We start from the raw sequence: 119273 nt of genomic DNA, 5'->3' as shown, positions 1-119273 counted from the left end.
GACCATCTGCTTCTCCACCTATCCCCTATCACTTCTTTCTCTCTCTCTATCTCTCCCTCTCTCTCCCCCTCACAAAGCGATGGCACGATGGGTTCCAGTGAGTTGGCCCGCCACACTGAGGATGGCTCCATGGCCTCTGCCTTAGGCGCTAAAAATAGCTCAGTTTCTAAGCAACAGAGCAACTCCCCAGATGGGCAGAGCATTACTCCATAGGGAGCTTGCCAGGTGGATTCCAGTAGGGATGCATGTGAGAGTCTGTCTCTCTGCTTCCCCTCCTCTCGTTTAATCAAAAATAAAAAAGAAAATAAAAACACAATGACCAAAAAATATATGGATATATGGGACACAGTCAAAACAGTTCTGAGAAGAAAATTCATAGCAACACAGGCCTCAAAAAACAAGAAATATCTCAAGTAAATTATCTAACCTTACATCTAAAGGAACTAAAAAAGAATAACAAACAAAGCCGTGAGTAGAAGAAAGGAAATAATAAAGATCAGAGTAAAAATAAATGAAGTAGAGTCAATAGCAAAGATTTATAAAACCAAGAGCTGGTTCTTTGGAAAGATAAAAATGATAAACCTTTAGCCAGATTCATCAAGAAAAAAAAGAGAAGGCCCAAATAAATAAAATCAGACATGTAGGAAAATGACAACCCACACCACAGAAATACAAAAGATATTAAGTAAATATAATGAACAATTATATGCCAACAAATTGGACAGCCTAGAAGAAATGGATAAATTCCTAGAAACATACAATCTTCAAAAGCTGAGTCAACAAAGAGAAAATCTAAACAGAATGATTACTACTACTAGGGAAATCAAATCAGTAATCAAGAACTCCCAACATAAGAAATCCTGGCCCAAATGGCTTCACAGGTGAATTTTACCAAAAATTTAAATTGACATCTAATCTTTTCAAACTATTCCAAAAAACTGAAGTAAGGAAGGCTCCCAAATTTATTTTACAATGTTAGCCTTACCATGATACCAAAATCAAAGACACCACACATACACACACAAAAAAATTAATAGGCCATTATTCCGGCTGAACATAAGTGCAAAAGTCCTCAACAAAATATTATCAAACCAAATTCAACATCAAACCTACAAGATCATACAGCATGATCAAGTAGGATTTATTTCTGGGATGCAAAACTGGTTCAATGTCCACAAATTAATTAAGGTGATATATCACATAACAAAATGAATGGTAAAAATCATATGATGATACTGATAGATGTAGAAAAATCATTTGACAACATCTAACATCAATTTATGATAAAAACTCTCAGCAAAGTGGGGATAGAGGGAACATACCTCAACATAATAGAGGCCATATATAACAGACTCACAGCTAACATATTCAATGGTGAAAACCTGAAAGCTTTTTCTTTAAGATCAGTATCACAACTTTGATTCAACATAGTATTGGATGTCCTAGCCTCAGCAATCTGATATCTTCAGAACATTTTACCTCAAAGCAGCAGAATATACATTCTTTTCAAGTGCTCATAATACATTCTCTAAAATATACCACATATTAAGACACAAAACAAGTCTCAATAAATTTAAGAAGACTTAAATCATATCAAGCATCTTCTCTGATCACAATGGCCTGAAACTAGAAATCAACTACAATAGAAAAATATTCAAACACTAGGAGGCTAAATAGCATGTTATTAAATAACAAATGAGACCAAGGGAAATAAAAAATTTCCTTGAAACAAATGAAAATGAACATACAACTAAAAATTTATGGGACGCAGCAAAATTAGTTCTGAGAGGGAAATTCATAGCATTACAGGCATACCATAAGAAGCAAAAAAAGTTCAAATAAACAACCTAACCCTACACCTAAAAGAACTAGAAAAGAACAATAAATAAAGCCAAGAGGAAATGGAAGGAAGGAAATAATAAAGATCAAAGAAGAAATAAATGACATAGAGGCTAAAAAGTAATGCAAAAAATCAACAAAATCAAGATTTGGTTCTTTAAAAAGGTAAATAAGATTGACAACCCTTTAACCAGACCCATCAAGAAAAAAAAGAGAGGACCCAAATAAATAAAATTAGAAATGAAAGTGGAGAAGTAACAACTGACACCACAGAAATACAAAGGATTATAAGAAAATACTATGAAGATCTATATGCCAAAAAAACTGACGACCTAGGAGAAATGGATAAATGCCTAGAAATATACAATCTTCCAAAACTCAATCTGGAAGAATCAGAAAATCTAAGTAGAGCAATTACAACAAATGAAATTAACAACTTATCAAAAACTCCCAGCAAAAAAAGTCCTGGACTGGCGAATTTTACCAAACATTCAAAGAACTAACAGAGGGGTCCCCAAACTACGGCCTGCAGGCCGCATGCGGCCCTCTAAGGCCATTTATCTGGCCCCCACTACACTTTCGGAAGGGGCACCTCTTTCATTTGTGGTCAGTGAGAGGAGCACGCTGACCATCTCATTAGCCAAAAGCAGGCCCATAGTTCCCATCGAAATACTGGTCAGTTTGTTGATTTAAATTTACTTGTTCTTTTTTTTAAGTATTTGTTCCCGTTTTGTTTTTTTTTACTTTAAAATAAGATATGTGCAGTGTGCATAGGGATTTGTTCATAGTTTTATTTTTATAGTCTGGTCCTCCAATGGTCTGAGGGACAGTGAACTGGCCCCCTGTGTAAAAAGTTTGGGGACACCTGAAATAACACCTATTCTTCTCAAGCTATTCCAAAAAATTCAAGAAGAGAGAAAACTTCTAAACTAATTTTATGAGGCATGCATTATCCTCATTCCAAAACCAGGTAAAGACACTACAAGAAAAAAAACAACTATAGGCCAATATTCCTGATGAACAAAGATGCTAAAATTCTCAACAAAATATTAGCAAACTAGACCTAGCAATACATTAAAAAGATCATACATCATGGTAAAGTGGGATTTATTCCAGGGAGGCAAGGCTGGTATAATATTTGCAAATCAATAAATATTATTCATCACATAAACAAAAGGAAGGAAAAAAGCACATGATCATATCAATAGATGCAGAAAAAGCATTTGATAAAATGCAGCACCCATTTATGATCAAAACTCTGAGCAAAGTGGGAATATAGGGAACATACCTCAGTATAATAAAGCCATCTATGACAAACCAACAGCCAACGACATAGTCAATGGGCAAAAATGAAAAGTAATCCGCCTAAGATCAGGAACAAGACAGGGATGTCACCTTTTACAACATAGTCTAGCCACAGCAATAATCTAAATTGGAAAAGAAGTAAAACTATCATTATTTGCTGATGACATGACACTGTACATAGAAAACTCTAAAGTCTCAGTCAAAAAACTACTTGACCTGATAAATGAATTTGGCAAGGTGACAGGATGTAAAATTAATATTCAGAAATCAGCTGTTTTTACATACCAACGTTAAACTGTCAGAAAGGGAAATTAAGAAAACAATCCCCTTCATTATTGCAACAACAACAAAAGAACCTAGGAGTAAATATAACCAAGAAAGTAAAAGATTTGTACTTGGAAAATAATAAGATATTGAAATAAGAAATCAAGAAAGATACAAAGAAGTGGAAGCATATACTGTGTTCATGGATAGGAAGAATAAACATCATTAAAATAAATATTCTACCCAAAGTAATTGATAGATTCAATGCAATTCCTATTAAAATATCAATGGCATACTTCAAAGATCTAGAACAAATATTCCAAAAATTTATATGTAACCAAAAAAAGAACCGAATAGCTTCAACAATCATGAAAATGAAGAACAACGTAGGAGGTATTACACTTCCTAATATCAAGTTATACTACAAGGCCATTATAATCAAAACAGCTTGGTACTGGCATAAGAACAGGCATATAGATCAATGGAACAGAACAGAGAACCCAGAAATAAACCCACACCTTTATGGTCAACTGATATTTGACAAAGAAGGCAAGAGTATACAGTGGACTAAAGACAGTCTCTTTAATACATGGTGTTGGGAAAATTAGACAAGTGCATGCCAAAAAATGAAACTAGACCACCAACTTACACCATTCACAAAAATAAACTCAAAATAGATAAAAGACTTAAATGTAAGTCATGAAACCATAGAAATCTTGGAAGAAAACATAGGCAGTAAACTTGCTGATATCTCTGTCAGCAATATTTTTGCCAATATATCTCCAAGTGCAAGTGAAATAAAAGACAAAATAAAGAAATGGGATTATATCAAACTAAAAATCTTTTGCACAGCAAAAGACACCATTAACAAAATAAAAAGACAACCTACACAATGGGAGAACATATTTGCCAATATGTCTGTTAAAGGGTTAATAATCAAAATTTATAGTGAACTTCTAAAACTCAACACCCAGAAGATAAATAATCCAATAATAAATGGGCAAAGGGCCTGAATAGACACTTCTCCAAAGAGGACATACAGATGGCCAATAGGCATATGAAATAATGTTCAATGTCACAAATCATTAGAGAAAGGCCAATTAAAACCACAATGAGATATCACCTCACACCTGTCAGAATGGCGCTCATTAACAAATCAACACACAAGTGCTGGTGAGGGTGTGGAGATAAGGGAACCCTCCTGCATTGTTGTTGGGAATGCAGAATTGTGCAGTCACTGTGGAAAACAGTATGGCATGTCCTCAAAAAGTTAAAAATGGAACTGCCTTTTGACCCAGCTATCCCACTTTTGGGAATATATCCTAAGAATCTCAAAACACTGATTCAAAAGAAGATACACACCCATGTGTTTATTGCAGCATTGTTTACAATAGCCAAGATATTGGAACAGCCAAAATGTCCATCAGTGGACAAGTGGATTAAAAAGCTGTGGTACATATACACAATGGTATACTATGTGGCTGTGAATAAAAAGGAAATCTTACCTTGTGGGATGGCATGGAAGAACCTGGAGATTATTATGCTAAGTGAAATAAACCAGGCAGAGAAAAACAGATATCATATTATCTCACTTATATGTGGAATTTAATGAACACGATAAACTTAGGAATGGAATAAAGGCAGAGGCAGGGACACACAGAGCAGAGGGACAGCTGTCATAAGGAAGGGGGATGAGGGAACGGGATCAGAGAAGGTGTAGGGATTACTGAAATTATATATACATAACACATAGATACAGGTAACAGGCAGCAAATCCCAGAGGGAAGGGGTGGCAGGAACTCAGTGGAAGGGAACACAGGGGTTGTAATGGAGGGCACGTTGTTGGTAGGGTGAAGGTATTATATCAAATGGGACACTTGAATCCATGTTTACATAACAAATTAAAATTTTAATAAAAATAATTATAGAAAGAAAGAAAATGAATCACTATTTTACATATACAAGAATAAACTGCCTGACCTGTGGTGGTACAATAGATAGAACACTGACCTGGAGCATTGAGCTTGCCAGTACGAAACCCGGGTTTGTGCGCTTGCCCAGACAAGGTGCATATGAAAAGTAACAGAGTTGCTGCTTCCCACTCCTCCCTCCCTCTTCTCTCTCTCTTTCTTCTCTCTAACATGAATAAATAAAATCTTAAAAATATAAAATCAGCCTGACCTGTGGTGGCTCAGTGGATAAAGCGTCAACCTGGAAACACTGAGGTTGCCGGTTCAAATCCCTGGCTTGCCTGGTCAAGGCACATATGGGAGTTGATGCTTCCTGCTCCTCCCCTTCTCTCTCTCTCTCTCTCTCTATCTCTATCTCTATCTCTATCTCCCCCCCTCCTCTCTAAAATGAATTAAAAAAAATTTTAAAAAATATTTAAAAAAAAAATGGATCAAAGAGTTACAGGTAAAACCCAGAGCCATAAAACTCAGAAAACAATAGATAGTAAACTATTGTTGTGTTGACATTGTTCTTAGTAATATATTTTTGGCTATATCTCCTTAGGCAAGGGAAACAAAAGAAAAATAAACAAATGAGACAAATTAAACTAAAGATGTTTTGCATAGCTAAGAGTGCCACCAACAAAACAAAAAGACAACTACTGAAAGGGAGAAGATATTCATGCCAATGATACATTCAATATGGGGTTAATATCCCAAAATATATAAGAAATAGGAACAGAATACCAAAAAATAAAAAAAAACAATAAAAACCAATTCCATTTAAAAATGGGCAGAGAACCTGAATAGACATTTTTCCAAAGAAGACATAAAGATGGCCAACTGACATCTGGAAAGGTGTTCAATATCACTAAGTATAAATATCAGGAAAACACAATTTAAAATGACAATGAGATATCACAGCACACCTGTCAGAATGACTATTTTCAAATAATTGACAAACAGCAGTGTTGGCCAGGATATGGAGAAAGTGAGCCCCTGGTGCACTATTTACAGGACTGTAAATTGGTGCAGTCACTGTGGAAAACAGTATGAGGGGTCCTGAAAAATTCAAGAGCAGAACTGCCATATGACCTAGCAATTTATCTGAAGAAATCCAAAGCACTAATTTTAAAAGACATATGCATCCCTACGTTCATTGCATTGTGATTTATACATAGCCAAGTTGCAGAAGCAGTCAAAGTGGCCATCAATAGGAGAATGGATGAAGAAGTTGCATAACAGAATATTACTTGGACATAAAAAAAAAGAATAAAATCTTGCCATTCATGACAATATTGATGTACATAGAGAATATTATACTTAGTGAAATAAGTCAGACCGAGAAAGACAAAGACCGTATTTCACACACACATATATATAAAATCTAAAAAACAGAATAAATAAGACAGAAATAAACTTAGTTACAAAGAACGAATTGGTGGTTGCCTGATGGGGGGGGGTCATCAGTTAGAAAGGGGAAAGGATTAAGGTAGTTATAAAAACAGACATGGGAATATAAAGTATGGCATGAGGAATATAGTCAATGATACTGTAATAATGATGTATGGTGTTAGGTGGGTACTGGTCTTATTGGGATGATCACTTCATCTAATCACTATGCTATACACCTAATAAAATATTGTATGTTAACTGATATTGAAAGAAAAGAAAAAGAATGGGGTTTGTTTGTTTTGTTTTGTTTTTGTATTTTTCCGAAGCTGGAAATGGGGAGGCAGGCAGACAGACTCCCACATGTGCCCACCAGGGGGCAATGCTCTGCCCATCTTGGGGCATCGCTCTGCCGCAATCAGAGCCATTCTAGCGCCTGAGGCAGAGGCCACAGAGCCATCATCAGCGCCTGGGCAAACTTTGCTCCAGTGGAGCCTTGGCTGCAGGAGGGGAAGAGAGAGACAGAGAGGAAGGAGAGGGGGTGTGGTGGAGAAGCAGATGGGTGCTTCTCCTGTGTGCCCTGGCCAGGAATTGAACCCAGGACTCCTGCACGCCAGGCCAATGCTCTACCACTGAACCAACCGGCCAGGGCCAAGAAAAAGAATGTTATAGATGAGATGGTATTACAGGGAAACGAGATTTAAATAGCTAAGGTAGAAAGTGAAGGGGTTCAGAATACGCCACCCAAAAGTATGCCATTTTGGCATATTGACTATTTTGAGCTGACAGCACAGAGAAATAGCAGATACAGGAAGGGCTCTCTGACCTCCCTTTTCTACCTAAAATCAGGTCATAATATATCCCATGAGAAAGGTTCCTTCCTCCTACTAGAAGAGAACATTCCTATCACCACATACTGGCAACTGATGCTGAAAGAGACCTGTAAAAACAAACCTACTAAAATAACCCTTATCTCCTATTATTTCCCCCCATATATCTAATAGTCACCATCGCACAGTTATTGCCCCTAGCCTAGGACTCTTTATCTTATCACAGCCTCACAAATTGTCATTCTTTGTGTAAAAAGGTATATAAGCTTTTGGGTCACATGGCTTCTTTGGATCTTAATTGTCCTTCTGAAGACTCCCATGTACACATAAAAATGTTTGTATGATTTTGCTCCTGTTATCTCTGTCAGATTGATTATTAGGCCAAGCCACAAAACCCAAGTGGGCAGAAGGAGTTTTTCTCCTCATATAAGAGAAGTAATAATTCCAGAGAAAAGGAATTTCCAGAACCACTGAGAGAAAAATTAAAGTTATGTTTATGGAAGAGTGAGGTAATCAATTAGGCTAGAGTATAAGATTCACATTAGAATGAGTTTGGAAGTAAAGCAAAATATGTTAGTGCCAGATTAAAGATTGTCAACTTTGCCATTGTCTGCAAAGGTACTTCATTAAAAAATTTTTGAGCAGCAGTAACATGTATTGTTTTGGGAAGGGTTATCTGGTCCTTATTATGTGGCTATTGATACAGTCTTGCTGAACAGAATAATGGCTTGAATTACAAGTTGAAAAAAATATAGATTCAAATGACATTGTTGGGGAAGAAAAGAGGACACAACAAGAAAACAGTACAGACATGATACCTGACTGGTAGAATCACAAACCAATACAGACATAGAAAAGGAGAAACACATTTATTGGAAATCTTTTAAAACTTTTTTTTTTATATACAGTGAGAGGAAGAGAGGCAGAGACAGACTCCCACATGTGCCCCTACTGGGATCTACATGGCAAGCCCACTAGGGGGCGATGCTCTGCCCATTTAGGGCATTGCTCCATTGCTCAGCAACCGAGCTCTTTTTAGTGCCTGAGTCAGAGGCCATGGAACCAGCACCAGGGCCACCTTGCTCCAATTGAGCCATGGCTGTAGGAGGGGGAGAGAGAGAAAGAGGAAGAGCAAAGAGAGAGGTGGGGGGTGGCTGTGGAGAAGCAGATAGGCGCTTCTCTTGTGTTCCCTGACCAAGAATCAACCCAGGACATCCACACACTGGGCAAAGCTCTACCACTGGGCAAAGCTCTACCACTGAGCCAGCGCTAAAACTTTTGATTTAGAGGTGACAGTAGACATGAATGGAGAAATATCTATTCAGCATCCAATAAAGAGCAGAAAATATGAACCTAAAACTCAGACAAAAGATACAGATTTAGGACTCACACTTTCAGGACACTGTGAAAAGAGAAAAATATAACAGAGAAATCAAAGAGAAGCTTAAATGCCATCATTTAACAGTTGGGAGACTTAAGTAGGTAAGGACCTAAAATAAATGGGGTCGTGTCCCAGATACTTAGAAACCAAAAGGGTTTAAATAAGGAAAAGGAAGTGATTTTCAGTGGTGTCAGTTGCTATGAAACTGTTAAATTCACTTGTAATAATTGCGTCACTTGTAACATTTGGGAGCTTTGTAGTTTACCATTTCTTCTTCTCAGGAATAAATAGGAAATAAGTATTTAATTCTTTTCACCACGTCTTGGGCTAGAGTTCTTTTTGTACTATTGATAGGGACAGGAGTTGATCAGTGTAAACCAGTTTTCGTAGATCTCATTTTACTGCTATCTACTGTAAGTTTTTGTTAAATGTGCAAACAAGCAAGGTACCAATCAAAAAAGTTATATGAGTATTCCTTACAGGTATAGCCTTCTAATTCAAAAGCCCATGAAAGGTTGTCCAGTGTCAAGTAAGCGTTAAGATGCACACATACTGTCAGAACTCTAGAAAGACCAGGGCTCCTCAATTCTGTGCAGACAAGACCTTGAGTACAGAGCAGTGGGTAGCAAGCAAGGGAAAGTCAAAGTAGACTAGCAAATTAGGGGCTGATTTGGGGACTTCCGATAACGGGCAATTTGGTGCTTGCAGTTCCGCTTGTAACACTATCCTTTCAAATTTTTTCAACTAGAAGTTTTTAAAATACCAGACTTTTAAAACTAATGAGTATCATACACGCTCTCCGCACAACAATCTCTTACGGCATGCTTTGCTCAGGGTGGGGTTATACGTTGCAACTTGTTCCCAATCTCGTCTACTACTGCGAGTGTCTCACTGGCCCTGAGTCCCGGCGTCTGCGCAGGCGCAGGAGCAGGGAAGGGTAGGGCGGGGCGCGGCCGGGCGCGACGCAGGGCCTTGCGCTCCCAGCTTCCGCCGCGCCTCTCCGGAAATCCTGTGTCAAGGGCCGCCAGAGGCGGAGGGTGTGCTTCCGGGAGCACAGAGTAGGTCACAAGTCATGTGACCACGACTTTGCGAGCAGGATTTCTTTGGAGCTGTCTCTGAAGAGGCAGCAGACGATCACAAACCCTGCTCCGCGGAGAACCAGGTAACCCAGAAAGCCGGGTATCTGAAGTCACTGTGTCAGGTGTTCAGGCCTGGGCCCGTGGGTGGCGCAGGCGTTGAGCTGGAAGAGGAGCAGACGCCCCTTCCCGGTTCCTTGGGCTCAGCTCCTGCGGGCTGCGGAGGTGGAGTGAGCTATGGCAACCTGCTGCCCTAATCGGTGTGTGGGAACTGCGACTCCGCTAGGTGATCGCGAGTCCTGGAGGCCGGATCCTTGCCGACCCCGATGAGGGGTGACCCGTTTATCGGGGGGGGGGGGTGGGAGCGAGGAAGCCTTGACGGGAGAGTCACCAGGAGTTTCTTTTACAGGAGTAGATATTGAATCTGCGGGACGAAAGGGTTCGCCATGGCGGATGTGAGTAAACACGGGAGGAAGGAGAGGGTGGGGAGTTTGCAGTAGACTGCTGGGCGGGGCGAGGTGGCGCTTCCCGAGTAGAAATTTGTTTCGTTTTGCCACTACCTCCATAATTATTTTCTTTAGGCTCTGGAGTAAGAGACTAAGAGGAATGGATTGGCTGAAGGCCTGGGTGGGGCCTGGCATGGCGGTGGAGGACTCCAGGGCCCCTGTTCCCACTCTCCAAAGCCTGCAGGTTTAAGAGAGACTCTGAACACGTACCGTTTCGGTTTTTTAAGTCGTTATTTGCTGCCCGGAATCCTTTTTCTCAGCAGGTGTTCATGGTCTCTATCTAGATTCATTGTACCGATTTTAGTTGACTTATAATTGGTATCTTCTTAGCACAGTAATAAAAGTCAAATTCTAAATTTAGGTAACTTAATTGTGCTAGTTACCAGAAACAGCAGGAAATTAATATTCATACTAATGTTTATATTTTGCATTCTTTTACGTTGCTTACATACATGCTGGTTTTTCTAAGCATTGAATGTATATTCATTTATTACAACTTTTATGAGGTGGACACTATCAATACCTGTGTTATAGATGAGGATGATAAGGCACAGAAAAATCTATTAACTTGCCTCAGTTTACACAGCTAATACTTGTGGAGTCAAGATACCAACCCAGCCAGTTTGGCTCCAGAGTCCATGCTCTTACCCACTACACTATGTAGTTATTCAGCGTTAATATGAATATCATTTCTTTTTAGGGGGCAAGATTATGTGTTTCAACATTTAACAGCACCTTTATCAACCCATTTTTTGGGTGTCTTCCATTATATTTTTTAGGTCATATTAGGCATAGTCAAATAGCTAAAAACAGTATCTGTTGAACCTCTGTCTCTGTAATAAGGGCTGTGGGAGAAATGATGATTAAGGTATAATTCTCCAGGGTTTTACAGTTTATTTTAAAAATCATAGATATGCGTACATTATTGTGTGTAAACTCAAAAGAGAAGGAATACCTTCAGTTTGTCTCTCAGGAAAAACTGATTAGAGTATTTGGTGGTTTGATATTAGCTCTAAATGTTGCAATATTTTAAAAAATAAGAGGCTAGTAGAATGAAGAGCCCAAGCAGAGAAAGAGCTAGGAAATGGAGAAGTATGTATGGAAGAGCTGTAAACAGTCCTGTTTAGCTGGGGATAAGGATATGTATGAGGGATTGGTAGGAAACGGCTGTAAACTTAGTTAATAGGCAATATTGTATAGTCTCAAATGTCTGAAGAATTTGTACATAATTCAGTAAACAGTTGAGAGCCATTTAAACATTAGTTCTCAACCTTGGCTACACAGGGAGGAGCACCTCCAACCCAAGCGCAGTGTGTGTGTGCATGCGTGCGTGCATGTGTGTGTTTTGTTAACGCTCCTCACATGTTACTCATAGTCAATGTTGAGAATCACTGCAATTATAGCTTTAGAGAAGGAGAAAATAGGACTCTTGGAATTGCATGAGATAGAAACATGAGACTAGCATACCAATTGGGAGGTTAATGAAAGTCATAAGTAGTAGAATGAAAATAAACCATAATGTCAGTTGAAAAGGAAAAGAGATCAGTTTAAAAACATTTGACTTCAGATAGATAATGATAGAGGGATAATATAGATGATATAGTGTAGAATTGTGCAACTGAAATCTTTACAATTTTATTAACCAATGCCTCCTCAATAAATTCAATAAAAAATTAAAAAACATTTGATTTCACAAGTTATTTAAAAGTGACAAATATGAGGTTAGGGTTCACTATTACTATTACATTCATACCTGAATAACGGGTATTCAGATAAAATAACAAAATAATTGAGGTAATTTTAATTTTAGATGAACCATGATAAATTGAGGTGTATGTTTAAAATGAGAGCAAAGGTAAATTGGTGATAACATGAAATAAAATGAACATTAGGCTTGGAAAATTGTAGGATTCAGAAGTTCGAAACAACATATGATTTATCTATGCAGAGCTCATAATTGATACCTGATTGTCAATGAAATACCCCAGCTGAGAGAGTGTAATGAGATTTTGACCTAGTTATGTTCTGTGCTAATCACTTGATATACATCAACATGTATTTAGTCATGATAAACATTTGACATACATTATTGTATATATATTTAGTCATGTGAGGAAATTGAATTTCAGAGAAGCAAATCAACTTACCCAGGATTGTTAAAGTGATGTAATGAAACCTATAGATATGAAAATATATTCTTAATATGTTCTCAAGTGAACACAGCAGTTGCAACAGAATGTGAAATAATACATAAAATATGATCTGATTTTACAGCTAATATATATTGGTGTTTTCTAATTCCAGTTTTGCTAATTGCTTTACATGCATACATCTTGATAAACTTTAAAAACAGTCTTATGATGTAGGTTCTGCTCTTGTCCCTACTCAACAAATAATGAAACTAAGGCTTAAAAAGTAAAGGGTTAACTTGTTTCAAGTAACACAAAATCAGAAAGAGAAAACAGAAGCAAGAAAAGTTATGAATGAAGACTTAAGGTCCCTGAAATGTGAATGGGGCAGGATCTAGAGACTTAGTATAAGGCATGTTATTATATGATGTTTTACTGTTCTCTTTCAGGACCTCAAGAGATTCCTATATAAAAAGTTACCAAGGTAAAACAGTTACTAATTTGTCATTAAATAACTTCTGCATAACATGCTAATTTTATGTAGTATTCTGTTTCTTACTGTTTTAGACTAATATTGTATGTATATTACACTATTGTTTAGCACTTAAAATAACTAACATAGCTGTAGGTAGCATAAATGATGTCTTTTGAATTTGTAGATAATTAACACAGGGCCTTAAAGAGGTTACAAGACTTAGTAAGGTTAAACAACTAGTGGGTACTTTCAAATATACATCAGCGGTTTACTGGATTATACTTTGATGTAGTTAATTTTAAGGGGAAAAAAACTAAGAGCTTGTCTTTAATTTTGCTTTTAAGACCTAATTGTCAAGTCTACACATAACCCAAAATGATAGACGTAGGCAGCACTTCATTCTTGGAACACTCATAAGGTTTTCTTTTGCCTGCACGCAGTCCATTTTCTATACCATTTTATAAGTTAGGCCCTGTGTTAAGTACAACAAAGTTCATATTAGAAATTTTACTGATTGGAATGACTTTGCCACATTAATTGAATTAAAGTTCACATTTAGTTTAATATAAAATACCTAAGAGTTAAGAGAAGAATATAACTTGAGACATCAGTTACCATATTCCAGAATATCTGAATAACCTTTGAGATAATATAGCAGTATATGCTGTTTTTAAATTTTTTTTTTTTTAATTTTAGAGAGAGAGAGAGAGAGACAGATGGACAGACAGACAGCCAGGAAGGGAGAAAGATAAGAAGTGTCAACTCTTAGTTGCGGCACCTTAGTTGTTCATTGATTGCTGTCTCATATGTACCTTGACTTGGGGCATCCAGCTGAGCCAGTGACCCCTTGCTCAAGCCAGTGACCATGGGGTCACGTCTGTGATCCCACGCTCAAACTGGTGACCCTGTGCTCAAGCCGGATGAGCCCACTGTCAAGCCGGGGACCTCAGGGATAGGACCTGGGTCCTTCATGTCCCAGGCCAGTGCTCAATCCGCCGTGCCACTGCCTGGTTGGTTTAATATTTTTATTTCTTATCCAAATCTGTTTGAAGTTAAAAAGGTTTTAGATGTCATTTTATTTCTGTAGGCGGAGTGAGGGGACCCCCTCTTGGTTAGATTTTTTCTTGAATTGCTTGGTGTGACTTGCCTATTTAGTGGTACCTTGACTCTGATTACAGACTACTAGAAATTAATGATGTTCTGGTTTTGATTTATCTATATTTTTCTTTACACATTTAGGAGGAAAACACTACTGAGGTGATAAACAATTGTTATCATTGATTTTATATTAGTGGAATATTTAAAATATATTTTTCCTCTTTTCCTCCCAGAACTGGCAAACTAAACACAAGCTGCCGATTCTGTTCTCAACCTAGTGATTAGACAGTCCTAGCCCCCACATTACGACAGTGTCATAAAAGTGACCCCACACGCTGACTGTCCAAAGCAATTTCAGTAACCAGTGAGAAAAATTACAGTTGTTTTGTGACCTTTAAAAGTTTTTATCAAAACATTGAAACCTCTCTTATTGTTGGTTATATTTAGGGTAACGAAAACAAATACTAAAACTATTATTTGCTTGTACACTATAATTTGAAATAATAGAAACTTTGAGAATTAGAGTATATTTCTTTGTAAAAACTTATCAAGAGTAGTTTGAACAGTGTTTGACTACTTCTTTTCATCTACCTTAAGATACATGAAAGCTATATCCTTAAGAGAAGAAGCAGGCAGCGTTTCTGTGCCATGGCAAACTGCATCCTGATAGTCTGGATCAGCTTTCAGCATTTTGTCCTTGGTGCTTTCAGTGTTGTGTAATACCTCAGAGAGTTCTCATATGTGAGGTTTCTTGCCAGTGTCATTTCCTCTGGGACGTCTTTATCCTTTTCATCACAACCACTTTTCTCCTTTATGTCCCTTTGTCCACCTTCACCAAGTTCCTCTGGCTGCGCTTTCATGCAGAACAATGATAAATAATGTCAACATTCTTTCAGCCAGGTATTTCTTTTTTAACTCCATTCGCTTTTCAGACTTCACTTCCAGTGTCATCACTTTTCATTTCTTTGCTATATTTCATCTTTATGGACGATGAGATAAAACTACATGCTTTGCTTTTTCTGTATAAACTGAACAACATGCTCAGTGACCAATCACCAACACACTTTGGAAAAAGTGATGTGACTGGTTATTCAGCTCACTGTCTTGTCTGTTATTTAGTTATTTACGTAGTGATTTGTGAACTAAAGAGTTGGCGGAGTTTGTACTTTATGCAGTTACTCAGTTAATTTATCATACTGAAATTTGACCCATGCTTTTAGAGGGAATGGTGTTCCTTACCTAAACAGTTGGTGATGGTGTATGGGAGGGGGGGGCGGATATCACACTGATAACAGTACAGAAACAGAAGTATAGTTGTGTTTGTAAAAAAGATATTTGGGCCCTGGCCGGTTGGCTCAGTGGTAGAGCGTCAGGCCTGGCGTGCGGAAGTCCCGGGTTTGATTCCCAGCCAGGGAACACAGGAGAGGCGCCCATCTGCTTCTCCACCCCACCCCCCCTCCTTCCTCTCTGTCTCTCTCTTCCCCTCCCACAGCCGAGGCTCCATTGGAGCAAAAGTTGGCCCGGGTGCTGGGGATGGCTCCTTGGCCTCTGCCCCAGGCGCTAGACTGGCTCTGGTCTCGACAGAGCGATGCCCCAGATGGGCAGAGCACCGCCCCCTGGTGGGCGTGCCGGGTGGATCCCGGTCGGCGCATGCGGGAGTCTGTCTGACTGCCTCCCCGTTTCCAGCTTCAGAAAAACACACACACACAAAAAAAAAAGGTATTTGTAAAAACATAATGAAAATCTTTTCATAATGGAAGGAAATGATTAGTACCATGTAGTGTTTTTTTCCCCGTGATGACTGAGGCCAGTTTGAGTCATATTTGTGACCATGTCTTCTTGTAATTAGGTATATTGCATTCCAAGAGCCAAAAGAATGAAGATATAATAATATTGAACACTTATAAAGAAAATGTTAGAATGCACACTTTGATTTGTTGCTATAGATACTGAGAAAACTTAAGGGATTGGGCACAGGCAGCCTAGCTTCAGAGCTGTGGGTCCATCAGCTACACATACTAATGGAATGTGGTTTTGTCCTTTTTTTTCTATTAAATACAGTTTTTGGATTTGTGTTTTAAGATCTAGTTGTAACCCAAGCAATCTCAGGCTTACGTAGTCACAACTTGGTGTTTTATAATAACCAAATGTTTCATCATTTTATAAATAAAACTAAGTATGATGTCTTTGATTACTAATGTAACATTTGCTTTTTTTGGATAAAAATATTTTAGTAAGCATAAGCTTTAGTTTTCTGCAGAATATTTCATAAAATTTAATTTATTCTAAAAGTATAGTGTACCTATTGATACATCATAAGTTATTTTCAATAATTGGTAAAAATCTATTCATGTTCTTCGTTGACTATGTAGAATTGGAAACACCTTTTATATTTGTGACCGTATTTTCTTAGGTGCTTACTTTAAGTATGTATATAATTTTTCTACTTTGTTGAACAATTATCTCTGTGAATTTGAAATCCATTAAAAAAGGTGTTTTTATTTCCACCTTCTTTTTTGGTGCATTAGTTGGCAATTAAGGTAATTGTTATGAAAAGAAAAAAGCTACCTATGGTGACAGATGTCTTAAAAATATTTTTGTAGTACTCTACCTGTTTTTTAATTTGCTTATTTTGGGAGTAAGTACTACATTCATAAAGTTCAGTATTCAAAAATTAATTGAAGGACACAGTGAGAAGTGTCCCATCACTGTCCTTCAGTCACGTAGTTCACCTCTCATAGCACCCATTGTTACTTACAGGCGAACATGTGTATAAATAAATATTTACATGTACAGATACTCAGACATCTGATTTTGGACTGTTCTAACAAAGTATCATAGATTGGATATTTCTTGTAAGTGACAGAAGTTCTGGAGCCTGGAAGTCTGAGATCCGGGTACCAGCATGGTTGGGTTCTGGTGAAGGCACTCTTCTGGGTTGCAGATGCATACTTCTCATATTCTCACACAAGGAAGGAGGGCTAGCTAGCTTTCTAGCATCTTCTAATGACACAAGGTGCATTCATGAGGGCTCCACCCTCGTGGCCTAATTACCTCCCAAAGGCCCTGCCTCCAGATATATACTATCACATTGGGACTAAGTTTTCAATATATGAATTTTGGGGGTGACACAAACATTTAGTCTGTTGCAACATGCATTCATGTATGCCTGCATGAGTTATTATATAAGTTGCTTCTTATACATACTATTCAAAACCATGTGTTTTGCGTCTATAATTTTGAGATCAGTCCTTCCCAGTACCTAAAGAGTAGCTGCCTTTTTTTATGTCTGCAGAGTATTCCATTGCATATGTGTGTCATAACGTATTTAACTGTTCTTGATGGATAAGTAGGTTTCCAATCTTTTTGTATTTCCAGAGATTGTGCTGTTGGTAACTGCACCAAGTGATGTGTGGTTGTCCAAGTATATGTAGTATATATTTTTATATGACCCAGTTTTTAACTTAGAAGAATATATTTTTTATACAATAATTGTATAGGGTATGTTTTAATCCATAGATAATTTTAGGATTGAATGATAATAGAAAATAATATTAGTAAATATATACACTTTTTTCATCGTTATTTTTAGTGTGAGTCAGATAAATGACTTTGTAACATTTTCTCAAATTGTAATAACACTTCTCTGACTTAAATATTTTGACAGTGGGATTTTTAAAAATATAATTTAAGTGTAAGTTAATACGAATATTCTTCATTCCTAATTTAAAATATTAAAGTTAATACAACACGGAATGGATAGTTCTGGATTATATAATAGGAATATTGAGCGTATTTCTGAGTTGCAATCTACATGTGTTACAAGATGGTTACAAGGCTCTTAAGGTTTTGCATAAATATTGAAAGTTTGAGAATGTTTTCTCATTATGATCTTTAACACTGTACTTTTCTGCTATAGGAATTCTCACTAAGAATACTTAACCTACAGTGATAAGTTGTCATTGTCAGGGTACACATGATACCCTGATACTATTAACAACTAATATTTTTAATGTAAACTATGTACTGACCTCTACATGTATTATTTTATTAAATGCCACAATAGCCCAGTAGTATACTTACATCATTTCCAGATTGTTAATTGAGGTTTTATAACTGGCCCCTCAGTAGCATAAATACTAAGCAGGAGAGCCCAGATGGAACCCAGGTCTTTTTAACTCTGGAGGTCTAGTCTTGACCATTTTGCTTACTGTTCCTTATATAGACATGGCTGAAAGGATGACCTTCATTCTGCCCGTCCAGTTCCTTCAGCTTAAAATGAGATTTTTGCCTTTCTCTTAATCAGTGCTGTAGCATCTGAGCTGAGCTGTCACTTTCTCAGGGAAGTCTTCCCTGACCCACATATCTAAGTTGACCCTCCTCTCTTTTATAGGCTCTCCTCTCCCCAGATTACAGATCATGTAATGGCACAGGTATAGTTTTATATTTGTTAGTGTGAGATTATTTAATTGAATAGCCGCTCTCTTTTTAGATTATTAATTTTGTGAAGTGATTGTTTATTTTTACTTAGCATGGTATTAGAAATACTCATTGCACCCTGGCCGGTTTGCTCAGTGGTAGAGCATCGGCCTGGTGTGCAGGAGTCCCGGGTTCGATTCCCGGCCAGGGCACACAGGAGAAGCGCCCATCTGCTTCTCCACCCCTCCCCCTCTCCTTCCTCTCTGTCTCTCTCTTCCCCTCCCGCAGCCGAGGCTCCATTGGAGCAAAGTTGGCCTGGGCACTGAGGATGGCTCTGTGGCCTCTGCCTCAGGCGCTGGAATGGCTCTGATTGCAACAGAGTGATGCCCCAGGTGGGCAGAGCATCACCCCCTGGCGGGCGTGCCGGGTGGATCCCAGTTGGATGCATGCGGGAGTCTATCTGACTGCCTCCCCGTTTCCAACTTCAGGAGAAAAAAAAAAAAAAAAAGAAAGAAATACTCATTGCCACAAATAGTGGGCACTTGTTATTAGAATGATTGAAAGAAAAAGTCTGTCACTGTAACCACTGCTGATAATGTGTCATACTTTTGTAAATCAAAGTAATTAGCAATTTTAATGGAGAATCCACTGTGTTTTAGATCTTCATCAATAAAATTGTAAATATAAATATCATCGAGTACATATTCACTCTATTTCTGAAAGAGTTTTGGCAAACATAGGAACTTATGCTGTCAATAATTGAGTTTCCACAGGTTTTCAGAAATATGCATAAAAATTACCATTATGACTTTGAGATACATATAAGGTCTACTGGAAAGTTCTGTCCGTTTTTGAAATAAAACAAAATACAAATTTTTCTTACCGTCAATAAACTTTATTAAATAATATAATTGCCATTATTATTAATGATTTCTTGCCAGCGTGAGGGCAATTTGTATATCCCATTTTTGAAAAATGTTTTATCTTTTGATGCGAAAAATTGAACCAGTGCTTGTTTGATATCTTTTTCATTTTTGAATTTTTTGCCCTTCAAAAAATTTTGTAAGGACAAAAACAAGTGATAGTTGGAGGGTGCTAAGTCTGGGGAATATGGTGGATGCGACAGACATGCTTCTGTAGCATTTCTTTCCTGTTGAAATTCGTAAAAATTACAGTGGCGTAAATGAACTTTATCAGTAGCCATGGGTACACTATTGCTTCACACATAAGACTAATGTGAATCAACTTTGTTTTAGTTAATTTGCTACATCAGTATGTATACATTAAGTGATAAAATAGAGAGGCACACATGCGCCAAATAAACGTGCTTACGTGTTGAAACTTGTGATAGAAATGGACAGAACTTTCCGATAGACCTTATATTTTCAGAAAGTGAAATGTTTTCTAATATTTTAACTTTTTTTCCCTTTCTAGTGTTGAAGGGCTCCATGCTATTGTTGTGTCAGACAGAGATGGAGTCCCTGTTATTAAAGGTAAAACTGAGCACTTAACATGCCAATATCATGTTTGCTTTAGAATAAAAATGTAATAATATCTGACTAGAGCAGAAGCAGACAAGCGTGTGATCTCTGTTTCTTTCTTTCTCTTTTAAGTGAGAGAGACAGGGACACAGAGAGAGAGAGACAGACAGACAGGGAGAGAGATAAGAAGCATCAACTCATAGTTGCAGCACCTTAGTTCATTGATTGCTTTCCCGTATATGCTTTGACTAGGGGGCTCTAGCTGAACCAGTGACACCTGCTTAAGTCAGCGACCCTGTGCTTAAGCCAGTGAGCTCATATTCAAGCTAGATGAACCCCATGCTCAAGCTGGGGACATCAAGGTTTCGAACCTGGGTCCTCAGTGTCCCAGGCCGACACTCTATCCCCTGTTCCACCGCCTGGTCAGGCTGAACTCTCTTTCGATAAATTCAGGAGATGGTCTGTGTGAAACTTGAAACTTAGTACATTTTCAGTGTATCATGTTACCATTCAGAGCTTAAGCATGGATTTGTCACATGCCCCATTTCCTATTAAAGACATTTTATGGTATAAACCATTAGTAAATAAATCTAAGTGATGAGGCTGAGCATATATGCAGCTAGATATAGACAAAGACACCTCCCCAAAACATTTTTTTTCATTAGTTTTAAGATAAGCATTCATACATTTGAATCAACATATTGGTTGTTTTTGTTTCATCTTCTTTATTTTCTACTTCCTTACGGAATTAAGATTTTTAAAAACTTTTCATTTCACTAGTAACTTTAGTTAACCAGAATCTGATAAGAATTTTTCACCTAAAGAAGAGCTTGCTAACCTAAAAAAATGTCACATTTAGTATATATGAAGACCATTTTTATTACTTCGGTCTGGTATCATCAGAATGGATGTATATAGTTACACTGGGACATCGTAATAGCTTTACCAAAGAAAGATTAAATAATGTTCTATACATTTTTTGCCAGTTTATTTTCCACTTGGGGTTATATATGTCAAGTTATTTTTAACTTTAGAGATGAAGGTAGTTTAGTAATCAGTTAATTTAGTTCTTTTGTTTTTGAGTGAATGAAGATGGTCAAGTGCAAGCACAGTACATTGTCACTCTGAAGTTGCAGTATGAGTCAGTTACAGAATAATTTTAGAACCCTTCACCTCCTGATACGTGATCCAGTGTGCTTCCTAACCCACCATGAAATATAGGTGGCTACGAGCAAGTCACTTGCCTTTTCTTAGTTCTGTAATGAAGGCCTTAAACAAAAGGAGACTTTCCAGCTCTTATGTTCTTTCTAAGGATCTCTGTGTTAAAAAGCCTTAAGCTTGCACAGCTAACTCCATGACTTTAAAGAGTGAAGGACAATAGACGGCCAGCTGAAGAATTACGAATACCTGTAGTGATACTGTTGTGGGTTTTATGAAAACAGTTTTCCGAAGTTTATTTTATTGTAGCTTGGCTGTCAGTTAACCAGAATATTTAGTTTATTAAATGCACTGATTAATGTGTTTCAAGGTAGGTAGATATTAAGGAAACAAACATTTAGTATTATTTTAAAAATAAACTATTGTGAGAACCATCGTTCTTCTCTTAGTTATGATAACTCAACTCTTCTGAGCAATTTTTCACACCTAAATTGATGAGACCCAGTTAGTGATATGTTTTTAAACGTTAGAAGCAGAACCCTTGTGCTGTGCTTGATATTTTTAAAGATAGATGTTTTTAAAAAGGTACTGCAAGTCTTTGAATCATTTCCACTACATAATTTTTACTTAGCTCATTTGTATTTGCAGTGGCCAATGATAATGCTCCAGAGCATGCTTTGAGACCTGGTTTCTTATCTACCTTTGCCCTTGCAACAGACCAAGGGAGTAAACTTGGACTTTCAAAAAATAAAAGTATCATCTGTTACTATAATACTTACCAGGTAAGTTCATAGCTATTGAATAGTTTCCTGATTTCAACTATTACTGTTTTCTATATAAAATAACTTGTGTTATTATTCTAAATTTGAGTTTTGAAGGGGATGGAATTTTAAAACCTTAGTCTTCAAACTGATTATGTTAAGCTATAGTGATATTCTTCACGTTTTATACCAGGAATTAATTACTATAGAAAAAGTAGTTGAAGGATTTAATAACAAAGTATATGTTATCCTGAAAGGGGGAAGTCAGGTCACTGTTACTTCCAGTAGATGGTGCCCTTAGCTTAACAGCTGTGATTTCTCAAATGACACTTTTATTGTGACAGATAAAAATATCTCTTGAAAGACAAATGATGTTATTTATTTAAATTTGTTATTTTAGCTAATTCTTTCATTTGGTTTGGAATATATGTATTTGGAATATATAAATAGATGTTATTTATATTTTATTTTCTATTTATATAAAACAAGTGGGGTTATTAATTGTGGGAAGGAGTTAGTTGCTACATACTTCTTGATCTCCAGCTGTATTTTCTTTAGAATAAATTAATAGCCTGTTTTTTAGAGCAGTGCTTATTATCAAAATGACTCATGTACTACTGATGATACACAAGTAACATCTTTTTATTTTAAAAGTTGTGTGTTTTAATGTATGCTAGACAAAAGATAAACCATCTGACCTTTAACTTTACAGATAAGGATTAGATTGAGGCTAAGTTAAAGATGGTTGATTTAAAGTTAATTTAAATTGGTTTAAATTATAGTGGTACATAGGAGGCAGAAAAATCATGAGTGACTGAGAAATACTTCTTTTAGCCATTCAACAATGAAATTTTTATTGAGCTCTTACTGTGTAAAGGCTCTGCTGGTCTTTAGAGATAAGAAGATGAAGACACAATCCCACCTTAAAAACTTTTCAGGCTAAATGGTATCTCTAAGAGGTAAATAGTAGCTCTGTTTTATGGAAATACTTATTTTCAGCTCTTTCATATTTCATAATAGTGGGCTGGTATCTTACACATTGGCCATTTAAAAGGTTTTTGAAAAATTAAGATAATTCATTGAATTATACTGACTTTTCATAATGAAACATATTATTTAAATCTTACTTTCTTTTTAGGTGGTTCAATTTAATCGTTTACCTTTGGTGGTGAGTTTCATAGCCAGCAGCAATGCTAATACAGGTGTGTTTTGATTACCTTAAATGCAGCTTTTAATCTTTTATAATACCATATCTGAACAGTCTAATGTGATAAGAGGAGTAGATTTAGGATAAAAACAAAAAAATACCCTGACTTTGTGGGCCATGCATCCACAATACTGTCCTTGCGCTCTAGAAAAGTAACTTCTCTGTTTTCAATGTCTGTATAATGGAGCTAATGTCTGCTTTCTCCCCCTTAGCGAGTTATTTTATAGTTCAAGTGAGGCAGAATGTGTGATAGGTTTTCCTTTAGATAGAAAAGAAAATATAAATGTTAAGTTTAATTCTTGAATGCTACACCTTGTTCACATTAAAACAGCTTAAGAAAGCAAAAGAGAGCAGAGAACCAAAGAAAGCACATGAAATGGTCAAGGACGAGTTCAATATTATATAGACCAATCTAAAAGAATTTTTTAAATCTTGAGCAATGGTGAGCAAGATGAATGTGAAGATTGTGGATAGGATGAATGTAGTCACATTTTCCTTGAGAGTAGAAGAGTTGAGAACACTAGAAAGCTGTAGTCTCCGTAGAGGATAGTAAGATCCCGTTACACCCAGTTGCCTTTGCTGCATATTTGTGTGTTAAGTAATAGTATTCAGTTGAATTGTATTTTTTTACTCCCTTTGGATAAAGTGGGATATTTAAAGTCTTTCTCCTTCAGGTTTGATCACTTTGTAGAACTGTTTCAGATTCTCTTTTCTGTTTTTTCCTTTCCAAGCTGTTTCAGCAAGTTCTGTTTCCATCTGTGGCACTGAGCCAGTCCTTAGTGTCCTGATCTTTAAAATGAGGAGTTTAGATTTGATGATCTCTTAGGTATTTTCCATTTCTAAATGTTCTGAAGCTGTTAAATATATATGTGGAAACACTTTGTAAATTACACAGGGATGGGCCAAAGTATGTTTACAGTTATAATATAAATAAATAATACAATAAATAATAAATAATACAAAAATAAACTGTTTTGTGTACTCACAACTGTAAACCTACATTGACCCATCCCTGTATATAATAGTAGTATCAATATTTTAAGTATATTAAAACCTCAGCTGTGATAAATCACCATTGCATACTAAAATCATTGGTTATAATTATGATAATTTACAGAATTTTATTTTAGTACTTCGAACATTTCATTGAGAATCCCAGATGCTTTTAATCCTCTGAAACAGAGGAACATTCTTATTTATTTGAACATACTGTGTCTAAAATATATAGCCTTTCAGTCTGGTAAACTAAAGAAAAGCTAATATACAATAGTAATTTCTAGGCTAAGTTGTCTTCCAGATTCATCATTGAACTTCCTTTTAAACATAGAAGTATATGTAAACTTCATAATGAATGAGTTTTTGGTTACTTAGAATTAGAGTATTTTGTAGTTGTGCAGAATAAACTCTGTCTCGGTTACTTTTTAGTAACTAAATTCAACGAAAGGGAATTTAAGTCAGACTTTTTTCAGAAACATTTTTCTAATGTTCTAATTTTCTTATCTCTTTGTTTTAGGACTAATTGTCAGCCTAGAAAAGGAACTGGCTCCATTATTTGAAGAACTGAGACAAGTTGTAGAAGTTTCTTAATCTGACAGTGTTTTTGATGTCAACCTTATCTTCATTGTAACAGACACAATATTGGTCTAGCAATCTTTATACCACACCAATACTTGTATCCATGTACTCAAGAAAGGGCCCCTATTCTACCTTACACTAAAGAAAGCATCTGTAGATGCAGTTTATGGACAGATTGAATGTTATCTTTTCTAGTATGGGTCTTATTTACTGAGATCTGGGGATACCACAGAAATGGTTCAGTCTATTACAGCTCCCATGGAGTTAGCCCAGTCACCAAATCTGCATGAGATTCTCTTCAGTGGGTCAGAATCAAAATGGTACTCTGATCCACTTGGGCCGTGAGGTGTTCCCTCTTGTACATTCTGCCAGGCATGCAGAATCAAGCAGATCCTTTTGTGAATAATGAGGACATATTTTTTTCATATTGTTTTATTTCTTTGCATTGAGTGTGGGGAAGATAAAATGGCCTAGTAAAAGTAATAATATCAGTACAATCGCTAACTTTCCTGTCTATATATTATTTTGCAGTATAGATGAATATTACTAATTGATTTGATTGTTCTCAGAGGGTGCTGCTGTTTAATGAAAAGGATAGCTAATGATTCTTCCCCCACTCTGCTTTCTATAACCAACCGTAGTGTACTGTTGTGTGTTCTTTATAAAATTTAGATGTGTTTTCAATATTTGTATGTAAACATGATACACAGCCATTTTTTTCAATATGTGAGTATAAATAAAATAGTATTTTTAAAAGTTTAGTTTGAGCACTACATAGTTTTTTTTCTCCCCCAGTTTAAAACTAGCCTGACCAGGCGGTGGTGCAGTGGATAGAGTGTTGGACTGAGATGCAGAGGACCCAGGTTTGAAACCCTGAGGTCGCCGGCTTGAGCCCAAGGTCACTGGCTTGAGCAAGGGGTCACTCGAGTCTGCTGTAGCCCCCCAGTCAAGGCACATATGAGAAAGCAATCAATGAACAACTAAGGTGCTGCAACGAAGAATTGATGCTTCTCATCTCTCTCCCTTCCTTTCTGTCCCTCTCTGTCTCACTCGCCAAAAAAAACACACACACACAAAAAAACTAGTAGAGCTAGCCTTTTTTTTTTTTTTTTTTTTTTCCTGAAGTTGGAAACGGGAAGGCAGTCAGACTCCCACATGCGCCTGACTGGGATCCACCTGGCATGCCCACGAGGGGGTGATGCTCAACCCATCTGGGGCGTCGCTTTGTCGTGACCAGAGTCATTCTAGCGCCTGAGGCAGAGGCCACGGAACCATCCTCAGTGCCCAGGCAAACTTTGCTCCAATGGAGCCTTGGCTGCGGGAGGGGAAGAGAGAGACAGAGAGGAAGGAGAGGGCGAGGGCTGGAGAAGCAGATGGGCACCTCTCCTGTGTGCCCTAGCCGGGAATTGAACCCGGGACTCCTGCAACGCCAGGCCGACGCTCTACCATTGAGCCAACCAGCTAGGGCCACTAGCCTTTTTAATACCTCTGCTGATGAAAGTGAAAATTGTTATGCCCCCTTATGAGGAACAATTGTGCAATCTATCAAACTTTAAAATACTGGGATTCTCCAGAGAACCCACAGATAAAATACTTAATTTGGGTACCCCAGGGGCAGTCAAGTTGACAAAATTATCCATTACACTCATTTAGCAATTCTACTTTTAGGTTTATCCTACTGCTGCATATGGACACCTGCAAGATTATATACATAGCAGTCTATGTGTTACAACTTGGTTAATACCAAAAGATTGGAAACAATCTAGATAATTTATCATAGATAGGGTGACCATATATTCTGACTTTTTTTTACAGTACCAGTTTATGTACGCTTTTCATGGTATAATTATTCTCAGAGCTTTCAACTCTTAAGTGTCCCAGATAAGAAATGACATGGTCACACTAATCATAGAAGATTGGTTAAATAAATTACGTTTGCCCAATGGAAAAAAGAATGACTATAGCAGTGTTAGGCAATCTTTTGAGCTTGGTGTGTCAAAATTTGCCAAAAAACCGAGCATAATCAGGTAGTGTGTCACTGAGAAAAACCCCATTATTTTCTGATACTATAGTTTAAATAAACATGTATAATTATATAACTATTTAATAAACCAAAGACTAATTATTTAACTTACCTGCTTAGTGACTTCTTTGTTCATCTGTCAGTCGGTTTCTTTTGTTGGTTTTGATATTATTTAACTTTCTGTGTGGGGTGCTGTGAACTAAAATAAGTGAGAGGGAGGGGGAATTCTTTAACCTGCCTATTAGTGACTTTCTTGTTGCTGAATTTTCTTGGCTAGATCTTCAGTTGAAGGTTGGTATTTTGTACACTTCAAGCCCAAGCAAGTGCTACTAACTTCATCTGTCAATCTGTTTCTTTTGTTGGTTTTGATATTTAACATTGAGAATAAGGTCTCACAAAAGTACAGAGGGAAAAATTGTGAGTAAAGCCATGCTGTATTTTTCAGGGTGCTAAGTGTCTGGTAATCGGTTCCAGGCACTCCAAATTTCCTGTTCGTAGTGGCACTCCTCTTGATTCTCCAAACATCACCTTTCCAGATTCTCAAGCTTTGACCTTAAGTCGACAAACACCTGCACCCAGATGCTGTCTTGAAATTCTGCAAGTTGCATCTTATATAAATTAAGATGGCTGCCGCTATTTCTAATGGTGGGAAATGGCACCCATAGCACAGGCCCTGGCCTCTCCCAGCCTCCCCTTCACTTATCTCAGTAATGATGGTCAATTAGAAATCCACGACACCTCAGAACAGTAGGTTGGATGATGGTTTCTGTGGTTATGTGGTTGCTGGTAATGGCGATCACAGGGCCCCAGAGATGCGTCCCCCGCGGCATTCCACTGCTCCCTGCTCCACGGCAGGAAGTTAGGTTAAAGATCCCCTAACGGCCTAACCGGAAGGCCCAGAACTAGATGCTCTGTGCCGGAGTTCTGTTGTGTTGGCCTACAGACCTCCAGCACAGAGAATCTACACTACAGCAAATGTTTTATCCTTGGCTACTGCACCTGGCCGTGCAGAAGCTGAGGATGAAATGTCCTTCTAAGGCATGCGGCCATGTGTCATCAAAAATGGCTACATGTATCAGTGCTGACATGCGTGTCATAGGTTCGCCATCATGGGACTATAGATACTAAAATGGAATGTTCTCTAAGATATAACATTGGAAAAAGCATGGCGTGAAACGGGTATGCTACAATTATGTATAAGAAGATAAAATATATGTGTGTGTTTATATTTGTATATACTAGAGTATCTCTGTAGATACACTACCTGGTCATATTGGCAACCCCCAAGGAGTGGACTAGGCACCTGGGGCACAGGGGTCCCAGAAATGAGCCTTTCACCATTAACTTGAACTTTCTGAATTTTTAACTATTCAAAAATAATATTTTAGTAAACAACAAACTTTATAATAAAATGATGATGAGGTATTTGGGGCAGAGTTTGTACCAGCCAGGGTTTGTCAAGGAAACTAGCATATAAATGCATCAAGTTTATTTTAAGGAACTGGTTTACTTGACCGTGGGAACTGACAAGTCCAAAGCACTAGGGCAGGCTAGAGCCTGGGACATGTCGGGAAGGGGCTGAGCCTGCGGTCTTGTCAGAATCTCGCCCCTTGGGAAGCCCCAGTTTTGCTCTTAAGGCCTTTCAACTGATTGGATGAGGGACATCCAAGGTATAGAGGATTATCTCTTTTATTTAAAGTCAATGAACTGTAGATGTTAAGCACATCTACAAAATACCTTCATAGCAACATCTAGCTAGACTCATGTTCTATTGAGTAACTGGGTAGCCTAGCCAAAATGACATGTAACCTTCACTGTTTATCCTTGCCAGCTTGGCAGCTGTACACATCTTAAACCTTACTTAATTCCAAATAATTACAATAACCATGTCATACATCTGTCTAACATGATACAACTATCCAACATAGAACTGAGAACGTTATCCGTTTCCCAGAAGAGGATGTAAAGTCCTTGGATAATATAATTTAGTTTAAATACTGTGGTATAAGGTTACCCATTTTTTCTATATCCTACGTTAAAGGATAAGAGAAGCAAGAAAAAATAATTGTTTAATATTTATGTGTGTGTTTATAATATATATGTGTATATATATATTTGATGTATGTATACACAAACATAAAATAAGGAAGAACTAATGACCACAGTCCTTTCTCCCACTGGGTATGTGGTTGTTGCTGGTATTTATAACCACCTTTCGTTACTCCTCCCATTGTCCCTCTGCTCTCAGCAGGCACCTCACTGGTCTTGGCTCTCTGCCTGGTAGGGTAACACAAACCTTCATTCCTGAAGATTTTGAGCCATTAGTTGTCTTGCCTGAATTGAATTGTGCAGCTTTCTGTTGACTTTACAGGGCTTAGTGGTACTAAGATCCCCTAGAAGATCTGTATTTTAGACATACTCCTCCTTACCACCCCCTCCCCCCCCCATTTCCCCCTACTAATCAAGATCAATCACTCCAGCCACTAGAGTCATTTTTCTTTTTTTGCCTGTTGATTCAGAGGCTTGAGGAGCCCAAAGTAACTAAGTAGCAGTCTTAATGTCCAGATTAATGGAATTGTTGTGTCCCCCGATGGAGGCATTCCTTCCTCTGTAACAAAACCTCAAGACCAGCACAGCCTAAGAAGGTGGGGACAGCCCAGATCAGTAGGATTAATAGTGGGTGGTGCCATGTACATTTCTACACCTTAATTCTTGGACCTATGGGGAAATAGCACCATATATTGAATACTGATTTAGAGTGTGTATAACTCCCTGGAGAATGCTGCCCAGCCCTGCACAGTACCACCTGCCACCAGATAGGGCAATGACGAGCCTTCAAAAAGCCACTCCACCATTCTATCAGGCCAGCTGCTTCAAAATGGTGGGAAACATGGTAAGACCAATGAATTCCATGAGAAATATATTGTCTCTAAAATCTAAAGAGGCTCATTAGGTATATTAGGTTTTATGCCTTTTTCTTGGTTGTGGGAAAAGCACAAGTTAACCTTTACCTTACAAAAGATACCTTAACTTGTTCTGCATCCCTGGACCCCTAGAATTTTAGCAAGGTAGAAGGTCCTTAATTTTTTTCCGGATTTATTTCCCACCCTTAGGTACACAGATGTCCAATAAACAAGTCTAGCATAGTTGACACTTCTTGCTATGTCCAATCAGTATAATGTTATTGATGCAGTGGGGCAGTTGGCAGTGTCTTGTAGAAGGGAAAAGTGGTCAAGATCTGTTTGGACTAAATTACAGCATAAGGCTGGAGAACTAATTCAGCTGAGGTAGGACAGTGAAAGGTATATTGGTGGCCTTGTCAGATAAACTGCTTCTGGTGTTCTCTACTGCCCCGAATCAGTGCTGCTAGTAATTCTAGGTCCTGAGGGAGAACAATACAGAATAAAGAAAATAGGCTTAAAGAGAAATAGGATGGGATCAGGAGGCCTCTGCAAGCTGATGGCAAGACAGAGCGCAATAGCCCCGGTTTGCTTTATTATATAGCCATATGCAAATAAGGATGTCTTCAATACAAAGTCACACATCTGAGGCAAAAATAGGAATTCTCTTAAAGCATAAACAGTAATCCTCCCCCCCCATGCATAAGTGAAATCAACCAACAACTGAACAAAGGGTGAGAGGAAGGGCATATAAATTGCTTCTAGCAACTTAAGCAAACAAGTGAAGGGGGGGGAGGGATATGGGATGAGTGCAAATACTCAGCTTCATAGCCAATATGGAGGAGAGGGGAGAACTTAGCCTTTTGCTAAGCCTATAACTTACAAAGGCTTTTTGCCACTTGCAGTCTCCCACACTCTACTAATAGGAATCAAGAACAAAACAAAACAAAAGAACATTTTTCAAATCAATAGTTGTGTATCAGGTATCGGGGTGTGCTAATTTGTTCAAGCAACAAAATCACATCTGGAATAGTAGCTGCAATTGGAGCTGTTAAATTTGTGATAACCCCCTGTCATTCTCCAGGTGTCATCTATTTTCTGCTCAGGCTAAATAGATGGGTTGAATGAAGATGCCATAGGCATCACCACCTTTGATCACCCATCTTTGATGGTGGCAGTAATCTCTGAAATCTCTCCATTGCTCTTGGTTTACTACCTTCCTAGTACAATAGAAGCAATTGGTTTATATTTGTCCTTTCTTACCATAATAGCCCCACGCCATAGGTCAGAAAACCAATGTGAGTATTTTGCTGATTGCTGTGTATGTCTACCAATGTAGCTTTCTGGAACTAGGGTAATGACCGCAGGTTCTGGAGCCCATTGAACCAATTCTCTGTTCCCTCCTTGCTGCTTCTATGAAAAATCCAGTCCCTCTCAAATACCTTCCAGGCATTTATGGAAGTCCCCACAGAGCCCTTTACATGTACTCCTGAAACCAGCCTTTGCAGAGCCACATGGCACCTGCCAGTTTCATTCTTCGGGATGGCTTTGTTCTCAAACTCTGGCCGCTGCTGCTGCAGCTGACAGAAAACAGGGGTGCCTAGAGACTGTTGAAGGCTAACAGTGCCATCCTCACAGTTGTAAGTGTGACATAATATCAGTGTCTGTACCTTGATACTCCAGTGAAAAAAACTTCAGGTTTGGTGGAGGGTCTGAGTAATAGACAAGAATGTGCTAAGAACCACCCTATTTTGGCCCTGGCCGGTTGGCTCAGCAGTAGAGCAACGACCCAGCATGTGGAAGTCCTGGGTTTGATTCTCGGTCAGGGCATAAAGAAGAAGTGACCATCCACTCCCCTCCCCCCCCCACCGCCTCCACCTATCTCTTCTCCCACAGCTATGGCTCGATCAATTAGAGCACTGAATGCTGAGGATGGCTCTGTTGAGCCTTTGCCTCAGGCGCTAGCTCTGTTGTGAGTGGCCCCAGATGGGCCGAGCATCACCACAAGACAGGGGTTGCCAGGTGGATCCCAGTGGGGGCTCATGCAGGAGTCTGTCTCTGTATCTCTTCTACTCTCATTTAAAAGCAAAACAAACAAACAAAAAAAGAATCACTCTTACAAATGTCCATAATCCATCAATAAAACATGCATCTCAACCCTCTCTACCTTCAGGTGAAGTCTTTCTCAAGGAGGCTCTGGGTTCCTATTACCTGCCAGTCCATTAGACTAGAGCTCCTTAAAATGCGCTCTGACACAGGGCTGTTCTGTCCGGGAGCAGCATGTGACAAGCTGCGTACAGAAATTGAGAGCTGCAAAATAGTATAGCAATTTGACATATGACTTTATATGTGTGAAATCTGATAAAAAAAATAGAATTGTAACATTTTTATTTTTGCTTAATTTTTCTAATAATTTATTTGTATTGGATTTTATAACATTCCATTCTGAAATGGAAGGAAAGAAAAAGGGAGGGAGAGAGGGAGAGAGGGAGGGAGGGAGGGAGGGAGGGAAAGAAAAGAATCTGATTCTTCATCACAGATGACTTAAGCTATGACAGCCTGAATCCATAGTGAGCAGCCTGGAAGCCTGCTATGTACTGTACTTGCCCATGATGAGGACTGAGGAGCCCGTGCTCTCACATGCTGCATGGGTGGGAAGAGAAGGGCTCTGTCCTACTCAGTGTCCTGATGTCCAGTGTCCCTGGAATAGGGGGAGTGTTCCCTCAGAGGCTGACACAGCCACCCCCCACAGGTGACTCTCCTGACCCAGAGGGAACAGTGCTTTTGAGGGAGAGTGCTGAGAATACAATAGTCTCCCCTTATTTCCAGCCTCACTTTCAGTGATTTCAGTTACCTATAGCCAATGAGGGTCTGAAAGTATTAAATGGAAAATTCCAGATATTTTGACAGAGAGAGAATATATTCACATGACTTTTGTTATAGTATATTATGATAATTGTTTTATTTTATTATTAGTTATTGTTGTTAATGTTACTGTGCCTAATTAATAAATTAAACTTTATCATAGGTATGTAGGTTTAGGCAAAAACCATAGTATTTATAGAGTTTGGTCCTGTCTGCCATTACCGGCATCCACGGGGTTTAGGGTCATATTTCCTGCTGGTGAAGGGGAATGACTGTAGCAGCTCATGTGTTGGCTATGGCTTAAGAAGTACTACCTTTATGATAAGCACACACCCATTAGTAGACATGGCCTGACACAGACACACCACTGGCTATTCTCTAAAACAACCCCACTCAGATCTGCTGTTGGCACAAAACATTCTCCCTCAGTTTGGACTTGTAGAAATAGCTGAGGGTCTCCTTTCCAGAGGTGAAACCATGACCACTTTCCAAAGGGCTGCTGACAGAAGGGAAAACATCTAGTGTAGTACTGATGACATGGTAGGTATGTGTTAGCTTGCCTTTTTCATGTTGAACCCTCAAAACATGGCTTTCTCTCCACTACAGCCCACTCTCCATTATACAGCTTTGTGTGCTCACCTGCAGTATCTACCTTGTTCTATACATTATCATGTTTTTTATTATCTTTCCCATATTTAACTAACAAATCCTTGAGGACCCAGACTATTTCTTCAACTCTGAATCCTTCATAGCCCATAGTCTAACCAATATGGATTCTTCATTTCTATTTATGATATTAATCAGTTGAATTTCTTTTAAAGTACCGATATTAAATATATATTTTAATAGCAAAATATTACAAGCACAGAAAATCATGCACTTTTTAATAAACATAACCAAAGAATATAAATAAATGACATATTTTACAAAAGGTAAAAACAGTAATGCCTACACAAAGAAACATCACTGATTTTAAGAAAACAAAACATAAAACAGTACATTTCAGTAAGGATTCATTTGTAACTCCTTACTTTGCAAATTTAATACATTGTAACTTGACATTTACTTTATCTCATGATACAAACATAACAAAATACATTAAACATTTTTTGAAATATACAAAAATTTAATGTAATTTCTGACATTTAGATGTTTAGGTTAACAGAAAAACATATTTAACAAGATCATTCCTTTGGACTGCAAGAGAATTGTTATATCATAACTTTGCACCATAATCTTTGTATTTTGAATTTCCTCCTCCACCTTTTCTCTCTTCAAGCTTCTATATATATAAAAAAAAGATTACAGAGATAATAAAATCTATTTATGAACTCTGGATGACAGTATCTCTTTCCCCCATTTCAATTCCATATTCTAGTTTGAAAGTGCTGTGTAGCAAACACCTATTATACACTGCATGTGGATTCAGTATTGCTCCCTCAACCGATAACAGGAGTTGCTCTTGAATAAGGTGCATAGTATACTCAGCCGTCTCTGTACCAAATAACTCTTCCTTCTTTGGGGCCAACACCTACAGTTCACTCTGGGAAAAGAATGATTGTAACACACTCTTCTTGAGAAGGCTCTTTCAATCTGTTTGGAGAAATGCTGAATGAAGATAACTTAGTGCTTACATGTGCTCTATTATTGTTAGAATAATAATTTTAATAATATTATTAAACTATGTCATCTACTACTTTGTTATCTTTCCTTAATTTCTCTTTTCTCATTTTATAAAACACTTTATCCAAAATAATTTAAAGAGATTTTTTTTTAAGGTTATACCTTCCTTTATCACCCTACCTCATAATCCAGAAGACATTTAGCTCTCACAGGTGTATCATTAGCAGGGAGGGAAGAACGCACCAGATTCATGAGTCTTTTACAAAGAGAAAATAAATCCTGCAAACACTTCCACACAGTTTTGGAAATTGTCTTGTTTTTTTTTTTTTTTTTGAGTAAAGGGGGGGAAAAAAACAATAACCCGGTTCCCTTCCCAACCCAATCTTTGATGTTTTCTATCTCAACATACTTTCTAAAAGTCAGCCTATGTCTCAAACTAACTAGACGGCTGTTTCCTTCTTGGTTAATAGCACAACCCGGATGTCAGATGAGCTGACCATGACATGGAATGGGACTCTGGGAAAATACTGTCCACAAGGCTGGGGACCACGATGAGGGAGAACACACCCCTTCTATCTTCTATTTGTGTTCTAAGAGTGAGCACACTGGGTACAGCCGTTGCCTTGGTTTCCATCAGGAAGATGACGACTCAATATTCTGAAGGAGATGACATCTTGAAGGGCAGCAGTTTCCCGTGCATCAAGAAATATGGTGTGTTCAGAAAGATCCAAAGCAGCATCTGCTTTTGATTTGTTTTTAAAGAAGAATCTGTAGTCAGCTTTCAGCTGAAGCCTGATACGGCTCACAACATCAGAGAACATGCCACCTGCTCTTGGCCAGGGTACCCCTCGTCAGGAAAGGTCTATTTAAAGATGAATGACCGAGATAGGATTGTGCCTTCCCTTTGGTGGAGCTGTTTTCTTATTTGAGACTGTAATAAAATGCACATACACATCTATGTATTATTAAGCAATTTTCAGATAACAAACTCTGTCTTTAACAAATACTAAATAAGACGTGCTTATTAGTAAGGCATGCAAGTATAAATTATCATGTGCCCCCCTCCCTAAGTTTTAATTTTTTTTTTCAGGAGAAATATAGTAAATTGGTTGCTAAAAGTTGTGCAAATTAAGAATTGGCCTAAAACGTATAGTAAGTAATCCATAAAATACAATACAATTAAATGAATCAGAGGAAGACATAGATCTAAGTTTATTGATATGGAAAAACTTTCATAATGTATTATTAAGTTGGAATGAGCAGGTAAAGAACATTTAAGAATGATTAGATTTTGTTTTAAAATATGATATTTGTTGGCACAGAAAGCAGTCTGAAAGTATGTGTATCTGATGTATTTTAACCTTTTTCTAGAATTATTATAAGTTGATTGAATAATTACAAAATGGGAAGAATAAAAAAATGATTCATATCTCAGGAAAGGTTTCATAAGGTAAATTTCCCACTGAATATCAAATATATTGGAACCATCTCAAAATGAGTGGTATTTGGATTTCAAACTGAAAAGATAACCAAAGCAAAAGTCCAGGTATCTAGAAAAAAAGATTCAACAAGATTTTATTACCAGGTAATTTTATTAAAAATTAATTAGAAAAATTATGGGTTTTTTTGGTTTATGTTTAAAAACATCAAGGGTTTCAAGTTAATAGGACTATAGGAAAGTTTAGAAAGCTTTCAGGACAAGTTCTGGGCTAACAGTTTACTAGTTTATACATACGAAAAATATATGAGACTGACACATTCTAATAAGCACTCTGTATTTCCTCTGAGAGGTATATAGGAAGCACATAAAATAAATTACCTTCTGTCCTTGTACAAAGTAATGCTTATGCTGGAAATTAAGCTAAGTTCCTGTGGCAAGCTTTCTTCTCTGCCAATTTAAAAGGATTTTCTACTATAGACCTATGTCAGCTTTCCTCTGTCTGACCTTCTGGTCCCACTCGTCCTCCTCCAGGCAGAATTGACAAGCTTGCACACTTAAAGGAAGACTGATAGATGCTCAGGTGCAAGGCGAAGGCCCTGGGGCTGAGACCCCAGTACAGGTCCCTCCTTTCTCTTTTTCCTCCTTTCTCTTTTTCCTCCTTTCTGCAGCCCTTCCATGTCCCGGAAGGATGAACAGACTTTCCTCATGCCCGCAAGTAGACATCCCAGTGGTTCTCGGGATAGTCTGACTCTTTCAACAGAAATATGTCTCAAATGTTATTTTTGCGTGCCAGGCATGGATCCAGAAAACTTGTATAACTCACCATTTTCCAGCGTAATATCTTGATCCATTCATCAGCTTCTACTCCCGTCTTTGCACAGAGATAAAATGTCCTAAATGGAAATACCAAGCTGATAAGACAAAAGAAAGATGGTGAGCTGACTATATATTAGTTGAACACTAATTAGTAGTAATTAGAGCAGGGGTCTCAAACTCTCGGCCCGCGGGCCGCATGCGGCCCGCCGAACAATTTTGTGCAGCCCACAGACTAATCCACGAAGTTCAAAATATTTTGGATAAAATTAAGTAAGCCTAGGGGCCTACTTGTATTTTTCATTTCTCTAGCATCCTAGCTAGATATTAGCTTAGTTAACAGCAGTTGTGATGCGAACTACAGTTTCTGGTCGTTTTGTGACACTGAGTAAACTGCATGTACGATTGTGCTTGTTGTACTGATTTTTTTTTGTTTTCAACTGCAGTGAGAAAAGTGTTGCGTAACATTTGCCTTTTGTAGACCTAGTGCGGCCCGCCGAAAGGCTGTGATCTTGCTCTGCGGCCCACATGCTGAGTTGAGTTTGAGACCCCTGAATTAGAGTATTCCAAGAAAACAAGAATTGACAAAGGGCCTGGGGAAGCAATCTGAAGACCTGGTGTATCTGGAACTATTCCTGCCAGCAGTCTGCAGAAATGTCCAGGAAGCTGTAGATTCAGGTTATCATTATGAGTCAAAATTTTTTTTCTTTTTGAAAGAGAGAGAGAGGGAGGAGAGGTGAGAAGTATCAACTCATAGTGGCTGCACTTTAGTTGTTCATTAATGCTTCTCATATGTGCCTTGATGGTGGGAGGGGGTGTTGCTCAAGGTAAGCCAGTGACACTTTGCTTAAGGCAGTGACCTGGGCTCAAGCCAGCGACCTTGGACTTAAGCCAGCGACCATGGGTTCATGTCTATGGTCCCACGCTCAAGCCAGTGACACCACACTTAAACTGGTGTGCCTGCACTCAAGCTGTTGAACCTGTGCTCAAGCTGGATGAACCCGGTTCAAACTGGCAACCTTGGGATTTTAAACCTGGAACCTCAATGTCCCAAGTCGATGCTTTATCCACTGTGCAACCACCGGTCAGGCAGATTTATATTTTCTAATGAGAATTCAAAGAAGAGAAAAACATATTCTTTTGTCTTAGGTTTAACACAACACTTATGTTTATTCAGCTGATCTGTAAAATGACTCAGAACCTTTGCTATGACTCAAAGAATAAACAAGACAAGAAAGAGTTTGATGAAGATACTCATTTAGGTTAGCTTGCTTCAATGAGAATAATAGGCAGTTTGCTATTTGAGGACAGGAAAAAGAGACAATGAAACTCCTTAGCTAGTCATTCTGCCCACTACTGGCCATGAATTAGTCTCTGCTGGAAGAAAGATGAACTTTTTTAGTAGCACAAAAGACTTGTTCCCTATAGGAATATAGTAGCTCTTCATTTGATTGTCTCTTTGGCTATAGAGTCAAAATCATTTGACTAGTAAGGTCAGCTGTAGCTTACATCTTGCCCATACTTCCTGTTCTTACAATTGAAATGCAAAATACCAAAACATTTTTCTCTTTCACACACACACACAAAGACCAGAACTGAAATTCAGAAGAGCTTCTGTACCCTAAAGCTAAAGCCTAAACAGCATATTTTGTCTCCACCAGAAACTGATGATGTGCAGTCCACTCAAGGGCTGAGTGGACAATGAGGGGAGTGAGGGAGTGATATTGTGCACACACTGTACAAAACTGGTTTCTGGAATTGTCAGTTTAGTGCTTCCTGTGGTAGACATTAATAATTGGCTATCAGTACAGATAATATTTTCCTTTTTTCTTACTAATAGAAGAAAGAAGTGATAAATTATAATAGTTGAAGCCAATTATAATTATGCTATTACTCATTTCTAGTTTCTTTCTAATGCTGGTGATGGTCATGGAACCCAGTTCTAGGCTAATGAGATATGAGGGGAAAGTTGATAGGAGACTTTCTGGGAAAAGGTCTGCTCTCCTGAAAAACATTAACAAACACAGCTGAGGTCATCCCTACATCTTTCGTCACCACTTGCGTGAACTCTGGAATAGCAAGCATGAGGAAAAGGCCAGCAAAATTGTAGAGACACAGGACCTGCCTTTGTCAAGACAGCTGCCTGCCTCCCAATACTTTGTTATATGAGGAATATAAACCTCTGCTGGCTCATTTTAAAAAATAACACCCACTCTTGATTGATACTGTAGTATTAATGTTAATTTTCCTAGGTGTAGTAATAGTATTATAGTTCTATAACTGGTATTTTTTTCTAAGGAAATGCGTATCGAAGTATTTAGGAGTAAAATATCATGATGCCTGCAACTTACTTTCAGTTGGTTCAGGTGACAAAAAGTGAATAGAGATAGAGCGAATATAGCAAAATATTAACCATTGATGCAGCTAGGTCAGGGAAATGTGGATATATAAGTCTTTCAACTTTTGTATGTTCGAAAACTTTAAAATAGAAGTTGGTGGCAAATAAGACATCTCATTCTCAAGATAGACTATTTCTCCCAGTTAAGAAGTTGTCATGTTATACTACTGTGCTAGAACAAAACACTTTTGTGCCATCTCCCAGAAATTCATAACAGTTCATATCATCCTTCATTGGAGTCAACAGAGTTATATGTAATTGGGGGGAAACTCCAAAAGCATCAAGCTGTTTAAGAGGTGAATAGCATCCTCTGAGGTGTATCATACTTGGGCAGTTTACAACTTAATCAATGGTACCCAGCAGGTGTGCACTCCTAACATAAATGCCTGGTGTTTTTTTTTGTTTTGTTTTGTTTTTTTGGTTTTTTGGGGGGGGAATTTTTTTTATTTTATTTTTTTATTTTTTAAGATTTTATTTATTCATTATAGAGAGGAGAGAGAGAGAGAGAGAGAGAGAAGGGGGAGGAGCAGGAAGCATCAACTCCCATATGTGCCTTGACCAGGCAAGCCCAGGGTTTTGAACCAGCAACCTCAGCATTTCCAGGTTGATGCTTTATCCACTGCGCCACCACAGGTCAGGCGCCTGGTGTTTATGATGGCTAAATCCATGTTAGTTGGATCAAAATGTTTGTACACATTAAGACATAGCTTTTTACTCCCCAGCTAAACTTAGTGGCATAAGACTTTAAAAAACACTTCCTTCATAAAATGACTTACCAAAAACAGTTTACCCTTTCCTGTGAGTAATCAAATTGTACAGCTGAACATTCTGTTAAGTCTAGGATCCGTATTGGTTCTGGTGACTTAAAAAAAAAAAAAAAAAAAGCAAGCTATGTCATCATAAAAAGCATACAAATCTGTTCATCACTTCTCCCCTAATAAATCTTCTACCATGTGCAACTGTCAATTTTCCTTTCATCAAAGGGGATGGATAATAAGGGAAGCAACACATCCCTGATTTGGAAGTTGATCTTTCATGAAACTGGGCTCTAAGAGGACATTGATTTATCAATTTTAATTTGATTGAGGTGGATTTTAACACAAGGAAGGGAGCCATTTTCCTCATTTTGTTTTAAACTTCTCCTTTCTCAGAAGTTTTGTACAGGGAAAGTGAGAAGAAACAAAACAAATTTAAATTGGTTTAACAAAATGGACATGGAGAAATGGACCTACTTTTAATTGAGGAGAAATCACTACAAAAAACAGTTCATGCATTGTAGCAAGAGAATGATTCCATTGACCAACTTTAACTGGTCCCAGAAAATGGTTTTTGGACTACACATCCCATCTCTGCAAAAGAATATGGCTCATATTAGGAATCAAGAACTCATATCTCCACTCATTTATTAGATGTTCCAGGTGCTCATAAGGAAAATTTTAGGGTTTTAAAAGGCAGGTGTTTCCTTTCATCTGCAGAGCTGATTTTTAAAGGGAAAATGTATTATCATGTTTCTCACCATCTGGTCTTTGAAGTATTTCAGCTCATTTCTGTGCAAAGTGAACCATCTTGTTTTCCAGGTCTGAGAAAATAATAATCAAAACATGTGGGTTTTAAATACAGAAATGCAACATTTGAATGAGAAAATTTATTTTTGTTTTTTAAAATATTAAATATTAGAAAGTTTATGTGATATATATATATATATATATATATATATATTTTTTTTTTTTTTTTTTAAGTGAGAAGAGGGAAGATAGACTCCTGCCTATACCCCAACCAGGATCCACCCAGCAACCCCATCTGGGGCCGATGCTCAAGTACTGAGCTATTTTTTTAGCACCCAAGAGAAGGGGGAGAGGAATGGGGGGAGAAGCATACAGTCGCTTCTCTTGTATACCCGGACCGGGAATCAATCCCAGGATGTCAATATGCCAGGCTGACACTCTATCCATTGAACCACCAACCAGGGCCAATAAAATATTTTTATGGTGTTATTTCTGAAAAAAGTTTTAAAATATATACAAAAATTAAAATGATTTTGTTTTTAAAAATGTTTTATTTATTGATTGATTTTAGAGAGAGATGAAGGGAGGGAGGCAGGGAGGAAGAGAAAGAGAGGGAAACATCACTTTATTGTTCTACTTATTTATGCATTCATTGGCTGATTCTTGTATGTTCCCTGATCAGAGATCAAATCTACAACCTTGGCATATTGGGATGATGGTCCAACCAACTGAGATACCTGACCTGGGTTTAAAATGTTTTTGTGCATTAAGCTTAAAATAAAAGCAAGGATATCATTAGAATATTTGAACACATAAGAAAAAAATAACCTTTCATAACTATTCAATGTATTTTATAACAAACACTATAGTTTCCATTTTATCAACTCTATAATAAGAACAGATATCATTTTTTGGAGCATCTGCTGCAGGCTACGCACTATTTTTGGAAGTTTATATATATTATAGCCAATCATCATATAATTCAAATACTATTATTCTTGTTCTACAAATATGCACATTGAGGTTTAGGAACCTCAAATCACTTGATATTCTATACCTTGCCTAAGAATTCCACGGCATTGATGACAAACACTATTGTTCCCCACATCTCTTTATTTATTACCCAAACCTTAATCTGATCCTGAGTGTCAGTGTACCTGGTAAAAAGAAGTAACAATGCATTTAAAAATAACTTTACTATGAATATGAATATTTCTTGTCCTTAGGAAGCATCTAGTCTAGTAAGGACACAAGTGATTAAATATCTAGGATCCACTTAAGCAGGGAAGTACGCTTAAGAGATATTAAGTGCCTTGATCCTTAAAATAGAAAGGGTAGAGATCTTTCATGAAGGTCTTCCTGGCACAGTGCAATGAAACAAGAGTAACTTTAAAAATATGATCACATAAATGGAGGAACCACCCGAACTAGTAAAGTTCTAATGTGTTTTCTTTGGGATTTTTAACAGTTCCGTTAATGCCAATGATTTTTTTTTTTGCCTACTTTTAGGTAACATTTTATACAATTTTAACTTTTTGTTAAAAACAAATTTTTAAAGAAATATACTAGAGGTAACATGCTACTTTCATCCTTGATCATTCCACTAAAAATGATTGCATTGTATTTTTGAGTATTAACTGTAGGCTACTCTGATACATTTCACTTTGCCAGAGTATTCAAGTAACTTTCCAGAATTTAACTAATATTAGCTATTAAGATGAAGTCTTGAAACAGGTAAATATTACTATTGGGTATAAATGAGCAGGTACTCCTCCTTTCCTCCCTCCTTTCTCTCTCTTCCCCTACTGCAGCCAGAGGCTCAATTAGTTCAAGTATTATTCTGGACACCGAGGATAGCTTGGTTGTTACAAGCATCTGCTCCAGATGGGCGTGACTAGGTGGTTCCAGGTCAGGGCATATATGGGAGTCTGTCTCACTATCTCCCCTCCTCTCACTTAAAAAAATGAGCAGGCAATTATTCCTTAAAAAGGTGTCAAAGTGAGAATTGAGTCTACATGACATGTTTCCTTTCTTGTGGCTGGCAGTAGCAAACACATGCCCCTTACCTTGACCAGGCCACCCTGTTTGGTGAGGTAACCTTCTTTGGTGCCTAGCTGAAAAAGAAAGAAGAACTATCACAACATGATATTTGTCTTTCTGTTTCCATCCTGTTTTTAAATAAAACACAAGTTTGCCTTGACTATTAAATAATTGCCTTCCATTCTTCACCTAGGCAGTTGAAAACCTTTCTTGTGTTATAGAGACTGTCAGACTGGATCGACTTGCATAATTCTGTAGCAACAAGCAATAATGTAAATACTCTCTCCTAACTGGAGTTAGCTATTTGCAAACAATCAGCTACATCATACCATTTATAAAAATTAGTGTTGGACCTGAATGGTAGTGGCACAGTGGGTAAAATGTCAACCTGGAATGCTAGGATCCCAGGTTCAAAACCCCGAGGTCACAAGTTTGAGTGAGGGTTCACCTGGCTTGAATGCAGGCTCACCAGCTTGTGTGTGGAATCATGTCAGTGGTCACTGGCTTGAGCCCAAAGGTTGCTGGCTTGAAGCCCAAGATCACTGGCTTGAGCCCAAGGTTTCTAGCTTGAGCAAGAGGTCACTGGCTCAGCCAGTCAAGGCATGTACGAGAAGCAATCAATAAACAACTAAAATGATGCAACTAAAGTTGATGTTTCTCATTTCTTGACCTTCTTTTCTCTCTCTCTCTTATTAAAAAAAAAAGTTATTGTTGAGCAAAGTGTGTCATGTGACATCCAGTTGCTTGGATTGTTGCAGAGGGATTAGGCATATAAATATACGCACACACACCTTGACACTGGGTCAACACATTTATGAAACTCTGGATTGGGCAAAGTAAAGGGATTTCTTTACTTCCATGCTTCCCAGAGTCTGCCCGTATTATGCTAATGTGTTTTGTAAATTTTTAAAAGAGAACATTAGAAATATTAATATTATTCCAATATTTATTTGATTGCATAATCCTCCACATAAACCATCTTTTGAGACTTCTAGTACATGGAACAGACTTTCAAGAATGCAAATTTATTTATACTTGATTCATCTAAAAGGAACTGGAAGTAAGAATGAGTCATTTCTTTTAACATATATATAATTAATTCAAAGGTAACAGCATCACACATTTCCCTAACAACTACAAAATATAAAAAATGGCAGGGGACTGCGTTAATAAAAATTTGAATAAAATAAGGACCCTAGGATAAAGAAATTTATAATTTTATAGAATTTTGTAGAAATTGAACTCCTAATAGGATATTTTGTTCTAATATGGTGTTATAATTTATATTAATAAGACAAAAAATGAGAGAAAATTGGGAAATAACTTAGTAGACATCAAGGTTCTTTTCATAGGAGTTTCCAGGTATTTTTCCATGAGGTGAATTCTCGCTACCAAATAAAAAGAGAACAAACATCACCAGAGTAAAAAAATTTAAGCAAGAATTAATATATGACTACTTCTTTTAAAATTATTATGGTATCAAAGTAAGAATGAACTTCCCAAGTGTTCACTTAAATTATATTAAACAATACTTGTGAATATGATTTAGCATAATCAGTTCAATTTATTTTGGCATTAAAAGAAATTGAAGTGACTGAACTTAGTTTGGTTTTATTGTATTATGGAAATGGAAAAAATTAAGATTTTGGGTTGTTTTAAAGTTTGCTGAGACAAGATAATTAAGGATAAATTGTTATATAAAAAAACCCTGATAGAATTGTTAATTGAAATCAAGCTAAGGAATTATACTACTTCCTTCATCTTATCTCTATCCAAGCAATATACTATAAGTCAAGATTTTTTCTAAGGTTTTAGTAGATAAGTGGAAGACTGTAGAATAAAAAGCTGAGAATATTAATTTTATTCATGGTCTCAGGATGTGATAAAGGAAATAATTATATAGAAAATTTATATTTTTTTAAAAAAAATAATGATTAGTAAGAGGAAAGATATTTATAAGAGTCCCAAACTGTAAACCATCTAAATGTTTTAAAATAAAAGATTTGCCTTCCCACCATCCTTTTGATCTGCTTGTGTGCCTACTGCCTTAAATTTAGTTAAATGTCACTGGATAGGCATCAATGGAGAGTGTGTAGGGTTTTCCACCTTAGTAAAAAGGACCCATGCAGCGTACAAGGAGCATCTGTGTGAACAACAGTGGGCTGCAGTAGCTCGGACTGAGATGTTGAAGCCTAACAGGTGAGGTGGACTTTCTGCCTAAAGGGATGGTGATAGTGGTGGACAAGACATAGTTTATGAGCATCTGTGGTGAAGGTAAGAGTGACAATAGCCAGACAATTATTCCTGAATAATAAGAGTTGGCTTACACTTGATTGTTCACAAATAAGTGTATTGAAGATAATAGAATTCATATTCTTCACTGTGGGAAAAAAGAGTTATAAATATAAAAGTGAAAAAATGAGAATGAACCTTGTGGTGTTGAATTAGGATTGGAAGTATTGGCATGAATACATGGATAGATGACAGATAGAAAGGCATAGATATATAGATATAGATAGATAAATAGGTAGAGATAGAAGTAGAAATAAATATAGGTATATATATATACACATACACACACAGTGTGTCCATAAAGTCATGGTGCACTTTTGACTAGTCACAGGAAAACAACAAAAGATGACAGAAATGTGAAATCTGCACCAAATAAAAGGAAAACACTCCCAGTTTCATACCTATTCAGTGCAGTTCAACGTGGGCTCACACACAGATTTTTTAGGGCTCCTTAGGTAGCTATCCCGTATAGCCTGTACAGACTCATCACTGACTGAAGGCCTACCAGAACGGGGTTTCTCCACCAAACTGCCAGTTTCCTTCAACTGCTTATCCCACTGAGTAATGTTATCCCTATGTGGTGGCGCTTCATTATAAATTCACCGATATTCATGTTGCACTTTGGTCATGGATTGAATTTAGTGAGCCACAGAACACACTGAACTTTCCTCTGTACTGTCCACATCTCAACTGGCATGGCCGTGGGCTGCTCTGCTGTATACATGGTGTTACGTCATTATCTGCACATGCTGCCACATCATCCTACAGAAACTGGGAGGGTTTTCCTTTTATTTGGTGCAGATTTCACATTTCTATCACCTTTTGTTGCTTTCCTATGACTGGTCAAAAGTGCACCATGATTTTACAAACACACTGTATATATACACTTACATACATACATACTTTTGGTAGCTCTGTTCTCAGAGTGGGCTTGGAGAGTGAGATCTTAGTAACAATAAGCATGTAGCATGTAGATCTTAGTTTTTAATGTATCACTTTCTAGGAGAAAAAATTTTTTTTGAGACATAGCTGATCCTAAGGATGAATGCAAAGCCTGAAATATTTTGCTATATCAGAAAGTAAAAACATTCTGAATTGTGAGAATATAATGACATAGAAGTAATCTTGAATAGGCTTTTATTGGTCAACCTGAGAAAATTTAAAGGATCGAAATAAATAGTGAGATGTCAGAGTAATGGTGATGTGAGAGATATACTCCTGATCTCTCTCTTTGAAATTTCAACAAATTGAACAACTATAATGCAGTGAAGGAAACCCAGCTAATCTTGCAGGTTGGCCTGAAAGATCCACACACCAAATGGACTAAATTTTGTTTTGTTTCTTTGTTAGGGTTCCTAACAATACCACTCTCGAATGCTATCAAGCAAAAAGAAAACAAATACAATGGCTACACAAGACAGAAATGTATCTCTGAAAGGAAATTAAAAATCTCCAGAAAAAAAAAATCTCAATTACATGGAAGCCTTGGAGTTAAATAATGGAGAATTCAAAATTGAAGTTCTGAAAATACTCATAGAGATGCAAGAAGACAACAATAGGCAACTTAATGAGCTCAGAAAACAAATTAATAAATAAAATGAATACCTCACCAGGAGATTGAAACTTTAAAAACAGAGATGAACTCAATACATGAATTGAAGACTGAGGTAACAAGTTTAGCTAACAGAACAAACTAGACAGAGGAAATAATCAGTGACATCAAAGATAGGCAACTAGAGATGTTACAGAGGAGAGAATCACAAATTAAAAAAAAAAACCGAGAGAGCTCTACAAAAATTGTCTGAATTCATTAGAAAGAGCAATATAAGAATAGTGGGCATATGAAAAGAAGAAGAGAGGGAGAAGGGAATGGAGAGCCTATTTGAACAAATATTTGATGAAAATTTCCCAAGCCGATGGAAAGAGTTAGAGCCTTGAAGCCAAGAAGCAAACAGAACACCGACTTACATCAACTCAAACAGACCTACTCCAAAGCACATCATAATAAAATTGTCAAAAATTAATGACAAAGAAAGAATCCTCAAGGCAATTACGTAAAAGAAGAACATAACATATAAAGGAAAACTCATTAGTTTCTCATCAAACTTCTCAGCAGAAACTCTACAAGCAAGAAGAGAGTGAGCCGTGAGCCCAAACATTCGAAGTATTGAAAGAGAGGGCTTACCAGCCAAGAATACTATATTCATCAGTTATCCTTCAACTATGAAGAGAAATAAAAAGCTTTTAAAGACATACAGAAGCTGAGGGAATTTATCACCAGAAAACTTTCACTGCAGGAAATACTCAAGGGGGTTATTCAACCAGATACAAAGAACAAAACAAATCAAAACAGTAAGTAAAAGCTTCAACAATGTCACAATAAAAACAAGGATATTTTTTGACAACAATAACATAAAAAGATAAAGATTTGCAGTAGCAAAAAAAGATGGAGTGCAGAAGCACTCAAAAGACAAAGGACTCTTGTACATATGACAATTATTCTCACAAAAACCTAATAACAACAAAAGAACCACTACTGAAATACACAGCCTAAGAAAAAAAGAAACAGGGCAAAGAAGTATGAAATACTACCAAACGAAAACAATAGACAGAAACAAAAAAGAGAAGAACCAGACAAGACACAGAGCTACCAGAAAACAAAACATAAAATGGCTATAGGAAATCCTCAAATGTCAGTTACCCTAAATGTAAATGGACTGAACTCACTAATAAAGAGGCACAAAGTAGCAGATTGGATCAAAAAGCAAAACCCAATCATATGATGCCTTCAAGAGACACTTCTAAGCTGCAAGGACAAAAGTAGATTCAAAGTGAAAGGTTGGAAAACAATTCTCCAAGCAAATAATATTCAAAGAAAAGCCATACTCACATCTGACATTGCTGACTTCAAGACAACAAAGGTAACCAGTGACAAAGATGGAGATTTTATAATGATAAAGGGGACATTGTGCCAAGAAAACATAACACACACACACACACACACACATATATATATGTGTGCATATTTTGGTGCATATATATATGCACCAAACTAGGGAGCACCAAAATATATAAGAAATCTACTAACTGATCTAAAAACAGATGCAGACAAAAACACAATCATACTTGGAGATTTCAACACATGATTGATGGCTTTAAATAGATAATCAAAACAGAAAATCAATAAAGAAATATCAGTCTAAGAATACATTATTCCAAATGGACATATAGACATTTATAGGACATTTCATTTCAAAATGTCAAAGTATACATTCTTTTCCAGTGTGCATGAAATATTTTCAAGGACAGATTATATGTTGGGCCACAAAACTAACATCAACAAATTCAGGAAGAGTGAAATTATACCAAGCATATTTTCTGATCATAAGTCTTTGAAATTAGAATTCAACTAAAAAACAGAAGAAACCCACAAAAATGTGGAAATTAAACAACATACTTCTAGAAAATGACTGGGTCATATAGAGATAAAAGAAGAGATCAAAAGCTATCTACAGACAAATGAAAATGACAACATAAAATATCAAAATTTCTGGGTTGCAGTTAAAGCAGTAATAAGTGGGAAGTTTATATCATTACAGGCTTATATCAGGAAACAAGAAAGATCCCAAGTCTAACTTAACATCACATTTTAAGAAACTAGAAAAAGAAGAACACTGGTAACCAAAAGTCAGCAGAAGAAAAGAAATATTAAAAATTAGAGCAGAGCTAAATGAAATAGAGAACAAAAAGACTATAGAAAACATTAATACAACAAAGAGCTGGTTCTTTGAAAAGATTGATAAGATAGACAAACCACTGGCTAGACTCACAAAGAAAAAAAGAAGAATGACTCATAAAATCCAAAATGAAAGAGGAGAAATTACCACAGACATCACAGTAGATCATCACAAAAGATCATAGTAGAATATTATGAAAGATTATATGCCACCATATTCAATAACCTAGCGGAAATGGATAAATTTCTAGAACTATATAATCTTCCTAGACTGAGTCACAAAGAAGTGGAAAACCTAAATAGACCTATAAGCAGGGATGAAATAGAAACAACTATAAAAAATATTCCCCCAAATAATAGTCCAGGACCAGGTGGCTACACTGGTGAATTCTACCAAACATTCAAAGAAGATTTGGTACCTATCCTTCTCAAAGTCTTCTAAAAAATAGAAGAAGAGGAATACTCCCAACACATTTTATGAGGCCAACATAACTGTCATACCAAAACCTGGAAGGACAATACACACACACACACACAAAAACTATAGATTGATATTGCTAATGAATTCAGATGCAAAAATCCTAAACAAAACACTAGCAAATCAAATACAACAACACATTAAAAAAATAATACATCATGATCAAGTGGGATTCATTTCAGGAGCAACAAGGATGGTTCAACATACTTAAATTAATTAACGTTACACACCACATCAACCAAACAAAGAATAAAAATTATATGATCCTATCAAAAGACACAGAGAAGGCATTCGGTAAGATATAACATTCCTTTATGTTTGAAACACTCAATAAATTGGGTATAGAAGGAAAGTACTTCAACATAATAAAGGCCATATATGACAAACCATCAGCTAATATCATACAAATGCTGAAAAACTGAAAACTTTTTCTCTAAAATCAGGAACAAGAAAAGGCTACTTACTCTTTCCATCCCTATTCAACATAGTGATGGAATTTTTAGCCAGAGCTATCAGACAAGGAAAAGAAATAAAAGGCATTCAGATTGGAAAACAAGAACTAAAGGTATCACTTTTTACAGATAACATGATCTTGTATATACAATAGAAAGCCCCAAAGACTCCATAGAAAGACTAATAGAAACAATTAACCAATACAGTAAGGTTACAGGATAGAAAATCAATATATAGAAGTCTATTGCTTTCATATATGCAAACAATGAAACTTTGGAAAATAAACTAAAAAAAATCCCTTTTACAGTTGCAAAAAAATATATATTGGGGGATAAACTTAACAAAGAATGTAAAGTATCTATATACTGAAAACTACAAAACATCATTGAAGGAAATAGCAAAAGACATAATGAAATGGAAAAATATGCCATGTTCATGGATTGGAAGAATCAACATAATTAAAATGGCCATATTACCCAAAACAATATACAAATTTAATGCAATTCCCATTAAAATTTCAATAGCATTTTTTAAAGAAATGGAAATCACCAGGTTTATATGGAACCATAAAAAAAACCTCAAATAGTCATAGCACTCTTAAGGAAAAGGCACAAAGTTGGAGGTATTACAATAGTTGACTCCAAATTATTCTACAGAGCCATGATAATCAAAACAACATGGTATTGGCAGAAAAATAGACAAATGGACCAATGGAACAGAATTGAGAGCCCAGAAATAAAACCACATATATGTGGTCAAATCATCTTCAACAGAGGAGCCAAAAACACACATTGGAGAAAAGAAAGCCTCTTCAATAAATGGTGCTGGAAAAATTAGGAAGCCACATGCAAAAGAATGAAATTTGACTACAGTTTTTCCCCTGCATAAAAATTAATTCAAAGTGAATCAAAGACCTAAACATAAGATCTGAAACAATAAATTACATAGAAGAAAATATAGGCACTAAACTCATGGATCTTGGCCATAGAGAACAATTATGCGAGGGCAGCAGCTTTCAAGATCTGCTCGGGGATGCTCTGACAGGGCCCCCGGGAGCCCCTAGGCAAAGCAGCTGGTTCACAGAAGGGGCCCTGGAGTCCCCACTACCTAGCTCCCCAGCCCCTGTGGATGACCTGTGCTCCGATCTAGAGGAGGCCCCCGAGGTTGAACTGAGTTGTGTACCTGCTGAGGGGCCAGAGTTGGTACCCGCCACCCTGGACAGCCTGACCACTGCCCGCATAGCCCAGAGCATCTGGAGGCCTTGGTGACTAATGCCTGCCCAGGGCCTGCGGGGGTGGGCCCAGCCTTCCCACCTGTAGTCCCTTCTCCTTGGAGTCTAGATGTGGTGGGACAGGAAAAAAAAAAAATTGACCCTTAAGGTAAGGGAAGTAAAGGCAAAAATAAATGAATGGGACTACATCAAACTAAAAAGCTTCTGTACAGCAAAATAAACTTACATTAAAACAAATAGCCAACAAAACGGGAGATGATATTTGCAAACAACAGCTCTGATAAAGGGTTAACATCCAAAATATTTAAAGAACTCACAAAGCTCAGCAACAAACAAGCAAATGATCCAATTAAAAAATGGTGTGAGGACCTGAAGAGACACTTCTCTTAAAAAGACATACAAACAGCCAATAGATATATGAAAAAATGCTCATATTCACTAGCTATTCAAGAAATGCATATCAAAAGTACAATGAGATACCACTTCACACCTGTTAAATTGGTTATTATCAACAAGACAGGTAATAACAAGTATTGGAGAGGCTGTGGAGAAAAAGGAACCCTCATACACTGTTGATGGGAATACAAATTAGTACAACTATTTTGGAAGAAAGTATGGTGGTTTCTTAAAAAATTAAGAACAGAATTACTATATGACCCAGTAATCCCCCTACTGGGTATCTACCTCCCAAACTTGAAAACATTTGTATGTAAAGATACATGCACCCCCATATTCATCGCAGCATTATTCACAGTGGCCAACACATGGAAACAACCAAAGTGCCCCTCAATAGAGGATATGATAAAGAAGATATGGTATATCTATACCATGAAATACTACTCAGCCATAAGAAATGACGACATAGAGTCATTTACAACAACATGGATGGACCTTGATAACATTCTACTGAATGAAGTAAGTTAATCAGAAAAAGCTAAAAACTGTATGATCTTACACATAGGTGAGATACAAAGCTGAGACTCATGGACATAGATAAGAGTGCAGTGGTTATCAGGGGGATGGAGATTTAGAGGTGAGGGAAAGGGGTTAGGGAAAGGGTGTAAAGAAGGATAAATATAAGGTGACAGAAAATTATTTGACTTTGGGTGATGGGCATACAACATAATCAGCAGTTCAAATGCTATAGAAATGTTTACCTGAAAGCTATGCACTCTAATTGATCAATGTCACCCTGTTAAAGTTAATTTTCTAAATAAAATTTAAAAATTAAAAAAATAATAAATAGTCATAGTCATGATGATACCCTATTGATATTAAAATAAATGACTGAAGAAATTCAGAAAATAAAAAGTTTTTTCTTATAGTACAATGACAACAATAAATATAAAAGGAAAAAGAACCATAGAATGGCCATTTCACAACAATACAGTAATTATTAAATAGCCAAGAAATATCAATGGATGCTAAAACTGGTGGATAAGAGTATAATGAAGAACAGGATATTTACTTAGTCTCAACCTCCCTCAAAATGTTTATCAATAAAAAAGGGATGAAAGTGATTTTAGAGTAAAGAAACCTGGCTAATTAAGCAATCAAACAAAATGTAATGAGACAGACTGAAATTATGTCACACCAGGGAGGATGCACTGAGAAGAGCAAATATCAGCTTTGTGGTATTTCTACCAACAATGCAAAACCTGAATCTAATGTTTGGCCACATAGGACAAATCAAAGTTGAAGAACAGTTCTCAAAATAACTGGCCTTTTATTTTCAGAAGTGTCACAGTCACGAAATCAAGAAAAAACTGAGGAAGTGTTCCAGAGTAAAGAATATTCAAGAGGTGAGACAAATAAATGCTACTTGTGAATGTGGACTGAACCCTTTTGTGCTATAGGACTATATTGGGAAACCTAGCAAAATCTGAATTAGATCTGTGGATGGGATGGTGGCACTGTCTCAATCCTAATGTTCTAATCTGAATGGCTCTACTTGGTGATGTAGGCAATGTGTGTAGGAAATACACACTGAAATACTGCAGTGATGAGGAGGCATCATGTAGGTTATTAAGTCTCAAATGGCTCAGGAACAAACACATTTTTTTTACACTATTATCTTTTTAAAATTTTTATTGAATTTATTGGGGTGACATTGATTAATAAAATTATCTAGGTTTCAGGTGTATAATTCTATAATACATCATTTGTATACTGTATTGTGTGTACACCACCCCAAGACAAGCTTTGTTCCATCACCATTTATCCCCTGCTCTACCCTTTTCTTGCCTCCCCTTGCCCTCCTTTCCCTCTGGTAATCACCATGCTGTTGTTTGTACCTATGAGTTTTTTTTTCTTTGCTTAATCTCCTCACCTTTTTCACCTAGCCTCCCAACTCCCCTCCCCTCTGACAGACATCAATCTACTCTCTGTATCTATGAATCTGTTTCTATTTTGCTTGTTAGTTAACTTTGTTCATTGTATTTCATATGTAGATGAAACATATGGTACTTGTCTTTCTCTGATTGGCTTATTTCACTTAACATAATATTCTCCAGGTCCATCCATGTTGTTGCAAAAAAAAAAAAAAAAAAAAAAAAGAGATTTCCTTTTTTATTATAACCAAGTAGTATTCCATCATGTAAATGAACCACTGCTTTTTTATCCACTCATCTACTGATGGACACTTGGGTTGTTTCCAAATCTTGGCTATTGTAAATAATGCTAAAATAAACATAAGGGGGCATAGATTCTTTCAAATTAACATTTAGAGCTTTTTCAACTGTATTTCCAGAAGTGGAATTGCTGGATCATAAGGTAGTTCCATTTAAATTTTTTTTTAGGTAACTCCATGCTACTCTTCACAGTGGCTGCACCAATCTGCATTCCCACCAACAGTGCATGAGGGTTCCCTTTTCTCCACATTCTCACCAACATTTGTTGTTTGTTGCTTTATTGATGATAGTCATCCTCATAGGTGTGGGTTGATATCTCATTGTGATTTTAATTTGCATTTCTCTGATGATTAGTGATGTTGAGCATTTTTTCATTTGCTGATTAGCCATCTGCATGTTCTCTTTGGAGAAGTGTCTACTCAAGTCCTTTGCCCACTTTTTAATTGGATGGTTTGCTTCTCTTGGTGTTGACTTGTATAAGTTTCTTATAAACTTTGCATATTAAACTTATCAGATGTATCATTGGTGAATATGTTTGCCCAGTCAGTGGGTTGTCTTTTCATTTTGTTAGTGGTTTCCTTTGCTGTGCAAAAACTTTTTAGTATAATGTAGTTCCCTTTGTTTATTTTATCATTTGTTCTCCTTGCCTGAGGTAATATCTCAGAAAAAATATTGCTTCAAGAATGTGTGAAATTTATTGCCTATGTCTTTTTTTAGGATTTTTATGGTTTCTAGTCTAACATTTAAGTCTTAAATTTATTTTGAGTTTATTCTTGTGTATAGTATAATCTTTGTACTATTCTTGCAATTTTTTTCCTGTGAGATTAAAATTATTTATAATAATAATAGTATGTATATTTTCATCAAACACTGAATAACCACCAAAAACAGAACATAAAAACATAATAGAATATTGACTAAATAAACTATGGTATATGTAAATATTAGAATATTTAGGAATTTGTTTTAATGATGTTTTTGAAGATTATGTAATGACATGAGATGTTATCAAGATAATTAATTAAACAAGCAGATTATAATTCTATTTGCAATAAAGAGGTCACTAGATATATAATATGTATTATATATAATATATCATCCTTATTTAAGAAAAAATCTAGAAAGACAGACATTAAAGTGTGTTAACTGTGAGAAGAGCTTCAAAAACAATACTAAAAATGGCAAACATACAAGAGGAGTGTCAAAGGAAAGGAACTATGTGTAATAGAGATAACAGAATAAAGAAAGAAAGATGTTGCAGAAGCAAAGGGAATGGAAATTTTAGAAGGAAGTTGTTAAAAATATCAAATACCACAAAAGGAAAGTTAAGGAAGTTAACATTTTAAATAGGACCTAATCTATGTCAAACACTTAACATATATTATTTTACTTAGTTTCTACTCACTTAATCTCTACCAACATAACTGATTAGAATTTCACATTTCTAAGTTCAAAACAGAGCTGCTCGTTTGCATCCCCCAAAACACATTCCTCCCTCAATCTTAGCAATCTTAGTCAGTGGAGAAGTGTTTACCCTCTTGCTTTCTTTCACACAATACATTGAAGCCACATTAAGTCTTGTCTCTGCTACTTTCAAAACACATCTGGAAATTGACCAGTTATCTCTTCCTCCTGTTCTAAGTACCCATTCTAATCCTCTCTCCTTAGTTTCAGTTACCACCATTAGTTTTTTTAACTGGTCTGCTGTTAACAGTCTCCTAACTAAGTGGTCCCCAACCTATTTTGGGCTACGGACCGGTTTAATGTCAGAAAATATTTTCACGGACCGGCCTTTAGGGTGGGATGGATAAATGTATCATGTGACTGAGACAAGCGTCAAGAGTGAGTCTTAGATGAATATAACAGAGAGAATCTGGTCATTTTTAAAAAATAAAACATCGTTCAGACTTAAATATAAATAAAATGGAAATAATTTAAGTTATTTATTCTTTCTCTGAGGACCGGTACCAAATGGCCCACGGACTGGTACCAGTCCGTGACCCGGGGGTTGGGGACCACTGTCCTAACTGGTCTTCTTGTATCCAAATTTGTCCCCACACCATTTTCCACTTAGTAGTTAAAATGATCCTTTTCCCCAAACTTAAAAACAAATTATTATTCAAAACTTTCAAAATTTCTCTTAAGCAGTTAAAAATAAATCAATTCTTTACTTTTTCCCATGAGGCCCTTCATGCTGTGTAAAGGAGGGACAGCTGACATTTGGGCAGGATAAGTCTTCAATATGTATCGAGGCATATTTCAGCTCCATGACCCTTGCTGTTTCTGGACAACTTAGGAGCAAAGCGCTAACAGCTATTTGTCTTAGACCAAATATTAAAACATGTTTGTACAGCAAACAGCTGTAAGTGTTAGAAACTGTCATTCTCCAGTGAAAAAGTCAGACAACCAGAAGTCTGGTGTCATCTATCAGCATCCATGAAACTGTGGGAGACTAACTTTTTAGCTTGCAAGTAGGGTTCAGTCTCAGACTATCAGTTCTTGACACCCACTAGTGTTAGTAGTGCCCCAATGCACTGTGACAACTAAAACATTCTCATAAATTTCCAAACACTTAGCTGGACAGTACTTCTTCTTGAGAACATCATTGCTTTTCATGCTGCCTTATTATCTCAATAATTTCATCTCCTACCACATTTTTTCTAGCTCATTCCATGTTAGTCATTATGATCTTCCTGTTAGTTTTTTAAAATATCTCAATGTAGTTCCCACATAAGGGCTTTTGTGCTGGTCTCTTTCCCTGCAATACTCTCACACATGTTGACATGAGTCTTTCCTTTCCTCAGAAAAGCCCCTGCTCAAATGTCACCTCCTCAAATAGACCTCCCCTGTATCGCTCTTCTCTCTTTATCCTACTTTTTCTTTTTATAATGTATTACTATGGTTTTTATATTATTACATAGATTATTGCCTGTGATTCCTCAACTGGAAGATGAGCTTAATGAGGGCAGAGCCTTTGCCTAATTTACTACCAAACACCTATGCTTAAAACTGGATGTATCATAGGCATTTAAAAAACAGTTTAGAGGACTTTAGAAGAATGGTAGCATGAGAAGTCCCCTTGGTCTCTTCCCTTGAAGTTTCATCAAATTGAATAGCTCTAATTCAAAAAAGAATTGTCTCGGTGGTGGCATTCAGCCAGTTTTCACCGGTTCAGTAGAACCGATACATAATTTTTGGTTGAGTTTGGCTAATCAGTTGTTAAAATAGTACTTGTAATCAGGATTCTCACTAAGATGGGTGCTTAAGCAGCTGCCCAATGTAGAAATCACAAATTTACACTCCTAACTCTTTTTTAATGTTTATTTTCCAAACAGCATATTTTAAGTGCCTACCTCTAAAGCAGGGGTAGTCAACCTTTTTTATTCCTACCGCCCACTTTTGTATCTCTGTTAGCAGTAACATTTTCTAACCACCCACCAGTTCCACAGTAATGGTGATTTATAAAGTAGGGAAGTAACTTTACTTTATAAAATTTAAAAAGCAGAGTTACAGCAAGTTAGAGCATATAATAATAAATACTTACCAAGTACTTTATGTCGGATTTTTGCTAAGTTTGGCAGAATAAATCTTTATAAAACAACTTACTATAGTTAAATCTATCTTTTTTTTTTTTTGTATTTTTCTGAAGTAGGAAACGGGGAGGCAGTCAGACAGACTCCTGTATGTGCCCGACTGGGATCCACCCAGCATGCCCACCTGGGGGCAATGCTCTGCCCATATGGGGTGTTGTTCTGTTGCAACCAGAGCCATTCTAGTGCCTGAGGCAGAGGCCATAGAGCCACCCCCATCGCCCAGGCCAACTCTGCTCCAATGGAGCCCTGGCTGTGGGAAGGGAAGAGAGAGACAGAGAGGAAGGAGAGGGGGAGGGGTGGAGAAGCAGATGGGCGCTTCTCCTGTGTGCCTTGGCCGGAATCGAACCTGAGACTCCTGCATGCCAAGCCGATGCTCTACCACTGAGCCAACCGGCCAGGGCTAAATCTATTTTTTTATTTATACTTTGGTTGCTCTGCTACCACCCACCATGAAAGCTGGAACACCCACTAATGGGCTGTAGGGACCAGGTTGACTACCATTGCTCTAAAGGAATGGGATCCTACTCTTATAGTGAAAAGATGGTTAAGGATAAATCACACAGCTGCTTATGCTCAGATAAAAGCAAAGAAAATTGCAAATGAGGATGCCAATCAAGAAGCAATATGAAAATATCTTAAATAATAGTTTTATTGTTTTTTGTCGAGTATTAGTTAATATTTTTTTATTAATATTTTAAAACTCTTTCTTATAACATAATCTAGTTTTTTATACCTCTTTTATTGTTTTTATATAAGTATTAAATGCATAAAATAATAAACTACCTTTTGGTATGTTGTTTTTCTATACATTAAATGGCTATTAGGGCAGAGAACAAGTTGTTAAATTATTTGAATCCCACCACTAGATTTCCTGCTCAACATACAAACATATTTGAGAGATATATGCATTGAAATATCTGAAGGTGAACAAGTGAGACTAAACCAGAGAGGTGAAAAGGCAGAAGGGCTAAGATGATGCTAGAGATGTGCAACCACAGTTCTCACCCCAGAGCTCACTGCAAGGTTCAGACTGGAATGAGAAAGAATCAAGTTGCTTCTGGCACTGCCTTAAGCCAAGATGAGCAGAGAAACACAATGAATATTCCTGCAGAGGTGATCAGTAAGCAGCTGGAGGCCAGTCGTATGGCCACAGTTGTTCAGCAATTGGCATTCCAGACAGAGAAATAAACCAGAGTCTGACTCCCTCTTCTCATCTTCCCATAGCTCATCTTCCCTCACCCTCCAAGAGCCAAAGAAGGTCCCAGAAGAAGCTGTAGCAGTGAGTGTTGGGTTGCAGAGCCCATTACCTGAGAACTTGAGCACTGGTACTACAGAAACATCTTTTTTTTTTCCTCTGAGTGACAGGTACACTCTGTGATTAAGCCCAGGGTTGAGTGGAGGTATAGAGTGGAGGATGTTGAGGTCTGCTATTCACCATTTCTGGGTGAACAAAGCAACAAAGGCACCAGCCAGCCTCCCCCAGCTCACCTCACCCCCACTCACTCAGGCTACACTACTGGCAGCATCTGGCTGCAGAGGAAAGCACTGGGATTTCACAGATGTATAACCCCATCGTCCATCACATTGCTCTGAGACCAAGACAATCTGAACACGGAAGAGACACCTACCTTCCCAAGGAACATAAGACATCTTCTACAGCCCACAGACATCTCAAAAACCAGGGCAATGCAAGAGAACTATAAAACATGTGTTTCAGCACCCCTATTAGAAAACAATAGAAAGGCTTCTTCTCATCAATTTATTAGAGAAGTGCTACTCAAATATAGATGCCTAGATAGAGAAAGAATCCACCAAATACCATGAATAACCAAGGTAATAAGGCAACTCAGAAAAGAAAAACTTCCAGAAAATAAACTTAAAGACATGGGAATATGTGACTTAAATGACAGAGAATTTAATATTACAGTTCTGAAAAACCTCACTGAGTTACAAGAAAACACAAGTAGGCAGTTTAATAAACTCAGTAATAAAACCAATGAACAAAATGAGTACTTTACCAAAGAGATTGAAACTTTAAACAAGAACCATAGAAATTCTGGAGAATAAAGAGTTCAATAAAAGAAATAAGAATAAGCTACAAGCTTAGGAAACAGATGACTTAATGGAGGAAAAAATTAGCAAATGACTTCCACAGAAAAGCAGGTGTAGTCTAACTTATATCTTACAAAATAAGTTTCAAGACAAAAGAAGTTAACAAGAGACAAAGATGGACATTTTATAATGATAAAAGGAACACTGAATCATGAACACAACACTACTCTCTCTCTCTCTCTCTCTCTCTCTCTCTCTCTATATATATATATATATATATATATATATATATATATATTAGGAAGCACCAAAATATTTATATATAAAGCAACTACTAATAGAACCAAAGGGAGAAACTAATAAAACCACAATCTTTGTAGGGGATCTAAACACCTATAGATAAATCATCCAAACAAAATACAAATAAAGAAATATCAGCCTTATATGATACATTAGACCAAATAGACATAATTGACATTTACAGAGACTTTCATCTCGGAATACCAGATTATACATTTTTCTCTAGTGCACATGGGACATTCTCAAAAATAGATCATATGTTGGGACATAAAACTAGCATCAACAAATTTAGGAAGCTTGAAATCATACCAAGTATATTCTCTGATCACAATGGTTTGAAATTAGAAATCAACTGCCAAAAGGAATAAAAAAAAAACCATACCCACAAATATGTGGCAAATAAGCAACATACTACTAAAAATAACTGGACTAAAAGAGAAATAAAAGTTGAGATCAAATGATATAAGGAGAAAAATGAGAATGACAATATGACATATCAAAACTTTTGGTATGCAGCAAAAGCAAGAATAAGAAGGAAGTGCATATCATTGCAGGCTTATCTCAAGAAACAAGAGAAATTCTAAGTAAACTATCTAACACTGCAACTTAAAGAACTATAAAAAGAAGAACAGAAGCAGCCCAAAGCTAGCAGAAAAAGTAAATAATAAAAATTAGAGCAGAATTAAATGAAATAGAGACAAAATGAGTATACAAAAAATTAATGCAACAAAAAGCTGGTTCTTTAAAAAAATTTTAATAAAATTGATAAACCTCTGACCAGACTCACTAAAGAAAAAAGAGAAAGACTCAAACAAAATCAGAAATGAAGAAAGAGAAGTTACCACAGACATCACAGAAATACAAAGGATCGCCTGATCAGGCGGTGGCGCAGTGGATAGAGTGTTGGACTGGGATGTGGAAGGACCCAGGTTCGAGACCCCGGGGTTGCCAGCTTGAGTGTGAGCTCATCTGTCTTGAGCAAAAAGCTCACTAGCATGGACCCAAGGTCACTGGCCCGAGCGGGGGGTTACTCAGTCTGCTGAAGGCCCACAGTCATGGCACATATGAGAAAGCAATCAACGAACAACTATGGTGTCGCAACGAAAAACTGATGATTGATGCTTCTCATCTCTCTCCGTTCCTGTCTGTCTGTCCCTATCTATCCCTCTATCTGACTCTATCTCTGTCCCTGTAAAAAAAAAAAATAATAAAAAAAAAATAAAAAATAAAAATAAAAAAGAAATACAAAGGATCATAGAAGAGCACTATGAAAGACTATATACAACCTAATTCAATGACCTTTATGTATAAATTCTTAGAAATATTATCTCCTTCCTAGACTAAATTTCAAAAACTTGAAAATCTGAATAGACTAATTAATAGTGAGGAAATTGGAACAACCATTAAATACCTCCAAAATGTTAAAGTCCACAATGGCTTCACTAGTGAATTCTACCAAACATTTAAAACAAATATGATACTTAGTTTTCTCAAATGGTTTCACAATATTGAAGAAGAGGCAGTACTTCTTAACACATCAGGGCCAAAATAACCCACATACCAAAACCTGGAAAGAATGACACAAAAAAAGAAAACTACCAACATCTCTGATAAATATATATGCAAAACTTCTAAAGAAAATATTAGCAAATTGCATTCAACAATACATTGGGGTTTATTCCAGGGTCACAACTATGGCTCAACATATGCAAACTGATCAATGTAATACACTTCATTAACAAATTAAAGAATAAAAATCATATGATCATATCAATAGATGCAGAAAAAGCATTTGATAAGATACCCCATCCAATGATTACTAAAACACTCAACAAAATGGCTATAGAAGGAAAATACTTCAACATAATAGACAAACATTTAGCTAATATAATCAATAGTGAAACACTGAAAGCTTTTCCTTTAAGATCAGAGACAAGACAAGGATGTTCACTCTAACCACTCTTACTCAACACAGTACTGGAATTCCTAGCTAGAGAAATTGGGCAAAAGAAATAAATAAAAGGCATCTAAATTGGGAATGAAGAAATAAAATTTTCACTTTTTATAGATGACATAGTTTTTTTTAATATGGAAAACCTTAAAGACTTGACCAAAAATCTGTTACAAACAATAAACACAGTAAAGTTTCAAGATACAAAACCAATGCATAAAAATTCATTGCATTTCTATATGATAACTATACATTTTCAGAAAAAAGAAATAGGAAAAAAATTTCTTTAGCAGTTGCAACCAAAAGAATAAAATGAGGTACCTAAGAATAAATTAAAGGTCTCAAAGAAACTATACACTGAAATATTACTAAAAGAGATGGAAAAAGACAAAAAAATTAAAAGGTATTTCACGTTTATGAATTGAAAGAATCAATATAGTTAAAATATCTACATTACCCAAAGCAATATATAGATTTCATACAATTCTCATCAAAATCCCAATGATAATTTTTTAAAGAAATAGAATAAAGAATCACCAGATTTTTAGGGAAACAGAAAAGACCCCAAAAGGCCAAACAATCCTGAGAAAAAGGAATGAAGCTAGAGGTATCACAGTCTTTGACTTCAATTATACTACAAAGCGACAATCAAAACAGCACAGTATTATCAGAAAAACAGACACAGAGACTAATAGAATGGAATTGAGAGCCCAGAAACAAACTCACATGTATACAAGCAAATACTTCTGTCAAAGGAGCCCAAAATCAGAATGGCATAGAGAAAGCTTCTTCAATAAATTGTGCAGAGAAAATTAGAAAGCCACATATAAAAGAATAAAACTAGATTGCCACCATATAAAAAAATAACTCAAAATGAATCAAAGATCTAAATATAAGACCTGAAACAAAATTTATTCTTAGGTACCTCATTTTATAGAAGACAACAAACATGAAACTTGTGAACCTTGATCTTAGAGAAGATTTTATAAATGTGACCCATAATGCAAGGGAAGTAGAGGCAAAATAAATAAAGAGGACTGTATTAAACTCAAAAGCTTCTGCTCAGGGAAAGAACTGTAAACAAAATAAAAAGTCAATCAACTGAATGGGAGAAGACATTTACAAACAACAGCTCTAGCAAGGCTTTAATATCCAAAATATACAAAAACTCATACAACTCAACACCAAACAAACAATCCAATTAAAAAATGGGCAAAACATAGGCAGTAAGCTCTCCGACATCTCTCGCAGCAATATATTTGCCGATTTATCTCCATGGGCAAGTGAAATAAAAGACAAGATAAACAAATGGGACTATATCAAACTAAAAAGCTTCTGCACAGCTAAAGACAATAAGAACAGAATATAAAGACAAACTACACAATGGGAGAATATATTTGACAATATGTCTGATAAAGGGTTAATAACCAAAATTTATAAAGAACTTGTAAAACTCAATACCAGGAAGACAAACAACCCAATCAAAAAATGGGCAAAAGAAATGAATAGACACTTCTTCAAAGAGGACATACAGATGGCCAATAGGCATTTGAAAAAATGCTCAACATCACTAATCATTAGAGAAATGCAAATTAAAACCACAATGAGATACCACCTCACACCAGTCAGAATGTCGCTCATCAACAAAACAACACAGAATAAGTGCTGGCGAGGATGTGGAAAAAAAGGAACCCTCCTGCACTGCTGGTGGGAATGCAGACTGGTGCAGCCACTGTGGAAAACAGTATGGAGATTCCTCAAGAAATTTAAAATCGAACTGCCTTTTGACCCAGCTATCCCACTTTTAGGAATATACCCCAAGAACACCATAGCACTGTTTGAAAAGAAGAAATGCACTCCCATGTTTATGGCAGCATTGTTCATAATAGCAAAGATCTGGAAACAGCCCAAGTGTCCGTCAGTGGACGAACTGATACAATCACTTTAGAAAGCTTTGGTACATATATACTATGGAATACTACTCAGCCATAAGAAATGATGACATCGGATCATTTACAACAACATGGATTACCTTGATAACATTATACTGAGCGAAATAAGTAAATCAGAAAAAACTAAGAACTATATGATTCCATACATAGGTGGGACATAAAAATGAGACTCAGAGACATGGACAAGAGTGTGGGGGTTATGGGGTGGGGAGAAGAGAGGGAGGGGGTCGGGGGAGGGGAGGGACACAAAGAAACCAGTTAGAAGGTGATGAAAGACAATTGGACTTTGGGTGATGGGAATGCAGCATAATGAAATAACCTAGAGCTGTTTTCTGTGAACATATGTACCCTGATTTATCAATGTGACCCCATTAAAATTAATTAGAAAAATGGGCAGAGGATCTGAACAGATATTGCTCCCAAAAAGACATACAGATTATATGAAAAGATGCTCAACTTCACAATGTGAAAATCAAAAGATACCATTTCTCACCTATTAGAATGACTATTATTGACAAGACAAGTAATTACAAGTATTGGAGAGGTTGTAGAAAAAAGGAATCCTCATTCACTGCTGATGAGAGTGTAAACTGATACAATCACTTTGGAAAACAATGTGGAGGTTCTTCAAAAAAATTAAGAATAGAATTACCATGTAACCCAGAAATCCCTCTACTGGGTATTTACCAGAAAAATTTGAAAACACTTATTCACAAAGATATATGCACCCCTATGTACATTGCAGCATTATTCACAGTGATCAGGACATCGAAAGTGTCCTTTGATAGAGGATTGGATAAAGAAGATGTGGTACATATAACAATGGAATACTACTCAGGCATAAGAAAAAATGAAATACTGCCATTTGCAACAACATTCTTGAGAATATCATGCAAAGTGAAATAAGTCTGATAGAAAAAGTCAAGAGCCACATGATTTTATTCATATTTAAGCTGTAAAACTGAAAGCAACCGATGAACAAACAAGAAAAACAAAAACTCATAGGGAGAACAATATGGTGGTTACTAAATGGAAGGGGAGTTAGGAGTAGTAAAGAGTAAAAGGGGTCAAATATATGGTGACAGAAGAAGATTTGACTTTTGGATGATGGGCACACAATGCAAGATACAAATAATGTATCATAAAATTGCACACTTTAAACCTATATAATTTTATTAACCAATGTCATCCCAATAAATTTAATTAAAAAAAAAAAAGAAGATTCAAGATGGCAGTAGAGTAGGTGGATGTTACAGTCATGCCCATCCAGGGCAGAATGAAAACTACAACTAAAATATAGAGAAATAAACTCAAATTACCAGCTGAAGATTAGCTGAAGATAAATCTTACAATCAATGATAACAGAAGAAGCTACTTTGAGACTGGTAGGAAGGACAGAGACACAAAAACCGCTGTCCCACTCCCATGGTCAGTGGCTGAAATTCCAGAAGGATATCTCAGTTGCAAAGGTTCCCCCTAAAGAGCCTGGTATTTCAACTACACCCCAGGCCTTACAGTCCAGAGCACCAGAGCCGAGAAGAGGCACCCACATAATATCTGACTGTGAAAATCATTGGTGATTCTGTTTGCCAGGGAAGGTCAAGAGTTTTCTAGAGGTACAAGTGCCCTCTTTAAGGGCTAATGCACAAAAATCTCATTTCCACCTACTCACCCTGGCAGTGGAGGGAGGGCAGAGCAAACTAGAGTCATGCAAGGAGAGATGGGGGTCTTCGGCTCTGGGCAGAAAGCTAAGGAAACAGCAGGTAGGTCCCCTGTTCTGAGTCACTCTTCCACACTGTAAATGTCATCTTTCTTGGGTGGAGCTCACTCTTCCGTATGGCATGAGCCTGGGTGGATGCAATAACCCCACCCTCTGGACTCCCTGATGTCTTACCCTATTGAGCTTATAGTCTGCAGAGGAGTCAGTTGCCTGGGCTAAGGTGTAGAGGTCTGGGCAGGCTCAAGAGGTGTCAGTGACTGAGTTGTGAGGCTTTGAAGTGGGAGCCATTATCCTCACTTTCCCCTGAACCTGACTGACACCTCCCCTTCATGAGAAATCCATTAGCCTCACTCTTCTGGACCCTGGTTGCTGCTGCCTCCAAACTCTTGGTGGCTCTGCTCTGCTGAGACTGGGCTCCTGGCAGGATCTGGGACAGACTGAGTCATCTGGTTCTAGGAGAGGGGAATATTTTCTCTCACATGCTATGCTGGTGCAGAACCCTCCCTTCACAGGGCCAAATCTGGTCTATTTGGGCTGATAAACTCTGCTGGCCTCACCCTGGCCACTTTTTGAGACTCTGCCCCATCACATAAATGTGCAAGCACCAGGTGGGTAGCGGCTAGACTTGATAATCCTGGGATATTTACTGAATGGCCTCAGTTCCAGCACTGGCACCGGGTTTAAACTTGGAGCTCTGATGAACTCCACTTGCTCTATCTGATGACTCACTGAGAATTTACGTCAGGTTACTGAAAGAGCGAACGTATTCATCAGTGATACATCTGATAAGGGATTAATATCTCAAATGTATGAACAACTCAGCACCAGAAAAACAATGCAATTGAAAAACAAGCAAAGGACTTGAATAATCACTTCTTCAAAGAGGACATACAGATGGCCAATAGACATATGAAATGATGCTTAATGTCACTAGTCATTAGAGAAATGCAAATTAAAACCACCATGAGCTATCACCTCACACCTGTCAGAATGGTTATCATTAATAAATCAACAAACAACAAGAGCTGGCAAAGATGAGAGAAAAGGGAACACTCATGAACTGTTGGTGGGAATGCAGATTGGTGCAGCTACTGTGGAAAACGGTATGAAATTACCTCAAAAATTTAAAAATGGAACTATCTTATGACCCAATGATTCCACTTCTGGGAATATATTTGAAGAAGCTTGGAGCAATAATTTCAAAGAATATATGCCCCCCCACCCATGTTTATTGTAACATTATTTACATCGCCAAGACTTGTAAGCAGTCCAAGTGCCCATCAGTAGATGAGTGGATAAAAAAGCAGTGGTACATTTATACAATGGAATAATACTTGGCTATAAAAAAGAAGAAAATCTTACCTTTTGCAACAGCATTCATGGACCTGGAGAGTATTATGCCATGTGAAATAAGCCAGTCAGAGAAAGACAAATACCATATGATTTCACTCATATGTGGAATCTTATAAATCACATAAACTAACAAAATAGAAACAGATGCATAGACACAGAGAATAGACTGATAGCTGTCAGTGGGAAGAGGATTGGGAGAGGCTCGGTAAAAAAGGTAAAAGGAATAAACCAAAAGAAACCCCATAGAAAACAGTATGGGAATGATCAGAGGGAAAGGTGGGGGTGAGAGAAGGTTGAAGAGGGTAATGGGGGGACAAATGATAATGGAATGGGAGACTTGACTGGGGTGGTGAACACACAATGAATATACAGATGATGTGCTATAGAATTATACACCTGAAACCTATATAATTTTATTAACCAATGTCATCCAATAAATTCAATTAAAAATGTTTAATTAGGTGAATTAATTAAATTTCATCCTATCTCAATAACCCAATCCTATATTTTTTATAAAGTATATAAATAGTAATTTCCCCAAATGCAGCTGCTAAAGGATGTTAAAGAGTGTTACATAAGTATCTACATTTCTGGGCAATAAGACATCTGTTTTCATTTTCACTTCAAGTAAGAAGTTTTTTTTTTTTATGTAAATAGGACTGAATTTTCTTCCTCTACCGCAGAATTTGTGCAAGACCTGCACCCCTAAAAAGGAAAAGGGAAGTCTGGAAGTCCTCAGAGCTCTCAGGTTGGAGATGGAGGTGCAGTATCATGCTGGCATTGGGGGGTGACAATAAAGGCTGAGAGCTCTCATGCTCAGTAAGGGACAAGAGTATCTGATCCATGTTTCCTCAGCCAGCGGGTCCAGTTATCAATCATTCCTTAGTGAGAAGTAATAAGAGATGCTTCTGTACCCACTAAGAACCCTTTATAGTTTTCTGTCTATATTACTGCAAAATAAACTTCATGGATTTCTCATTTATAGTGTGAGTGCAATCATTCTCAACCATTCATTCACCACTGTTTTAAAAACTCCATAATACTGAACATTCTATGTATGACCATATTTAGATACTTGGGCAGTTAAATCATCAGGAGTAAACAAGAAGATAAGTAATAAGGCTTCTAGGATTTGGTCTAAATTGATCTCCTTCTACCTAAGTATACTGCATCTCATGCTCACACAAACTCTTCAAATTAGGTATTACCTCCATTTTACTGTTGATAAAGAACACACATAGTGGGCTATGGAACAATTGACCTTGAGTGGAGATCTTTAGGAGAAGAAGGAGAGAGGAGAATGTGAAGTTAAGCTGAGAGTATAAATAAAAGAGTTGTTGAGGTGGTTGGTGGTGGGGTAAGGATGGGGAAAGAGGAAAGTTAGGAATGACGGGGTCAACTGGAAAACAAAGAATTAGACAGTAAGTCTAGATTTGTTCTTTGGTCTGATGACGATTTGTTTTGTTTTCCTAAATTTCTTTAGTTCTGAGGTTTGATACTTCCTCTGCTAACTCTATCAAAGCTAAAATAGTTTTCTCAACCAATTTACAGGATTTTAATTTTTGAGTAAATATAGCATAGCAACAAGAAAGTAATGTGTGATGCGAACCTGACTAAGCTATCAAGCTACAAAGACAAGCTGTGATGCCTGTCCTGAGAAGTGTCAGGTTGCTGAGAAGAGCGGACACGTGTGCAGGGAGTTGGCCTCCAGAACAAAGGCAAACAGATGGTGCTTCGCGGCACAGAAAAGGAGCACTTTACAGGCAGGACACTAAAGGGGCTAGGAAGTCTTCCTGGAAGATACTGATCCCTGATTCAAGTTTTAAAAAATGAGGCGACAATGTGGTGTTGGTAGCATTTCAGATGCAGGGCAGGGAGGAGGATCACAATCAGAAATGCACGATGTTGAGAGAAGCAGGTTGCAAGTGTGAGTGTAGGTATAGCGGTATGTGATGAGGCCAGTGGGCCAGCAGGTCCAGGCCAGCTGGGAAGACCATGGGCACTACAGAAGGATGTTAAAAAGAAGGCCACGTGGTGAAGCTGCTTTTTAAGAGACATGTCTATGGTAACAGAGTAGGAAAACTACTGCAGAGACAGATAGGTCACTCGTATTTTAGTATAGTTGTAGCTGGATATCTCCAAATGACTATTTTCCAAGTATAAACGGTTACTGTCTAAAATTTGTCTTGATAGTTCATTTGCGTGTTGTCTTCTTTATCACCTGCACAAATCCAGATGATTTATACCATGAGTGTTCAGAAAACAAAGAGAAGAAGAATAGAGGAACCCTGAGCACAGTGCGGGGCAGAGGGTGCTGGAGAGGAATCTTTGCAGGGTCAGAGCTCCCAGAACAAATGGAAGTGGACACTTAGACGCACAATGAGTGGTCTGCGGGCACTGAAACTGCACAAAGAAGTGAAAGTGTTTTCTGTCTGTAGCCTTTATTCAGTGAAGGCTAGAGAAATAACATCCCAAGGGTTGACAGTAAAATAGTTTTCAACAATATATTTTTTGATATACCGTTAAAATGTAAAAGAAAAATTATTTTTCTCCTTAGAAAACTTGTCAAAGAATAATAGTTTAACCAACTATGAGAACTTAAACATCTATCACTCATTAAACATGAACAAATATGGCTAAGTAAGGATGGAGATTTAAGTGCCATTTTTGAAGTATTTAAGATCCTCTCACTAATCACATTGTTTTTCTGTTTTTTTATGCTGCACACTGAACCAGATGAACTAAATAATATATAGATTTCAAATCTTATGTTCCTTTTCAGGCTTTATATCCCCAGTTAGAATTTTTATGTGAACAAACATACTTTGAAAAGTATGTCACTCTTATTGCACTTTACTGTTATTAGGCAGTGAGAGAGCCATGTCAAAGTGATAACCACTTACAGAAGGCGCAGTGGGCACCAGGTCATCTTCTGTTCTTCCTGTCTGCATTGCTGTGTGAACCCGGACGGATTCATAAATGGAAGGTTCTTCCACTTTTCTTGGATAGGGATGTTTCAGAACAATCAGAGTGCCTAAATGAAGGGGGAAAAAATCCATATTCAAGTAGTTTCCCTAGAAAGAAGGACCAAATGCTAACAACCAGATAACTGTAACTCTTGTTTTTTCATGTATTCACTTATTTTCTTAATATTTATCATTTTATTATTATTTAGCATTATTTAAAATACTAATATTATTTAACATTATATTATTAACATTAACATATCTCTGTGCCAGGCACTCATGCTGGGCACAGGAGATGTGAAGCATAATGAGATGATTTCTGGTCTCCTAGTGCTCAAAGAGAACTATCTGTGAACATTACTTAACAAATTCATTTAAATGAACAGGGTAAGAGACTAATCAAAGTCAACAATATGAAGAAAGCATGATGGTGGTTCCCAGAGGCCCTGAAGAACCAACCCGTCTATGAAACCCTTCAGAAAAGCTTTCCTAGACGAGTCGGCATTGATCTAGACAATGAACTAGAAGTCTTCCAGTAGACTTTACAAACCAAACAAGTGCACTGGGATACAAGAAGATTTATTCCATTGTCCTTATTTCTCACCAGTTTCAAAACAAACTTGTAACAAATCACTGGCTCTCAAAAAAGAGGATTCACAGTTTCTCTCTACTGCCTCCTACCACCCAATTATTTTAATAAACTACCCAAAGCCTTTGTGCATATCTTAACATTGGGGTGAATATTCACTTCCATCTGAAGGAGGGCGTACCCAAGCTGGAAACAGGCTCCGCCCAGGGGCCAGGCTTTGAGGGCTTGACTGGCCTGTCATTCAAGGACTGAGAGCAGTTCTCACTTTATGCTTCCTACTTAACGTCTGAAGTTCCCCACTTTTGATCCTTCCCTTCCCCCAATCAGTCAATCAGAAACTAGAAACTCTGACAACAAAAAAGTAAGTTAAGGGTTTTTTCCCATTTGCTATGGCTTCAATTTTTTTATATTTTATTTCACTAGGGTCATTATAGGCAGAAATTGTACTAGACACTGGGGGAGATTAAAGAATTCAGTAACTTATTCAACAAATATTTACTGAGATCTATGATGTGTCAGGCACTTTTCTACATATAACAACAAACAAAGGAGATATAGCATCTGCTCTGGGGCAGGGGAGACAGAAAAAAACGGAAAAAGATAATGTTAGGTGAGAAAAGTGTTTTGAACCAATTAATAGAACAAGGTAAAGAAATAGAGAGCAGAAAGCATGGTGCTGGGCAAAGGTGATATTTATATGAGAAGTCAGAGAGACTTCTTTAAAAAGGTAATTTGAAAGATTATGAAAAGCATGGACCTTGAATTGGAGAAAGAGAAAGACAATGAAGAAAGAAAAATACCTCCTCTGTAATTATAAAATCCCAATAACAATAAAGCTACAAACAAAGCCAAACCTTTCTTCGGTACTTGAGTACACACAATGTACTCACCACACAAATACAACTGCAGCCCCAGATACCTGGGTCCAGATAAGGTGCTACTGTAAAATGAAAAGGATCATTGAGACAAGCCAAAAGACGGCTTCTGATCTTGGCCCCAGTCAAGAATAAGAGACTCTGGTCTCCTCCTCTTTCTGCATCAAGCTTACGTCAGTAGCATTGGGATCACAATGGAAACAGCTTTCACAGTGATCAGAAGCCAAAACTCCATTCTCGCACATTGTCTGCACTCTCTTTTGTCAATGTGATCCTTTCATAAGAACAAATCTAGTCATATCAGGACAAGTGGCTGGTTACAGTTTTATAGTCAAAATGAAAGCAGCAACACCTAAATCAAGAGCAGCCATTGTGCAGGCTCGAAGCTGTGAACAGTCAGTCACACAGATGCCTGATGAATTTGAGGCTAGTGCCTACATGGCCAATCCTAGAGAAAAATCTCCAGCAATGTGCCTGGCATCACCCTGGTGTCATGAAAAGAGCCAACACTGCCACTCAGTACCTGTTGAACTTAGACAATTACTTTAGCTTTTGTTTCCTCCTCTGACAAGTGAGAATAATTACCCTTTTTTCACAAGGCTGTTTTATTTATTTATTATTATTTTGTATTTTTCCAAAGTGAGAAGCTGGGGTGGGGGAGGCAGACAGACAGACTCCCGCATGCGCCCTACCAAGATCCACCCGGCATGCCCACCAGGGGGCTCTGCTTGGCCCCTCTGGGGAGTTGCTCCACTGCAATCAGAGCCATTCTAGCACCTGAAATGGAAGCCATGGAGCCATCCTCAGCGCCTGGGCCAACTTTGCTCCAATGGAACCTCGGCTGCAGGAGAGGAAGAGAGAGACATAGAGAGAAGGGAGAGGGGGAAGGGTGGAGAAGCAGATGGGCACTTCTCATGGTGCCCTGGCTGGGAATAGAACCCAGGACTTCCACACGCTGGGCCGATGCTCTACCGCTGAGCCAACCAACCAGGACTACAGGGCTGTTTTAAGTACCAATAAAGAAGTGTCTGTGAAAGAATTATATAAATGTTAGATGTTATTATGCCTTGATATTTAGTATTTTTAAATCTTTAAATGAAAGTCCAATGTTTGCATCTTTGGGAACATGAATGTTAAGTTATAAAGGATCACTGAGTAACATTCTGTTAAAAATAACAGTGGCATTTGTCTAGTAGTCACTGACTACAGTGCTAAGACCAATCAGTGCCTCTTGAACACCTATTTCTGAGAGAAGAAGACAGGGGGACTGGAGCCCAGAGACCAAAGCAACTCACAAATTAGAAAGGATGTGAAATCTTGTGCTTAATTTTCAAAGTTGATGTTAAATTTTTATCCTATTCTATATGAAAATATTTTTTAAAGTAATGTTTTACAAAGATGTACCTACTCAATCCTCTTTTTGCATATAACCAGGCATGCATATCCCAGGCATACCTATTGGTTCTATTTTTTTATTGCTGCTGTAACAAATCACCACAAATGTAGTGACTTAAAGGAACACAGACTTATTATCTTATAGTTCTAGAGGTCGAAAATCTGAAATAGGTCTCACTAATTTAAAATCAAGATATTAGAAGGATAGGCTTGCTTTCCTTCTGGCGGCTCTAGAGAAGAATACATTCCTTTGCCTTTTCTAGCATCTAGAGGCTGCCTGCATTGACTGGTGGCCTCATTCCTCCATCTTTTATGCTAGCAACAGCAGGTCAAGCCTTCCCACACTGTGTGTCTCTGGCTTTCCCTCTTCTGCCTTTGTCTGTCACATGTAAGGACCCTGTGAATACACTGGGCCCACCTGGACAATGCAGTATCATCTCCCCATCTCAATGTCAGCTGGTTAACTAATCTTAATTAATTAATTAATCTTGATTAATTTTTAAGCTTAATTTTCTCTTGCCATGTAAACTAACTTGTTCATAGGTCCAGGAAAAGATGTGGGCATCATGGGGCAGGGGGGTGTTATCCTGCCTAACACAGTATCAGTCCCTAGGGGAGCATCACCATAGGGGTTAGTTGTGCTGCCATGTAAGGGTCTCTGGGCCAGTGTTGCTTCATGAGCCTGCACGGCTGTGACCACTTGGTATTATAAAGCCATTGCTTTTACAATGGACATATTACCAAGCCCTGTGAGCCCTTTGGAGTTGGTATAATTCCAAATTTATCTCTGTATCCCTACCTCTTGATAGAGTTTATGACATAATGAAGACTTGATGAGTGAATGAATGAATGAATGAATGTCACAGTAATTCAGGCTTAAGGTAGGAAAGAGCCTGGGATGGACCAGCCTCCAAGGTCCACAACCATCCTGGCCTGGAGCAAGGACAGGACAACTTCAAGTACAGTTCTTTAAATCATCATTGAGGGACCTTAATTCTATTTGAAAAGTCTCTTCTAAAGTTTAACCAATAAAAGCTAATCTGAAGGAAATGATATTCAGTCAACCAGGAAAGTAAGATTGACTATAAATTGACTTTAACAAGTAAAACTAGAAATGAGATTATACTGAATGGTGGAATGAGAAAATCATAAACTACTTATAAAAAGGGATCTTGCCCTGATAAAAATCTGGCCTTATAAAAAACAGGTCTCTTTAGTTGACCATTCTGTCCAAGGGACAGCCAATATACAGACTTCTTGGCATGTCTTCTAGGCTTAAGGTGATTTTCCCCTCTGTAGAGATTGTCCCATCCTAATACAGAAGTAGATCCTCATAGACCCTGGCCTTCCCCCTAACCACCTCACCTGGGCTGCACTCACTAGACTCACTTTCTGGAGATTTGCTCAACTACTTCTCTGGAGAGAAGATCCACTAACTTCAGTTTTTGAACAACATGAAGGAAACTACTGTTTCCTACCTTTGACATGAATCCTGGTTTCAGAAACACTCAGTGGAGATATATATTTTGAGTGATCAGAGAAGGACCAAGGCAGGCATTTCAATTTGCTGAAAGCTTCAGAGTTGTCATGATCACTGAGCTGATCCCTTATTGTTGTTCAACCTGTCCTTAAATTCTGGAAGGGAATACTAATATCCTTCCAAAAAATTCTATTCCTCTCCTTATACCCTTCTTTTATTTTCAGTTCAGCTTGTCAAGGTAAGTTTCTGTGATTTTCAATAAAAAAAAACAACATAATTAATCCACTACAAACTTAATATAATTTCCACTGAAAGTTCAAGATAGTGGTTTGGCACCAAAGGAGAACTCTGGGTTAATAAGATTCAAAACAAATGAACTCTAGGACTTGGTTGGAAGACTCAGATATAAGACAACAAGAGGCAGGGCTGGTGGAAGGAGAAGAGAGAGGAAAATCAGTAACCACAGGTCTTGGAAACCTGGCTGCTAGTTTCACTTCAGTTTCTGAACTATATAGAGACTGTTGTTTCCTGCTTTTGACTGAAGCTTGGTTTCAGAAATGTTTGGCAGAGGTTCATTTTTGAGGTGATCAGAGCAGGATAGGGGCAGCATTTCAATTTGCTTTGACTGAACTAGAACTTACAGGATACCTACTATGTAGGTAATACTGTGAGACTGTATTGAAGAACTCATCTTGTATTCCAGCAAGAAGAGTGAGAACAGTCTTGAGCCCCAGGCATCGGTTGGGTATCTGAAACTGAGTGTAGTGCGACAGCACATATCAATCTTGAAAGGGAAACATTTTTTTTTTTTGTATTTTTCTGAAGTTAGAAGCTGGGAGGCAGACAGACTCTCGCATGTGCCTGACCAGGATCCACCTGGCATGCCCACCAGGGGGTGATGCTCTGCCCATCTGGGACGTTGCTTCACTGCAATCTGAGCCATTCTAGTACATGAGGTGGAGGCCATGGAGCCGTCATCAGCGCTCGGGGCCAACTTTGCTCCAATGGAGCTTTGGCTGTGGGAGGGGAAGAGAGAGATAGACAGGAAGGAGAGGAGGAAGAGTGGAGAAGCAGATGGGCACTTCTCCTGTGTGCCCTGGACGGCAATCGAACTTGGGATTTTACATGCCGGGCCAACGCTCTACCGCTGAGCCAACCGGCCAGGGGCAGGAAACTTGTTTTGAATATTTCTTTTATACACTAAATTTAGTGCTTTATCCATTGGGTTCCCAGCTGGACTGTAAGATGTTTGAGGGCAAGGATGATATCTGATTTATCACTAGATTGTCAGTGACTAACAAGTGTCCAGTTTATAGTTGGCACTCAATATCCATTTGATGAATTATATTAAAATAAGATCAGATCCGTTTATGCTTCATTTTTGACCTCAGGATCAGAAAGCAAGTTTCGCAACTAGCTAATGCATAATGGGTTCCTCTGTCTCTTCCTGTCAATGGGAAGTGGCTTTCTCGGGGGCATTTATAGGAATATTCAAAATTTTTCTCTTTTCTTCCTTTTTTTTCTAGGGAAAAAAGATTTTTTTTTACTTCATTGGGGTGACATTGGTTAATAAAATTATATAGATTTCAGGTGTACAATTCTATGGACCTTAGCCCATCATAAAATGGTGCTAGCTAAACCATGTTCAGGTACACACGAAGGGACTTAAAGTTTGAAGAAGACAAACATTTGATAAATACAAAATCAGTTGTCCCTAAACTAACTCTTCATAATATACCAAAGAATGTACATCTCTCATAGATAATATTATGAAATGAATTACCACAAATAGTCTTCATTAAATAACAATAATAATGATTGTTTATGGCATTCGGTGAATCATTCTAAAGGTCTTACTTGCCTAATCTCTCTGAATCTTCACTGCAAGGCATGACCTTTTAAGGTATGAACTATTATACCATCAGCTCAATTTTAAAACATGATGAAACTGAAGCTCAGAGAGGTCACATAGCTTGCATGAGGAAACACAGCTGGTGAATGGCAGAGACTGGAGTTGAACTGGGAATTCATGTGTTTCCTCATTCTACCATGCATTGTTCTCAGCTTTGCGTGGTCACCGCTATGGAAACTCTCTGTGGCATGTGAAATGTTGTATTCTATCTATTATGGGCAAGGGAGCATATGTATAAATCAAAATTCAAAGACATGTATTTTTTAGAAATATTGCTTCAGGAAAGGAGATGTGAGTTTTTGCCTCAATATTTCTCACCAGGGTTCAGTTTCATCATTGGTAAAGAAGAAATTAAATAGTGTCTGAGATCCCTGCTCATTCTAACATCTGTAAATCTAGTTAAACACACAGGCCCAATTGAGGGGCAAGAAAAATTAGAATGCTTTGTAACTAAATGCATGTCCGGTTCTCCATAGATGTATAATAGTCACTTGAAATCCTTTTTTTTTTCCTGATTTTATTTTATCTTTGCACCTCGTTCTTCCTTTCCTCCATCAAACTTTAAATTTTATTTTACCTTCTTCTATTTACGTAGGCTGTTTTCTATCTTTTCTGGAGAGACATGAATGAGATGGGCCAAAGTATTTGGGAAATGTTTTTTAGCCAGTCTTCTGTGTTTTAAGATTTTCTCTACAATTTCTCAAATGGCAATAAATATGAAGACAGGTATTCAAGTTGATTTACATTCTTTAAAAGCAATGGCTTTATATCACAAACCAAAAATATTATTATAGATTTCAGAGACAGAGCCATAGGGCTGAAATACATGTTGTAACCTAGTCATATCCTGTAAATATCCTATTATATCTTGTGGCAGGGATTCTTCCCATCCAAACCCATTGAAGACCACCAACACTATACTACAGTGTCGCTGTGAAGGCAGTTCCAGGCAAGAGCAGGGGGAATAGGAAGTGCCTACCCTTTAGAGCTAGGTTAGTCTGGATTTCAACCTTAGTTCTGATGCTTACTAACTATGCAACTTCGGACAAATAACTTAAAATCTTTGAGTTTTGATTTCCTCATTTGAAAACGGTACCACTTTGTATATTGTTGTGGGTGATTCAAAAGATTAAATGATTTGTTATTTGTCACTTCTAATAGAAGGCCTAGAACTTGGTAAACATTCAATGTTGGTTTCATTCTCTTCCTTGCTTGTTTTTTCCTTTCTCAAACATACCTCATTGCAAACTAAGAAATATATATATTTTAGCAAACATAAATTGCAGAAGTGATTCCTGGTCATGGTTTGGCAAAATTCCAAGTTGTCACCAATTATTTCCAAAAATGTCACACAATTCTCAAATTAAAATAATTTAAACTTAATTATTTAAAAATGTTACCTAAGTAAAATGGCTGGTGTTACAAAATAAAATAAGAACAATTGTAGCAGTTGTCTAGAAGTTGGGAATCCCCACATCAAAACAAAAAGAGAAGTGGAAATTTGACATTTAAGAAAGAACCAGATAGGATCTTTAAAACTAAGAACCAATTACTATAAAGGGTAAGCGCAAACAAAGCACTTGACTAATACTATAATTTTTCATGCTGTTAAGTGATTAAAGTCACAACATAGAAATTCTTATAATGAATCATATATGACAATTTTATATACATAAGTATTGTAGTAGAAACAAAAGGTAATGAGAAAGGTAATTTTTGTTCTAATGATATTCAGAATTTAACATCAAGAGAATTGTTGTCTATATTTTCAACACTATAAGAAACTTAGCCAATTATAAGAGGATACAGTACAAATTAATAATGGACCAAACATGTATACAAAATCTCAAATTTTCAAGCAGATTTGAGTTGAATTTAGAAGCCAGGTACAAATATGAGGGATGTTTTATATGACATCTTAATATTACAAATGAAAGGCAAACTCTGAATTTAATCTTTACTGAGCATACATACAACACAGGACATCATTTCAAATTATGCTTTGTATAAACTTCGGAAGTAAACATTAATTGTTAGGTGTCCACGGGTCATGGTATTGCCATGCAAACTGCAATGTGGGTGTTGGTAATGAACTGCTCAATATAAAATATTGTGGATAAATATTATTTTTGATTCTTTTCTGTGTTTGGGACATATCCCATAACAAAACTGACAAAAATCCTTCTCATAGTTTATATAATAGTGCAAATATTTTTTTCTTTTTTTGTATTTTTCTGAAATGAGAAGCAGGGAGGCAGAGAGACAGACTCCCACGTGCACTTGACCGGGATCCACCTGACAAGCCCACCAGAGGGTGATGCTCTGCTCACCTAGGGCATTGCTACTTTGCAACCAGAGCCATTCTGGTGCCTGAGGTGAGGCCATGGAGCCCAGGCAAATGTGCTGCAATGGAGCTTTGGCTGCTGGAGGGGAAGAGAGAGATAGAGAGAAGCAGATGTTCACTTCTCCTGACTGGGAATCAAACCCGGGACATCTATACACTAGGCCAATGCTCTATCACTGAACCAACTGGCCAGAGTCTAATAGTGCTAATATTTTATAAGTCAGTTGCACGTATGTTAGAAGATAAAAGGGCCATTGAGGAAAGTATAGCAAGAGGGTACATTATATATCTCTATGTTCTGAGTTTCACTCTACCGAAAACATTAAATATAAAGTAAGGCAAAAGTGTAAGGTTGTTGGCTATTTGGTCTTTTTCATTTGCCTTCAGAGGTGATGTCCTCCCTGCCTGTGGATGAATGTAAGAAGGTTTTTCTTAAGTAAACGTATTCTCCAGACCCTGCCAGGTGAGGCTGGCCTAAGTGGGGTCTGGTTGAGAGGAGTAGCCTGAGATGCCCATGTCTAGTCTTTCCCATTTTGAAGATCTAGACATGAGAACCCTGGTGATATTTTATCTAACAAAAACTTTAAGAAGAATTTGCACTTCATCTAATGGTGCATAAGGAATCATCAGCCTAGAGGTCTGATCACGGGAAGCCAACTCCAGAAGACAATTTTTTTTTCTTTTCACTCAGTAATTAATATTTATTTAAATTTCCGCTAGGTCTTTTTGTGGCTTGATAACACATTTTTTTCTCAGTGCTGAATAATATTCCATTGTCTGGATATGCCAGTTTATTATCCATTCACCTTTTAAGGACATCTTGGTTGCTTCCAAGTCTGACAATTATGAATAAAAATGCTATAAATATTTATATGTAAGTTTTTGTGGGAATAATTTTTCAACTTGTTTTGGTAAATGCCAAGGAGCTTGATTGCCAGATTTGTATGATAAAAGTGTGTTTAGTTTTGTAAGAAACTGTCAAATTGTCTTCCAAAATGGCAGTACCATTTTGCATTCCCACGTGCAATGCATGAGAGTTTCTGTTGCTCCATATTCTCACCAGCATTTGGTGTTGTTGGTGTTCCAAATTATGGAACACTGACTATATTATAATAGTTGTAGTGGTATCTAATTATTTTAATTTGCATTTTCCTGATGACATATGAGATAGAGCATCTTTTTTCTTTTTTTCTTCTTTTTTCCAAATGGGAGGAGGGGAGATAGAAAGACTCTCACATGTGCCCTGACTGGGATTGACCCAGAAACCCCCATCTGGGCTGATGCTCTGCCCATCTAGGGCCATGCTTGCAATCGAGCTATTTTCAGTGAGGTGGAGGCTCCATGGAGCCATCCTCAGTGCCTGGGACCTATGTGCTCAAACCAATAGAGCCATGGTTCCTACCACACGAGTCCCTTCGGGCTGCCGTTCGATCGGTCCCGGGAGCTGGGCAGCCCTCTCCACGTTTCCGCTTTTCCTACCAGTCTCAGTGTGGCTTCTTCAGTGTTCCTTGGTTGAAGAGTCCTCTTAGTTTAGTCCAAAGTTGGTTTTTCCAGATAATGGTTCTTCAAAAACAAACTTTTTAAAACACTGTACACCCCCCTTCAGTGCTCACAGCCCACAGATGAGGAGGTTGGGCAATGGTTCGAGGCTGCAGTTTCCTGTGGCATGGGGACACGATGAGAAGCCCGCATAGAAGGGCCTGCCATAATCCGTTACCATGCTCCAGAAGTCAATTCTTAAATGAATAAGAAGACATCTATTTTTAGAAGATGGCATCCTAGTTTCCATTCACCATTCTTCATAGGTCACAGTGCTGATTTTGTGACTTCCGAGGACCTTCCAGGCTTGAGTCATCATGACTTTGGCTCTTGATCTAGTTTTCTGAAGCCTATTACTTCCAGAGGGACAAAATTAGACACTTATTTGTCATGGGTTTTGTCCCTTATTCCAAGCCTCAGTGTGCCTTCATCTGTCTGGGACAGATAAGGATATTTCATAAAATTAGAAGAATCTAACTTAAGGACTAGAAGCCAGTAAGTCAAGTGCATATCCATTAGCACCAGTGTAAGTTCCCTATTGGATAATGAATAGAACAGAGGAGATGCAGTGGTGAGAATTAAAACTTAGAGTCCTGAGTTTTATTGCAGTAAATAAAATACTTATAATAATGATAATAGAATAGCAAGCTTTAGCTTTGGAGAAAACTACTTTAAGAGTCAGGATTATAAATCTTTACAATCCTTAATGCATCAATTACAAACCTTCTTTAGCTAGATTAATGGATTTACTGGGAAATTTAACATTGTCCCAAATTCAATGTCAAGGAGCCTTTACTTTCGAACAGTCTTAGGTGATCCTTTAGTCTGGTGATTAGGTCAGTGCAGCAAGGTTCACCTAAAAAACTCTTCATTCACTTTAATCTTAAATTGTTTTGAAATCTGTAGGTAGGCAGAATGGGTACTTTTTCCCTAACTTCAAGAAAGTCCAGGAAAGAACATAAGGAATGATTAAAGGGATTGAAAATAGAGTCTTAGAAGAAAGTTTAAAAGAAGAGAGCTGACCCCAGCCATTTGGCTCAGTGGATAGAGCGTTGGCCCAGTGTGCAGAAGTCTTGGGTTAGATTCCCGGTCAGGGTACATATGAGAAGCGACCCTCTGCTTCTTTTCCCCTTCCTCTCTTCTTTCTTGATTGGTTCAAGTGCCAGCCTCAGGCACTGAGGATAGCTCCATTGATTTGACCGTTGGCCCCTTGCCGGGTTGCCGGGGGGATCATGGTTGGGGTGCATGCAGGAGTCTGTCTCTCTATTTCCCTTCTTCTCTTTTAAAAAATAAATAATAAGAAGAAAGCTGACTTTGCTTGGAGAAAGAAGAGAAGGTGGAAGATAACAATTATAATGAATTTGAAGGCTACAAAGAGTTCTTATTCATAGTCATCCATTCATCCATTCATTCACCCAAAGTGCCAAGTGCTATATCAGAACCTGGGGGTCATCAAGAAGGACAAAACTAGAGGTAGACAAATTCTTTGGCTTTGAAAATCTCCCTTTCACTACCAGTGATCAAGAACTGAACAAAACTGAGTGTGGATTGGACACAAGTAGGAAACAAGTCTGAAGTGAAGTGATTTGAAAAGTTGAAATACACCCTGGCCGGATAGCTTGGTTGGTTAGAGCATCGTTCTGAAGTAAAGAGGTTGCCAGTTTGATCCCTGGTCAGGGCACATACAGGAACAGATCGATGTTTCTGTCTCTCTCTCTCTCCCTCCTCTCTCTAAAATCAATAAAAAAAATAAACATTAAAAAAGAGAGAGAGAAACTGAAATCCTTGCTAAAGTCAAAGTAGCAATGGAAATAAATGCATCCCCATCTATCATTTATTCATGAAAACTATCCTGGCTAAATGGGGAAGTGATTTTCAGGCTGAAGGGGAGAATTTCCACCAGAAAAAAAAATTATAGCTACAATTTCTTAGTTTGGAATATTATATTATAGACCTGTGCCGTCAGTAGAAAGTAAGACAAATATTTTGTGGTTTCCACTGTGATTTTCATCTATGCTCCACACTGGTCTGACTCATCTCTATCCAGACCACAGAAATAGAAAAGGAAAAGCCAGTGGTGGCATCTCTTCCCACCATACTAAAGTTAACAAAAAGCCCCCTGGCCATGTTTACCAAGAAAACAGTAACCAGTGGTGTTAATTGTCTTAAGTTCCTCTGTGCCGTAGGTTCTTGGAATCGCCCAACTTTTGATTAACTGAGAATTATCATTTAGGATATAGAAAAATCACAACTCTATATCACAAATATAAGAATAATCTTTTACTTTTTTTAAACAGTATGGACAAAAAACTTTGATGATTCAAATACCAAGATAACCTATTTATTTGTTTTTAACATGAATATTCTGGTTTGACTCTAACAACTCAAATAAGTAAATTTAATATACTGCTCACAAAAAATAGAGGATATTTCAAAATGAATATGAAGTGATAAAAAAAGCATTTGATTTTTTTATTAAACAAGAACATCAAAAAGGCAAGCTACAAGTCAAAGAAAGTTGTTCAATTATGCAAATGAGATGCAAACCAACTTTTATTTCATTGGTGGAAATGCACCATACAAAAGGCTGACAGTACTGGAGTATCTGCACGTTCTCTGATCTCCTAATTTTTGTGAACAGTTGTGTTTTTTTTATATTAATTTTACTAGAGTGATATCAATAAATCAGGGTACATATGTTCAAAGAAAACATGTCCAGGTTATGTTGTCAATCAATTATGTTGCATACCCATCATCCAAAGTCAGATTGTCCTCCATCACCTTCTATCTAGTTTTCTTTGTGCCCCTCCCCCTCCCCCTTACCCTCTTCCCCCTCCCCCGTAACAACCACACTCTTGTTAATGTCTCTTAGTCTCGTTTTTATGTCCCACCTATGTATGGAATAATGCAGTTCTTGTTTTTTTCTGATTTACTTATTTCACTTCGTATAATGTTATCAAGATCCGACCATTTTGTTGTAAATGATCTGATGTCATCATTTCTTATGGCTGAGTAGTATTCCATAGTGTATATGTGCCACATCTTCTTTATCCAGTCTTCTATTGAAGGGCTTTTTGGTTGTTTCCATGTCTTGGCCACTGTGAACAATGCTGCAATGAACATGGGGCTGCATGTGTCTTTACATATCAATATTTCTGAGTTTTAGGGGTATATACCCAGTAGAGGGATTGCTGGGTCATAAGGTAGTTCTATTTTCAGTTTTTTGAGGAACCACCATACTTTCTTCCATAATGGTTGTACTACTTTATAGTCCCACCAACAGTGAATGAGGGTTCCTTTTCCTGCACAACCTCTCTAACATTTGCTATTACCTGTCTTGTTAATAATAGCTAATCTAACAGGTGTGAAGTGGTATCTCATTGCAGTTTGATTTACATTTCCCTAATACCTAATGAAGATGAGCATCTTTTCATATATCTGTTGGCCATTTGTATTTCTTCCTGGGAGAAGTGTCTGTTCATGTCCTCTTCCCATTTTTTTTATTGGATTGTTTGTTTGTTTGTTGTTGAGTTTTATGAGTTCTTTGTATATTTTGGATATGAGGCCCTTATCTGAGCTGTTGTTTGAAAATATCATTTCCCATTTAGTGGGCTGTCTGTTTATTTTGTTGTCAGTTTCTCTTGCTCAGCAAAAACTTCTTAGTCTGATGTAGTTCCATTCACTTATTTTTGCCTTCACTTCCCTTGCCTTTGGAGTCAAATTCATAAAATGCTCTTTAAAACCAAGGTCCATGAGTTTAGAACCTATGTCTTCTTCTATGTACTTTATTGTTTCAGGTCTTATATTTAGGTCTTTGATCCATTTTGAATTAATTTTAGTACAAGGGAACAAACTGTAGTCGAGTTTCATTCTTTTGCATGTGGCTTTCCAGTTTTCCCAGCACCATTTATTGAAGAGGCTTTCTTTTCTCCATTGTGTGTTGTTGGCCCCTTTATCAAAAATTATTTGACCATATATATGTGGTTTTATTTCTGGACTTTCTATTCTGTTCCATTGGTCTGAGTGTCTATTTTTCTGCCAATCCAATGCTGTTTTGATTGTCGTGGCTCTATAATATAGTTTGAAGTCAGGTATTGTAATGCCCCCAGCTTCATTCTTTTTCCTTAGGATTGCTTTGGCTATTCGGGGTTTTTTATAGTTTTATATAAATCTGATAATTTTTTGTTCCATTTCTTTAAAAATGTAGTTGGAATTTTGATGGGAATTGCATTAAATTTGTATATTGCTTTGGGTAATATGGCCATCTTGATTATATTTACTTTTTCTATCCAAGAACAAAGAATATTCTTCCATCTCATTGTATCTTTTTCGATTTCCCTTAACAATGCTTTGTAGTTTTAATTATATAGGTCCTTTACAGTCTTTGTTATGTTTATTCCTAGGTATTTTTTTTGTTGTTGCAATCGTGAAGGGGATTATTTTTTTTGAGTTCGTTCTCAAATGTTTCATTGTTGGCATATAGAAAGTCTATGGATTTTTGTATGTTAATTTTGTATCCTGCGACCTTACTGTATTGGCTTATTGTTTCTAGTAGTCTTTTTGTAGATTCTTTGGGGTTTTCGATGTATAGGATCATGTCATCTGCAAAAAGTGATACCTTTACTTCTTCTTTTCCGATATGGATGCCTTTTATTTCTTTGTCTTGTCTGATTGCTCTGGCTAGAACCTCTAGCACCACATTAAATAAGAGTGGAGAGAGTGGACAACCCTGTCTTGTTCCTGATTTAAGGGGGAAAGCCTTCAGTTTTGTGCCATTTAATATGATGTTAGCTGATGGTTTATCATAGTTATTTTTTTTAGCCATATGTAAATACAATTTAAAAACTTATGAGAAACCAAGACAAGACAAACAGAATTTTATGATGAAAGGAAGGAACTGTTCAGGAAAGCAATTGCTAGGCAATATTCTCAATATTTAGTGATTTTTGTGGCTATTTAAATATGAATTTTATTTTTAAGAATGCTCAAAATTATCTGTTATAGGTCTTCTCATATGCAAACTATCTGAACCTAAAAATTATGAGGAATCAAAAGTTGTTTTGATCTTTGTTTTTTCTTTGTTTATTGTATATACTATAATAAAGTGAATAGGTCATTTAAAATAAATTGTGTGCTTTTAATCAATCATTTAAGTAACATTCTGACAAAAATTGTCTACTTTGCATAAGCATATTATTTTCTCTTAAGGATAATACTGAAATACATATAACTATAAATTTATATATATATAATTTATGAATGTAATATATGCACAGTGATTGGAAACTGTTTCTAACTATATCCAATTGCATGTCATGTGCACATAATTCAGCAGAAGTGTTAACTATTTAATTAAAATTCACCTGTTCCTCCTCCATCTTGAAACAGTGTCCCATAGGTCAATTACCTATCTGTTCAGAGCTTACCTGTCTCACTTCCAATCAAAGGCTGATTTGCAAAATGCTTGACAAAATCCTTCACAGATGAGAATTCATTAAATCCAAATTTAAATGAATATCCAGTATATTCAACATGAAAGTGTTTGACAGAGTCTTTGGCTCTAAAAGAGAAAAAGAAATTAATGTTATTTAATAAATGTATATCATTTTTGAAGGACTATATAGTATAGTAACCTTAGGTATTAATGTCACCATTAACCCCTCTAAAAACGGAGAATTATGACACAATCATTGAAACCAATGCCTTTTTTTTTCTTTGAGAAAGAGAGAGGAGGAAAGAGAGAAAGGGAAAGGGGAATGGAGAGAGAGAGAAACACCAACTCGTTCCATTGGTTGTGCACTCATTGATTGCTTCTCATATGGTCTGCATCCTCAGGATCGAGTAGGTGAGCTGGTGCTCTGGGATGATGCTCTAGTCACTGTGCCACTGGCCAGGCCCACTGACATTTTTTAAAAGATGTTTATTGTACTGATTTTAGAGAGAGAGAGAGAGAGAGAAAGGAAGGGAGAGACAAGAACATCCATCTGCTCCTGTATATGCCCTGACCAGGGATCAAACCCACAACCTCCGTGTTTTGGGACAATGATCCAAACCAAGTGAGCTATCTGGCTAGGGCCCCACTGACATTTTTAAAGCACACTTTCTTTTAGGGAAGTTAAGAGACAATTCTTCCTGTGCATTCTGTGACTTGTCCAAAAAGTCCTTGAACATTAACTTCCTTATGGAGTATGAGTTTAAGAAGGGCAGGGAAGAGAGATGATGGAAATGGCAGGCCACATCTCCCCCACATTCTCCTCTGTCTTCAGCCCTCCTCCTTTATTTGTTTGGGAGTCAGTCTGAATTCTGCTTCTTTCACTTAATTAGTTACGTAAGCCCAGCCCTTTTTCTCCCATGCCTGTTCCACTGCCTACTGACTAAAATATCGAATTCCCTACATTATCATTTTGCGCCTTATTTTTGGAATGAGGCGGAGCATTAAAGAAATTATATGTAATATATATTTTTTTATATTTTACTTGAAGCCCACTATTCCTTTCCTCTCTGTGCAAGGTGTGCTCTAACTTTTACATGCATCAGAAATCAGAACCACCGGGAGGCCTTGTTAAACCTGATTTCTGGCCCTTACTTTCTGAATTCCGCATTCAGTAGGGCCAGCACGGGGCCTGAGAATCTGCCTTCTTACCATAGACTCAGGTGACACTACTGGTCTTGGGAACACACCTTGAGAATTGCTGCTCCAGTCCAGCCAGACCTACAGTTCTCTTAGGAGTTTCCACTTTGTCCCTTAGCTCATACAGTTCCCTTCAACTGCAACTTCTCCTTTGTTTATTGAGTACAACACAATTTACCACTTCAGATTTCAGTCTTTTTATCAGTCAAGCAAGAGGTTTGATTAAACAATTCATAAAGTCTTTCTGCATCTGTTAGATTTACCTGCCAATGGAAGGAGCAAGAATGTTTTTCACAGTCTCACCATTTAGGGCTTGGAATTCTTGGATCTGCGGGTCTACCAGGAACCAGGAGGATTCTGTTATCTGGCTACTTGAGTGCGATGATAAAGTCAGTGTAAGAGATGGAACCATGTTGGATTCATAGAGTTATTAAGCATCCTACCTCACGGAGAGAGAGTAGAGCCCAGTCCTTTCATTGCTGTCCCTCAGAAGGTAGCTACCGTCACATCCATTTGAGAGGAGAAGAGCCTCGGCCGCGTGGCGTGTAAGGTTGCCATGATACCACCTAGGAAGGAAAGAACAGTGTTTTCGCTCGGGCAGACCACGGCATGACTCTTCTTTCACTGGCTGTCCCTCTCAGAGATCACCTCAGCAATATTCCCCACACAGGTAGCCTAGAGAGCAAGCTTTCCGCCAAAACATCAGGACAAGGAAATCACTGGGTTTGGCTAGAGTGGGGAAGAGAGAGAGTGGGCTACTAGCAAAGTGTTATGGGTTGAATTGTGTTCTGAAAATTCATACGTTGAACCCCTAACTTCCAGAACCTCAGAATGTGGCCTTATTTGTAGATAAGGTCTGAAGCAAATTATGAGGTCATTAGCAAGGCCCCCAATCAATATGACTGATGTCCTCTTGTTTAAAGGGGTCACTGGAGACAGACTTGCAAATAGGGAGAGTGCCATGTAAAAGTGAAGATGACCATCTATTATACAAGCCAAGGAGGCAGGGCTGGAAAAGATCCCTCCTGTGCAGCCCCAGAAGGAACCAACTCCACTGACACCTTGATTTCAGGCTTCTACCCTCCAGAACTGGGAGATAATAAATTTCTTCTGTTTAAGCCACTCGTTTTGTGGTAGCCCTAGCAGACAAATGCTCAAAATCACTTTGTAAACTTCGTAAATTTTTTTAAAGTTTAAGTAAAAAAAAAACTGTAAGAATAGTCCTTGGCCATTTTTTTCTTTTTCACTTGTTTTCTCTCTCAGTCTTTCATGCAAGTGTGGTACCACCTTTTGCAGTGTGGAAAGCCACTGAGCTATTGCTAGTGCCCATTGTCATGAGTGAAATGAAGTTCAGTGCAAGGAATTCAGATGTTTTATATGAGATGCAAGCCCCAAGAAATACTGTTTCAAACTGACAAATATCTGAAGAGCTGGGGAAATCCCAAGGAGATTCAAATTGATTTCTGGGTTAAAAAAAAAAAAAAAGGTTTAGAAAAGGTAACATATATTTATGGTAGAAGAAAAACAATTCCAAATACTTTTCAAAAGAAGTCACAGTAAGAAGAAAGCTTTCTTTCTCACCCTTAATCCTCAGCCCCCCATTCTTTTCCCTGGAGGACACCAATGGTAACCATGTTCCTGTGTTTCCACCCAAGAGATATCCTATGTATTGGGCAAATAAGTTTGTGAAATCTGTATTTTTGGGATTTGCTCACTTTTATTGTTAAAGATGGCCGCTGCTCATGGGATGATGCTCCCACATGATACAGCTTATTACTTTTCTGCTCAGGAAGGGGCTTGGTTATGCTAATGTGTGTTGGAAGAGGGATTTTAGTGCTGAAAAGTTTCAAGAAGAAGGAAAAAGGAGGAGCTAGGAGGCCATTTTTGGAGGAGACCACATTGTTGCAGAATGCAGGCAGCCAAGATGGAAACGTGCAGATGGGAACCAGGGGGGACTGAGTGAGCTGGTGGGGGCCTTTAATTCTAGGGAAACTCGGATGTGTCAGTAGCTCTGTGAGTGCTGAGTGAGTGGGTTTTGGAGCCCAGTGTGTTTGTGTGCACTTGCCTGCTGAGTGCAAGCTAGAATAAAAGATATGGCCCACACGTTCTTGGCTCTGCAGTTTCATTATGATCTATTTGAATCTAATGCACCTGCCTAGTGGCTGTGACAGAGGCCATGACTACTGGCCATACACTATGCATCTAGAGCAACAATTTTCATCTGATGTGCCCAATAATTTTTATTTTTGTTTTGTGTATGTATATATTTTAGAGTTTAAGGTGAGAGTTTATTAGTATAGCACTGAGACAGAGAGTGGCACTTTCACAGGCAGAGCAGCCTACAAGAATTATTAAAACATGCAATACCTGACTATTTAGTCAGGGCAGTGACCTCTTTTCTCTTAGATTGTCAAAAAAAAATGACAACAGCCGACATAATGTCTGGTGTGAATGCCCTGATTTGAACCATAAATATATAAGTCATATAATAGAATTGCATCTTACTGGTCACATCAGATAAGCTTGCATCTGATTGGTTAATTCTTTGTATAGAAATGCTTACAAGTACCGGCACCTGAATTATTAAAAAGTCACTTCAGAGCAAAAATGGTTAAGTAATGACTATTATTATTATTGTAAATGAATAAAAATTATACCTATTTTTTGTCAATTCAGTAAAAAATATATTTTTCAGTGTGACACAGTATTTTTGTAATTAGTTTATGTATGCTATGATATGATAAAGGTTGAAATTGTTGATCTAGAAGCATTCCGATATGTGCCCCCTCCCAATTCCATAGAAATAGAGCAGTTTAGCATACTCTTTTCACCTGGTTCTTACTCCCTTAGTGGCTTGGTGGAGATAGTCCATGGTGGTGATTAGGATTGTGGCCTCTGGAGTTGGTTTGTCTGAGTCCCTATCCAGGTGATAACTCTTACTAGTTATACAAGTTGCATAACCAATCTGAGCCTCAGTTTTCTCAACTCTAAAATAGGATAAATAATAGTCATACCTATGGGTTAGTTCTCAGCACATTAACATACATAAAATGGTCAAAACATCCCTGGCAAACAGCAAAACTTGATACTCATCAATTGTTAGCATGAAGCCATTGAGATCCACAAAGTCAAAACTTGTGATATATCCTTTGTGCTGTGATTTTCTTATTGCTCAAATATAATTTTTATTACTTTCAATTTATTTCAGATAACAGAAAGCTAGGTACCAAAGACAATTGCTACTGCAGAGAATCCACAGCCTAGGGCAATAGAGAGGATGGGGACGTGGGAAACTACGCAAATAATGTCAACAATGTCAGTAGATGAAGGGCTGTTAATGAGCTGTGTATAGTGTACAAGAATTTCCAGGAAGAGCCTGGATCTGGGCCTGAGGGATCCTGTTGTCACGAGTCACACTGACGTCCACTGTGACATCTTCATGGCCTAAATTTTAGCCTGATAAGAAAAACTAAACGTAAAACTGTCTGTGAAAGGAAGTTTCTAAATCTACATTTCCTAATGTGCATTTCTTTGGCATATTCCTTCTTTGGGCAGAGATGCCTCTATCCTGCACTAGAAATATATATATTTGCTAGCTAAAAGCAATTGCAAGGAAAAACATTTTATAAGAAAAGTCATTGAGTTATTTACCCACAAAACAGCTTCATTTGCCCTTGCCAGATAGCTCAGTTGGCTAGAGCATCTTCCCTGATATGCAAAGGTTGCGGGTTCTATCCCCAGTCAGGGTACATACAAAAACAGGTCAATGATTCTGTCTGTCTATCTCTAAAATCAATCAGTAAATTTTTAAAAAAGGGCTTATTCATTAAACTGATTCACAGATAAGCTCAAATCTTCTCATTACAAAATGCTTTCAAAGGACAATTGGAACTTGAAACTAATACAATGTTGTATGTTGATTATACTTGAATTTTAAAAAAGACAATTGGAGAAATTAAAAGTGAAGCTATAAAAATATTTCAGGTTTGGCTACAGCCAAAATTCTAATTATTTTGATAGCTAAAATCTCTACAAATTCAAAAGTTTTTAAATACCTTTTGCAAATAATGAACATTTTAGAAAAGACCAATAGATCTTATATTTGAAACAATAAGACTGGATCAACAAAATTCTAAAACATAAAGGATTTGAATAATGCTTTGGATTCTTTTCAATGAGATCTGAAGGAAGTCTGAGTTTAAAGACTTTACAGAATTCTTTTGGTAATTACAACTTGATAGCAGTTTTTGCCAAGAAATTTTTAGGGTAATGTCTTCAATATTAACTATATAACATAAATACATTTTAAAAAATGAATATAAAGCAAAAAGAATCTCACTGTGCTCCAGTTTGGAGCATCTTGTGAATGTTAATTTCTGGGTGGCATCTCTTAGATTTTATGGAGTCCAGGGCCTGGGCAAACCTAACATAGATAGCCACCTATGTATACTTCATGGTGTCTAAGGGGTAATGAGGAGCCTCATTCCCCAAATAGCTCTTCCATAGATGCCTAAACTTCCTCTTTTAATTGTGTTAAGCATTTCTTTCCTAGAAACTTAGGGTGAGCATACTATTTTCCAGGGAAGTGACTGTAGATCCAAATAACATTACATATCTTTTGTAGGAATATGCCCTTCTGTGTCCATGAAGAACTAAATGTTAACAATGCAGGAGATTGAACTTGGTAGTTTCCTCATAATCAACCTTCTCTACCTCCTGTCATTCAGCTTTATAAATCTTCATTTATTAAGCTTCAAATCTGCGCAAAGCATTGCACAAGGCATTGATATTGGGCAGGTCAAAAGGACAAAAATGGAAAAACCTTAGGCTGGGTTCCAGGAGACTATCGATCTAGTCAAGAGAATGAGACAAATACTTTGCAAGCTGAATAGTAGAGAATGAAGCACCCAACGGAGGTTTCAAGAAGAAAAATCAATACCATTCCTGAATTAAGCTAACATTGAAGTAGGCCTTGAAGGACATGTAAGTTATTTTCTGAGGTGTGTATAATATTTTCTAATTATAAAGTATATGTAGTAAAAATTAAAATATATACAGATACAGAAGAGAAAGTGAAAGTCTTTCACACAAGAGGAATTGTGTGTTTTAAGTAAACAATCTCAGTATTAATCAGAAATGCAAATTAAAATGTGCCACTTTCTTTATCCACTGGATTGACCACAGTTGAAAAGTACTGACTATTAGAGAATTTGGGGACTGTGGATATTGTCGTCTACGGTTTGGAGGGGTGTAAGTTGGAGAGGAATTCAGCACACCTAGCGTAACTAACACACACAGGTGACCAGCAATTCCACTTCTCATGTCTGCCTAGTGGAAGGCTCACACTTAAATAGAAGGAAATGAACACAGGTGTTTCTTGCAGACTGTTTGTGGGAGTAAAAATTTGGAGCATTGTAAATATCCAGTAATAGTGAGATGACAAAGTTGAGTGCTCATGAGATGAGAATATGTAAAAAGTTAACCAAATGTGTTTGAAAAGGTGTGAGAACATTTTTGGTTGTCAAATGATGAGGACAGGGGATTGGGTGCTACTTATACTTGGTGAGGAGGGTGCCAGGAGTGCTCAGCATCTTACAAAGAATGATGCAGCTCTGAATGACCAAGAACTGTTCCACGCAGAACGCCCACTGCACCCTTACTGAGAAACTCCTGAGCGTGTTGTTATATACACACATACAGTAAAAGTTGGTAGATCCCCAAACCTACTAAGTTAGAGGAATTAGTAGCAGGTACAGAATGATACCACTTAGTTGTATAAAACCATGCCCTTTTCCCCCAAAACTATACAACACATATATGTGTACATATAAAGATATGTAAACATATAAAATAAAAGTAGACACTAAACTCGTGAGTATGATTTCCTTAATGGAAGGAACCAGGACTGAGGGTGTTGCTAAAGAAAACTTTAGCTTGATCAAATTTTTCTAATTTGTTTTATTCTAATGAAAAAATAGATTAATATATTTATTTGGTAACTAAAATTTGAAAATAAAAGAGTCTATTTCTTAATCCAACCTCCCGAGATAACCTTATTAATAATTTGTTAATACTTTTTAATTTGTTCAACTACTTTTTATTAAATGTTGTAATTAACTGAGCACTTGGGTGCAGGGTAGGGTGGGATGGAAAGGAATAACCAGAGCAAAGGCCTAGAAGGAAGAGAAGGTCCGGCATGCAGAGGATCAGAGCAGAGCGCTGCAGGGCGGTGGGAGTGATTCAGCGTGAGCAGCGAAGGGCTGGGTCAGGAGTGGTGAGATGAAACCAGGAGGAGACCGATGCTGTGTTGTACTCGGCACTCAATATCTACAGGTCCTTGCTGCTGTCACACAGGCTGTATTTAATGGGCTTTCTGTGGCTTAATATGCACATCCAACAGCTCATTACATAGAGTTCTAATTGCATGGACCTAAATTTCCTGTATTTGAAGCTGTCTTTAAAAATTTTTTATTTTTATTTTGTTATTCTGATTTTTAGGGAGAAGAGTCAGATTTTAAGAGACTTGAAGCTTGTAAAATTTGGAAGTCACATTAATATTTAAGATAAAATAACAAAAAATAAGGAAATAATTACTAGAATGAGGAATCACAAAAGTTACAAATGAATATTACAAGCATCACAAATCTTAGAAAAATGTCATTTTTATTTGTTAACACGCTCCTATACTTTAAAACATTTTTATTTTTTAGATTTTTATTTATTCATTTTAAATAGGAGAAAGAGAGAGAGATAAAGAAGGAGGAGCAGGAAGTATCAACTCCCATATGTGCCTTGACCAGGCAAGCCTGGGGTTTTGAACCCCCGACCTCAATGTTCCACGTCAATGTTTTATCCACTGGACCACCACAGGTCAGGCTCTCCTATACCTTTTCCCTCTGTATTTTTGGCTGTATTGTCTTTGATTATTTTTTCATATAATAATAATTTTATACTATAATTTTCTACAGAGAGAATGAAACAGTATTTCAGTCTCCCACCTAGAATAATTTTGAAGATTGTTGATAGTATAGAAAAGTTATTTTCAACTTTATTGGTAGTGAAGTTTTTAAGATAGTTGGAAAATGTGGGGGCTTCCATCAAATTTATTTCAAATATAAGCTGTAAGATTCCAGGGCATTTAAAATGTTCATGTATAAGGGTGAAGAGAATTAAATACTCTTCAAGGTGACATTTATTAACTACATGCACCAGGAGGGACCTTGAGGCTTAAACTTCATTGGCTTCAGAGTAAACTCATCTCTTGTGATTATAAAAATTGTATATGATTTTAAATTTTTATTTACTGATTTTAGAGAGAGAAAGCAAGAGAGAGAGAAAAAAAACATCAATTTGTTCCATTTATTTATGCATTCATCAGTTGATTCTTTTTCTTTAGATTTTTATTTATTCATTCTAGAGAGGAGAGAGAAAAGGGGGAAGGAACAGGAAGCATCATCACCCATATGTTTTGACCAGACAAGCCCAGGGTTTTGAACCAGCAACCTCAGCATCCCAGGTCAACACTTTATCCACTGTGCCACCACAGGTCAGGCCTCATCAGTTGATTCTTGGATGTGCTCTGACCAGGATTCAAACCTACAACTTTAGTGTATCTAACCAACTGAGCAACCTGGCCAGAGCTAGAACTGTTTTTTTAATTAAACAATAAAAATGTTTAACTTAATAATTAAAAATCACATATAATCTCCCATTGCAACCATCAGTTTGGTTTATAATTCTTCCAATTTTATGTATAGAGTATGAATAAAATCTAAACCCTAACATGACCCCCACCCAATCTTTGTCTACATATTGCTAATGAAAAAAAGCTCACAATTTTATAGGTAAACTCATTCCATGCTTCCATGTTGACGACAGGGAACTCTTGCCTGTGTTGAATTGCTGTTTCCTGCTTTCAACAGATGGTCCAAGAGCTACTTTTTGGTGTTGTGCTTAAACTTTAAAAAAAAATGACCATTTATTAGCCCTGGTCAGTTGGCTCAGTGGTAGAGCGTCGTTGGACTTCTGGCGTGCAGAAGTCCTGGGTTCGATTCCTGGCCAGGGCACACAGGAGAAGCGCCCATCTGCTTCTCCACCCCTCCCCCTCTCCTTCCTCTCTGTCTCTCTCTTCCCCTCCAGCAGCCAGGGCTCCATTGGAGCAGGGTTGGCCCGGGCGCTGAGGATGGCTCTGTGGCCTCTGCCTCAGGCACTGGAATGGCTCTGGTTGCAGCAGAGCGAAGCCCCAGGTGGGCAGAGCATTGCCTCCTGGTGAGCATGCCGGGTGGATCCAGGTCGGGCGCATGCAGGAGTCTGTCTGACTGCCTCCCTGTTTCCAACTTCAGAAAAGTATAAAAAAAAATTAAAAAATGACCATTTAAACAAATAGTTAAAAGCATTCAGAATATATTTCTTCTCTTATTATCATCTTCAACTTCTCCTTTTCTGACAGTCTTTCAGTACCTTTAGGACCCAGGGACCTTATCACCCAGAAACCTTATCTCCTTTGACTACTTTCCAAATTCTTATAGTCAGCTTAATGCCAAGGTCTGACATGCAAAACAGAGCATCACAGATCTCCCTTCTTCTAGCTGCTGGTTCTCATTAAGGAAACCCCAAGATTGCATTAGTTTCTTGACAGTTGCATCATGCTGCTGATTCACACTAAACCTACTGTTGATTAAATCTTCTAAGTAAGTCATTTTCTTTTTTTTTTTTTTTTTTAAGAGAGAGGAGGGGAGGCAAAGACAGACTCCTGCATACATCTGGACCAGGATCCACCTGGCAAACCCACTAGGAGGTGATGCTCTGCCCATCTGGGGCATTGCTCCATTGCTCAGCAACCAAGCTCTCTTTAGCGCCTAAGGAAGAGGCATGGAGCCATCCTCAGTGCCCAGGGCCAACTCTCTCCGATCAAGCCATGGCTGCAGGAGAGGAAGCAAGAGAGAGAGAGAGAAAGAGGCGAGAGGAAGAGGGGTGGAGAAGCAGATGGGTGCTTCTCCTGTGTGCCTTCACTGGGAATCAAACCTGGACATTCACATCCACACACCAGGAAGTTGAAGAAGAAAACCTTTTACTACTGAGAAATGCAAAGTGAAAAGGGATGCTAAAAAGCAGCTAACTTAGATCTGAACATCCATGCAGTGTCAGTGAGAATTCTGGGGAGAAGGGATGATGCCTTTGTCACCAGTCATTTCCTCAGTTAATCTATCCATTCCAATGACTTTTACTTATTAGCACTGTGACCCACGTGAGTAGCAACCTGTTTTCTCTCATTTGTTAGAGTGACTAATAATAATACTTAGTAAAAAAACCCTCTTATTTTCATATGTTGGAACATAGTCTTTTATAAACTTTTAATGTGATTCTTTAACCTTTGCAGAAAAAATAGGATTCAAGGTTTGTTAATTATATATATAACATATGAATATGCCAGACATTGTGCCAGCTGCTGAGAATAGTTTAGAATAAAGTTCATTTTCCTAAAACTTAAAAGAAAAAGTTTGGGGCTTCATTTTTCCTGAAGAACTGAAAAAAGGCAAGGCACTACTGTTTATTCCAATACAGTCAAACAATGTTGTATTCTTTGAAAGCCCACACATTGTTATTATTTTGTCTCAAGGCTAATAGAGGCTGCAGAGTAGTTTCTAAGCTATATTTGTATTGGGTCTTTGAGATGATCAAAACCAGCAGTTGACCTCAAAGGAAACAGCAGCATTATCCCTTCCATGATACAGTAACAAATTAGGAAACACCCACCCACTAAGGAATTTTCATAGCTGTGTCTCAACAACATACAGGAAATAAGCTCAACAACAGAGAAAAAAGACAAACTAGATCCAGAAAACTGGTTCCCAAATTCAGCCTCTTCTCTCTTTCTTGTGTCCTTTCATGCTGGAACCTGCAGGGAAGTTGGCTCAGCATATTGGAACCTTCATAAATTCTTATCCCATTGAATTTTACTGTCTTAATTTGCTGACAGAGGTTTATATCTCATTTTTGCATTGTCCTTTAAAGGAGATGCTTTTATATATTTTGAATTGGCCAATGGTATAAAATACATTCATTCTGTATTTATTTCTCTTTCCATATATATATATATATAAACACACACACAGCAATACATACAAACATACACAAAAAGTAAAAAAAAATGTTAAAGGAAACACCAGTATTTGACATCCTATTTACTATTTTTTCTTTTTATTTATTTTTACCAATATTGATTGTGACTCACTAAATTGACTTTAAGAGCACTAATGGGTTGTACCTGGTGTTTGAAAACAATGCCAAGCCTTGCTACTCAGTGCCTTTTTTTTTTTTTTTTTAAGTGAGAGGAGGTGAGATAATGAGGCAAACTTCCACATCGCTGGAAATGGGATCCACCTGGCAACCCTGTCTGGGGCCGATACTTGAATCAATGGAGCTATCCTCAGAGCCCAGGGCTGATTGACGCTCAAACCAATTAAGCCACAGGATGCAAGAGGGAAAGAGAGAGAGAAAGGGAAGAGAAAAGGGGGGAGAAGCAGGTGGTCATTTCTCCTGTGTGTTCTGACTGGGAATCCAACCCAGGATGTTTATACGCCGGGCTGACACTCTATCTACTGATCCAACCAACCAGGGCCCTGAAGTCTTGTGAGAAACATTTTCGGGCTCCCTACTCCTGCTGAGTTATAATCTCTATCAACAGACTCATGTGATTGATATGCAGTTTAGATTTTGAGAATCACAGAGAAGAACTCTTGGTCCTAAAAATTTAATTCATTTCAGCAACCCTGATGGTCTGACTTCACAGTATGTGGCTTCTAAAGAGAAGGACAAAGAAGACAAAGCAAAGTACTCCGTGGCTTTACAGCACCAATGGGGAGGGAAAAAGAAGGATTTGCAGGCCAGTATTGTCAGAAAGTGCTCCAGTAACTGCCATTTTAGTGAAATGAACAGTAAATAGTACAGAAGGGGACTTCACAGGAGGCTGGGATGCTCAGAGAGAGCTTCATGGAGGAGGAAGATCAGGAGTTGGAGCTAGCTGGGACAGAAGGTCTACACTGAGAAGTGATGCAAAATGAAGCTAGAAGAGCAAAAGGCAGAGAAAGAAATCTTTCATATTAACACATGACCCATGAATCTGTTTAGATTATGTATTTATTGGTGGAAATATTTCTTAGTAACCCATATCTACAGATTATTAATATATCCAATGACATTTTTCTCCTTCCTGGCAAAGAGAAGTAACAGAACTTAGACTCCATCTCATTAGAATTATGATGAGACATATGTTTTGAAATGTAAAGACATACATTGTAACCCAAAGCAATGGTAAAACCCTTGATTGTATGAAAGCAGCTAAAAGGCCCTGGAGTTGAACAGCCAACAAACACACTCTTCTCTAGAGAGTTTCTATTTTTTCTTCATTTTCAAAACTAGTCTCACTTTTGAATGACACTGACACACTTTCTGAATTCTCTAGACCAAAGATGACAAATGCGTAGCATATGATGCCCCTCTTTTTTCTAAGGCCATGGAAAAGGCTCATTGATCTATCTTCTCTATTGCTAAGCCTATCCATGGCCTCGGAGTCCTTCTGAACAGAGTAGAGATTGACCGTAAAATGAATCTATTAGACAATCTTATTCTAAACAATCTTAACTTGGGTTACTCTACCTCTACCACTTGAATCATTTCATGGGATTGCTTAGTTGCTGATTTACTTCATGTTCATTTATTTATACGGTTGGTGCTAAGTTCTTTCATTTAGTGAAACAGAAAGTATTTGACCCTTTATACCTTCAGAAATCATGGTTTAAGATAGAGAAATGTCTTATTTGATTCAAGAGCTATCCATGCTGCAGTTTGCATTATAGTCAGGTGGTGACCTATCTAAGACAAGATGGTACTGTCCATATATGAACTTGCATATTCACAAATGTGGGTTTATCTTTCCATTGATGACAGTGATCCAAATACAGAGAACCAAGCAAAGGCTTTGCATAGAGTTCTGAAAGCTCTAATGAGGCCTTAGCTAGGCATAGTATGATCATAGGAGAGGTTCAAAGACTGACTCACCACAGTCTTTCCAATATGGGGTTTCTGTGATGGAACTGGCTTGTCTGTTGCTTTTCATGTTGCCATTATAAATTTGCCTGTGCTCATAGCAGAGCTAAATGGTGAGGTTAGTGCTCCAGGCTTTAAGAAGCACACCTAAGTGATGACAGAGGCAGAATATGTGAGTATCTGGTCAAACAATGAACTAAGGGTGAGTCCTAAGGTTTTGTTTTCTGGTGGGAGTCAAGGCTCAGGAAACAGGACTAAAAGGAAGAAGAGAATTCTGTGGGAGTTGGAGACCATGTCAAACCTGTTCTTCAAGGAGTCTAAGGAATGAAGCAAGAAATTCTGAAAGGTAGAAACACAGAGATAAAGAGACTCAGAGATTCAGAGACACAGACTGGCACAAAGAGTCAGAGACACAAAAGTTAAGAACTATAGGCAGAGCTAGAAAGACAGAGACCAAATCTTGGAGACAGAGAAAAGCACACCAGCTCACATAGATAGTCCTACAGAACAGTGATGTAGGAACACAAATACGATCCAAACAGAGTGTTCCAAAAGACAGAGACAGAAGCCAAAGAAAGAGAAAGACACAGACGCACAAAGAGAGACCCAAAGAGCCTGACTCGGTGGTGGATCAATACACTCAGGTTTGTCAGAGACTGGGAGAGACTGGAGGGAGGGCTGGAAAATTGTACCTCATTCCAGCAGAGGTCCATTGGTCCAGTCCCCAGGTCAGCCTGCATGGTGCAGGAATGGCTGCAAGACCAAAAGGACATCACTGCTCCCCCAGTGGTTAGGGCCAGGGAACGTTTGATTTGGACTGCTATCCAAAGCTCAAAGACTGACTAGAAAACATATGTTGTGGATAAGAACTTGAGGATGATGAGAACAGTATTTTTCAACTGCTAGTTCATGGATTGGTTCACTAGAAATTTCTGCCGGTCTACAAAAGGGTTAACCACCCTGATGTCTGAGGATTATAGACCCAATAATCTTGTTTTGGGTCAAATTCATTTATGTTTAGGATGATTTTTGCCTTAGTGGTCCCTGAAATGATACTCTTATTTTCACTGGTTCCCAAGGGTACAAAGGTTGAAAACCAGTGGACTGGAATGCCCGCACAGAAATCCAAAACAAGATGTTCTCTCAGGGGTGCTCATCTCTGAGTAGACTCAAGCTCGATTCTGCACTTACTCCGGGTACCTTGCAAGTGTATCTTGTAAAAGGCTGCTTCAAGGTCATTGTCATTGACAACTCTGGGCAGATGCAGGAGACAGAGTGGGCTACTGTCAGGAACCTATAGCTAGAGGAAAGAGCTCCAAACTTTGGGGGATGTAAAAAGATCCCAGACAGTCCCTTGTTTTATTAGTTATCTCTTTTCTATTTTATTGTTTAGATGATGCCTCTAAACAACATCATTTTGTCCCTCCAACAAAAACTTCTGGATATAAGGAAACTGAGTGAGTCTAAGGGTAATAAACCAAAATTCATTTTCAGTGTTGATGTGGTACAAGTCTGAATTCAGAGACCTTGAGTTCTGGTTTTGATTTTGACTCAACTTGGGGCAATCCAAACACTTAGACACCTGCTCTTTGTCAAGTGGTAGGCTTGGAAGAAGCAAAGACGAATAACCTACAACCCTCCTCCTAAGGATCTCACTGTCAAAGGATGCTCACTGGGTTCAGCCTCCAGCAGGAGGATTTAGTGCCTTAGTATTGGCATCTTCAAAATAATTCTAAAGTTATTTGGAGAATCAACCTAAAAGATAGACTCTTGTGTTGAGTCAGAACCCTTAGGAGTGATCATATGAGATCCAGGCAATTTTAGAAATATGTACTGATAAAGCAAACAAAGAACAAATTAGAAGACATTATGACATTAGGGTTTCCAACATTTCTTTAATGTCATTTTGAAAAACCATACAAAGGCATTCAACAACCATACAATAACATTCTTATTTGCATGCAAATCACTTATTGTGCTTAGCTCAATGGAATTACCAGTGTCCACACCTGTTACTTCCTTGCTATTCCCAGGTCATCACTTTAGTTTTTTATTCACCAATCTGTAAACTCCCTCACTAATTAGTTTTCTTGGCTCTGAACCCATTGCCACCCATCATACTAAACTATCAGATTAATTTGCCTAAAACAAAACATGATGACCAAGTAAGTCCACATTTGTATAAATATTCAATAACATCATATTGTCAAATGGATTTAAAGCAAAATCCAAACTCCTAATCTGTTTAAGGCTTCCTGGAATTGGGAGTAATTGAAATATCTAAACTTTAATATAGCAATCCAGGTTGGTCCAGAAAAACCAGATCCAGAACCTGCTTAGAGACAGAGTAAGAAGCAGATGATGGAAAAATATCCTACCAGAAAGCAAGAACAAAATTATATATAGTATGGCCACAGTTGAAGTTGAACAATATGTCATTTTGGTTCATGGTACTGGCAACTTTTTTTGGTACTGTATTTCCAAGTTTTTCAATAATTAATACAGTCTATTATTTTTAACTGTTTTTTTATGAATGATTTTAGATATGCAGACAAGTAGACATAATAGATAATACCTCCATTTAAACAATACCCACTGTTCAGGACTAATACTTTTTAACCTTTTGTCCTATTTTATTTATATACTTTTAAATGACTGTATTTTTAAGCAATAAAGAAGGCCTAAGAACAGAGAGTGGCACAGGTACTTCTGAGCAGGGAGTCGGGAAACGTGACCACAGGGAGCTGGGAGGTGAGCCAGCATGTAGCTCAGACTCTGCTACGTGACCATGGTTGGTTTCAGACAGGCCCACACCAGGGAGGAGGAGCCAGAAGTGTGTGGGCTCAAAACAGAAATTTATTCTCTAGGGGAGTTAATGGGAGCAAGAAATTAACTCAACTTTAAAAAGAAAGGTGAGGGTATGGTAATGACACTAGAAACTAGAAAAAGAAAGCCAGGTGGAAGTTTTCTCTAGAACACGGTAGAAGGAAGGAACTCTGAGAGGTAAAGACCAGAACCACACTGATTGCATGCCCATTAACTGCTGGGTCCAGAGACTGAGCAGGTCTGAATCCATGTAGGCTTTTTATATTTTCTGAATATTCATGTGTTTCGCCACTTTTACCACTTCACTCATGCCATTTTATCATTCGAAAATGTCTTCTTTTCTAACTTCAATTGACAAAAATCCTACCAGTTCCAAGGCCATCTTCTCCACATCCAGTGGTCTCCTTCCTGCCTTCCCTGTGAGATATGCTTTACCTGGACACTGCATGGCGCTTGGCCCACTCGACCCTGCACTCTCTAACTGTATGTGCATGTGCATTCTCTGCCTTCTGTACTGGAAACTCCTTGTGGGGACAGACGTTGTTTCTTAATTCAGCATCCCTATCCTTGCATATAATGTCATCAACAACAGATGGAGCAATGACTCAATGGAAAAGTGAATGAATAAAACAAAGTGACCCCACTCAGTGTGGAGAACCTGTGTGGACAGATTCCCACACGTAAGTAGAAGGAAGTCACCATCGCCCATAGAGGAACAGAAAACACAACAACTGAAGAGGAAATTTGCTTGAGTCAAAGAGAGATCAAGCTGTACACTAGTTACATATTCTCGTGCGGCCACAAGAGACTCACCTTCCTTTTTTAGACTTCAAGATTACAGAATTGTGCACAGAAGAGGAACAAGCGTTATTGCTCTATTTGGTATCACAGGTTTGTAAACAGGTTCCTTTAAAGCTTTGACTTTTTTATATTTCTCTTAGCTTTGTCAATTTATCTAAACCCCCAAAATAAAATCTACACAAAATTTAACAGTTTTTATTAATCAGAATATTAACTTGGTTTTGTCATGTGCATGTACGCATATTATGTGATTATATGAAAGAATAATTAATGTCCTGTAATAATAAAATTTGTTGGTTGTAGTAATCACAGAAGTTTTCTATTTATTTAAGTTCATAGTAGCACTAATATAATATATATAGTGCTAGTATAAGAAGAAAGAAGTTTGATGAAAATTAAGAAGTCGCATTAGTGGACAGGCATATGAACTCTGGAGCAAAACTGGATTGGAAGGGTTTTGAGCATGTAAACTTGAGCGTGTGATCAAAGCCCTGTCCTTCACTTTTCTCATTTATAAATGGGAATGACATTAGTGATGGTACCTATCTATAGTGACGTGTGTGTTTAATAAGTCATCATTACTAGCTGCTATGGTTAGAACAGGGGTCGGGAATCTTTTTGGCTGAGAGAGTCATGAACGCCACATATTTTAAAATGTAATTCCGTGAGAGCCATATAAAGACCCGTGTACGTTAGGCATTATGCAATAAAAATTTGGTGTTGTCCTGGAGGACAGCTGTGATTAGCTCCAGCCACTCGCAACCATGAACATGAGCAGTGGGAAATGAATGGATTGTAATACCTGAGAATGTTTTATATTTTTACTGTTATTATTTTTTTGTAAAAGATTTGTCTGCGAGCCAGAGGCAGCCATCAAAAGAGCCATATCTGGCTCACGAGCCATAGGTTCCTGACCCCTGGGTTAGAACATACACATTCTTGGATCAGTGGCAAGAGCACCCTTCTTGGGGTAATCTCTTAGGCATGTCACTCAGCTGTACTGCTTATGAGTTTGGTGATCTGGACAGTCCTCTTAACTTATTTGCAGTCACCCTCTGCATCTATGAAATGAGGATAATCATAGATATTTAAAGTGTATCAGGAGGTTAAATGACATAATGGATGTGAATGGTATGGTACAGGCACAGAGTAGGCGGTTAGGAAAAAAAGACTGTCGTACAAGAGAGCATCCTAGATTGGTAGAATATACCTGGGCTTGCGACCCAGATTCACTGGACATCAAGCAGCCTGATTTCTCTGCTAATGGGTCTCTTCACATATAACATTGGAATACCAATACCTTTTAAAGACCAGAGCTATGTGTGCTAGATGTCTGTCCCATAATAACTTATTTGGGATGTTATCATTTTTTCCTTAGGTGAGCAAATCATCGCCTGAGAGCCAGTTCCTGCCAAAGCACATGCTTCTGTATGGACTGAAAGCCATGAATGATTTATTTTTTTTTTTTTTTTATTATTTTTTTCTGAAATGAAAAGCGAGGAGGCAGACAGACAGACTCCCTCATACATTTGACCAGGATCCACCCAGCATGCCTACCAGGGGGCGATGTTCTGCCCATCTGGGGCCTTGCTCCATTGCAACCGGAGCCATTCTAGCACCTGAGGCAGAGCCCTGGAGCCCTTCTCGGTGTCTGAGCCAACTTTGCTCCAATGGAGCCTTGGCTGCGGGAGGGGAAGAGAGAGACAGAGAGGAAGGAGAGGGGGAGGGGTGGAGAAGCAGATGGGCTTTTCTCCTGTGTGCCCTGGACAGGAATAGAACCCGGGACTTCCACACGCTGGGCCAACGTTCTACTGCTGAGCCAACCAGCCAGGGCCTGTTTGTTTTTATTTTATTTCATTTTTTAAATTAATTAATTAATTAATTAATTTGGTTTTGTTTTTAAATGTTTGGGAAGGAAAAAAAAGAATGTTTTGTGACTCATAAAATTATATAAAATTCAAATTTCAGTGTTCAAACATAATATTGTGTTTGAACACCGTCATGGTCATTGTTTCTGTTAACTCTGGTTATTCTTCTATCTACCAACATGGCAGATGTGAGAAGTTTTAAAAGAGATCATAGGCCTGCAAAGCCCAAATATTTATTACCTGTCTCTTTACAAAAAAAAAACAACACACAAAAAAACGTTCACTGATTCCTGATCTATTCTAACTTTCTCTTGTATGTGAAGCTTAAGAGACAAAAAAATGGAAGACATTTTGATTTATTTACTTAAATATTCAGAGCCTAGAGTTTAGCTCCTTGACACTGGCTAACACAGCCAAACTCTCATACTTATAAAATTTGAGATTTGAAAGAGTGTATAAAAAAGAAGATATTTATTGTATTTCTCACTTGAGGGAATATGTCTGACTAGGTAATCTAATTTAAAAATACCCTAAACTATTTGCATTTCTCAGTATCCCTTTTGTGTCTGTAGTTAAATAGTTTATTAAGTCTTTATAAACTATATGCATATACTGTCCCTCCCTTATCTCATAGGAAATTTTGTTATAGTCAAAGAATTTCTGGAATTTTAATCTATTAACTGACTAGCAATTCTACACTGGTTTATTACTTAGGGGATGTCTCTAATATTCATTACTCAGTTCATTTCCCCGTCATTTCATTTTTGAAAGCAAAATACAGCCTGGCTGTTCCCAACTCACCTCTTGCTTCTCATGGGCCACTCTCCACCCTCTCGCCCCTCCCTCTGCCATGGCCCCCTCCGCCCCCGGTTCCATATCACAAAAGTATCAGTGGAGCTGAGTGACAGTTGCAGATGGTTTTCTATCCTCTTGCTGTTGGACACATTAATACTTTTAAGGTGAAAGAAAGTAAATATTTTTCTACTGACTCTCTATAAATGAGACACAGAAATCCATCTGAGTTACTTGATCTAAGTATTTTAGAAGGAATAAGCCTGTGCTCTGAGCAGGTCACGTGGGTCTTAAACAGGCAAGAGGTAGATCTGTTGTGGTTCAGAGTTTAATTTATAAAGCTTACATGTTCCAAGGCCTGAAGAAAAGTAGGGACCAAAAAACAAAGATGTATGCTATCTTACTAATTTAATCATCATATTATCTGTCTATATAAAAAAACCAAATATTAAAAATCTTCCTACCTAATCAACCTATTCAAAATAATTGAGAAATTGTCATTAAAACTAGCTATTTTTAAAAAATATTTAAAGTACATTAAACTATTATTGTTTTCATGGAGCTTTAAAGAATCTAAATCTATAAGTTTTGCTTTAGAACATACTTAAACAGTAACGTAATGATTGGGGATTAAAATCTTCCTTTATGTTCAGATTCTGTTAAAAGCAACAGGTCATTTTCAAGTTTTTCCAGATATTATTACCTATAAAAGGAATATCAGTAATATCCTGAAGGGGCAAGTACTAGCTCAAGTCAATTAGTAAATTTTCAGAAATTTTATAAGCTGGTTGTTAAATCCTTGGTGGCTTCACACCATCCAAGGTAGGAGTATCTATACCAGGGAAATAGGCAGACTCTGGATATAGAGCTACCTTTGTCTACGTGGTTTATCAGCACACCATTGAGTATATTTAAATCAACCATGTTCCTCAAAGTTTTTATCCAGGGATGAAATGTCCTAAAATTGATTTATGATCATAATTGTTGTACCAAACTTTAAAGTCATTAAAAATTATTGAGTGTATATACTTGAAATGAGTGAGTTTTATCATTTCTAAAATATATTTTAATAAAACTGTTCAACAAAAATGTCAGCATGCGCTAATGGCTTTAAGATTCGATAAATGAAAAACAAAGCCACATTTACTCAGCACTTCTGATGGATTTATATTCTATGCAGATTATATTCTCAACCTTGGGCTCATTCTGGAATCACTTGGAAAGTTTAAGAAGAAAACGTTCACTTTCAAGATACTGATGTCATTACTCTGGTCTGTGGCCTGGACAGAAATTTTTAAAAACTTCTTGGTTGATTGCAGTGCACAGCAGGGTTGAGAACCACAACTATGGAGCAATTTCCTTAGATAATTGTAGCTCACTTGTTGTTATAGAAACCATACTCATGTGCTTAATAAATATCCAGGCTTTCTAAATTACAGAAGTCTGGACATAAATGCATACTTTTGGAGTGTTTCTATATTGTATTGAACATCTATTCTTTTCACACAGAGAGAAGGCACAGATCTGTTTCCTTGTGGGTTTCACCTATAGTTGCTTCCTGCCCTGGGCTTTACGGTGGGAAGAGACATCATCTAGCCCACTTTGTCTTTTAAGTGAGTGCCAGTGTACTCAAACACAGAGTTTAAGCTCAAGGACTGTTTTATTAAGGACCACAGTTGAATATCTCCTTTGGATCTCTTCTCTTTTAGGGCTTCCTACTGACTGTGGGCTGAGAATATAGATAAGAATTATACTTTAATCATTTTAAAACGCTCTAAGTGAGAGCGCAAGTGTCCAGCTGTAGTGTCTGGACTTGTGACACCCATTTTGGATGCTCAGGGGCATTTTACTTTTTTTCTTTGGGGAAATCTAGAAGGATAATGATACCCTGGAACTCTGATTTCCTGAGAAGAAATGTTTACTTTGTAGAAAATTCTAACTGTTGTATCGGATTTGCTTTCTGAAGGTAGAGTTCAATTCTGAGACCTCAAATTTAAGATCTAGAGACAGGATTTATTGAGAACTTTTACAATAATACAGCATGAAAGACACAAGGGGTGCCATCTCAGAGGAGAGAGATTTCTTCCCTGCTTCACTGTTTCTCTGGTTAAGAACATGGGCTCTGATAGGTTGGAATCCCAGCTTTGCCTTTTAATTAATGTGTGATATGGCAAGTTATTCAACCCTTTTGGTGTTCATTTTCTTTCTTTGTAAGATGAAGACAATAACAGTTCCTATGTCGTTGGGTTGTGAAGATTTGAGCTGTTTATTAGGGAAGGTGCACGTTTTGCCTTTCGTGAATCACAGGTGTCAAAACCAGCCTCACCAGCCTATTCCCAGTACCTAGGATAAAGGTTCAAATATTTCTAGGAAATCCCCTATTCCTCTCTTGTGTAATATTTGTTTATTTGATTAGATATCCTGATGAGTTGTCTCATCTGGTTCCTTCTTAAAGATGGGACAATGATGACTCCATCTACTTAAACTTATTACCTGTTTGAGGCAGAAATTATATCCTCTTTCTGAGTTGCTAGTATTTCAAGGCTCAAAGTTGCCCCCCCTCCCAGACATGCATACATACAATAGCTCACAAAGGCAGTGTCAGGAGAAAGAAAGGCATATGGACATTGCTGCAAACACTTCCTCCTTTCTCTTTTGAAAAAGTCCCTCTCCTGTAGAGTGGGGTAGGCTTTCTGTTTAACTTACCACCAACAGTTTAGAGAGCAACCAGATTAATATAAAAAAAAAAAGCAACATCAACTCATACATCCCAATTCTGTCCCTACTCTCAGAGAATGTCCAGCATTTGATTTTTGTCTCATTTGCTGCATCTACCTGATTTCACATCTGGAAAAAAATATGTGCTTTTATAATGCCATTGGCCCCAACCAGGAACACAGCTAACAGACCCAAATGAGTGAAGTGGAAGGGATAGAAGATTGGGGTGGCAGAAGGCTAAAGATAATCAATCATTAATCAAAGTGAGTATTAGGGTGGGAACGGGAGTTAATGTTCACCCAAGAAGTGCTTTGAAAAGTGGATCTGCTCTCTTACCCCAAGTCCTGGAGCAGCTCAGTCTCTCCATCCGATCTGCTCCACAGATCTGAAGGATCCCGGGTGCTCATTTTCCCTTCTAGACACTCTGCTCTGCCCATTCGCACTCCTCACGCCTGCGGAGCCCCTGCCAGGTGCTATGGGGGAAGAGGCAGAGAAATGAGCCCTGCTGCTGTTCTCACACTGTCCTCTTTGAGACAAGCCAGCTGTGAGTCTCCAACCAGCAAGGAAGCGAAACTTGGTTACCCCTCCTATCAACACTCACCGCCCTGGCCCGAGGCACTGGCAGAGTGCTCTGTCAGTCAGGAAGTATGCAAACTTAGCTCCTACACTGAGAACACACACTCTGCATCGGGCAACCTGCAGTTCCTATCAAAGGAGACAAAGATGACTGCACTCCAACTGGGACTGGACAATTAATTCAAACTCCCCTCGTGAAGCCAGTTTCCCCTTAGTGCTACTAGCCTCCGGTTTGTAGCGGACGACATGCATGCACTCATTCAGCACACCTGGAGTCTCACAAACGAATATACAGAACACTGAGGAAGCTCCTATTTCAGCAACATCTTCAGAGAGAAAAAAATCAGAGTCAAATCATTAACTTAAATCCTGAAGTCTGGATTTTAGTACTTTCTCAATATTTCTGCTTCAAATATCAAAGTTTCCAACGTACACTTGATGTTCAGGTTGGCATGATGCAGAGACAATGATTGTTTCCTCCACGGAAGAAAGATAAGGTGAAAAGAAGGTAGGAAAAGTTGGGCGTGCTAGCCTGTCGCCCACTACTGGGGATTGTCAGCACTCCGGCCACTTCACTCACTGGGCTTACAGCGCTATTGCTTTGTGTCCAGGTAGATGGGTAGAGAATTCCACTGCCTCAGAGTCCTAAAGGGACTGTGTGGTAACTGAATCTTTGGGAGCTGGACAAAGTACAGTAATAAAATGGATAAAGAACATGTGTTGCTTCCTGCCTTCTCTCTGTATGCACCTGCAGGAGAGGATGTGCTTCTGGTCTCATTCTCTCTCTCTCTCTCTCTTTCTCTCTCTCTCTCTCCCTCCCTCCCTCCCTCCCTCTCCCTCCTTCCCCGTAGCCCCGCCCTGACTCACTCAGGGGTCACCAGAGCGCTCTATAACTTCTCCCAGTGCCATCTGGGGACCAGAACTACTGGTATCACTTGGAGCTTATCAGAATGCAGAATTTCGGGTTCGCCCCAGCCCTTCAGAACCAGCATCTCCATTTGAACCAGATCCCCAAAGTGAATGCCTGCATATTCAAGTTTGAGGAGACTTCTTCACAGGGGCGCAGAGACAGCGGAGCGATTCCAAAAGGAGAGACTGACCTGCGCCTGGTATCACTCTGCCTTTCCTTGAGGTCCTCCCCTCTCACTTCCGTGTGTCTGCCATCTGTGAGAACCTGGTTTCCTCCGACTGCCACAAAGAAATTCTTGCGTGTCTAGAGACAGCCTGGGGAAACTAGCTCTGATAACCCGCACTGATTGTATGGGAGCATTTAAAACATTTAAAATCCTTCCGGGTACAGTTTGCTCTGAGCGAAGTGCAGGATTCACTTGCAGCGGAGGCAGGTCCTGCCTGGACAGAGCGGTGCTGAATGTGCCTGCCGCAGAGATGGGGGGGCCGCAGGCAGCAGACTTCCTGTTCCCTTTCTATAGCCCTTTGCTTAGTGTTTTAGGTAACTATGTTGTTTCTGTTCTAGCAAATTCTGGTTTCTCTTTTTTTTCAGCCTTATATTCCCCCAGAAAAGTAGCAGAGTTTACTAAGATGAGCCTCTTCCCTTTTTCAATCTTCCTGCTACTGTCCCTTTCTCATTTTGCTCTCTCATCTGTTATCCTCTCCTATGATGCCATTGTTTAACTTTGTCACTTATTCCGTTTTCCCCAGGACCCCTCCTTTCCCACTAAACCCTTGCTCCAGTAAGTACACGTGTAAGTTGTAGCGGTACCAGTTGCTGCCACATTACTAGATGGTTTCAACAAAGTTTCTGGGCATTCATAAAACTACTAGTATATTTTACATTAGATTGTTTGGAGGGTATAATATTTTCAGTGAAAGAAATCACAACTTTTGCTTCTTATTTATTTCAGTAATCTCTTCAATGGTACTGGTTCATAGAGCCTAATTTGATCCTGGCATCGGACATAGAAATGGACACAAACAAACCACCTCTTTTCAACATTTTCGAACATCTTATTTTTTGTTGGAAAATATCTTATTTATTTATGAAAACTATTAGGCCTTGTTTTTGGAATGGCAATCCTGCTCAAATGATCAATGTTCTCCTAAAGAGAATGTAGGGAGAACGTTTTCAACTAGTTAGAATTTCCTTATTAGAAGAATGAGCTTCTAACACTAGGGACTGTTCTAAGAACTTTATAATGAAAACAACTCCATGTAATGGAAGACCCTTTTTTATCTTTTTCCAATTTATGTATCTCTATAGAAAACACGTATCACAATGTCTGCTTTTCATCTGGCACCCAAAAGTGGCAATTCCACTCCCACCCTCCGCAGTGGGAGTGGTTCTCTGAGCTCCCTTTGCTGCCTATTTACTGTGAACCAAGCACTCATCTTCTCCACCATTTATGTTGGTGGAAAATAAAGAATACATTTCTTTTTCTTTTTCTTTTTTTTACATTCTTTAAAGGGAAACTATGGCTTGGAATTACTATGGACTGGGGTACCATAGCTTGGGGTAAAGGGATCCTTACTCTGTTTCCCACCCATGAGAAAGAAAAAATGATCATTTCATGTTAAATTGGAATAGGGAAACAACAGATAAAGAAAGAATTAACCACTGCTTTTAGCTGCAGGTCAGCTCTCCAAAAGAAGGACTTTCATCTCTTCTAATTCTGTGGCAAGCTCAGGGCTGCCACATTGCTTTTAAAAGTATTGGAATTTAAAAGACTGGGAGAGCCACCAGCTCTGTGTTCTCTGCCATAGTTATGTGATCACTTAATACAGTCTCAAAGGCTAAGGAGTTATTAGTCTTGAATTAATAGGGATTTTATTTCATTTCCTTCTCTGGTCTATATAAGTAGTCTTAACTTCTTTTTTGAATAAGGCTTCTGGATATGGCTATAACTCGTGAAGTTCAAGATGTAAAATTCACTCTAACCTTTTCCTTTTTTTTCCGGAGAGTTTCCACATAAAAAGAAAGGAAAGAAACACTTTGGACTATCCCTTTCTAATACATTCTTTAAAAAAAACACTTTGGATTATCCCTTTCTAATACATTCTTTAAAAAACATAGTTTCTTGGGTGATTTAAAATTCTGAAAAATTAAGCCATGGTGTAAATTCCCAGGTGCTCAGGAAATATTTTATAAAGGTAAAGTTTGGTCATTGAGAGATGACATTGATGACCAAGTGGATATCTCAGCTAAGCAGATGGATATCCAAGTGATGGTGAGAAGGCAGCTCTGTTCTCTCCTTCTGAGTTCTGTGAGTTAAGACTGGTCATATAATTCATCCACTGTCGTACCTGCCACCCCCACTGTCTGGCTTCTCTTCTCACCATTCCTCTTGGGAGTTATTCTACTTGCCTTAGGTCAATTTTTCTTCACCGACCCATCTAGGCTATGTGGTATACGGACCTAACCTTTAACTCTGACTTGTGTTTAGGCTTCTGTGTTCTTCTTAGCTGTTACATGTGGAATCTCATTTCCATCTTCTTCCAGATTCCTCACTATTTAAGGGGCCTGCATCAGACCATCATGGCCCATGTTCTGTCTACATGGATGTCATTGCTCCTTTCTTATCTCCCAAATTTCTCAGGACAGCTACTCAATCTGCCATGTACAGTACTTATCTCTGTTTCTACATAACTGTCTCCAGATCTCTGTTTCTACATGGCTCACTGTTTTTTGAGGATGCACACATGGGGGCTGGAGGTGACCTATTTCTTGTAGTTGGTGTGTCATAGCCATATCCAGACAGCTTTAGCATAGGTTCCTCCAGGGAACTGGATTAAGTTAGACTTGAGAACTCTCTCATAGTTTATCCAGAACCACTCAAGCCCCATTGTTAAGTAATATTGATCATATCAAACTCCTTCTTTACTTAGAAATATTCCTCTCATTGGTCATTTTAGGCAAACAGATTTCTTGATGTATTTCTCAATGTAAAACTCTATTCATTAGTGTGAGAGAACTCTTAGAGGAGAGCTTATGTCTTGTTCATTTTTATACCTTTCCCACTCAGCATGGTACCTGGGGAGTAGTCGCAGCTTGATAATTCTTGTTCAATTCATGGTAGTGACTCTTTTTGAAGATTTTGATAGAAAGCTAAAAATTGGACTGTCTCTTTATTTTGGACATTGTGTCAGTTTGAGTTTCTGGAAGGTAGATGTCCAAGATGGAACTAAAAGTGCAGGAAATGGGAAGGAAGAAGGAGGAAGACTGGGAAAGCCTCTGACTATGGTGTGGAGCCGTGGGCTAGCTTCTAGAGCTGCCATGACAAAGTACCATACACTAGGTAGCTATTAACCACAAAAATTTAATCAGCTTGGGAGATCAGAAGTCCCAAACCAAGGTGTCAGCTGCATTGGTATTCTTCTGGAGGTTCTGAGGGAGGATCTGTCCGATGCCCCTCTCATGGCTTCTGGTGGTGGCTGGCAACCTTTAGTGCCCCTTGGCTTGTAGATGCATCACTTCAACCTTTGCCTCTGTCTTTACACTGCGTTCCTCTAATGGCCTTCTTGTGAGGACACTTGTCACTGGAATTAAGGACCACCCCAATCCAGTATGACCTCATCGTAACAAATTATATCTATAAAGAATCTATTTCCAAATAAAGTCACATTCTGAGGCTCTAGATGAACATGGATTTTGGGGGGATACTATTCAAGTTAGTATACATGACACCTGTGAAGGGAGAGAAAGTGAAAGGAGAATTGGGTACAAAGGGCCTCAGTTCCGATAAAGTCTCCATTAGATCGACAGGCAACCCCAGAACCACGATGGCTGGTTAGAGAAGTTTACATTGGGCAAGTATAGTCCAGCATTGGTGTCCTCATTGCCACAGCCCTCACATTAGGTCTTTTCTGAAAAGAGTTTGTGGTGGGCTCCTATGGTTGCCACAGAGGAGCTTAAACATAAAAGTTCTGTTGTAATAAACATCCAAACCTGTAGAGAATTTTTATAAGAGTTGATTTGAGCCAAACTGATAAATATATGCTGGCCAGCAAAATTGCAAGTGCTCTGCAGAGGAACAGTTTTGCAGCTTTTTCTTTTCTTTTTTTTTTTCTTTTTTCTTTTCTTTTCTCTTCTCTTCTCTTCTCTTTCTTTTTTTTCTTTTGAAATTAAGCAGGGGACATAAGGAAGACTGGAGAAAGCAAGGTGGGGATTGGATTACAGGCTCTTTCATGTGCTCTCTTGAGGTGGGTTAATGGAAACAATTGGCAGGGCTTGCTTAAGGCAAAGATAAACCTTTTACTAAAAAGTTACATGCCTGAGGTGTGACTACTCACCATGACCTGTCCATTTAAAAATTATGATCAGATCACCCTGTGAGATTACTTCCCATAGAACCCTTTTTTTTATTCATCCAAATGTCTCTTCATTTTTATCAAATAATTATGACAGAAGACTAGCTCTGGAGCAGCGGAAAGACTGCAGTGAGCACCTCCCAATGTCCCCAGACCACTGATTGCCTTGGGAAGAAAATCTATGTGACAATCAACCAGGGCTTTCTGGAGTCCTGACTCCCAGGGTCCAGGCATGTCAGTTGATCAGTCCGCCTCCAGACAAATCAGACAGCTTGTCGGAAGCTCACACCCAGCAGGCAGCTCCCCAATCTTTCCCCTTCCCTCCTTCTTATGCTCCTCTTCTCTACTGTTTCCCCACTTTTCATTTTCAAGATTTAAGCTTAAACTCCATTCTCAGCTTGTTTTACTTAATATGAAATATTTGTTTGATTCATTAAACCAGTGACTTGATGTAATTCCCCCTTATCATCTTGAAGGGTTTGAAGGTTCTACAGAACAGGTGTGTAGTTCACAAAGCCCAGTCTAGGAAAAATGGAGAATCAGGAGCTCCTGCAGCAGGGGGAAGCCCTTGTCTTGCATTGAGCTTCCCTAGGAATCTCACTGGATATGTTACCCAGGAAAAGCTCCATTCTTTCAACACTTCCTGAAGGCCATATGCACCCCTCATCCACTGTACAGTCATAGTAGATCCAAGTTCACATGCTCCATCTGGGCCATGGGAATGGAATGGCAAGCATCAAGTTCATGGCTTTTCCGGACTTTATCTCTGTTCCTACCAGTATATTCAGGTGCTTTGTTATTGAAGTATGGACAGGGCATCTCCTAGATTATTAAAACAAATACATATTTAGCACTCCACCCCCTCTTCAAACTAGCTCTTACTTCCTCCTTACTCCTCCTTGAACTCAGCTCACTTTTGACTAAGGGCTTTGTAATTACTTTTCCTTAGCTCTCTCTCTTCTGACATCTTACCTGGTTTCCTTTTTCACTGCACTCAGGTATTTTGTTCAAAAATCACTTTCTCAGAAAGAGCTTCCCTAACTACCACAGGCCTGTCATTCCTATTTCTTTACCCTGCCTATTGCTTCAAAACGTTCAGTATTGGTTGTTAAATACTAAAATATTCCATACAAGTTTGAAATAGACACTGTTCTGAATCCTTAAGTATCTCCCTTTCATCTAGGCCACCCATGTTCCCCAGACCTCTGGTACCTTCCCACGCTTCTCCAAATGAGGGAGCCTTCAGGGACCAATCTAGCACTAGGGCTGGGCATCTGTCTCTTCAGTGCCTGTGACATGCTAATTGTGCATTTAACAGGTGTATTGCAGTATAATTTACATACCATAATATTCACTTTCTTCAAATGTACAATTCAATTATTTTTAATAAATTTACAGGTTGTGCCACCATCAATACAATCTAATTTTAGGATGTTTTCATCTCAAAAAGATTGTTTGTACTCATTTGCAGTCTAAATATTTTAGTTATCACTTCTGTTTAGCTCTACCTGAATTAATTACATAGGATATTTACTTACTTGTGGTGGCAAATAAATTATATTATAAATAATTATATATCATCTATCTATCTATCTGTCTAATCTCCCATCTGACATAATCTTCAATGTGACCCTTGTCACTCCCTCATTAAGAGTCTTGGTCTTCAACACCCATGATGCCATATTTTTGAAAACTCCCAGAAATAACTGGGAATATGTGAGGGATGAAGGCAGAGGTTCTGCTTCTTCTAAGAGGGGCATGAGTGTAACCTAGGATATTGAGGTCAGTCTTCCATGTATTTTGTGCCCAAACCCAGCATTGGCATTCAATTAGTTCTGCACAGTCATAGGGAGCCAGGCTGATTGGTATATTGTTGACATTTTCCAACAGACAGTATTGAAAAACTATGTGCTCAAATAAAAAACAGAATCATTGGATAAAGAAGATGTGGTACATCTATAAAATGGAATACTACTCAGCCATAAGAAATGATGACATATTGCTATTTACAACAGCATGGATGGACTTTGAGAACATTATACAGAGTGAAATAAGTAAATCAGAAAAAGCTAAGAACTATATGATTTCACACATAAGTGGGATATAAAACTGAGACTCATGGACATAGATAAAAATGAAGTGGTTACCAGGGGAAGGAGGAGGGGAGTAAAGGGGGACAAAAGTAGAACAGAATCATCTTCAGTGGTTATAAAAGAACAGCTTTTCCTGTCACTGGTTATATTAGTCATTTTCAGAGGAAGAAATAGCTGATATATTTAACTGGAAAAAGATTTAGGTATATTTAGAAATATTCAAGAGACTTCTGAAATGCTAAAAAGAAAAAGGTGTGACCAACAAAAGAAACTGAACAAGGAACCATAAAAAAGTTAATAACGTAACTATAAATTACTAGTTTCCATAATCACTTCATTTGGATATTATGAACGTTATATTAATTAGACAGAACAGGTTTCATTATTCTTGTTATTTTTTAATAGATGAAAAAATTGGAGCTTAGAAATGTTAAGGAACTTATTAGTAGCACTGGGAAGAGAATTTGAGTGTGTCAGTTGGAGTCCAGATTAGAAAAGAAAATATATTCCAGATATTTTATTCAAACAGGGATATAATAGATATAATATAGAAAACTGGCCAGAAAGATGTTGAGAGAACAAGAGCAGTAAGAGGAGGATCATGAAACAGTAACTTGCTCTGATATAAGTCACACTTGTTGATGACCTGAGGGACACACTGCCACTGCTGATCTGGGAACCCAAGAGGACACATCTCTGTTGATAACAGCTGAAAACTGGCACTAACACTTCTGAAAGTTGCAACTCCCACCGTTGCTGCTGAATACACTGTTGAAAGCAGAAATTTTAAAAAATATATTTTTCTTTCTTTCTCTAGTCTCCCAGTTAGCAAATTCTTTCTGGAAGACAGCTGGCAAGTGAATCAATGAAATGTAGTTTGTAGGCTTCCAGCCTCCTGTGACATAAGGAGAGCTGAGAAGGTCAGGAATGGAGCTAAGAGTCATAATGTTTTTATTCTAGGTTATTTCCAGTAGATCTTGTTCTCTCCTGTGTTAGTTGGGATATACTAAATTGCTACTTCAGATAGACCTAACATTTGTTACTTCAACACAGAGGAAGTTTAACTCTTATTCACAGAACTCTCTAGCATAGATAGATATTCAAGTCAGTGGAGGCAACCCTTCACAAGACAGTCACTGACAAACCAGGATGGTGGTGGTCATACCATTGTAACACAAGGATTTCAAAGTTTTTCTAGTTTTATAAATCCAGTCATCATGGAGGAGGAAGTGAGGGAGGTGTTTATGAGCTGGGCCAATGAAAGGTACACATAATCTCTCACATTCTGCTGAGATAATTTACTGGTGATTCTGCCCAACTGCAGCAGAGCTTGGAAGTGTACTCAAACTGTGTTTCAGGAAGAGAGCAGAATGGATCTCTTCATGTTGCTCGTGGTGCTTGGCACACCTCCCATAAATGTACAGTCCTGCTTTTTGAACCTTCAAATCAGTTCGTTAGGCACAGAATGAAGATACCTGGCTTTGAAAAAGTCATCTGAAAAAGAGTTGAGGGTTATTTTACTTACTGTAAACATCCTTGATATGTACAGCCAAAAAAAACTCCCCCAAACCAAAAAGAACTCAAGGCAAAACAAAACCCCCAAAATGATTAGGGACCCTTTAGACAATATTAACAGAAACAAATGGCACCAATACCAAGGGTGGTTTGAATCCTGCCCCATCCTCCTAATGATACTATAGCTTGTTTTTCATGTTTTTTTTCTGTTCACCACTCTAGTGGACTTCAGCAAACTAAAGTGTGTCCAATTAGGATAGTGGAACAGTTAATAAATTTGAGGAAAAAAACCACTGAGGTAGTAGCAATGATTATCTTAAGAGTCTAAAGTTTTCTGGAAAAAAAGAACACTTAGTGTATGTGGTTCCAGGAGGCAAGACTTGGTTGGCAGGGTCACGGTCATGTGGCAGCAGCAAAAGCTCTTTACTATGAGAGTCACCCAGATGTGCAACCCACAAGAACTACTGCTTCTTCATGTGGTTTTTATTAAAAACCCTCCTACACTGCTGGTGGGAATGCAGACTTGTGATGCCACTGTGGGAAACAATATGGAGTTTCCTCATAAAATCAAAAATGAAACTGCCTTATGACCCAGCTATCCCACTTCCAAGGTTATATCCTAAGAATCCCAAAACACTAATTCAAAAGAAGATATGCACCCTATGTTCATTGCACCATTGTTTACAATAACTAAGATCTGAAAAAAGCCCAAGTATCATCAATAGGCAAGTGAATAAAAAAGTGGTGGTACATTTACACAGTGGAATACTAAAAAAAGGAAAATTACCTTTTGCCATGGCATGGATGGACCTGGAGAGTATTATGCTAAGTGAAATAAGCCAGGCAAAAAAAGGCAAATACCATATGATCTCACTTATATGAGGAATCTAATGAACACAATAAATGGAGGGACAAAATAGAAACAGAGGCAGGGTCACAAGGAACAGCTGTCAGAGAGAAGGGGAAAGACGGGACAGGATCAAAGAAGGTAAAGGAATTAGTTAAAATTGTATATATATAACAGATATATGCAAACAACAGGGTAGCAATATAGCCAGAGAGAAAGAAGGATGGAGGTAAGGAGAGGGGAGCAATGGTGGGGAGAAAGGGGGTGGAAGGAAACTCCATGAGGCATGGGAGGCATGATGTGGTGGTATATAGAAGGTATTATATTGAGTAGGACACTTGAAACCATATCAACACAATAAATTAAAAATAAAAACCCCCCAAAACATTTCATAAATGTTCCACAGTCAAGCATTAAAAATAAACTTACTACTGGAGAAGAAAACAAACAAATCAAGACTTCAAAACCGCTCTACTAGAAAAGTCAAATCCCACAGTGGATTACAAATAACAGCTGATGCCAACCCAATAAGACCTAGAAATAACACAACTGAAAACTGGAGGCAGACAACACCAAGCCTAGACTCAACCAGCTCTACAAACAATACACCCAAACACACAGACATAATGAGAAGACAGAGAAGTGCAATCCAAATGAAACCACAAGAGAAACCTCCAGGAAATGAACTGAGTGATATGGAAATAACCAAACTTCCATATACAGAGTTCAAAATAATGATTGTTAGGATGCTTAGGGACCTTAGAACAACAATAGATGGTCATTACGAACATGTAAATAAAGAAATAGCAAGTATAGGCCCTGGCTGGTTGGCTCAGCGGTAGAGCATCGGCCTGGCGTGCGGGGGACCCGGGTTCGATTCCCGGCCAGGGCACACAGGAGAAGCACCCATTTGCTTCTCCACCCCCCCTCCTTCCTCTCTGTCTCTCTCTTCCCCTCCCGCAGCCAAGGCTCCATTGGAGCAAAGATGGCCCGGGCGCTGGGGATGGCTCCCTGGCCTCTGCCCCAGGCACTAGAGTGGCTCTGGTTGCGGTAGTGCGATGCCCCGGAGGGGCAGAGCATCACCGCCTGGTGGGCAGAGCGTCGCCCCTGGTGGGCGTGCTGGGTGGATCCCGGTTGGGCGCATGCGGGAGTCTGTCTGACTGTCTCTCCCCATTTCCAGCTTCAGAAAAATACAAAAAAAAAAAAAAAAAAAGAAATAGCAAGTATAAAAAAGGACATTGAAATATTAAAAAAGAATCAGTTGGAGATGACAAATACAATATCAGAAATGAAGGCCACAATGGAAGGAATTAAAAACAGGATGATGAAGCAGAGGATTAAATCAGCAAGTTGGAGGACAAGTTGAATGAAGGCATGGAAGCAGAGCAGAAAAAAGAAGAGACTCAAAAAGCCTGAGGAAATTTTTAGAGAGCTCTGTGACAACATGAAGAGAAATAACATTCGTATCATTGGGTTTCCTGAAGTAGAAGAGAAAGAACAAAGGATAGAGACTTGTTCAATCATATCATAGCTAAAAACTTCCCTAAATTAATGCAAGAAAAACTCTCACAAGTTCAAAAAGCACAGAGAACTCCATTAAAGAGAAACCCAAAGAAATCTACACCAAGACACATCATAATTAAAATACCAAAGCTAAATGATAAAGAGAAATATTAAAAGCTGCTAGAGAAAAAAAGGCTATCACCTACAAAGGACCCCCCATAAAAATAACACAGAACCTCTCAACAGAAACACTTGAGGCCAGTAGAAAATGGCAAGAAATATTCAAAGTAATGCAGAACAAGAACCTACAACCAAGACTATTTTATCCAGCAAGGCTATCATTTAAAATTGAAGGAGAAATAAAAAGCTTCCCAGACAAAAACAACAACAACAAAAAAAACTCAAAGAATTTATTACAACCAAACCAATGCTGCAAGAAATGTTAAGGGACCTGTTGTAAACAGATCAAAGTGGGGAAAAATATAGCAAAAGAGGAATA

At 37.9% G+C, this 119273-nt stretch overlaps 2 protein-coding genes and 1 non-coding gene across 5 annotated transcripts; 1 reads left to right on the top strand and 2 right to left on the bottom strand.

Annotated features, from left to right (window-relative positions):
* The first annotated feature begins 9985 nt into the window (after positions 1-9985).
* Positions 9986-25606, top strand: LAMTOR3 (late endosomal/lysosomal adaptor, MAPK and MTOR activator 3). Of its 2 annotated transcripts, none has more exons than XM_066385760.1 (7): positions 9986-10122; positions 10446-10491; positions 13121-13155; positions 20098-20156; positions 21951-22084; positions 23202-23265; positions 24784-25606. In XM_066385760.1, the coding sequence occupies exons 2-7, from the start codon at positions 10483-10485 to the stop codon at positions 24855-24857; spliced, it is 375 nt and encodes a 124-aa protein (XP_066241857.1). In that variant the 5' UTR covers positions 9986-10122; positions 10446-10482; the 3' UTR covers positions 24858-25606. The 2 variants fall into 2 exon arrangements, with proteins under 2 accessions (XP_066241857.1, XP_066241858.1); XM_066385761.1 differs by lacking the exon at positions 9986-10122 and adding an exon at positions 10151-10296.
* A 7909-nt stretch (positions 25607-33515) lies between these two features.
* Positions 33516-107745, bottom strand: DAPP1 (dual adaptor of phosphotyrosine and 3-phosphoinositides 1). Of its 2 annotated transcripts, XM_066384717.1 has the most exons (9): positions 107315-107743; positions 86369-86491; positions 84721-84854; positions 69098-69228; positions 42480-42527; positions 40425-40487; positions 39685-39770; positions 36521-36608; positions 33516-35187 (listed from the first exon to the last, which is right to left on the bottom strand). In XM_066384717.1, the coding sequence occupies exons 1-9, from the start codon at positions 107413-107415 to the stop codon at positions 35119-35121; spliced, it is 843 nt and encodes a 280-aa protein (XP_066240814.1). In that variant the 5' UTR covers positions 107416-107743; the 3' UTR covers positions 33516-35118. The 2 variants fall into 2 exon arrangements, with proteins under 2 accessions (XP_066240814.1, XP_066240816.1); XM_066384719.1 differs by lacking the exon at positions 86369-86491 and having other exon boundaries at positions 107315-107745.
* LOC136407379 (small nucleolar RNA SNORA42/SNORA80 family) lies at positions 79342-79477 on the bottom strand. The gene has a single exon (XR_010751921.1). It is a non-coding gene; the product is annotated as a small nucleolar RNA SNORA42/SNORA80 family (small nucleolar RNA).
* Positions 107746-119273: the final 11528 nt, after the last annotated feature.

Source organism: Saccopteryx leptura, chromosome 5 (assembly GCF_036850995.1).
Source record: "Saccopteryx leptura isolate mSacLep1 chromosome 5, mSacLep1_pri_phased_curated, whole genome shotgun sequence".
In the NCBI taxonomy this organism is placed as follows: Eukaryota; Metazoa; Chordata; class Mammalia; order Chiroptera; family Emballonuridae; genus Saccopteryx; species Saccopteryx leptura.
Note: the sequence above shows the minus strand (reverse complement) of the source record. Positions and strands in the feature narration are given on the sequence as shown.

Coding starts and splice junctions, on each gene's coding strand:
- LAMTOR3 (XM_066385760.1), top strand. Junction 22,085..23,201: donor GTTACTATAATACTTACCAG/GTAAGTTCATAG, acceptor CTTTCTTTTTAG/GTGGTTCAATTTAATCGTTT. Junction 23,266..24,783: donor CAGCAGCAATGCTAATACAG/GTGTGTTTTGAT, acceptor TCTTTGTTTTAG/GACTAATTGTCAGCCTAGAA.
- DAPP1 (XM_066384717.1), bottom strand. CDS start 107,415: ATGGGCAGAGCAGAGTGTCTAGAAGGGAAAATGAGCACCCGGGATCCT. Junction 40,488..42,479: donor AACAGGGTGGCCTGGTCAAG/GTAAGGGGCATG, acceptor TTATTTTCTCAG/ACCTGGAAAACAAGATGGTT. Junction 36,609..39,684: donor GAAAGGGTAAACTGTTTTTG/GTAAGTCATTTT, acceptor TTGTCTTATCAG/CTTGGTATTTCCATTTAGGA.